The 143,088-nt window shown below is 35.5% G+C and overlaps 3 protein-coding genes and 11 pseudogenes across 4 annotated transcripts; 1 reads left to right on the forward strand and 13 right to left on the reverse strand.

Moving 5' to 3' along the window:
* Window positions 1-8,984: 8,984 nt before the first annotated feature.
* On the reverse strand, window positions 8,985-9,653 carry LOC131659208 (uncharacterized). The gene is made up of 2 exons (XM_058928433.1): window positions 9,299-9,653; window positions 8,985-9,250 (listed from the first exon to the last, which is right to left on the reverse strand). The coding sequence occupies exons 1-2, from the start codon at window positions 9,651-9,653 to the stop codon at window positions 8,985-8,987; spliced, it is 621 nt and encodes a 206-aa protein (XP_058784416.1).
* An 830-nt stretch (window positions 9,654-10,483) lies between these two features.
* LOC131662532 (uncharacterized) lies at window positions 10,484-18,943 on the forward strand. 2 transcript variants are annotated; one of them, XM_058932351.1, is made up of 10 exons: window positions 10,484-10,662; window positions 10,792-10,914; window positions 11,275-11,395; window positions 12,097-12,177; window positions 12,400-12,509; window positions 12,623-12,806; window positions 15,882-16,076; window positions 17,130-17,366; window positions 17,501-17,693; window positions 18,404-18,943. In XM_058932351.1, exons 1-10 carry the CDS (start codon window positions 10,643-10,645, stop codon window positions 18,478-18,480), a joined length of 1,341 nt encoding a protein of 446 aa, XP_058788334.1. In that variant the 5' UTR covers window positions 10,484-10,642; the 3' UTR covers window positions 18,481-18,943. The 2 variants fall into 2 exon arrangements, with proteins under 2 accessions (XP_058788334.1, XP_058788333.1); XM_058932350.1 differs by having other exon boundaries at window positions 10,486-10,662; window positions 12,097-12,222.
* Window positions 18,944-20,958: 2,015 nt separating this feature from the next.
* On the reverse strand, window positions 20,959-36,318 carry LOC131659209 (protein MAIN-LIKE 2-like). The gene is made up of 7 exons (XM_058928434.1): window positions 36,294-36,318; window positions 36,131-36,193; window positions 35,840-35,931; window positions 21,901-22,264; window positions 21,602-21,831; window positions 21,394-21,524; window positions 20,959-21,301 (listed from the first exon to the last, which is right to left on the reverse strand). Exons 1-7 carry the CDS (start codon window positions 36,316-36,318, stop codon window positions 20,959-20,961), a joined length of 1,248 nt encoding a protein of 415 aa, XP_058784417.1.
* A 20,580-nt stretch (window positions 36,319-56,898) lies between these two features.
* On the reverse strand, window positions 56,899-58,789 carry LOC131659210 (probable pectinesterase 53; annotated as a pseudogene).
* Window positions 58,790-59,483: 694 nt separating this feature from the next.
* LOC131659211 (pectinesterase QRT1-like) lies at window positions 59,484-61,444 on the reverse strand (annotated as a pseudogene).
* A 349-nt stretch (window positions 61,445-61,793) lies between these two features.
* Window positions 61,794-63,409, reverse strand: LOC131659212 (pectinesterase QRT1-like; annotated as a pseudogene).
* Window positions 63,410-64,100: 691 nt separating this feature from the next.
* LOC131659214 (pectinesterase QRT1-like) lies at window positions 64,101-65,716 on the reverse strand (annotated as a pseudogene).
* Window positions 65,717-66,410: 694 nt separating this feature from the next.
* Window positions 66,411-68,026, reverse strand: LOC131659215 (pectinesterase QRT1-like; annotated as a pseudogene).
* Window positions 68,027-68,720: 694 nt separating this feature from the next.
* LOC131659216 (probable pectinesterase/pectinesterase inhibitor 60) lies at window positions 68,721-87,897 on the reverse strand (annotated as a pseudogene).
* Window positions 87,898-130,803: 42,906 nt separating this feature from the next.
* On the reverse strand, window positions 130,804-132,420 carry LOC131659217 (pectinesterase QRT1-like; annotated as a pseudogene).
* Window positions 132,421-133,114: 694 nt separating this feature from the next.
* Window positions 133,115-134,730, reverse strand: LOC131659218 (pectinesterase QRT1-like; annotated as a pseudogene).
* Window positions 134,731-135,422: 692 nt separating this feature from the next.
* On the reverse strand, window positions 135,423-137,039 carry LOC131659219 (pectinesterase QRT1-like; annotated as a pseudogene).
* A 692-nt stretch (window positions 137,040-137,731) lies between these two features.
* Window positions 137,732-139,347, reverse strand: LOC131659220 (pectinesterase QRT1-like; annotated as a pseudogene).
* A 693-nt stretch (window positions 139,348-140,040) lies between these two features.
* Window positions 140,041-143,088, reverse strand: part of LOC131659221 (pectinesterase QRT1-like) — a 3,688-nt pseudogene continuing 640 nt past the window's right edge.

The following is a 143,088-nucleotide window of genomic DNA, read 5'->3' on the forward strand; positions in this document are numbered from 1 at the left end:
TATATTAGAGAATAATAATTTTGTGTGTTGATTCTGAAATAAGAAGCATGTATTTATAGGCCATGCAAGTGTTTGTTTCATAAGTTGCAACTCTTCATGAAACAACACCATTTAAATGTAAATTTGCAATGGTTTATAAAATACAATGCACCACTTCATGAAGTGTTATGTATTTTGAATTCAAATTCAAAATTCAAACTTTAAGTGCTCAAGTGCCGTCAACAAGCCGCACTAGCGCCTCTACGCCCACGCCCTCGGACCCGGTCCCGGAGCCGGTGTCGCTGGTGGCGACACCGGCGAGGGTGTTTTTGGTAGAGACAAGTGGCATAAGGCTTGGGACCACCACATATGTCTATGTGGAACTTATCCTCTTTGGCTCCTTTGGAAAGTACATTGATCCAAGGACTTTATAAATGCTTTTAAAGTTTACTCCACTTTCTATATGGGACTATTTATGAAGCATTTATTTCCAATTAACTCTATTCCACATTTGTCATTTTGGAACACAACTATATGAAATTAAACTCATAATTTCCAACAATCCCCCACTTGTTCTAATAATGACAAAGTTAATAATTCCAGAAATTAGATATAAAAAGTGTTAATACAGTTAGGTATCTTTCGATTTAAAACTTAACCTTAGTGAGGACAACACAAAGTTTAATCGGAATATTAGGTAGCAATGCTTTTAAACCATGAATCCATATGATTAGACCGGTGTTGCCTTACACACACTCTTTAAAGGTTCTTCCTCTGCATAACTCGCTTAACACTTATTTATGGCCATGTGCTATCCTGTTTCATGAATTTTTCATGAGAGAAATTCCAACTCTCACTTTGAGACGACACCATCTCGGAATTCACATAGGTGAAGTTCATATTGTGTCCTTTTCCACAAGACACGTACCCTTGGTATTGAACTTCATTAAGAGTTTTTTAGAGTAAAACTCAACCCTCGTTTTAAGGTCAACATTATCACGAAATGTTCGATAATTATCCAAATCAACGACTTGTTGTTACCCATTAAAAATCTTGAAGTTAATGTTCTGTTAACGTAAGATTGGGTTGCCGCCGCTGTCGGAACTCTTACTCAAGGAGTTTCAACCCCATGCCTCTCGAGGTTGTTTTTACTAAGTCTTTGGCCAGTGGCTTAGTAAACGGATCAACCAAATTATAGCTTGTTCGTATATACGTGAGTGACATGATTCCATCTTTAATCAATTTTCTCACGAACGAATGTCTAAGTCCTATATGCCTAGTGTAACACCCGAGGCCGAAGAAGGCGAGGGGTGGTTGCACCGCATGGAACACCTGAGGCCAATGGGGGCTAGGGTGGTCGCCACATCGGAATGAGAGGGATCCTGATGCTGTGCAGGGAAGAGACTGCATGGTTGAAGGAAAGCTTATAAGGATTGATAGGTACTACCTATACCAACAAGATGCATCTTCTTTTCGGTAGCTCATTCCATAAGAACTCCACAGTTAAGCGTGCTTGACTTGGAGTAGTATTGGGATGGGTGACCTTCTGGGAAGTTTCCTGGAAAGCGTGCGAGTGAGGTCAAAGCATGCTGAAAAGACATGTGTTGGTTTGTGGGGTCAGTCGATCATCTCGAAAGCAGTCTGGGGCGTTACAAATGGTATCAGAGCCAGACCTCTCCCAGTATGATGTGGTTCGAGGACGAACCATGCGGAAGCTGGTGGGCATGTAACACCCGAGGCCGAAGAAGGCGAGGGGTGGTTGCACCGCATGGAACACCTGAGGCCAATGGGGGCTAGGGTGGTCGCCACATCGGAATGAGAGGGATCCTGATGCTGTGCAGGGAAGAGACTGCATGGTTGAAGGAAAGCTTATAAGGATTGATAGGTACTACCTATACCAACAAGATGCATCTTCTTTTCGGTAGCTCATTCCATAAGAACTCCACAGTTAAGCGTGCTTGACTTGGAGTAGTATTGGGATGGGTGACCTTCTGGGAAGTTTCCTGGAAAGCGTGCGAGTGAGGTCAAAGCATGCTGAAAAGACATGTGTTGGTTTGTGGGGTCAGTCGATCATCTCGAAAGCAGTCTGGGGCGTTACACCTAGACTTTCCATTATACACTTCGCTGAATGCTCTTGCTATAGTGGCCTGGCTATCGCAGTGTATCATAATCTTTGAAACATTATCCTTAGCCAGTGGAACTTCCAAAAGGAGATCCCTCAACCATTCTGCTTCTTGACCAGCGGAAGCGAGAGCCATAAACTCTAATTCCATGGTCGAAAGAGTAATGCATGTTTGTTTCTTGCTCCTCCAAGAAATTGCTCCTCCAGCTAGTGTAAATATCCAACCAGTTGTAGATTTATGATCTCCAAAATTTGATATCCAACTCGCATCAGTATATCCTTCTAATATGGCAGGAAACCTACCATAATGAAGGCCAAGATCTTTGGTTTTCAGTAAATAGCCAAAAATCCCCGTGATTGCCTTCCAATGTTCATTACTCGGGTTGCTAGTAAATCTACTCATTTTACTGACTGCAAATGATATGTCAGGTCTGGTACATTGCATTAAGTACATAAGACATTCGATTGCACTTGCATATTCTAGTTGAGCCACTGCTCTTCCATCATTCTTTTCAAGTTTGACTACATGATCAAATGGAGTAGTCACTTCCTTGAATTTTAGGTGTTTAAACTTATCAAGCATTTTCTCAATATAATGTGTTTGATTAAGTTCATAACCCCCACTATTTCGCTTGACTTTTATTCCTAAAATTGTGTCAACAAGTCCAAGATCTTTCATCTTGAAAGTGGAAGTTAGAAATTTCTTTGTTTCTAAAATTCCATTCATTTTGTTGCTAATTATTAGCATGTCATCAACACAGAGACACGAGAATATTATAGTGTTGTTGTGCACTTTTGTATATAAGCACTTGTCACAAGAATTAGGAATAAATCCATTTGACAATATTGTAGAATCAAATTTTTGATGCCATTGTTTTGGTGCTTGTTTTAAGCCACATAAAGATTTGACAAGTTTGCACACTTTTAGTTGATTTCCAGGAAGCACGTAGCCTTCTGGTTGTTCCATATAGATTTCCTCATCAAGATCTCCGTTTAGGAACCATGTTTTAACATCCATTTGATGAACTATAAGATCATTCAAAGAGGCTAAAGCAAACAACAACCAAATTGTGGTTGTCCTTGCTACTGGTGCATAAGTGTCAAAATAATCTATACCTTCCTTTTGTCTGAATCCCTTTGCCACTAATCTTGCTTTATAAGTGTTTAAGGTACCATCACTATGATATTTCCTTTTAAACATCCACTTGCATCCAATGGGCCTTATCCCTTTGGTAAGTCGACAAGTTCCCAAGTGTGGTTAGACATAATTGAATCCATTTCATCTTTGATAGCGTCCTTCCAAAAAGAGGAGTCCCTAGAAGTTATTGCTTCCTTATTAGTTTTAGGATCATCCCCTACTTGAAGAATGACCAAAATACTTTGAACGAATTTCGTACTATTTCCTTCGACCAGATAAAATGAAATGGATTGAGAATCAATTTCGTCTGGTCCTAGATTCTTTGTTTTCCAGACTCTTTTGCTCATCCTAGGTTCGGGTTGTGATTCAATGATTCGAGAAGTGCCTTCAGGTTGTATTTCTACAATCCGAGAAGAATCTTCTTCACAAGATTCTTTATTTGTGGCCGACTCTGATTCTTTATCCTTAGTGATAAGATTTTCAAAGATTTCTACATCCCGGGATTCAACAATGACATTAGACTCTAAATTTAAGAGTCTATATGCTTTACTATTTTGTGCATATCCAACAAAAGCACATCTTATCCCTCGAGGACCCAACTTGGTTCTCTTAGGATCCATATTTTTGTAGTAATCCACACACCCCCACACTTTGAAATAACCGATATTTGGTGCCATGCTTTTCCATACCTCATATGGAGAAATACCAGTTTTCTTTAAAGGAATTCTATTAATTATGTGACAAGCGGATAGTAAAGCTTCACCCCACAAATTGAAAGGTAATTCTGAGTGCATTAACATGGCATTCATCATCTCTTGATATGTTCGATGCTTTCTTTCGGCTATGCCATTTTGTTGTGGTGTTCTAGGCGCCGAACATTCATGTATTATGCCATGTTCTTCACAAAATGCATCAAATTCAGTAGAAAAGTATTCACCGCCCCTGTCACTCCTAAGGACTTTTATACTTTTACTTAATTGGTTTTCTACTTCTGCTTTATAAATCTTAAAGGCATTAAAAGCTTCATCTTTATGCTTTAAGAGATATACATATGTGTATCTAGAATCATCATTAATGAATATGATGAAATATCTATTGCCCCCACGGGTCAACATGTCATTAAATTCGCACAAATCTGAATGTATAAGATCAAGTAGATTTGTCTTTCTTTCAACACTTTTGAAAGGTTTTTTTAATCATCTTTGATTTAACGCATAATTCACATTTGTTGAAATCATTAATGTTACATGATATCATTCCAGATTTAATTAGTCTCTTCATTGAACTAATACCAGTATGTGCTAATCTATTTTGCCATAAAGACACGGAATCAAGCATGTAAGCAAAATTAGAAATTTTATTAATCATATTGTCGGTAATACATAGTTTGATCATTCCCTTAGCGGAATATCCTTTTCCAACAAATACACCATTACGGGTCAATATAAGTTTGCCCGACTCATAAACAGATTTAATACCAGGTTTTCCCAATAAATCCCCACTAACAAGATTCCTATTCATGTCGGGGACATGAAGCACATTGACAAGAGTAATTTTCTTTCCGGAAGTAAAGTTGAGTTCGACCGATCTAGTTCCAACAACTTTAGATCGTACTTCATTTCCCATTTGTACTTCTTGTCCATCATTTGTCTCAGAATAGGTTTTGAATGCAGCCCTGTCATAGGAGACATGAACCGTGGCATATGTATCATACCACCAACCTTGTACCTTGCCCTTGATTGCCATAATTTCGCTCACAGTAGCAATTATGTCATCATTTGCATGAACAACATTGATCTCATTTTTTGATTTGTTGTGCCTGCAATCTCGAGCATAGTGTCCAGGTTTTCCACAAACAAAGTGTCATACCCCAAAATTTGCCCATCTCATTTCTCCTATTCAAGCTCATACCAAAGTTCAAGGCTCAAAGATACATCCTCCTAAACAATGGCTCAATGAACTAGGGTTTTGACTTCTCTGAAGAAGATCAATGAATCGAAGACTCCAATGGATTTCATATGGCCTATGATGCTTCAAACTATCTCTATGGCAAAGTACAAGCTTCAATTCCAAGGATTGCCCTGTCAATTGCTCAGAAAGTCAACCGTCGACTAGTTTGACCTAAAAGTCAACTGTGGTCAAAGTGCAGTCAAAATTCCTGATTTTTGGTCAAAATCCTTATTTTGAAGTATCATTCATCATTTGATCAAGGATTGACCATGATTCATCAAGAAAAGTTCAGAAATCAACAAAATTCAAAGTTTCTAAATTAGGTTTTTTTGACTAAAAGTCAACTGAACTTTGACCAGCCATAACTTTCACATGGAACATCAGAAATTTTCCATCCAAAGCTCATTTTGAAGGAAATTGAATTCTCTACAAATTTGTCTCTCTCAAGCCAAGTCCAAGAATTCTTCATTTGAGAGATATGGATCAAAAGGTTATAGGTTCTTTTTGGAAATCAATCAAAAGCAGTTTTTTGTCAAAGCCCGTATCATCAAGATAAAATCCTCAAATGGAAAAAAGATTCCAAAGTTTCTTGTAGAGGACATCTTAAGGTTTCCAAAAAGTCCTAGAACTCTTCCATATCTTAAAAATTAAGGGAGATATGCCTTGTCAAAGTTGGACAATTTTGAGAAGAAAAATGTGAAATAAAAGGCTCCAAAATGAATCTTTTTGCAAAGGGACCCAATATTTCTTGGCCCAATCTTCACTCTCAAGTTATCCAAGGCCTCAAAATTCAATTGTCACGAAATTGTTTGATTTATTTGATTTATTATGAATTTTTATTCATTAAAAATGATTAAAATTAAGTAAATCAATAGAAAAGCAAAGATATGGTTTAAGGGATCAATTTGAATCAAATCCAATCATCATTTACCCGCATATTCCATATAATTTCGTGGTCCCCAAGATTGATTGAAAAATATTGGAATTTGGCAAATTTAGAAAGATTGAAAATCATATTTTCAATCAAATTTTTCAAATTGGCAATCAGGGATTCAAGAAGATTTTATCAAAATTTGTTAACCTAATTCATTCTATGATAAATAGGGAGCAATTGCAGACCCCTAGAGGGATTTTTTTGGCAGCATTGGCAACCTTACCCGAGCTCTCAAAAGATCCAAAAATCTCAAAGTCATTTTGGAATTTGAGGTCTATTCAAAGCATTGTGAGTGTTCCGAACGATTCACAAGAGATCATTGAACCTGTACCGATCATCACAAGCCCCTGAAACCTCAAGAACACGAGCCAATACCTTACGGTTTGTTTATTTTTAATTTGAGTCGAATTGCATTATTCATGCATCATTGGTGTTATTTGATTGCATATTATTGTTCATAACAATGTATTGATGGTTTCTGGAAGTTTAATTGGATTTTTGTACGTGTTTACTACCAATTGCCGTTTTAGGGTTCATACCTTAAATTTAGGAATTCTCGATTTAGAAGGAATTAGACTTTGATATTAACGCATGTGTGTTCGTGTGAATGAGGTGATCATGAATATGGTGTTAGATTTTATTTTCTGTGCTTGTATGCAATTTTGGCTAGTCGCAGGTTTTGTAGTGACGGTTCAAAACCGTAGCTAAAGGTTCCAGGTGCTAAAACGACGGACCGAGGTTGAAGATGACCTCGTGTCGTCCTGTGATTGGCCTGTTTCAAAGAAAAAGTGCGCGCCTTTCTTTTTGGACCCAGGTGGATCTGGTGCACTCTCGCTCACGTGCATAGAATACGCTCCCCTCATATCAGCCCTCAGATCTGCACCCTGTCCCATCCAATGCCTCTGAAGACGCAGCTCCACCATGGTCTTTCACCAGCGCGTCACACCCAATCGCAACTAAGATTTTCTAATTTTTTTTTATTTTTAATTACATAGTCTTGCATTTATTTATTTATTTATTTTCTTTTGTTTTGTTTATTAGATATTTATTATTTTTTTAAAAAAACCTTTTATTTATTTACCAAAATTCATATTTTTATATATTGTTTATTTTATTTATTTCTTTTTATCGAAAGTTCGATTTCTTACAATTCTATCAATAATTGTTTTTTTATTTTCAATTCCTTTTTTACAAATACTCTTAATCAATTAAATAATTAGGATTTAATCCGATAATTATTTAATTGATACATATTAAATCGAACTCTCGACTTTCCGTTAACCTTTAATGATTATTAAGAATATTAAAATCATTTTGTTTTTACAATTAGGGTTTGTATTTTTGTCAACTAGGGCTTGTGGAACTATAATGCACTAAAATTTCTCTTCTTCATGCCTAATTTTCAAGGTTAACCAAGATCCTTCAGCCACGCGCCACACCAGATCAAAAAGCCAAGTTTCTAATTTTTTGTTCATACGTTTAATTAATTAAAATATCAGGTTTAACCCTATAATTATTAGATTTTTGTTTTGGTTTATCTATTTAATCGAACTTTCGATTTCATTAACCTTTTAGGGTTTGTCTAACATCATTTTATTTTTATTTGCCCTTTGGGTTAGAATAGGGTTTGTATCAATAGTCAATGAATCTGTAATACACTAACATTTCTCTTCTTTGTGCCTAATTTTCAGGATTAACCGAGATCGATGAAAGCTCAAACCTTGTGGTAACCCTAAACTCATCATCTATTTAATTATTTCTTTTCTTGTGGTTTGCCCACAAACTGTTTTTGCCTTATTATGTAACTGCTCCGAGGTTGTAATAGTAATTAGGATTTAATTTTGCTGCTTTATTTTCTAATTAACTGTGTGGTTAGTAATTTAGGGCGTGAAAACCTCGAATTGAATTTAGAATAATTAATTACAAGATAATATATCTGAATCAACCACGTGATTGTGCACCCACACATCTTTAAAGGTAACCCCTCTTGTTGCCTGTTGCCTTGTTATTTGGTGCCTTATTGCCTTGTTTATTACAGAATAGTCAAGTCCCTCGGATACGAGGATGCCTCAGCAAATGTTGCCCTCAATTCATTCTCATCACTAAAGATCATAAGTCCCTTCGATGTTGCCTTCGGTTACATGATCTCGTCCCTCGAGGTTGCCTACGATATGATGATGATAGTCCCTTTCGATTGCTGAGGTGTCCTCATTGGTTGCCTAATATGAATATTTTATCCTTCCCTTAGACTACCTGCCCTCTTTATGGCAGGGACAGTTTTATGGCGAACGATAACTTCGACGACCCTTCAACCTCCAATAAAAGGACTTCCTACCCCCTTATGGTATGGATAGCCCTGAAAGGCTAAAAGATCCTTTTAATATTTTAAGGGTAATTACCTCCTAATTGCTTGCTCTGGTTTAAATTCAAGTTTTACCCTTTTTCAAAAACCTTCAAAAAGGCTACGCTTATTTACAAGCTAAAGTCCTTATTCAAATCTTTTTCTTTATTCACTGCAAACATTTTCAAACATTTCAAAGTGAGCTAAGCAATTAAGAGCCCATGGAAAACCATGGATACAAAGGGTGCTTTAAACCTTCCCTTTGTATAAATTACCCCCAAACTCAAAATCTTTTTAAAAGGTCTTTTTCTGTTCATTTAGCCTTTCTATTAAATTGGATAAAATAAAAGTCGGTGGCGACTCTTGCTTACCGCGACATTTCTTTAAAGTCGGTTCACCGTATTACACAAAGCATTCGTTCTTTGGACCCTTTTGACCCCAGGATTCTTGAACTTGTTGTGTTCCTTTTTTGGTCCTAGATGACGTTTGTTGCCATCATGCTTCTTTCTTTCCTTGTTGGTCACATCATTGGCTTTGGAAAGACCCGCAAATTCTGATTTTCCCTTGCCTTCGATTCCTCCTCGATTCGAAGATATTTCTGGATTTTCTCCAAGGAAAAGTCCTCAGAACTGTGCAACAATTTCTTTCTATAGCCTTTCCACGAAAGTGGCAACTTTGCAATGTTTGCACCAACTTGAAAAGTATCAGCGATGTCTATTTTCACCGCTTTGATTTTGTTTACCAGGACTTGCAATTCGTGCACTTGGGGAAGAATGGGTTTGGCGTCTATAAATTTAAAATCAAAGTATTTAGAAATTAAAAACTTTTTCGTACCTTCTTCTTCGGCCTTGAACTTAAACTCGAGGGCTTTCCATATCTCAACTGCGGAGGAATTATCCGTATAGAGGTCGTAGAGACGATCAGATAATGTATTTAGGATATGTCCACGACACAACAGTTCGTCCTCCATACGTTTCTTGCGTTCCTTCTTGACTTCGTCAGAATCATCATCTGTTGGTTCTGGAATTGGCGTTAAGTCAGGATCTAAGACATAGTGAACCTTCAGGGCAGTCGGAAGGAATGTCATTTTGTCTTGCCATCTGGTGTAGTTAGTTCCATCAAAACGATCCAATTTGACAGGATCCTGGTTCATAACTTTGGTGCTTGAAACTGCAGCGTCGGAAGCCATTGACGAATAAATACTTTTAAGATTGTTAGAAATATCGGAAAGATCGAATGGATCTAGGCTGAATCGCGAACGGAATGACTTTCCTTAAAAGTATTTCAAGCACACTCTCAATTGTCTTAGAGTTGGAACGACCTGAATACCCAGGATAATTCAGCCTTACTCGAGTCTGCACAAGACCGGTGAAGAAACTCGAATGCAAGGAAGAGGATAATAATTTTGTGTGTTGATTCCGAAATAAGAAGCATGTATTTATAGGCCATGCAAGTGTTTGTTCCATAAGTTGCAACTCTTCATGAAACAACACCATTTAAATGTAAATTTGCAATGGTTTATAAAATACAATGCACCACTTCATGAAGTGTTATGTATTTCGAATTCAAATTCAAAATTCAAACTTTAAGTGCTCAAGTGCCGTCTACAAGCCGCCTCTACGCCCACGTCCACGCCCTCGGACCCGGTCCCGGAGTCGCCGGTGGCGACACCGGCGAGGGTGTTTTTGGTAGAGACAAGTGTCATAAGGCTTGGGACCACCACATATGTCTATGTGGCACTTATCCTCTTTGGCTCCTTTGGAAAGTACATTGATCCAAGGACTTTATAAATGCTTTTAAAGTTTACTCTACTTTTTATGTGGGACTATTTATGAAGCATTTATTGCTAATTAACTCTATTCCACATTTGTCATTATTTCCAACAACTATATATTTCCAACAACTATATATTTCCAACAGAGGGTGCCAGGTATGATTATGGGGTGTGACATGTTAATTTCTCCGAATTGAATAAAGCCAAGCCCATAGTTTCAATTACCATCAATAAAACGTACCGGTCTTCCCTAATTTACTCTTTTCTTTATTTTCTTCTTCTTCTTCTTGGTTCTTGCTCTCTCCTTTCCGATTCATCGAGCAACGAACATCATCAATCTCAACGGCACATTGTTGTAGAAGAACACAAAAGACTGTTCTTAAACCCCACACCAGATCGTTTCAATGATTGAACCCTACAACAAGTACAAATTTCTCTTTCTAGTTCATGTGCATCAAATTTGCGTTTGATCCCAAAAACTCGTGCATAAGAAGAAAAATAACAAAATGCGTTTGTGAATTTTGTTTTAAATTTACTGAATGAATGTTCACAGGCTTGTTAAACTAGCTGCAAGAGCTTTCTATGACGATCTTACGAACAAAGGAGATAATCAACCCAAAGCGGGAAGGAGTGATAACAGAGGAATTGCCGTTGTTGTTCTTGATGCACTCACGAGGTTCAGCCTTTCTTCCTGTTTATCAGTTATTCATGTTTAACTATGATGCACAATTTCAATTAATGTTCTTATTCCTGACCTATGAAGTACTTACACCCCGAATACAACACCGGCACAGACACTGCGACATTGCCCAAATACAATACCGGCATGAACACTGCGACATTGATAGTAATTTGAAAAAAATAATCAATTAACATAATCACAAGTGTCGGATTAGGTGTCCGATAGTGACACGGACACATTTTTTCTCATAGGTGTCGGTGCTACATAGTTCCTGACTGGTTATTTAAAAATAGCAAGTTTATTTATTTAGTTTAGATTATGATTGTATTGGTCTGCTGTTAATTTCTATTCTAGACGACAATGGGTTAGAGAAGAAGACTTGGCGAAGGACCTTAAATTGCACGCAAAGCAACTTCGTCGAACTCTGAGGTTTTTTGAAGAAGAAAAGATTATCACTCGAGATCATAGGAAAGAGGTAACTATCCATTCATTATGTGGCCTACAAGCATTAGCCAATCCAATCAAATCATTATGTTTTATTGTATGATCCCTAACTTGATTGTGACTTGTGAGCATACACACACTCGTCTTAGCAGTGATCTTTTGAATGGGTTTAAGAAGTTAACATTGTCAGGCAAACAGTTTTAGTTGACTCACGTTAATTCATTCCTCCACTTAGGCATGTATAGTAGTCCGTATAATGCTTATTATTGATTGTTGTTAGTCATTTCTGTCGTGCTTTTTTTTGCCGCCTTGTGCCTAGACGCTTTGAAATCAAGGACTTAAACTCTCTGGTCTCAGTGGTCTGATATACACACTTCTTTCGTATAAATATTTTTGGTTTGGCACATGATTTGTTTTTTCTTTTACCATGATAGTTGTTGTGGCTCTACAAAATGTTAATAGTATGTAAGCTCTTCTAGATTTATTTTAGAAGATTGCCTCTCTTGTGTAATGTGAAATTCACTTTTTAAAAGTAAATTAAATGCTATATTTAATAGATATTTAATGGTTATAATTTACACTTTCCATCTGTTGATGTGTGTAGTTTTTTGTTTAATTATTTTGATATTTATCAGTATTAGATTTGCATTTGTGAGAGTTGTGGGTGAATATATTTAGTCGTGTGTGTGTATATATTTTATCCTTATGTTTTCTATTTTATAATTTCAACAGACAGCAAAAGGTGCAAAAATATATAGCGCTGCTGTAGCTGCTACAGCTGATGCCGCAACTGGAAAAGAGGGAGAAGAAAAGGTCAAGCTCCAGACACACTCTTACTGTTGTCTAGATTATGCACAGGTCAATCTCCACTAATTATATTCTTCACCTGTAGCTTTACCAATGATATTTAGCTGTTTTGTTGCAGAGAGAAGGGAAAATCAATGTTATTTTTTCTTGCTTTTCAGATGATTCGTTTGAACCGGTACATCGAAATTAGGCTCTTTCATATATAAGAAACTTATGGTTTTGTTGCAGATATATGATGTGGTTAGATACAGACTGCACCGCATGAAGCATAAGCTGAAAGATGAATTGGAGAACAAAAACACTGTTCAGGAATATATATGCACAAACTGTGGAAAAAGGTTTCACTAATTAAATGTGGAAAAAGGATAGAATGTGTTATTCTATCTATTTTGTTCAACAGCATGTCATAGTTATTTTATTTGCATTGATGTATGGATCTTAATTGTTTTAGATACAATGCTTTGGATGCACTGCGGTTAATATCTTTTGAAGATGAGGACTTTCATTGTGAACGTTGTAATGGAAAACTAGAGGTTGAAAGTGATAAATTAGCTGCTCAAGAAGGGGGAGATGGAGATGAAAATGCAAGAAGACGACGGCGTGAAAAGTTAAAGGACATGCTTCAAAAGATGGAGGTTCTTACATGATTTATTGCACCATTTGTTTCTATTTGCGGCTTCTTATGTTGGATTATTTTATTTTTATTTGTTACTGTCAATGATCATTATCATAGTTGTTTGCTGGAGCAGAGAAAATTTCTAATCAAAGAAGGTTTTAGCATTTAATGTTTGTTATTATATTTTTATGGTTAGGCCTTGTATTTATAGGATTTTTAGAAATGATAAAAGCAATGCTGAACTGCATTCTAGACTAATTTTGAAATTCTGGTTTGATTGGTTGTAACAGAATTTGATACAAGGGTTTAACCTACACACACCAAGAGTTAACATGCACCCTTAGTAACTAACTTCTAGAGAAATGAAACAGCCGTGCCTGCTGGCACAGCTCTTGAAGACAGAAACATTAGTTCATTTTTACATTTAACTCTTGCAAGGATAAACACATTATGCGGGACTTTGTAGAAACCTTGTGAGTTTATCATACATATAAAGGTGCCCAAGTGTCAGCTCAATATTCTAAAAACATCAAGGGGTAATTTTTACTCTCATGAAGTTTAAGCTAAAAGAGTTCAAAGTAAAGAAGCCCCGTAAACAGTATTTCATGTTGTAAGAGCAAAATTAGGAGCCTAAAACTTTTTTTATAAGCCAAAAGTTTAATTAGAAAAATCTAATAATTAGGACTAGTGGTGCCAAATATTAGACCAAGAAATACAAGTGAGGCAATGGAGAAATCAACCCTCCACCACCAAAAGAAATCAGAAATCTCCTACCCTCCCACCCACAACATGGCCAAAATGGGAAAAACACCTAGACCCACAATGGAATAAAATACTTGATAGAATAACACATTCTATCTAGACCCGCCCAGATATGAAATTGAAACTACCAGGTTCATTCTGTCGACGTCTAGTGAACCAAAACATGGCAATCTTGCTCTCAACCAGCTCCAGGATTTCAACTTCACCAACTCCAGAATATTATCCACTTCCACTTGTGGCAACAAAACACTTCTTATTTTGGGACAGCCAGATTTCCCAGACAACCACAACAAATAAAGTAGATAGCCAAGCATCACCATCACGATAATTATTATTGTAACCTAACAAGCCGTGAAATTGAAGGTGACTTCTACAATCATTATGCAAAACTGAAAATACCCATTCATCGGAGACATATCCTCCAAATCTTAGCATAAAAGGGACATTAAAAAAACAAATGATTGGAAGACACTACAGTTTCCCAACACCATAACCCCTCCAATATGATAATGAAACACACTTTGGTCCACAAAATCTGCTTTAATAGGCACTCTATTCAATGCTAATCTCCACGCAAAACATACCGCCTAAAAAAACCAATTTATTCCAAATCTTAAACCGGAAGTAATGGAACTAACAGACAATCAAAGAAAATATAGTAATGGATAGAAAGTTTCTTCAATTGTATAGAATTGATGGACAACTACAGAAGAAAGGAAAAAGTAATAAAATCTTTAAGTGAAATGCTATGAGCTCAAAGCCACCCTACCCCCCTCACCAAAAAGATTCTTCTGGTGAAATCACTCTCTTTCTATAACAGAGAATCCTTAGCTACCTCACTCCTTTCCCACTATATAGCTAACTAGCCCACCTCTTGTGCCAGGTCAGTCCCTATTATTCCTTTGCCATGTTTCGTAGTGTAAACTCTCCAAACCTTAGGCATATTCACTTCTGAGCTCAATTCTTTTTCCATATTCCTATCAGGAAGAGATATGGAGTCCGATTCCCTTCTTTTAGAAATACCTTGTAAGCTGATCTCACCATGTATTCTCCTCCTTTACCATGAAGCCATTTCCAGCCATCATACCCTCCTTCTTGCAGCAAAGCATCAAATAAAGCAGTGTGAAGATTATTTAACACCTCAACTTCCCATTGAAATAATTCCCTCCGCCACAACCAATTCCACAATCAAGCAGGGAGTCCAAATCTTATAAATGCTTCAAAACAAAATTCTGAAACTCATTGTATTGGCTAAAGTTGGCCACTTGAAATGCTGTTTTCCCCCTTCCACCATTGTTCATCCATTGAGAGTAAGGTTTTCTAAAATATTATTTCATGGCATAGGAAATATCTTCACACTACTAGAATTAGTAAATCACTCAATCATAATAATACAGTTTTAAATTAGAAATCACAATAATTCAGGTTGAAATTAGCTAGAAGCCTACATGCGGATAAATGAAAGACTCCTTGGCATAAATGCTTTAAGGTTTCATGCTTCATTGTATCTTTAGATATGTGATTGCTAAATGATAATCACCGCCTAAATTACCACTTACTACTTTTTTGTGCTGTTGTCTATGTAGTTGGTAGTCCAGCCCTATTTGGTAGAGGATCATAGGTATGAAATTGGTTTCATTTCAAAATTGAACTCACCATTTTTTGTACCCAAATTGTAGTCGACTGCTTGGTTTTGTTAAACCAGTCAGATCCTTGACCCACTTTTGTAAAGTCTCGAGACAGCTAGGTAACTAGATAAATCTATGACATGCCTGTGAGATAAAGGGAAACGATTAGAAGGGAGAGAGAGCATAACAAAAAAGGGACGTGTGCCATTTGATGAGTGGAGAGAAAGAAGTATAAAATAATTTCTAAATATTGGAAAGGTGAATTGTAGAGTTAGGCAAGAATTGAGTAGTGGTGGATTGGTGGCAGCGCTTTGTCCTTTGTAACACCAATTTCTTCATAGGAAGAATAGTCTGGGTATTTTTTCCCCTTTTACAGTGATTCAGTTTTCTATTACCAGTTTTCTAATACACCCAGCAAACTTGCTGGAGGTCAGCAATATTATGAGTTTTGACCACGTGTTAATGCAAGTATATATAATAATTTTTTTAATAAAAAAATATATGTAATGGTATTGGATTTTGTTGGGGCACGTACTTAGTAGAACTGTAAATTTTGGGCTGGTTTACAAGTCTACCGATTCTACTCACAATTTTAAGTGTAGGTATCATTGATCTCATCTTAATTTCATGATTTACTTTTTGTAGTTTCTGGACCACGATTTACTTTGCATGTCATGACTGTTGTACTTCTTGTGCCAGTGCAGGTACAACTGAAGCCTTTAATAGACCAACTCAGTCGGGTAAAAGACTTGCCTGTTCCAGAATTTGGCAGTCTTCAAGCATGGGAAGCTCGAGCTAGTGCAGCTGGGCGTGCAGCTAATGGAGAAAATGGTGGTGATTCTAAAATGTCTCATCTGGGATATAATGGAGCACCATTGCCATACAGTGGAGATACCAAGGTAACATTATGTTGTTTTAAGGGAGTTATGTTTCTAGCTTGCAAAGTATTAGGAATTGAAAATTGGAGAGAGAAAATTAAAAATAATAGAAAGAAAATAAAATACAGGGGGGAGTGACAGAATTGTACTTAAAATATTTTGCCACTGAAATGCTGCACCAAACCTTTGAAGATTCAGGTACATATAGTTACTAGCTGAGCTAACTTTAACTTTTAACACACTATGCCAACTTGCTGCTGGTTAACTGAGTTACAAAACCCAAGTAGTGTACCTGTAAGACAAAGAGACTGATCAACCATTATGTTCTTTTTCTCATCAACTTTCTTGGATCCAGTTTTGGATGATATAATAATCCTCTTAGTTGTACATTCCTTCTTTTGTCTTTGTAAATTTTCTTTTTCTATAAAACTGAAAAACTTTCAATTTTTGTTTTAGTTTGAGCAAATATAAGTTTCCTTTAGATTCACTGATGAATGCAGATTTTTCTACTTCTTGAAGTTAGCACTGAAAGGTAAAATGCTAATTTTCCTTCACAAGGTTGTCATGCAAAAAATTTCTGTCCCTCTAATAGCAGACATTGATTAGAAAGGTCTATCGAAATTTCTCAATAGCTATGAAAGAAGAGGTAGACACAAAGTTTTGTCATGATGTTGCCTGCCTTGTGAAAATTTAACACGAGAGAACCCAGTCTGATAGGCTCGTGGGATAGATGGAAACCATTATAAGGGAGAGGGGCTTAGCAAAATGGGACAGGCGGCATTTGATGAGTTTACAGTGAGATAGGGAATCATTTCTATATATTGGAGAGGTGAGAGGTCGATGGGAGTTAGGCCTTTGATGGACTGATGTCTTCTTAGCAATAATAGTTTTCTATAAGGAGTCTACTGCTCTTTCGTTTTCGCCATTAATATCATCTGGAAATGAAATTACTCACAGTTCTGTTTAAGCTTCATTTCTGGCTTAATGTATTCCTTCATAGATTTTAATTTTAGCATTCAGCGTATCTTCCTTAAATATTTAAATATCGAGTAATCTATCATTGAATATGGACAGGTTATAGTTGACTTCAATGGTACTGAAGTCAAAGGAGAGGGTGTTAAATCTGAAACCGACAGTACATCTTTAAAGGTTTTGCCTCCATGGATGATTACATCAGGTATGAATCTTACGAAGGAACAACGTGGAGAAGTGAAGCAGGAAGCAAAAGTGGATACGACTTCAGCTTCCACAGCAGCACAATATACAGATGAGAAAAAGTCAACAGTAGTGCATGATGATAAAAATATACAGGCTCGTAAAATAAGATGAACTGTTATTTTCTTTATGGTTTGATTCTTTTAATTCAAGTTCCTTGTCCCTACCCCCCTAAGGCACGAGAAAGTTTTTTATCACTGAGATTTCTGTTACCTTTTATATTTTTATAGGATGAGTATATTAAGGCTTATTACGCTGCTTTACTTGAGAAGCAACACGAATTGGAAGAAGCTGCCAAAAATCCCCAAGATGGGAACACCACAGATGATCCTTCTAGCAGTACTTCCAATCGCCAAGTTGGCATGAAATCAAAACACGAGGAAGATGATGATGGTACCGAATGGGAAGAAGCTCCTGTTAGAGGTACATTTTCCAATCTGATTACAGAGAAATTTGAATCGTTAAGGTATAAGTCTAGTATACCTATATATATGACTGCTAATTGTTGCATACATGTTTAATGTTCCTTCTTGCCTCCCATCTAAAAAATGACAAGACATAATACTCTGTGACTACTTATGATTATATTATTGCTCAGTTTCTTTGTCTCCTTTAATTGAAATTACATTATTAATTTGCATGATCATCACTCTAGATCCATTTTGAAGCTCTATTGTTATAACATATGTAATTTTAAAACTGCCACAGAAGCAACAATGACTAGGAATGAGTGATACGAATACTCAACTCAACGTCTTAAAGGTAGAAAGTGTTATGAAATAGGAAGACCAATCTCTAATTTCTTAAAAAGAGAAATCATATTCAGAGGTTCAATTGAGGTTAAACATAGTAATGCTTGGATTATAAATAAAAGAGTTTTTTTAATCAAATTCGTTAAGATATTGTCACTCTTCGAATGATATTTAGTATAAACTATAAAGGCCGGTTCCCTTAACTAGTGTTTTAAAACATACCGAAGATGCTCTAGCTGACAATTAGTTTTGCTTAGGGAATGTTACCGTGAATGCTAAATTTTGGGCTAAATTGTTAATACTCATTTATTTATTCTGTACCCTTTGGTTGATAATGTTATTCGTGTCCCCTCATTTCTGATTTGGGTGTAAATTTGAAAGGAGATGGAGGTTACAAGGTGGATTTGAATGTTGAAGCAGAAGAAGACGAGGATGATGTCGACTGGGAGGAAGGTTGATGAAAAAAAATCATAAAGGTCATTATTGTATTGTCTATGCATAGTGTTTTGAATTATGAATTGTGGGCATCCCAACGTTTTACCATGGTGTTGCTCAAACCAATGAAGAAATTGGTGAGTTCAGAATGATTTCATGCTGTATCTCTAGGGAAATTGTCAACATAGAAAGATAAGATGGAAATATTTCATTCTTCATCTCCTAATAAATAATTTTGATTGATATATATCTTGTTTTATTCATGACTGGATTTATTAAAGGCTAATACTCACCCTGTGTATTTTCTTGTGCTTATTCGCCAAATTGTCCATATAAAAAGAAAAAATGAAATAAATTCTAAATCTAATAAATAAGTTTTAGTTGGTATATCTTGTTTTGTTAGTACTCATTGTAAATTTTTATGAATGATAAGGTTGAAAGTAGCCATCTTAAAATAAAGTTAGTTAGAGATTTGAAGTTGTCAAATTGTTTTGAATGTATTTTGATAATGTTATTTAATGTAAAGATGATATATACTTGATTGTTACTGCTACAGTTCATTACTATCAAACTGTAAAATTAGTAGATTTTATGTTACCATCACTTGTTATGCAACAGTGGGGTTTATTTCATGCAATAACTGATGTATAGACACTTAATAAAAGCAATTTTAATGCAATATTGCTATTTATTTTCCATGAGTATCTATACTGCTCAATTGTAACTACTACTTATATAATGAATAAATGAAGATTTCGTATGTAATAGTAATTTGAAAACTTAGTGTAGTGATCGTATAATTGCTGTTATTGACTGTTTTGTGCAGTGATATGCTTGCTGCAGCAGATAATTAATGAATTATGTTATAATTTATAACTGAATGTACTTAAGCTTGTTGTAAACTTGATTTACATAACAAACATTGGATAGTGTGATCAAAGTTGAATGATTCTAAAAGTTTATGCTAGGTTTTGTTTTAGAGTTTGAAGTAGAAGGGAGGAGAGAGTTTTGAAAAAAAGGAAAATTAAATTGGAAAAAATTGAGAGATTTGAGACATAAGAGCTTAGTTTTCTTTATAATACAAATTCTCTTAATATTTTTTTTGGTAAAAATCGGATATGTGTAAATCCTGAGACTAATCTTTGGAACGGAGAGGACCGTAACGGGCAGTAAAACTCCCAATCAAGTCAAGAGGGTTCAACAGTACTAAACAGTAAACACTGTGTTTAGGACTGAGTTTGAATTCAAAAAATTCCTAATTTAAGGGAACTAAAATGTGTTTAGGACTGAGTTCGAATTCAAAAAATCTACTAATTTAAGGGAACTAAAAAATTGTATTGTAGACGTTTTTTTAGTGGGGTGGGAGATTAAGAAGGCTTATACAAACTCTTCAAATCCAATTTATTTTGATCTGGGCCCATTCAACATCATAATACCCAAGTATGAGAGGAATCTACATGCCACCACTATTTTTATACATGGCATCCCCCCTTTTCTTTTATTCCAATTTTATCCTTGGTGAGATACAAGTAATTTTTGGACAAAATTTTCGGTAAAGCCTACAAAATTTTTGGTACAAGATACCGGATTTTTCAGTTATACTGAATTTTTCGGTGAAACATATCGGAAATTTCAGTTATAATGAAATTTCCGATATACCGAATATTTCAAATTTCCGGTATGTTTCAATATTAGGTTTTTTCAACAGTTGAGATTTTGCCGACACTTTTGGAGGGTCCTGGTTGCACCGACACATGTGTGGTCTAGAATGCATCACCATTTGTATATATAGGGGTCTTAGGGTTATTGGATAACACATCTCAATAAAATGCCTCTTCCTCAGTATTTGATTAAAGTATCTATGTATTTCAATGACCTCAACCATGCTGTTCACACCAATATTCCAGATGACGCCGAATTCTTTGCCACATTGAAAGAAAAGTTGAATAATCTGCTTCCTGATTCCGATAACAGAAGGGTGACAAAGATCAATTTTCGGGAGGACTGGATAGATACAAATGGAAGGGTGAAATAAAACTTAATCGAGTTGAAGAATGATGACGATGTGAATGCCATGTGGAAATCATTTTGCCGTAGGATAACTAACGGTCCGATCGAATTGGATGCGCAAATCCAAAGATCCGTGGACGACATAATGAAGTGTCTAAAATGTCCAGAGTCATCCGTTAGTGACTAGGTTTTTTCATGTTTCGGAGTACTGTTTATGTTTGTTGTTTTTCATCTAAAGTTTGTTAACTATGCTTGTTTGTTATTGATGTTATTTTTTATCTACTCGAAACATGTACCAGCAAAAAAGATTATGCAATAAAAAATATGTCCGTACAAAATATACAAATAATACAATCATAAACTTTTTTTTACATAGGCCCTCCACGGGCAACATCGGCCAACCTAGCTAAAATACTATAAACCTCACCATCAGGGTTCACCAAACCCATGAGACTATCTAAGTGAACGCTGATGAACTGTAGGCGGCTGTCCTAGTCACCCGCGGGAGGTGAAGGTGGTGGTGGTGGATCAGAAGAAGCCATGATACCTGAAGGCTCTGGAACATCAGATGTTGCTCCAGGTGGTATGACCCTAGGGTGTGACACACTGTGGAACCACTCTAGGTATCCATCCTGGCACTGCCTAGGCTGCTGAACCTCAATGGCTGTATCTGTGATCTCACGGGGGGAGCTGATGATGTGACTCTGAAACCATCGATGAATGCCACCTGCTGGAGCCTCTAGGACCGTACGTTGGATCCCCTGTATATAACCATACTGACGTAGACACCTCTCAGGCAAGTGTCTAGCCACATGGCTCTCCATCTGACATACCCTGAATATAAGGAAGATACATCAAAAGGACGATGAGAGGGGTGACCTGTATACGGTGTCTAGATGACATCATCCACCGTCAGAGCATCCAACCTCTGTCTGTACACAATCAACCCTTCTGGAATGGCCTGTTTGGCCTTCCACCTCTTTGCACAAGGGTCAACAGCCATAACACGCTGGATCTTCCGCTCACATATGTGAGGGAAGTGCTCGTATATCCAACACTGCATAAATAAAAATCATCAAGCTCAGATAAATTATAATAAAACACAAAAAACCATGTAAAAAAATTATAATATACCTGTAACAAGCTCAGGTAACCAACAATCTGTCTGGTGTCAGGACAAGATACAACATCAAGCGCCATGTACAACATCTTCAAAGCCGCCACTCTCCAAGCCCAACACAGTGTGTCAAGGGCGCTGAATAGAGAAAGATAGTGGACATCTATATAAACTCCAGACTTGTCCGCAAAGAGAGTACAAGCCACTAGATGTAGCATGTACATCCTAGCGGCAACCTGGTACCTCCCTGCATCCACAAACTCCTGATAAATCCTCCTCAACTAAGACATCCTAAGGTGAAAGCCCCGAATCTCACCAAACTCCGTCAGCACCTCTGCCTCATCAACCTCCAACGCATCCACAACCGTCCGCATCACCGTCGCATGGTCCCTATGAACTGGTGTGAAAAACATACCAGCAATCGGAAGGTGAAATAGGGAATCCACATTATCCAGAGTCACCGTCATCTCCCCAAATGGAAGATGGAAGGATGATGTCTCCAGGTGCCACCTCTCAACAAAAGCTGATAACAACGAGGCGTCCAACATCGTCAGGGAGCATCCAGCAAAGTCCATCATATGGAAGTCCTCAATTTTCCTCCTCACCTGCTCAGGCATCGGTCTCTCGGGGAAATTCTTCAACTTCGACCCGTGAGAAGCGACCTTCAACACTGGTCGCTCCTAACAAAATATTACAATTTAAACAAATTATTAAAAGTCAAATCAGCAGCTCTAGCAAGAGCGCCGGCTCAACTTGTGGCCCGTCTCGCAATAGAACCATCCCTACCTCTGGTCCTCACTGCGAAATTTTAAAACATCAAGAAATTAGCAATTTTAAAAAAAATAGAAATACCGGAAATTTCCAGTATGCTTATGTTACCCGAAAATTTTAAAAATCCGGTATGAATATTAGTAAATGAATATACCGGAAATTTAAAAATTTCCAGTATATTCTACCGGAAAATTTGAAATTTAGGGTAGAATATACCGGAAATTTAACAAAATATACCGTAAAACTTACTTGATTTCGCAAAATTTCCGATATGCAAACGGAATTTCCGGTATGCTCTGAAAATTTGAAAAATCTGATTGACTACGTGAATTTGCAAAAATGTGGTAATGATATTTGGTTGATTATTTTGATCTTTTCATAGGTTTGGGGAGGTGCCATGTTTAATTTGGGGAGTGACATGTAGATTTCTCCAGGTATAAGGACTTGAAGCATCTCGCTATCCGCACCTATGCTTATGACTGTATGATCATGACAACTATACATATATAATGATTTAGAACCTTGGAATCATAAGGTGGTCGCCTCCTAGTATCTTATCAAATTAATATCTTCCACATGAGGCTTACGATCCCAAAGAAGGTTTTAAGGCCTCTGAACCATGATATGGTCATGCCATAACAACCCGAATAACCCTCATAGTCCATAAAATAGAAAATAACAAGATCTACTAACATTGGCCATCGAAGATAGTTGTACTTAAAAGAAGATTTTAGAACCGCTAAACCTTATAATTCTATAATAAAGTGAAGAGAACGAATTATACTCAAGTATATATTGAAGGATAGAAAAACACTTAGAAAGGGGGGGTTTGAATAAGTGTAGCTTTAAAAACTTGTAAGATAAAAACAATTTGCACAATGATTTTTATCCTGGTTCGTTGTTAACTAAACTACTCCAGTCCACCCCCTTGGAGTGATTTACCTCACCTGAGGATTTAATCCACTAATCACACAAGATTACAATGGTTTTCCACTTAGACAACTTCTAAGTCTTCTAGAGTATACTGATCACAACCTGATCACTCTAGGAACAAACTGTTTAGATACCCTCTAAGACTTTCTAAAGTATACTGATCAACAACCAGATCACTCTACTTCTTACAACTTAATGTAGACAAATTCGTTTAAGAGTTACAATGCTTCTTATAAAGCTATTATCACAACTGTGATTTTCTCTTAAGTTTAAGCTTAATCTCACTAATATATTACAACAGCAATGTAGTGAGGTTGATGAAGTTTGAGAGTTTTTGATTTGAACAGCGTTTCAGCGTTTTTGCATAAAGTCTTGTATTCAGAATTCGTAATTTAGCTTCTCATCAGAACTTCATATTTATAGGCGTTTGAGAAGATGACCGTTGGGAGCATTTAATGCTTTGCGTATTCTGTACAGCATTGCATTTAATGTTTCACTCTTTTGTCAACTACCTCGAGCCTTGCTTTCGCTGTGTCTACTGACGTTGCCTTTAATAGCTTTCAACGTTCCTTTTGTCAGTCAGCGTAGCCTGCCAGCTAGTACTTGCTTCTGATATGATGTTTGTGTAAACAACGTTTGAATATCATCAGAGTCAAACAGCTTGGTGCAGAGCATCTTCTTGTCTTCTGACCTTGAAGTGCTTCTGAGCGTGATACCATGAGAACTTCAGTGCTTCTGCTTTTGATCTCAAGTCCTTCTGATGCTTCCATAGACCATGTTCTGATTCTGCTTTACCATCTTCTGATGTCTTGCCAGACCATGCTCTGATGTTGCATGCTGAACCTTCTGAGTCAGTGCTTCTTGCGCTGATTTTGTGCATACTCTTTATATAATTCCTGAAATGGAAATTGCATAGTATTAGAGTACCACATTATCTCATACAAAATTCATATACATTGTTATCATCAAAACTAAGAATATTGATCAGAACAAATCTTGTTCTAACAATCTCCCCCTTTTTGATGATGACAAAAACATATATAAATGATATGAATTTGCAATCAGAATATCAGACGGCTAAAGACAATTACACAGCTATAGCATAAGCATATAAACATAGTGTGTGAATATGTCTCCCCCTGAGATTAACAATCTCCCCCTGAGATAAATAATCTCCCCCTGAAATAAATACTGGAAGAAATTTATAAATAAAGGACTTCCCTGAGTATTTTCCATTTCAGTTGAGACGATCACATATGCTTAGATCTTCATAACATTCATAGCTTCTGATTCTTGCTTCCATAGGACAGCTTCAGAGCTTGAATTTCTTCTTGAATCATTGCATGCTAGATTGTATCAGAACATTGTTGAATGTACCAGAGCAACATCAGAGCATCTCTACATCCTGAAATGTTACAGAACAAACTAAACGACAAAAGTCAGAGCATGAATGAATCAGAACATAAAATATGTATCAGAACATATAATATGTATCAGAGCAAAAACAATAATGTTTCAGAGCATATTTAGAACTAAAACATGCATCAGAACATATAAGGAATAAGAATGAGTTAGAGCATATTCTATCATCAGAATATCATAACATTCTTCCTTCTTGCTTCTGATCTTGAAGCTTCATAGCACTCAACTTGCTTCAGATTTCCATGAGCTTGATTCCATACAGAATTGCTTTTCCCCATGTCTTTGCTTCTCATGTTGAGCTTTTAAGAATATCTTCACTTCCTGCAAAACACTCAAAGACATAGAACTTGCACATTCTGTTAGAAATGTGGAGACTTTCTCCCAGCAACTGATAATATAAATCAGATCATTTATCACATTTTCTCCCCCTTTTTGTCATAACATCAAAAACACAAAAGATTCAGATGAAAAACAAAACAGTATGAGAGAAAAGAAGATAACTTTCATTGATAGCAAAAGAAGAATAGTCAGAAAGTACAAGGAAAATGCATAGAAGACAGATGAAAGAAACAAAGAGAAACTACTAAGACACAAAAGGACTAAGACGACCCTAGCTTAGACATAATCTTGGCCAGCATGTCATGAATCCCAGCATTGCTCTCAGTCTGCCTCTCCATGAAAGAGCGGAACTCAACATTGGTGTCCTCTTGCTTGTCCATACGAGAAGCTAGCTCAGCTTGGTTCTTCTGAATAACCTCTAGAGTCTTCACCAGAAGAGAGGGTTCATTAGAAGAAGCTTCACAACTTCTGTTCATAGGGACATCATTCTGAACTGCAGCTTCCATTGTTAGATCATCACCTTGATTTTCCTCAACAGGAATAGTCCCAGCAGGATGATCTTCAGCATCAGCTTCTTCCATAGAAGCATCTCCTTCATATTCTGCAGCAGGAAGATCAGAATCTCCATTCTCAAGAGCTTGAAGAATGGCAGCAAGATTCCTTGGAGCAGAAGGACCTTCAACTTCTGGTGGGTCAACAACTTCTGGAATGACCAAATTGGGGTCTTCCTCAGAAGGATTTTCCCTCAGAAAGTCAAACAAGGACTTGAAGTCTCCAGTCAGAACTGGATACTTAGGTCTCCAGACCACAATATCCCTGCAAGGATTGGCTTCCATTTCCGCAGAAATTCGCGCTTCTGCAAGTTCATCAATGAATTCCTTCTCTTCAAAAGTATATCTCCCTCCAAGACGATTGAACCAAAAGTCTTCATAGGGCCTCAGAATTCCACAAGGTCGTGGAGCAAGTTCTACACAAATTTCCTGAAGTTCTTCAAAATAAGCGTCTGCTTTTCTTCGGAAGATTCTCTAGAATTTTCGCATAGCAACATCATTTAATCCAGCATGTTCAACTATTCTGAGAGTATCAAAGACTCTTCTGATATTCCTCTTTACCATTTCATAGATTACACCAATAGGGTATGCTCGGCGGGATTTTATTTTGGTTATGGGAGAATCTGGGTTTGGGACAGAATAGGGTTGAGGCTCTCTATCCAAACGGAAGGATGATTCTGCTTCATTCTCAGAATCTAACACTACCAGCTCAGCTTCAGGACGAGTCTTGGGTGTGTAATTGCAGTCACGGAGCAATTGCTCATGTGATGCAGAATCTGGAATATCTGATACAAAAGGATTATTTTGAGAGGTGGAAGGAATGGGTTCATAGTTTGCATGAGGTGGGGGTTGAGAAACGGATATATTTGTGTGAGGTGGAAAGAGAGTTTGAAGGGGTGGTATATCAAGGACAGGGTTTTCAAGGGCCTGGTCAGAAGCAAGGTTGTTGTGGGTGGAGATGAAGGAATGGGAACATTTGTGATGGGTGAGTGAGGAGGAGTAAGAGTATTGGTTACAGGAGAAGAAGGAGGTGTGAAAACATGGATATTTATGGGTGATTCTGATAGGGCTTTTTCTGGTTGATTTACTGGTTCAGGGGTTTGAGCAACATTTATTGGTGCAACTTCTGAACGTAAAGCAGGAACAGAATCAGGTTCAGAGAGATGTATACCTTTGGACACCTTCTGAATAGCTGTTGAATGCAGTATAGGGCAAGCAACAAAAGAAAGATTTGGAAATATTGATCCGGGAATTATCGTCCTCAGAGATGGAGAGATGCCATTCAATAGTTTCTACGGTTTCGAACTTTGAATTGAATGAGAAAAAAGTAAACAAAGATATAGACAGGAAAAGAATAAACATATTCTTAGAAGAGAAATAACTTATCAGGAATGTAAATATATTCACTCTTCACAAACATACACTTACCAACCCGTTATACTCAACCTACGATACTCATCTATGTTATCACGTATCTCTCACATAAGCGTCCATCTCTGGAGCACAAACGAGATCATCTCACAACTAAGGTTATCTCTAACGCAAAGTCACGAGAACATCCGTATTCTCGCGTCGGCGATCTCTCGCGCGCCGCTCAAACACGAAAGCATTAAAAACAGATACAAACAGTGAATGCTAGCTCTAAATCTATCTCTAGAGTTCAGAACCAACAGATTATCATCCTAGATAAGGATTCAAGAAGTTTATCTCTAAAACACCCCAAATCCCCAGCATAGAGCAAAAATCCAGGATAACATCAACACAGATTCGTAAAGCAAGTTAAATATAACATTATAATCGGTAAATATACATAAGATTCAAGTAAATATACAAACAAAACCCAACCAAAGAGAAATACACAAAGAAGAAGAGAAATGAACCGAAGATCTCCCGGTTTGTCAGCTCCGTTCGACGCTCAATCCATCCCCGATCATCCTTATGCAACCTCCGAAGTTGTTTTCTAAGCTAATTTTGATCTAAGAATGAAGTTGATGGTGTTGGGACTCAAAAATACCCAACCCATAACCTAAAAATGTGATTTTTGCCCCTTTTAACGAGCTGCTGTCATAGTAGGTCCGCTTAGCGGACCCCCTCCGCTCAGCGGACTCAAAATTGCATCCAGACGCTGATTTCCTCCGCTGGAGCTCCGCTCAGCGGACCCCCCTCCGCTTAGCGGAGTCTGCTAAAAATCAGATTTTGTTTTCGCCGTAACTCGAGAACCGTAACTCCGAATTGCGCCCGGTTCGAAGCGTTGGAAAGCTTATTCAATGCTCTATCCAATAATGAATGAATGGAACCCAAAATGATGATTTTGGTCATCCTTATTTTGAGTCTTTGGAAGTCCGCTTGATGGTGGCTAAGCGGGCTTTCACCAAAATTGCGAAATCGAAGCCGTGCCTTTGACACTTTATTCCTCAAGGCTCCAATAAGCATGAATACCTATAAAAACAAAGGAAAAACTATCAAATGGTATAAAAGTATATGAAAATACAACTATTCACAAAGTATACATATTTATACACAAAACGGGGAATTATTCAAACGGTATTAACAAAAGTATCGATAAGTGCCACTATTTACATACTCAAAACATCGACATTTTGGCACTTATCAATAGCTTCAAACAAACCTCCAGTTTCCTCTGCTTCTTACTCTTCTGCTCTTCCACGATCTTTGCCTTCTCATTATCAACAACCTTCTGACCTTCAACTACTTGAGTTGTTGGTCCTTGAATAATTCTTTCTGGCTGATTCACAGCTTCTGCTTCCTGATTCACAGCTTCTTGAGCTTCTTCTTCTTCATCCGAATCATTAATGATTAATTTTCTTTTTCTTGTCTCCTTCTTTTCAACAGCCTTTTCACTTTCCACATTCTTATTTTTCATTTTTCTCTTCTTCTTCTTCTTCTTCTTCTCAGCAGTCTCTTTTTCTCTATCTTTATTTTCAACTACAACTTCCTGCACTTCTTCAGCAACAACTTCTTCTTGAGCAGCTTCAACAACATCAGTAGCAGCAGCTACACTGTGGACTACCTTTTCCTGGTTAACAGAAGGATGATCAAATTTTCGCTTTGTCCTTCTTTCCTTCTTGACAACAGCATCAGGTGCTGCTTCTGAAACATCTTCTGAAACAGCAGGCCTAGAAGTGGAAACTTTCTTGCGACCACCTTTAGCAGGAGCAACTTTGCCTTCTTCTTCTTCCTTGAGTGAGTTCAGATATATAGTTCTGACTTCTGGCAGCTCACTTCTGAAGAAGGACTCAAAGTCAGCAAGAACAGGATCTCTTCTGCTTCTTGCTCCAGGAAGAGGTTGAGGAGTTTGTACGATAACATCAATAATACTCATCTTTCTCAAAGTGAGAGCATTCAAGCAACTTCCAGTATCAACAACAAGATCTTTGATAGTCCCTTGAGCTTCCAGGTCCTCAACAATCTTGGAATGAACTAGAAGATTTGTAATAATTCTTCCAAAAGGAATAATAGTACACTTCTTCTTTTTGAAAGCATTTCTGGAATCCCTCACAGCATTCCACATGTGGTTGAAGATTATGTAGATAACATCAACCTTCTTCTGAGTGGCAATGCAATACAGAATGTATTTCTGCTCATTGTTGACAAAATTTACAGAATGGGTTGCTTTCCTGTGATAGAAACACCCCAGAAGAATCTTGGTCCAGATTTTGTAGAGATCCTTCATGCCCTTGACACGATCAGTTTTCTTCACATCTTTATAGAGAGTAGCCAATACTTCATCCCAATCAGCCCTTAGATCAATTTCATGAGCACCCTCAGGGTTTCTTAGATCAAACATCATTCTCAGGATGTTTTCAGTAAAGACCACAAACTTCCCATGAACAAAGGACAGAATAGATTTAGGAGCTACAACAGCGTGCACCCAAAATTCTTTTACAAGGTCTGGGTAAACCGGTCCACAGAACTCAGCAAATAATGAAGTCCATCCTTGAAATATGATATCTTCTTTAAGATGAAACTCATGTTCTTCAAGACTATCAAAGTCTACCATAAGTTCACAGATAACTTCCAACTCCTTTTTGGGAATAGAGCAGGAGATAACTGGAACAATTTCCTGAACTTCTTCTTGAAGATGGAGAGGAGCAGATGAACCAGCGTTGAGAGATGATGAGGCAGCCATTGAAACAGTACTGAGATTGCAAGAAATATTTCTGGGTTTGCGCTTAGGGTTAGAGAAAAGGGCAAAGCGGTTACAAAAGTGCATGCACAAGGAGAGAGAGAATGGGAGCGAAAAAGATAAACGTTATGATTTGAAATATATTTATAGAGGCGGATTTGAAAAAGAATGCAAAGAAATTATGAGAATGAACAGTTACAGAATCAAATGAAATCAACTGCATTAAATGATGAGTGACGTTAGGTGAGAGAACGTGGTAATTGAAATGATTTACATAGTTACCTAGGGCGGCGTCCCATCAGATTAACTCACGCTTTTACCATCCGTGCAAACACGTGTTCACCATCAGAAACACTTGATGACAGCTGTGTTGCATTGCATTTGCTTCTGATGATGAATAGTGCTTTTCATCTTCTGATTCTGGTCACTGATTCTGACCACCATTCTTTAGAAATGATCTAGTTCTGATAGGACCATCTTTCTTTCCAAGGATCACATCTTCTGAGTGAGCTGAGGTGAGTCTAGAAGATCTTCTGACTGTTGGTTCTTCAGAAATTTTGAGATTCTCTAAAGATGCAGCAACTTGATCTTCTGATTCTTTGCATCTGAGATTTTCAGCTTCTGAAACTTTGCTTCTTGGTTCTACAGCTTCTGATATATTAATATCTATATCTGCAAAATTCTCAAACTGCTTTGCTTTTTAAGACCAAGCTTATCATCAAATCTGATATTGATTGATTCTTCTACAACCAATGTTTCAGTATTGTATACTCTGTAGCCTTTAGAGCGTTCAGAATATCCAAGAAGGAAACATTTTTGTGCCTCAGAATCAAACTTACCAAGATGATCTTTAGTATTCAGAATAAAACAAACACATCCAAAAGGATGAAAATATGAAATGTTGGGCTTTCTATTCTTCCACAATTCATAAGGAGTCTTATTTAGAATAAGTCTTATAGAGATTCTATTCTGAATATAACATGCAGTGTTTATTGCTTCTGCCTAGAAGTGCTTAGCCATATTAGTTTCATTGATCATGGTTCTGGCCATTTCTTGTAGAGTCCTATTCTTTCGCTCTACAACTCCATTTTGCTGTGGAGTTCTAGGGCAAGAGAAATCATGGGCAATACCATTTTCTTTGAAGAACTCCTCAAAGAATTTGTTCTCAAATTCACCACCATGATCACTTCTGACCTTTATGATTTTGCACTCCTTCTCAGATTGAATCTGAGTGCAGAATTCAAAGAACACTGAATGAGACTCATCCTTGTGTTTTAAGAACTTTACCCATGTCCAGCGGCTAAAATCATCTACGATGACTAATCCATATTTCTTCCCTCTGACAGATGCTGTTTTGACTGGTCCAAACAGATCAATGTGCAAAAGTTCTAACGGCCTTTAGGAAGAGACAACATTCTTAGATTTGAATGCAAGTTTGGAGAACTTGCCCTTCTGACATGCTTCACAAAGAGCACCTGATTTGTATTTCTGATTTGGGAGTCCTCTGACCAGATTTAGTTTGTTAATCTGAGAAATCTTTCTCAAACTAGCATGTCCTAATCTTCTGTGCCAGACCCATTTCTCTTCAGAAACAGACATAAGGCAAGTCACCTTCTGCTTCTCAAGATCTGAAAGATCAATCTTATAAATGTTGTTCTTTCTCTTGCCTATAAATAGGATTGAGCCATCCTTCTGACTTACAGCCTTGCAAGACTTTTGATTGAAGATTATGTCATAACCATTGTCACTTAATTGACTTATGGACAATAAGTTATGCGCTAATCCTTCTACAAGAAGTACATTAGTTATGGAAGGAGAGTTACCAATACTTATGGTTCCAGAGCCAATAATCTTGCCCTTCTGATCTCCTCCAAACTTGACTTCTCCACCAGATTTAAGCACCAGGTCTTGGAACATAGACCTTCTTCCCGTCATGTGTTGCGAGCACCCAGAGTCCAGGTACCATGACATTTTGTGCTTTGTCTTCTTTGCTGCTAAGGATATCTGCAACAGAAATTATCTTCTCCTTTGGTACCCACAATTTCTTGGGTCCTTTCTTGTTAGTTTTCCTCAAGTTCTGATTGAACTTGGGTTTAGCATGACAAGTAACAGGAGGAACATCATGATATTCTTTAGGTTTGGCAGCATGATATTTTTTAGGTTGTGTCACATGCTTCTTGGTGTGTGAAGTGTTAAAACTTTTGGCATGTGAAGTGAGCCTAATATCATGTGAGTGGCCATATTTGAACTGATCATACAATGGCTTGTATGTGATTTTCAAATCATCAACAGGTTCAAATTTTTGTGAGGTATCACCCTCATAGCCAACGCCAATCCTTTTGTTTCCAGAGACACCATATATCATAGAAGCAAGATGACTTCTGCCAATACTTCTAGATAGAAACTTCCTAAAGCTCGAGTCATATTCTTTCAGAATATGATTGAGACTAGGAATGGATTTTTCTGATTCAGAAGGAGATCCAATATCTTTGGATAATTTTAAAACTTTTTCCTTCAGTTCAGAATTTTCCACTTCCAGCTTCTTAGTTTCAAATTCAAATAGCTTTTTTAGCTTTTTGTATTTGATACTAAGATGAGCCTTGAGTTCCAGAAGTTCAGTTAAACTGGAAACTAACTCTTCTCTAGAAAGTTCAGAAAATACCTCTTCAGAATCTGATTCTGATGTAGATTCTGATCCGTCATCCACTGTGGCCATCAGTGCTAGGTTTGCCTGCTCACCTTCTGATTCTGATTCTGATTCTGATTCTGATTCTGAATAAGACCTTTCTTCTTATGAAACTTCTTCTTGGGATTCTCCTTCTGAAGTTTTGGACATTCATTCTTGAAGTGTCCAGGCTCATTGCACTCATAGCAGATGACCTTCTTCTTGTCAGATCTTCTGCCTCCAGAAGATTCTCCTATTTCAGGCTTCTTTTAACTTCTGAAGCTCTTGAACTTCTTTTGCTTGCTCTTCCAGAGATGGTTTACCCTTCTGGAGATCATGGACAGTTCATCTTCTTCTTCTGATTCTGATTCTTCAGAATCTACTTCTTCAGCCTGAAAAGTGTTAGTGCATTTTTTATAATTAGATTTTAATGCAATAGACTTACCTTTCTTCTGAGGCTCATTTGCATCCAGCTCAATTTCATGGCTTCTCAAGGCAGTGATTATCTCTTCCAAAGAGACTTCATTCAGATTCTTTGCTATCTTGAATGCAGTCACCATTGGACCCCATCTTCTGGGCAAGCTTCTGATGATCTTCTTTACATGATCAGCCTTGGTGTAGCCTTTGTCCAGAACTCTTAATCCAGCAGTTAGCGTTTGAAATCTTGAAAACATCTTCTCAATATTTTCGTCGTCCTCCATCTTGAAGGCTTCATATTTCTGGATTAGGGCAAGAGCTTTGGTCTCCTTGACTTGAGCATTTCCTTCATGGGTCATTTTCAATGACTCATATATATCATAGGCAGTTTCCCTGTTAGATATCTTCTAGTACTCAGCATGAGAGATAGCATTCAGCAAAACAGTCCTACATTTATGATGATTTTTGAATTGCTTCTTTTGATCATCATTCATTTCTTGTCTTGTAAGCTTTACACCAGTAGCTTTCACTGGATGTTTGTAACCATCCATCAACAGATCCCATAAGTCACCATCTAGACCAAGGAAGTAACTTTCAAGTTTATCTTTCCAGTATTCAAAGTTTTCACCATCAAATACTGGTGGTCTAGTATAACCATTGTTACCAATTCCATTGTATTGCTCAGATGAGCCAGATGTAGATGTATTTGATGGATCTTCACCAGCCATCTTGACTTAAGTGTTTTTCTCTTCCTGAATCTTTTCTAAACACGGTTAAGTGCTTGCACCTTAGAACCGGCGCTCTGATGCCAATTGAAGGATAGAAAAACACTTAGAAAGGGGGGGTTTGAATAAGTGTAGCTTTAAAAACTTGTAAGATAAAAAAAATTTGCACAATGATTTTTATCCTGGTTCGTTGTTAACTAAACTAATCCAGTCCACCCCCTTGGAGTGATTTACCTCACCTGAGGATTTAATCCACTAATCACACGAGATTACAATGGTTTTCCACTTAGACAACTTCTAAGTCTTCTAGAGTATACTGATCACAACCTGATCACTCTAGGAACAATCTGCTTAGATACCCTCTAAGACTTTCTAGAGTATACTGATCAACAACCTGATCACTCTAGTTCTTACAACTTAATATAAACAAATTCTAAGAGTTACAATGCTTCTAATAAAGCTATTATCACAACTATGATTTTCTCTTAAGTTTAAGCTTAATCTCACTAATATATTACAACAGCAATGTAGTGAGGTTGATGAAGTTTGAGAGCTTTTGATTTGAACAGCGTTTCAGCGTTTTTGCATAAAGTCTTGTATTCAGAATTCATAATTTAGCTTCTCATCAGAACTTCATATTTATAGGCGTTTGAGAAGATGACCGTTGGGAGCATTTAATGCTTTGCGTATTCCGTACAACATTGCATTTAATGTTTCACTCTTTTGTCAACTACCTCGAGCCTTGCTTTCGCTGTGTCTACTGACGTTGCCTTTAATAGCTTTCAACATTCCTTTTGTCAGTCAGCGTAGCCTGCCAGCTAGTACTTGCTTCTGATATGATGTTTGTGTAAACAATGTTTGAATATCATCAGAGTCAAACAGCTTGGTGCAGAGCATCTTCTTGTCTTCTGACCTTGAAGTGCTTCTGAGCGTGATACCATGAGAACTTCAGTGCTTCTGCTTTTGATCTCAAGTCCTTCTGATGCTTCCATAGACCATGTTCTGATTCTGCTTGACCATCTTCTGATGTCTTGCCAGACCATGTTCTGATGTTGCATGCTGAACCTTCTGAGTCAGTGCTTCTTGCGCTGATTTTGTGCATACTCTTTATATAATTCCTGAAATGGAAATTGCATAGTATTAGAGTACCACATTATCTCATACAAAATTCATATACATTGTTATCATCAAAACTAAGAATATTGATCAGAACAAATCTTGTTCTAACATATATTATTCTAAAATATTAAATTTCACATTTACGCTCGTCACTAACTTAATCGCCAGAGTGTTTGTAGATACACTCCACCACCATACGCATTACAAGCTCGTCACTAATTTAATCTTCAGAGTGTTTGTAGATACACTCCACCACCATACGCATTACAAGGTTTGCTCTACTAGAGTTTATCATCATTAACACTTGAAGAAAAGATATTATCGAATCATTTGTACATGTCTATGGAAATCGTTCTTCAACATTTCCATATTTCCACTCAACCCAAATTTAATGGTGAATCCCTCTGACCTCAAGACATATTAACTAATTTGTCTTCTTTTCATGGAGCGCTGACCCCGCCTCAACAACTGTGGATTCCTCCTTATAACACATAGTTCCTCAAGACTTCAGTGAAAAACCCAAACACCAACAACTTGCATAGAGGCCTTACTGCCCGCTTAGAGACAATCATAAGTTATCCAACAAAACAAAAATGATTAGGGAATTTTTCATTACACATAGTGATGGTGGAAATCACCCATGAAAATCCCAAAATCTCATTCAGAGATGTTGTCGCACCCCAATTTTTGACCTACAATATTTCATTCATTTTGTCAAATCACATTCATGTTTCATGCCCATTCATCATTCATTCATCGCATCGTTGCATATCGACTTTCATCAAAGTCAACAAAAACAACTTATATTTCACATATTTTTTAGTCAAGTTACTTTGTTATCGAACTTTTTTTTACTTTTTACTTTCCATAGAGTTTAGTTTTTCTTATCATTACCTTTCTTATTAAAAAGTATTAAAAAAAAAATAATTAGTTTTAGAGTTTTAGTTTAAATTTTGATTACTTTTGTTTATTTTGTTTATTTATTACTTTTGATTGTTTATTATTAGTTTAGATAAAAAATAAGAAGGCTTTTTGTTGTTTAGGCCCAAATTGGTTTTATAAAGTCCACTTATCATTTTTTTTTACAGTAAACAAAAACAAACAAAAATGATACAATTTTAACAAAAAAAAAGAGTTTGTCTTCTTCTGCTTGCACCCTATCCCACGCCCTGTTTCTTCTGCCATGCTATATCACTATCCCACCAACTTGCTGCTCCCCATGCCATGCCAAATATTGCATCAAAATGGAACAACAAATCTGCATAAACAAAAGCAAGAAATCAGTTTCCATAAGTGTTCAAATTTCAACAACATTTTCCCCCCAATTGTCACTTTTCTCTACGTTATATATTGGGGATATCAGCCACAAAAAGGGGAGGAAAAAAGGCCACACGAAAATTCCAAAAAAAACTATGCTCAAATAAACCCTTCAACCTGCATTCGGTTCGACCACAAACCTTCACCCCCACACAAAAGCCACAGCAACGGTATAATCCTTGACCCTCTCCTCATACACTCATCTAACCTCAAAGAACACCCAAAAAAAGATTCACTCAAAGCACATCATACTTTCTTCAACAAACTTTCATTGCATACCTTAGAACAACCTTAATCACATACCTGCATCAAACCATTTACTCAACATCCCTCATTAACCTCACCAGAACCGCGACCCTGCGACTCAACTCACACAAACCGACCACACTTGTACACACAGCGAAGACGCAAGCTTTTCAACCTCACCTTCACTCATTCAGCTCAGAACCACACGCACAACACACTCACACTCATGAACCCACAATTCCTTCAACCAACCCTCAAAATCAACTCTGGACCAACGCAACATCGCAACATTTCACAGCAGACAGAAGTAAAATCACAGCGCAGACTCGAATCGAAGAAGAACGATTTACCTGGGAACGTCTTCACCTCCGATAACATTCGGAGTCGGTATTCCTCTTTCGCTCTCATTCGGTGTTATTGTAGAAATCTTTTCCACTTGCAATTTGTTGATGTTGTTAATTGAAACTGAAACTTTATTTGAATGCTTGAATTCTGAACTAGTGAAGATTGTTGTGTTTGAGATTTCGTTTTGATGATGTGTGTGTGAGCTTTCATATTGATTTTCTTGTTAGTGTTCTTTATTGAAAAACACGAGAGAACCGATTGAGAGTTTGAGAGATCTGTTTGTCGAAAATGCAGAACGATTAGAGAAGAAGAAATAGCGAGTGAGGAAGAGAGGTTTGCGAGAGCGTTATACAAAGAGGAATGCGTTTGCGTTGTTGCAGTTGGCCTCATTAGATTTAGGGTTCCCTGAACCCGTTTTGTTTAAAGTAAATGAGATGGGTCATGGGTCGACCCGGGTCCGGCCCCACTAACTTTTTTTATTTCTTGCTGTTAGATTTTTTTATTTTAATTTCTTGGGCCTTAACCCCATTACTATTGCTCCATACCCCCGTTTCATTCTTTTCAAACTCATTTAATTTTGTTTCAATTATTTCCATGTTATATTCATTCTATTAATTATTTTTTCTAGTATATTTAAATAAAGATTTTGATTCAAGTTTAAACCTTATTTTCATATAAAAATCTCAAAAATATTAGATTAATCTCGATTCAAAAATAAATAAACTTTGGTCCAACGCCAAGTCAATACAAAAAATTTCTCGATCCAACGTCGAGTTTCTTCTTTTAAAAACTTTCTTTAAACCATACCGAAAGATCGTGTGACAAGGGGTGTACACCTCTTGAATACCTCGATTCTTTTGGATTAACACTTTTTAACCTTTCATTAATCAAATCAAAGCGATCAAGTGACAAGAAGTGAACACCTCTTGAATACCTTGATCCTTTGAGTCAAAACACCTTAATCAAACCGAAAGATCCTGTGACAAGGGGTGAACACCTCTTGAATACCTTGATCTTTCGAATCTTTTTTAATCAAGTCAAAATGATTAAGTGACAAGGGGTGCACACCTCTTGAATACCTTGATCTTTTGAAACTAAAACACATTAATCAAATCGAAAGATCCTGTGACAAGAAGTGCACACCTCTTGAATACCTTGATCTTTCGAATCTTTTTTAATCAAACCAAAAGATCCTGTGACAAGGGGTGAACACCTCTTGAATACCTTGATCTTTTGAAACTAAAACACATTAATCAAATCGAAAGATCCTGTGACAAGAAGTGCACACCTCTTGAATACCTTGATCTTTCGAATCTTTTTTAATCAAACCGAAAGATCCTGTGACAAGGGGTGCACACCTCTTGAATACCTTGATCTTTTGAAACTAAAACACATTAATCAAATCGAAAGATCCTGTGACAAGAAGTGCACACCTCTTGAATACCTTGATCTTTCGAATCTTTTTTAATCAAACCGAAAGATCCTGTGACAAGGGGTGCACACCTCTTGAACACCTTGATCTTTTGAATTAAAACACTTTAAGCAAACCAAGAGGTTAAGTGATAAAGGGTGCACACCTCTTGAATACCTTGATCTTTTGAATAAATTAATTTGGACAACAAGTGACAATGGGGTTCGCTCCTGTTCAATACCTTGGGTAAAGACGCGCTAGGTGAACACCTATGCTCAATCCTTTGCTAAATGTCCCTTTTAAAAATACAATCTCAATTTCATTCAACCTTTTTTTGCCTTATGGCTTTTAAAACTCTTTTCATAACCGAGACACTTATCCAATTTTCAATACGAACATACTTCCACATGTGAAGATCGAATATCTTCCACTCGAATGCGATGATGGCCAAAATCATGTCTTATCTTGATTTAGTTATCCATTCTTGTAGTGATCTAATATCCATGTGCGTGTAGTATTTCCATTTGAAAGCGATCGAGTACCTCTCGCTAAAATCAACTAACAAACTTTCGTGGTTCTTCGCCCGAACTACGATTGCTCTGACTTTCCCATTGCACTAGGGAATACGTAGGCACAAGATACAAACGTCTTGGCGAGCATAATAATAAAAAATCTTTTCTTTTTTCCTCATAATAATAAAAACCCTCAAAAACATTTCTTTCGTCTTTTCTCGATTAATAAGCTAAAGAACACAAATATTACACTAACACTCAAACACGAAACTAACTAAATGGGTCCCATCGAGTACGATGGAAGTGAGAGGTGCTAATACCTTCCCCTTGCTTAACCGACTCCCGAACCCTAATTTGGTTACGAACGACCATCTTATCCATTTTTCTTTATCTCGTGGGTTTTATCGATATTTTCCCTTTCCTTCTTGGAATAAATAAAGTTCGGTGGCGACTCTGTTGTACTTTGAGCGCGCGATAAACGCTCGAGTCACATTTTCACCGCTACAGAAAGTGGCGACTCTGCTGGGGATATACAATCCTAAGAGGGTCAACCCTAGTTTAGTTTGATTTATGTTTGAGTGTTTTCTTTTGTTTGTTTATTCTTGTGTCTTTTATGCTTATGTTCTTTATATTTATTCTTGTATTATTTATGTTCATTTACTCTTGCTTTATCGCTTTTTATTTATTTCTGTATATACTCATTTGTGGGTATGGGAATGATACTTGAGTGAAGCTCTCAACCCGAGCTTTTGAAAAACAAGAGAAAAACATAAGTTAGGAGGTGGTTGTGTGGTGCTAGTCCCCAAGGTGAACACCTTGAATGGCTAATACGAAAACCCCACTTGGAGGAGACTTAGTCATGAGATTTGTCATAAGATGGTTCACCCATCGCATGACCGAAATCTGATTTCGTCGCTAACTCCAAGGACCTTTAGAACCCGTTCCATCTATGGTGATGTAGGTATCTCTACTATCAAAAACCTTAGAGCTAACCTTGTGAGGGGATTCTTGGGTAAAAGAACATAGAACTGTCTTATTTTAAGGAGCTTTCCTCAGTAAATTCTCTTATCCATTTACATTTATCATTTTAATTTAGTCTATGTATAGCATCGTGTTGCATTCCCTATCATATGACATTGCATCATTCCTGCTTGTAAAAAAAATAATAAATATATAAAAAAAAATCAAATCATGCATCTGCATTCATGCATTCAAGCTGTCAACAAAAGACTCATTTCGTCTGTCTTCATCCTCAAGTGGTCTACCGTCAAGTTGAATCCTCAACACATTGAACTAGAGGCATGAATCTGAAGACTGTGAAAGAACTTCAACGAGGCCAAGATTTGTTAAGGATACAAGTTATCCAATTGAAGAGCCCATATATAAGATAGGATTGTTCATCCTCGTCTCTGATTATGTCACTAGGCCTTGTTTCCTTCTGTTTGCAAATTCTTTGTGTTGTATTGTGTACTGCATTGAATGTTGTTTTGTTTCAAAATGTTAATTTTAATGAAATGAGCATTACATATTTGAATCAATCCATTTACATCCATTGTGTGTTTCTTTATGCTTTATCTTTCAAAAAAAAACAAAAATATATCTCTTGTTCTTTTTCTTTATGCAAAGATTGGAGGGAGGATGATGAGAATAAAATACCCAAGTTGTTGAATTGTATGCTTTTGGATAAACTTTGTTGATGATGTACAGGCATTGTTTCAATCCCCAAACACTGGAGAAATAAGGAAGTTAATCCCTAGTCAACCCCTTTGAGCCTTCGAAGTTGGAGTTTCTTTTTTTTAAAACGAAAAAACCGCAATTTTAACCTGGGGCAGGGTAGGTCTCAGTTAATTTACCTGTGCATTCAAATTCAATAAAATCATTAAGTACACCTTTCAATAAGGGTTTCAATCAAAATTGACCGAGATGGTTATCATTAATCATTATCAAGGCAGTCACTATCTTTCCAATATCAAAAAATATTCAAAGAAAAAGCCCGCTAAGTCAAAACCTATGAAGGAGACTTAGGCAAAATTGGGGCATCCCGCTGACTGTAATCCTCAAAAAGAAACAGTTCAGGCAAAAGTTAGGGACATAAAGCAAAAAAGAGAAGTCAATAAATTCCTTGAACGACCACAAAATGTTGTGACTATCAAAAGGAAGAAGTGATTGCCATCTCAAGGTTTCCCTTGGCCTTTAAACTGTCATCATGAATAGGTGCAATTCCAAAAACCTCTTGGAGCCTGAATGCATAATTTGAGTTAACTGAGCGTAGGATTGGAGATTATCACGAAGAATGGGTGGGTACAAATATACTTTGAGCCTATATCCTTTGTTTCATAAACTGTGAACCAAGTCACGTTACAACCTTCAAAAGACCTAATTGAAGCAAGGTTTATTTTGAAAGCATATTACAACAAGGTTGCGTTAACCTGACTCCTAAAGATCTTTGCAAATCGTTTGTTTTACCATACCTTTTGCTTTATCCATCAATTTGAATGTCTAGACAACTGTGTTTGGACCTCTGATTCATTTTTCTCTACATCAATAACATTTCCTACAATGACTTTGATTTCAAAATATGCTTTGAGCATTGCATTAAATTTACCATTTCGAATAAACATTTTATTTGCAAGTACTCATCTTTCAAGGAAGTTTCAAATTCAAGAGACTTGATCAGTGATCCTATCAGGGGCAAGTTACTTCAAGATCTTGTTATTCAAAAGTTATACTAGGGGCAAGAATTACCAACATTCATTTCAAGAAACTGAAGCCAGGATCAGTTAACAAGCAGTCAATCAGGGGCAGTTTTCTTCAGCGATCCCCGAGCAGTTTATCAGTCTTTCCCAAAAGGGATCATCAGTGTGACAAAACCAACTTGGCAATGTTCTTGTGTTGAGGAATCAAAGTTCCAATCTTCCCTCACAAAAGAGTCTATCTCAGTTGTCATAATCAATTGCATTACATTCATCATTCACATATCATGCATAGAAAATTCAAAAAAATCATGCATCTAAACAAAATTCATACTCATTTACATCTTTACCTTGAGATCAAAACCCAACTTACTTGGCATCTACCAAAACATTGTTTGTCCTTTCACCCAAAGCTAGTCATTGGATTTATAATCTTTCGTTGTCGCCCAAAGCCTGTTATTGGATGTCATTTCCATCTGAAGCCTGTTATCAGATGTCATAATCTTTCTTTCATCCAAAGCCTGTTATTGGATGTCATAATCTTATTGCCATCTGAGGCCTGTTATCAGATGTCATAATCTTTCATTGTCATTCGAAGCCTGTTATCGGATGTCATAATCTTTCATTGCCATCTGAGGCCTGTTATCAGATGTCATAAATATCCTTTGTCATCCAAAGCCTGTTATCGGATGTCATTGCCATCTGAAGCCTGTTATCAGATGTCCTAACCTTTCATTGTCGTCCAAAGCCTGTTATTGGATATCATAATCTTTCATTGCCATCCAAAGCCTGTTATCGGATGTCGTAGTCTTTCATTACCATCTGAAGCCTGTTATCGGATGTCATAACCTTTCACCGCCATTCAAAGCCAGTCATCTAATGCCACCCTTAGACATTCCTACTATTTTCCTACCCGGAGTTTTATCCATCTTTTCCGAGTTTCTCCATCAATAGTTTGTCTCTTGTGGCACTATATTCCCCACAAAGTTCAACATATGTCTCATATCATATTGCATTCAAATAACAAAAAGGTCCATGCACTGCATTTCATTTGCATATGAAGGACAAAAATTGTGTACTTTGTATTTAAGTCTCTTCATATCTTCGATAGAAGAAAATTAAATAGGGGCATCTGTCGCACCCCAATTTTTGACCTACAATATTTCATTCATTTTGTCAAATCACATTCATGTTTCATGCGCATTCATCATTCATTCATCGCATCGTTGCATATCGACTTTCATCAAAGTCAACAAAAACAACTTATATTTCACATATTTTTTAGTCAAGTTACTTTGTTATCGAACTTTTTTTTACTTTTTACTTTCCATAGAGTTTAGTTTTTCTTATCATTACCTTTCTTATTAAAAAGTATTAAAAAAAAAAAAAATTAGTTTTAGAGTTTTAGTTTAAATTTTGATTACTTTTGTTTATTTTGTTTATTTATTACTTTTGATTGTTTATTATTAGTTTAGATAAAAAATAAGAAGGCTTTTTGTTGTTTAGGCCCAAATTGGTTTTATAAAGTCCACTTATCATTTTTTTTTACAGTAAACAAAAACAAACAAAAATGATACAATTTTAACAAAAAAAAAGAGTTTGTCTTCTTCTGCTTGCACCCTATCCCACGCCCTGTTTCTTCTGCCATGCTATATCACTATCCCACCAACTTGCTGCTCCCCATGCCATGCCAAATATTGCATCAAAATGGAACAACAAATCTGCATAAACAAAAGCAAGAAATCAGTTTCCATAAGTGTTCAAATTTCAACAACATTTTCCCCCCAATTGTCACTTTTCTCTACGTTATATATTGGGGATATCAGCCACAAAAAGGGGAGGAAAAAAGGCCACACGAAAATTCCAAAAAAAACTATGCTCAAATAAACCCTTCAACCTGCATTCGGTTCGACCACAAACCTTCACCCCCACACAAAAGCCACAGCAACGGTATAATCCTTGACCCTCTCCTCATACACTCATCTAACCTCAAAGAACACCCAAAAAAAGATTCACTCAAAGCACATCATACTTTCTTCAACAAACTTTCATTGCATACCTTAGAACAACCTTAATCACATACCTGCATCAAACCATTTACTCAACATCCCTCATTAACCTCACCAGAACCGCGACCCTGCGACTCAACTCACACAAACCGACCACACTTGTACACACAGCGAAGACGCAAGCTTTTCAACCTCACCTTCACTCATTCAGCTCAGAACCACACGCACAACACACTCACACTCATGAACCCACAATTCCTTCAACCAACCCTCAAAATCAACTCTGGACCAACGCAACATCGCAACATTTCACAGCAGACAGAAGTAAAATCACAGCGCAGACTCGAATCGAAGAAGAACGATTTACCTGGGAACGTCTTCACCTCCGATAACATTCGGAGTCGGTATTCCTCTTTCGCTCTCATTCGGTGTTATTGTAGAAATCTTTTCCACTTGCAATTTGTTGATGTTGTTAATTGAAACTGAAACTTTATTTGAATGCTTGAATTCTGAACTAGTGAAGATTGTTGTGTTTGAGATTTCGTTTTGATGATGTGTGTGTGAGCTTTCATATTGATTTTCTTGTTAGTGTTCTTTATTGAAAAACACGAGAGAACCGATTGAGAGTTTGAGAGATCTGTTTGTCGAAAATGCAGAACGATTAGAGAAGAAGAAATAGCGAGTGAGGAAGAGAGGTTTGTGAGAGCGTTATACAAAGAGGAATGCGTTTGCGTTGTTGCAGTTGGCCTCATTAGATTTAGGGTTCCCTGAACCCGTTTTGTTTAAAGTAAATGAGATGGGTCATGGGTCGACCCGGGTCCGGCCCCACTAACTTTTTTTATTTCTTGCTGTTAGATTTTTTTATTTTAATTTCTTGGGCCTTAACCCCATTACTATTGCTCCATACCCCCGTTTCATTCTTTTCAAACTCATTTAATTTTGTTTCAATTATTTCCATGTTATATTCATTCTATTAATTATTTTTTCTAGTATATTTAAATAAAGATTTTGATTCAAGTTTAAACCTTATTTTCATATAAAAATCTCAAAAATATTAGATTAATCTCGATTCAAAAATAAATAAACTTTGGTCCAACGCCAAGTCAATACAAAAAATTTCTCGATCCAACGTCGAGTTTCTTCTTTTAAAAACTTTCTTTAAACCATACCGAAAGATCGTGTGACAAGGGGTGTACACCTCTTGAATACCTCGATTCTTTTGGATTAACACTTTTTAACCTTTCATTAATCAAATCAAAGCGATCAAGTGACAAGAAGTGAACACCTCTTGAATACCTTGATCCTTTGAGTCAAAACACCTTAATCAAACCGAAAGATCCTGTGACAAGGGGTGAACACCTCTTGAATACCTTGATCTTTCGAATCTTTTTTAATCAAGTCAAAATGATTAAGTGACAAGGGGTGCACACCTCTTGAATACCTTGATCTTTTGAAACTAAAACACATTAATCAAATCGAAAGATCCTGTGACAAGAAGTGCACACCTCTTGAATACCTTGATCTTTCGAATCTTTTTTAATCAAACCAAAAGATCCTGTGACAAGGGGTGAACACCTCTTGAATACCTTGATCTTTTGAAACTAAAACACATTAATCAAATCGAAAGATCCTGTGACAAGAAGTGCACACCTCTTGAATACCTTGATCTTTCGAATCTTTTTTAATCAAACCGAAAGATCCTGTGACAAGGGGTGCACACCTCTTGAATACCTTGATCTTTTGAAACTAAAACACATTAATCAAATCGAAAGATCCTGTGACAAGAAGTGCACACCTCTTGAATACCTTGATCTTTCGAATCTTTTTTAATCAAACCGAAAGATCCTGTGACAAGGGGTGCACACCTCTTGAACACCTTGATCTTTTGAATTAAAACACTTTAAGCAAACCAAGAGGTTAAGTGATAAGGGGTGCACACCTCATGAATACCTTGATCTTTTGAATAAATTAATTTGGACAACAAGTGACAATGGGGTTCGCTCCTGTTCAATACCTTGGGTAAAGACGCGCTAGGTGAACACCTATGCTCAATCCTTTGCTAAATGTCCCTTTTAAAAATACAATCTCAATTTCATTCAACCTTTTTTTGCCTTATGGCTTTTAAAACTCTTTTCATAACCGAGACACTTATCCAATTTTCAATACGAACATACTTCCACATGTGAAGATCGAATATCTTCCACTCGAATGCGATGATGGCCAAAATCATGTCTTATCTTGATTTAGTTATCCATTCTTGTAGTGATCTAATATCCATGTGCGTGTAGTATTTCCATTTGAAAGCGATCGAGTACCTCTCGCTAAAATCAACTAACAAACTTTCGTGGTTCTTCGCCCGAACTACGATTGCTCTGACTTTCCCATTGCACTAGGGAATACGTAGGCACAAGATACAAACGTCTTGGCGAGCATAATAATAAAAAATCTTTTCTTTTTTCCTCATAATAATAAAAACCCTCAAAAACATTTCTTTCGTCTTTTTCTCGATTAATAAGCTAAAGAACACAAATATTACACTAACACTCAAACACGAAACTAACTAAATGGGTCCCATCGAGTACGATGGAAGTGAGGGGTGCTAATACCTTCCCCTTGCTTAACCGACTCCCGAACCCTAATTTGGTTACGAACGACCATCTTATCCATTTTTCTTTATCTCGTGGGTTTTATCGATATTTTCCCTTTCCTTCTTGGAATAAATAAAGTTCGGTGGCGACTCTGTTGTACTTTGAGCGCGCGATAAACGCTCGAGTCACATTTTCACCGCTACAGATGCATCTCCGAATGCACCTCATTAAGGTGTTTCCGGAGATGCATTTTTGAGATATTCCAATATTTTGGTCTTGGGATATTTCGCAGATTTAATTCCAAAATAACGTAATATTTATTAAAAAAATTAAAATCAAAGTGTATCAATTGTATTAATTATAATATTAATTATATATATATATATATATATATATATATATATATATATATACACACTTAAAAAAATAAAAAAGTATTTAAATATTTTAATATACTTTTGAAAAACTTTGTTGGTAATTAAAAAAATTCAAAATTTCTAAAAATAATTATTATCAAAGTTAACTTTTGTTATCACCAGCGTACTTTATTATAACATAGTTTGGAAACATAACATTTTGGGAATAATTGTAACAAACATCTCTTAAAACATTACAACATTAAAACATTAAAATTTAGACTCTAGCAGATGATTATGGACGTTCAAGCATCTTCATGACGTCGTAGATATATCTTATGAGGTTCACTTCAAACTCGATTGGCCCCTTAGTTATCTTACAGCGGTATGATTTCCACATGATCTTCATATCGGCATCGCACTTCAAGTCAACAATGTTGTAACTTACCCTTCTATTAACATCCATGCTCCAGTCATCACGGTACAGATCTTACTGATCACTCTATTATTAGTTTCAGACAATTTTTCATTCAACCAGGATGTCAGTGCCTCAAGGTTCCAGCATCCATCCGAAATGAAAAACTTCATAGGATCTTTCTTTCCAGTGAAGTAAACAACTGCATCTACCAAAAAAATTATAAAGGCATTTTGGAAATCTGATGTTTTTCTCAACAACATATGACTCTTATTTATAGTGCTGAGGATTCCGTATGGGCCATATAAATTGTCGGTGCAATCACAGTTATTCAAAACTGTTGGTGCAATCACACCTATTCATATCCAAAATTAAAAAAAAAATTATTTGGAGATGCATATCCGAAACACGCCTGATTTTGAAAAAAAGTGAATACAGAGATGCATCTCTAAAGACACCTCTAAAAAAACAAAACGTGGTGCGTTTAGGAGATGCATGTCCGAATTCTAGTAGTAAAAGAGTAATTAAATCAGAGGTGTCTGAAAAGGTATAGAGGTGTAATGAGAAATTTCTAAATGATTAATATGGGTTGAAGGCCAAGTCGTAACAAATCCCACCGAGGAGAGAAAAAGGCAAGAAAGAAGTCCAATATAAGAAAATGATGGAGGCGCGTAAAGCGATTCATGGTAGCACACATATGATAGACTCTAACAGGCAAAGCGATTCATGATAGCACACATATGATAGGCACTGAGAAGTACGATCCATTAGATATATTAAATGAATTCCTCTGTTGAGCATGAAATACTTTGTAATGTAGTATATAATTTGTGTCGATAAAAATCACAATAGTGAGTAAATTTTGAGAATATCTTATTATATTCCTTGGGATTCTTAGGCATCATGTGTGCTTCCAAAATCTCCCTTATGTTTTCGTAGATGTAGCTTCGGAAGCGCTTTTTTTTAGATTTGTGTGAAAACATTCCGTAGATGCATATATGGAACACTTCCGTATGTATATCTACGAGATAAACTAGATTCAAAAAACCAGAAAATCAACATTACAACGATAAAAACAACATTCATAGATTAATATCGGCATTACATCAACATCGTTAATTTCAACAACAAATATATTACATTTCAATAGTCCAATGGACGCTTGCAAATCTCTAAAATTTGCCCGACCGTTCTTTGCACCATCGCAAGTGCCGACCTTAGGCCCGGGCAAGCAGGTCCACAGCCCAGGGCCTCAATTATATATATATATATATATATATATATATATATATATATATATATATATATATATATATATATATATATATATATATATATATATATATATATATATATATATATATATATATATATATATATATATATATATATATATATATTAGAGAAATTAATAAACAACTGTCGTTTATAGTCCAATGATTAAGACTTTGCCTTGTAAACTTATTGTCACTAGTTCGAATTTCAGCTCCTTACGGTTTTTTTAATTCTTATTTTTTTCATAAAAATTTTAATTATAAAATAATTAAATTTTATTTTCAATATTTATTTATTATAAGCTTTATATTTCTATTTTAATTTATTTTCATTATTTATTTATTATAACTCTTATATTTTGATCTTATCTTCGAAATTCTTTTTCATTTTGGAGGAGAGTAAAAATTCAATTTTTTTATTAAGGATCTTTTTTTTATATGTCCTGGGCCTCTAAAAAGTCGGGACCGGCCTTGACCGTCTCTACGAATTCGAGCAGGATTTTCTCTTCGAAACCATATTACGTTCGCCACATCGCCAAACATCCTCTCGGTTCTTGAGCTCAAAGTTGCTGTAAATGAAGTTCCCTCCGTTGTCAAATGAAGGTGAACGATACTCAAGCTTCACAACCTTTCGTTTGTCACAGTAAGATAGGCGGTAGTGGATTTCGTCAATGATATCGTCAAGCGAGGTGTATTCGTGCAGTTTGAACGTTCGTCCGGGTGTTCCGCCGTTAAAGTAGGAGACACTTGCGACATACCAACAGATGTTGTATTCATATTGAGACATTTTTGTGTTTGTGTGAAATACAACATTAGAAACCCCAAATATATAAAAAGCTTAGGTGAATATGGACCACCCATTTTCTGTCACAGAACGTTCCGTATGTATATCCATAGAAGGAACCTAGATATTTTGTTTTACGTAGGTGTACCTACGGAAAAAACCCACAATTTGTAAATTTTGAACCTTCCGTAGATACACATACATAACTTTCTCTGTTAGTTTATTTAGCAGAACATACTGATAATGCAGTCCAAAATTTAAAAAGACATAAACACATACTAAACCTTCCATTAAATTTTATAATTGACAAAAAATGATTACATTGCAATGTTAAAGAGTGCATATATTACACTTTGAAACTACAAAACACATCAAAAGAACAGTCGTCAGCTAAATCTATTGGTGGCTCTAATTTTGACTTTTTCGTATTCGATTCCTTTTCGTTGTTGTTCAATCTTTTGAATTCGTGCATCCTATCAACAAAAAGATCCGTCCATGTCTCCGCATCTTCGGTATGATGAATCGCCCATTCCTGTGACATATGTGGTATGAGGCATCCCGATTTCAAGTAAACTTACACAAAATGACTCGATTTTGAAAGCCATCCAATACTCATGATGCGATCATTTGGATTTGTAGGTGGTGCGGTGCGGAGGGGGAAAAAGGTTTCAGAAAAACCATAACGCGTCAAGTCAATGCACATCTTATCCTGCGCACATGCAATAAGATGTTCCATTTACGGGAATCTCATCCATTTTGACACTGGTGCATAAGCGCCCATATAAACGTGTGTACGAGTCTTTATGCGTCTTCAACTCTTGGATAAGTTGATGATGGACAAGCATATCACTATCCTCTCCGTTACCAAGCAACGATGAGACGACCCGATAATCGCAATTACTGTCCCCCACAACATTGACGATCCGCTCGATGTATTTGTGCATAAAAACCGGCATCTCTTTGATGAATGGAATTTTTGGTGGAATAGGCATCTCTTCGATGATTGGAATTTTAGGCTGAATAGGTGTCGGAGGCGGTTTGCTTATGCGAGCTCCTTTGTTTGAACTTGTTTGAGATTTTTAAGATTTAAGAGTCGGTGAGTCAGGAAATTTTTTATCGACGTGCTCACAATAAGAAGGAGACCGTTAGTAGAGTTGTCATTTGGTGTAGGCTTCAATTTCTTTGGAGTACCCTTTGTCTTAACCGATTAAGAAGGCAGTTTCATGTCGGCTGTTTGGGATATCCAATCTTCCGCAGTTGTTCTTTGATGTGGAGTTTCATGTTGTCACCGGTCGAACAAGGGAGCTCACAGGGAGAATGGGGCCCGAACCAAGAAAATTTGTAAATGACGTAACTTGAGTTTCTAGACTCCGTTTTGTGTGACGTTCAAAGCATAGATAAGCTTGTAGCGGTGAACTTTGTGAGACTAAAGCCATTGAATTGACTTAGCTCATATATTTTAAATAGAGTCGCCACCACGCTTTAATGTTTCCAAAGGAAATGGGAGAAAGAGCGAATAAAACCCACAAAAGTTTTTAAAATCAAACTAATAAACTTATCAGAGATTTGGGTACGGGGGGTTGGTTATGCAAGGGGAAGGTTTTAAGCACCCCTCACATCTATGGTACTCCATAGGAACCTCTTTGAAAATATAATTATTGTTGGTGTTATAAAATGCCTTTGTGTTTTTTGTTTAAATAGAGTGGGAGGATGGGAAAAGAAAGTTTTAAAAGTGAGCTCGGTAAGACATTGCGTCTCAGGCCTACATACCCCTTAAGTGCAGTAGGGAAGTCAGAGCTTTTGTAGTCCTCTAAAAGGAAAATAAAAGGGTCAAGTGACAAAATATTTTTGGGTGCTGAGCCTTAACAATACTCAACGGGTTTTTAAAATGTTAAGCTTTAACAATACTTAACAAGTTTTAATAAAATGAGCCAAGCTTTAACAATACAAGGCCAGGGTTTAAAAGAAGTTGGTTGGGCTTTGACAATACAAAACCAAGGGTTGATTTTAAAAAGGTTGAGCTTTAACAATACAAAACCATTTTCAAAAACAAGTGGGGTGCAAAAGTTTAACAATACCAAGCACAAAGATAAAAGAGATTGGAAGGGAGATTGAGTACCTTGACAATTTTAGTCAATACCATTTCCATTCCTTTGCATATTTCAACAACAACTTAAGCAATCAATCATGGTTACCTCAAGTGTGTGTGTGTGTGCGCGATAACATGTGTCATAAAAAGTAAGCAAGTGAGTACAACAAAGAAATCGAGAAAATTGACGAAGAAATAAGTGAAGTTTAGTGGAAGAATGACCTTGGTATTTATAGAAAAAAACAAAAACAATGTAGTCGCCACTAGGAGTGGCGACTTGCCCTAAAAACCAATGTAGTTGCCACCTACATTGACGACTTGTCCTAAATATAAGTTATAAGTGTAGTCGCCACTAAGGTGACGACAATGCGTAAAAAGAGTGAAAAATTGGCCACTTGTGTAATTAATTTAAAATTTTGATTATTTGCGTAATTTTTCTGAAAAACTTAATTATTTAAAAAAATATTCTCAAATTAATAACGAAACACTTTTTTGAAATATTCTAAAAAATATAATTTTGGAAAAATTATTTTAGAGAATAATCTTTACATCAGTGAAAGAAGCACATACGCCTTAGGTATGTTTCCATGCCAGTATTTCTTAATAAAAAAATAAAAAAAAAGAATATTAAATAAACTAAATAAATAAAGAAATAATTTAAAAAATAAAAAAGTTTAATGAAAAGAGAAAAAAAACAACGTTACTAGGATTTCATCCGCTTCACTTTCAGAAACAGCTTTATCCTTTTTCTCCACTTTCAGAAACCGAAAACGATAGCAACGACTGATCTTCTCTCTTTTTGCCAAATCAAAACCGAAAACAACAACACTTCTTCAACATAAACAAATTTTCTTTTATCTCCTTTGGTGAAACACGATTCCTCTCCAAAATAGTGACGAAAGTGGAGAATGCGTGGAGTTGAACGGAATGCGTTGCAAGGTGGTAGCCGGTGATGGTGGTCGCGGCTTGGCTGGATCCGGTTGAGTGCGAGGCGAGCGTTCGTCGGTTTCTTTCCCCTTCTCCTCCTCTTCTACTTAGATCGGTTCTTTTTTCTTCCTGTGTTTCGGTTTGTTTGTTTCACTGTGTTATTATGTTGTTGACTTGTTGTTGAAAGTATTGTTGTTGGATTGTTAGGAAGAGAGGAAGATTGATTAAATTTAAGCCACCTATTATGGGGTTTTATATCCTAGCCGTTGAATTGAATTAAAGAAAAACACCAAACCCTCACGCTCTCTTTCGCCGTAGTTGCAAACGCTCGCTCTCATCCTCAAAGTCGTACGTGGAAGAGGTAACGACTTATATATTTGGAAGCATTTTATGCTTGAATCTCGCATTTGCAGGTACTTTCTTTATTTACTTCTCATATTTTCAAGTCATATTTACATGTTTTCTGATTCAATATTTGGAAGCATTTATGATATTATTTCAATTCATTTTAACATTGCATAGAACTTGATTCTTTATTTATTTGATGCTGTGAATGCTTATAATTTGATGATGTTTCTGATTTGATTTTATCTTGTCTGTTTTGACCTGTTCTGATAGGTTAGCTGCCTTAATTATCAGTCATACATATACTGTGTTTGAATTATCATGTCCAAATAATCTCAACGCCGACAATCCGTAAAAAGGTTTTTCTTGATTATTAATAGTGATAACAGTCCTGCATTCAAGGCTTGTGTTTTCTCAAAACTGTCCAATAGAGCTTTTATGTATATTCCTTAAAATAATCTATTTTTATATTTTAAGGCATTATTAAGTTAGTAATTAGCTTGTTCAAATATAATCAGAGGCTGTTGTATCACAACATTTCATGATGAATTTCAATTTTCAATGCTTTAGCCATGGGAAATCTCTGTTGTATTTTCATCCTTGATATGAGCTGGAATGTAAAACTTTCTTTAGGGACAGGGTTGAAGTAGTAGTGTAAAGATAGACTGTTCAAATATTAGTAGTAGTGCATCAACTATATTTAGTTATGTTGAAAAATTTGATTATGATTTTAGATTTGGTTAGGGATTGGATCTCTCTTTCTTCATGTTGTGAATGTTTAAACTATTTATGATTATTATGATGGTGACAATTCAGAAGCATGATCATGTTAAACTTGTGATTCTAGGCTGAAACTCTAGTTTTAATTTTAAAGAACCATCTGCAAGCTCATCAGCTGGACTTTGGACTATCAAACTTTGCAAGAACTTTAACTCAACAGTTTAAGCTTTCAATATAGTGGAATTTTTACAAAATTTTGTTTTATTTGCAATTCTACATATTTAACATGTAACAATGTAAGTAAATATATAACTGTTGCTTGAAACTGGCTCATTATGTGCTTGTGTCATAAATAAACTCAGTTAAGCCTCTACAAATATTTTATAGTTCGAGTTATGTTCTCTTTAATAGATTTTGTATGCGCTGGAAAAAAGCTCTCCTTTCTTACTCTTATAGTATAGGCAACATTTCAAAATCATGTGTCCAAAGGCTGAGAAATATGTTGCCTTAGCATAGAAGACACTTGAAAAAAGATTGTCTATTATTTTATGCAAAGTTCTTCACAGTTCTAAAACATATTATATAATTCGAAAAGCAAATTAGCAAAACAAATTACATAATAACAATTATATTATATCAACTAGTAGGTCACACGGGTCTCGTCGGAATTTCACATTACATGTATTTAATTATGACTTGTAAAGTGCCTTTATTTATATCAAACATATATATTTAACCAAAATGCAATCAAATTTTTGTCTATGTTAATCCCAAAAACATTATAGTTAACAATGAAAGAGCTAATAATACATCTAAATTTTTAACTCTTAAAGTAAAAATAATAAACATATAGATGACACAAATTTCAAATGCTATCTTCTTAAATAATCGGAACCAGTCAATAACATCAATCTGCATCATATACCAGCATTGTGAAATGTATAAAATAAGATATCGATTTTGTAAAACTTTGAAAAAAACAGGAGAAGGAAAAATGGTTAAGGATTTTGTGAAATGCAAATTTAAGACCATTTTTAGTAGTAACTGAAATAGCAATATACAATTGTCCATGACTAAAAACAGGAGAAGGAAAAATGGTTAAGGATGACACCATGTTTTCAGATGGATAATTATAATAACCGTTCAAAAATATTCACGTAGTTTCAATTATATACTAATAACATATATCAACTTTTAAGCATTGATTTATAATAAATCATACAATTATTTTTATAACTTCAATTTTATAAAACAATAACAAAAAAAATAGTTAAAAGATAGACATTAAAATGATCAGTCAATAGCTGATATCTCATAGATACGTTCACATCTACCCGTCGATTCAGATGAGTTAACAAACCCCAATTGAATTCAAATGATTTAATTCTAAAAATTTATTAAACCTATTTGAGATATTAACCCATTTTCCCAAACCTAAAATGTATGACAGCTCCCATCAAATACTTAAAAGTTTCTACGTTTAATGTATATTATTATAATATAAAAAATATAATTTTATAAGTTAAAAAAAATTTAATTAAGAAAACCTATTTTCATATAAATTTAATAAAATTTATTAAACCTATTTGAGATATGATTTCTTTCCATATAAATTTTCATATTAATTATTTTTTTCTTAAAAAGTAATCTTTTATATTTTCTAAGTGGTGTATTAATTGTCTCTTATCCTATGCAATGTTGCATAGGTTAGAAAAACCTTGAGATATTAGCTCATTTTTCAAAACCTAAAATGTATGACAGCTCCCGTCAAATGCTTAAAAGTTTATATATTTAATGTATATTATTATAATAGTTAAAATTATTACAATTAATGTATTCTATTTTTTACGCTTTAATAAAGAGGCAAAACTTACTTTTGATGCGGTGATAAAACTTTATATTATGTGTACTAATTAAATAAAATGATAATATATAATTGTAGAAATGTAAAAAGAATGATAAATTCATATTTTTCATAACAAATTTATGTATGTTTCTATCATAATTTTCTCATGTTCTTTTATCATATACAAACACTTATAACATTTTTTTAGTATAAATGATACAATTTTATCATAAAAAAACACTAACATTTTTTGATCTAATTTAAAAACATATATCAAAATTATATTTATTATACTATTCATTTGTCTCAAAATAAAAGTTATATTACCTAAACTATTATTTAGGTAAACTATATTTGATTCATAAGTTATTTTTAAATTAATAACAATTATAAATATATTTAATATTTTTGATTTTATGTATTTATTACTACCACAATTCATTAATGACTCTTATAATATTTGATGATATGAAATAAAATAAAATAGATTAAATAAATTGATTAATCTTTATTGGCTACACTAAGAGAATAGGAATAGGCAATCGAGAGATGGAAAGCACGTTCATTTCACAACAACACATCATATGTATAGACAGTATAGCGATATACACTAATAAAATAGGAATAGACAACTGGGAGATTGAAAGCACGTTCATCCCACAACACACGATATTATCTACACAGTGAATGCATTTGCAGGATTAATCGGTTCGTATCAAGATCCCATTGACGTAGTGTTTGAAAATGGAATTTCCTTCTAATCAACAACTAAATGCCAAAAAAACAAATCAAAAAATTATAATTTCATAAACCTCAAAATAAACAAATCAAAAAATTATAATTTCATAAACCTCAAAATAAACAAATCAAAAATATTGTAATTTCATAAACCTCAAAATATTCTCAATTTAGTTTTAAGACAATAATCAAAATCAAATATTCCAAAAAAAAACAATCCTAATAGATAGTTGCTACGAAACATAACATTCACACGGACATTTTCACACGAAAGATTAGCAGATTGTGGACAAACCGCAATTTCTGATAATTTTCCTAGGTTTGTCACTTCATCTGAAAATACAACAAATCCAATTAAAATTATAAGATAGAAAATAGAATCCAAAATAAAAACTCGGTTGGTATTCCGGACTACATTTTAGGCTTAGAGATGTACAATTAAAATAATAAGAAATAAAAACAGAAATAAAAAGTTATAATCCAATTATCCAATTCACCCCAATAAATGGAGAAATCACATGGAGAAATCCAGAGGTACCGTGAATCAAATCGCTAACTTTGGAGGTTTCCTATCCTTCACCTTCCTTTCTTAGCCCATTCCTTGCTTAGCTATGGGTTATGGCTTCATAGAGCTTCAAACCCTAAAACGAAATAACAAAGTCGATGGATTTAAAAAGAAAAAAATTGTAAAACTCTTCAAGAACAACAAATAGATTAAAATTGAAAAAAATAAACAAAGGGATTCATCAGTGATGTAGAGTCACGCAAAGAGATGGAATAGGGAACAAATTCGGTCTTGTAAGAGTTTATATTACAAAAAAACTTGCAACAACAAACATATGGAATGACAAAAAAAATAGTACATCTTGAAAAATAGATATGAAGAAGAAGTGATATTGATGCTTAAAAGGCTGCAAGAATAAAACAAAATTCACTTGATTTGGCAAATCAAAATCGAAACTAAAAATCGAAATCAAAATCAAAATACATCTTGTAAAACAAATATGCAGAAAAATTGAGAACCTGAAAAAGATGAAGTGAAGAGTGGAATTTCAGTGATTTAGTATATATATATATATATATATATATATATATATATATATATATATATATATATATATATAAAACCTAAGAAACCGTATAGAAATTTGAAAGGTCAAGAGTTATTGCATTTTTCGGTAGTGGAGGATTTTATGTTTTCAACAAAGAACGTATAACCTATCGATCAAAATCATGGAAAAAATATATGTATTCAAATTAACATTTAATAGCAACATTAACATTTAACATTTAATAGTTATTAGGGTTTTGTAATATATATTTTGGAAAATAAAAATAAATATAAAATACCAATAAAAAATAAGAGGGTGACACATCACCAATAATAAATGTCAAATCAATAACATTGAGTTATTTTGCTAAAAGTCTTTTCTACCCATGGAATAACAAAAGTTTTAATAGTTTTTTCAAAGGTCTTTTAGTATAATTTCCAAGTACTTTTGCTTTTATAAATTAATAATAGATAGATACTTTCATATCTTATGGAACAAGAGTTTGGAATCTAAAAGAAAATTAAAGAGATAAATACATTAAAGTAACGAGAAATAGTGTTAACCAGGACTTATGAGCCAATTCTCTCCTTCAATGAAATGAACTCCATTAAATGGTTGAACCTCTTCATCACTTAATTTCCGTACCCATGGAGCTCTTTCAAGGAAATTTGATCCAGGTCCAGCGCACTCATACTCTCCATAATATACTGTGCTACTGCATTTTTTTATACACAAATACATACAATTATAGTTAGTCCTTAATTGCATGCATAATAATAATTTGTATGAAGGCAGGAAATTGATTAAAGTATATCAATTGTAATACTCACGAGTAGTTTGCTCTGCAATCAATATTCAATAGTATCTTCCCATCCTTTAGGGAGCACAAGATTATCCATGAAGGTATTAGAAAAAATAACCCTCGAGTATTCTCCCCATGGTCTCCCTAGATAAGCTCGGCCACTGCCTTTTACGATGCTATTTTTAAATGAAAATCCTCTATCTAACGACGTAATTGAACGTTTCTGAGCTGTGATTGCGGTCACTTTGTTGGCTATGGAATTTAGAATGCAGCTCTGCATGTCAATTGAATTAAAATCTATCAACCCAAATGAATCGGGTGGGAATTTTTATGTTAATGTTATCTATTATTTTAAGGAACAACTCTTTTCTCTATACATATTTTTCTAAGTGCACTTTCGAAATACACGAGATTTATTCAAAATTTAATAGATAAATGACAAAATTTAAGATTAGTATTTATATCTTCAACAAATTTTTAGAATGTTAAACGTATTCCTTCTTTTAGGCCATCATCATATTTTTGTTTAAGACCATCATCAAATCCATATTTCAATATAATAGTAGTATAATGAACATTTCAATAACACATCAGGAAAAATTAAGCAAGAATAATATGTCGTAGAGAGACCTTCCAGAGCCAAAGATAAAATCAACGGAGCGCTGAATATATAAATTATTGAAGTAGTGGATACCTTTGTGATCATATAGAGTATCTTGAAGTCCACTAAATGTGTAATTGTAAAATGCGGCTTTGTTTCCAGAAATGCGAAGTGCAACTGCCGGTTCTATCTCTGACTTAAAATATGATGCCGTATTCTATTTTGAAAAGCAATTTAATTACATGAGTAACTATTTTTATCATTTTTTATTGAACTTTGAAATTATAATTTTGTTACACCATCTTCTTTTTTTACAAAGTACTCCTTAACAGTAACTAAAACAAATCAACATGAAATATAATAGTATAGTAAATTTAAAAAACTAACATGAAATATGATAGTATAATATAATTTAAAAAACTATATGCATTGTTTGGATTAATGAGTTTAACTTAGTACCTCAAATTTAAGGTTGATGGCTATAAAATAATCCGCACTCACTGCAACAGTTGCACTATTATAAGTTTCCAAACTTTTGTCCATCATTTCCTTTGATACTTGAAGAATCATTCCATATAATTGTTGGAGGAATTATATCTCCTAAAAATGTTATGAAAGGATATGCTTTGGAGATCACAATTTTCTCCTTGAAACATCACAAGTCATATAATTCATGATAGCAATCAAACATCACAATATTTTAAACTATTTAACTAAATACTAAAATATTTAAAAGATAAAATGAAAAAAAAGTAATAAATTGAGTTATAGTGAGATTAGATTACCAATAAACACCGGTTGCAATGGATAAAATAACTCTTCTAGTATTTTGTGGTGGAATGCTATTGAGAGCTTCTGTAATAGTCAATAGTCGTAAAAGCAGCACCACCGTGTAGATCAACTCTTATTCTCATCTTGTTACTCTCAGCTTGTCTGTGTTTTAAATCAATACCTTGTTGATAGGTAGCACTCACATTCATGAAGAAACATATCAATATGCATGTAACTAGAACAAAGAGAGCTTGAAGCTTGGTTTCTGTAACCATGGTGAAAGAAGTTGTTGAAATATGATAAAGAGAGTAATGCTACGTTACATGTTAAATGTTTACCAACATGATTAACTTAAAAGTGGAAACAAAATTTGAAAAAGTCCCTAGTACCTCTCTTTGTTTTGTTTTATAAATTGATTTTCTCTTTTTGTTTAGTTTTCTATTATAACTAACATCTAATATTATATAGAAAGATGCCTATTGCTAATTAAGTTTTCACAATTTCTCCGTTTTTCGGATCAATAACGATAGAAAAAGGTAGTGTATTAAGGCGAAGTTTCAAAATGCATGCACAATTTGAAATTGTGTAATGGAAGGTGTTGTTTACCATGAGACTCCCACATTGATTTGAAGTGTATTTGTTGTAGTGTTTATATACCAATCACACGCTTGGGTTAATTACTTGAAAATAAATTAAATAAAGGAAATTTCTTTATGCACCCATATATGGTGGAAAACACTCCTAATATTCCCAAAACACCATGAACCAGTTTTAGATATGCATATCCGAAATATGCTCTGAGTGATTCATTTTTTTCAAAACAATGATATCATTATTTTAAAACCTCCTATTATTCGACAAAATGTAATGGAAAATAAAAAATACGTAAACTAGAATAAAATACCGATATCGTGATATGGAAATACTTGTTCGGATGAGTGCATAATGTCAAAATATGGAAATCCAATATCACGAGTAGTTTGCTCTGCCATCCATAGTATCTTCCCATCCTTTAGGGAGAACAAGATTATCCATGAAGGTGTTAGAAAAGATAACCCTCGAGTATTCTCCCCATGGTCTCCCTAGATAAGCTTGGCCACTTCCTTTTACGATGCTATTTTTAAATGAAAATCCGCTATCTAACGACGAAATTGAACGTTTCTGAGCTGTGATTGCGGTCACTTTGTTGGCTATGGAATTTAGAATGCAGCTCTGCATGCCAATTGAATTAAAATCTATCAACCCAAATGAATCGGGCGGGAATTTTTATGTTAATGTTATCTATTATTTTAAGGAACAACTCTTTTCTCTATAAATATTTTTCTAAGTGCACTTTCGAAATACACGAGATTTATTCAAAATTTAATAAATAAATGACAAAATTTAAGATTAGTATTTATATCTTAAACAAATTTGTAGAATGTTAAATGTATTCCTTCTTTTAGGCCATCATCATATTTTTGTTTAAGACCATCATCAAATCCATATTTCAATATAATAGTACTATAATGAACATTTCAATAACACTTCAGGAAAAATTAAACAAGAATAATACCTCGTAGAGAGACCTTCCAGAGCCAAAGATAAAATCAACGGAGCCCTGAATATAGCAATTATTGAAGTAGTGGATACCTTTGTGATCATATAGAGTATCTTGAAGTCCACTAAATGTGCAATTGTAAAATGCGGCTTTGTTTCCAGAAATGCGAAGTGCAACTGCCGGTTCTATCTCTGACTTAAAATATGATGCCGTATTCTATTTTGAAAAGCAATTTAATTACATGAGTAACTATTTTTATCATTTTTTATTGAACTTTGAAATTATAATTTTGTTACACCATCTTCTTTTTTTACAAAGTACTCCTTAACAGTAACTAAAACAAATCAACATGAAATATAATAGTATAGTAAATTTAAAAAACTAACATGAAATATGATAGTATAATATAATTTAAAAAACTATATGCATTGTTTGGATTAATGAGTTTAACTTAGTACCTCAAATTTAAGGTTGATGGCTATAAAATAATCCGCACTCACTGCAACAATTGCACTATTATAAGTTTCCAAACTTTTGTCCATCATTTCCTATGGTACTTTTAGAATCATTCCATATAATTGTTGGAGGAATTATATCTCCTAAAAATGTTATGAAAGGATATGCTTTGGAGATCACAATTTTCTCCCTGAAACATCACAAGTCATATAATTCATGATAGCAATCAAACATCACAATATTTTAAACTATTTAACTAAATACTAAAATATTTAAAAGATAAAATGAAAAAAAAGTAATAAATTGAGTTATAGTGAGATTAGATTACCAATAAACACCGGTTGCAATGGATAAAATAACTCTTCTAGTATTTTGTGGTGGAATGCTATTGAGAGCTTCTGTAATAGTCAATAGTCGTAAAAGCAGCACCACCGTGTAGATCAACTCTTATTCTCATCTTGTTACTCTCAGCTTGTCTGTGTTTTAAATCAATACCTTGTTGATAGGTAGCACTCACATTCATGAAGAAACATATCAATATGCATGTAACTAGAACAAAGAGAGCTTGAAGCTTGGTTTCTGTAACCATGGTGAAAGAAGTTGTTGAAATATGATAAAGAGAGTAATGCTACGTTACATGTTAAATGTTTACCAACATGATTAACTTAAAAGTGGAAACAAAATTTGAAAAAGTCCCTAGTACCTCTCTTTGTTTTGTTTTATAAATTGATTTTCTCTTTTTGTTTAGTTTTCTATTATAACTAACATCCAATATTATATAGAAAGATGCCTATTGCTAATTAAGTTTTCACAATTTCTCAGTTTTTCGGATCAATAACAATAGAAAAAGGTAGGGTATTAAGGCGAAGTTTCAAAATGCATGCACAATTTGAAATTGTGTAATGAAAGGTGTTGTTTACCATGAGACTCCCATATTGATTTGAAGTGTATTTGTTGTAGTGTTTATATACCAATCACACGCTTGGGTTAATTACTTGAAAATAAATTAAATAAAGGAAATTTCTTTATGCACCCATATATGGTGGAAAACACTCCTAATATTCCCAAAACACCATGAACCAGTTTTAGATATGCATATCCGAAATATGCTCTGAGTGATTCATTTTTTTCAAAACAATTATATCATTATTTTAAAACCTCCTATTATTCGACAAAATGTAATGGAAAATAAAAAATACGTAAACTAGAATAAAATACCGATATCGTGATATGGAAATACTTGTTCGGATGAGTGCATAATGTCTAAATATGGAAATCCAATATCACGAGTAGTTTGCTCTGCCATCCATAGTATCTTCCCATCCTTTAGGGAGAACAAGATTATCCATGAAGGTGTTAGAAAAGATAAACCTCGAGTATTCTCCCCATGGTCTCCCTAGATAAGCTCGGCCACTGCCTTTTACGATGCTATTTTTAAATGAAAATCCGCTATCTAACGACGAAATTGAACGTTTCTGAGCTGTGATTGCGGTCACTTTGTTGGCTATGGAATTTAGAATGCAGCTCTGCATGCCAATTGAATTAAAATCTATCAACCCAAATGAATCGGGCGGGAATTTTTATGTTAATGTTATCTATTATTTTAAGGAACAACTCTTTTCTCTATAAATATTTTTCTAAGTGCACTTTCGAAATACACGAGATTTATTCAAAATTTAATAAATAAATGACAAAATTAGAGATTAGTATTTATATCTTAAACAAATTTGTAGAATGTTAAATGTATTCCTTCTTTTAGGCCATCATCATATTTTTGTTTAAGACCATCATCAAATCCATATTTCAATATAATAGTACTATAATGAACATTTCAATAACACTTTAGGAAAAATTAAACAAGAATAATACCTCGTAGAGAGACCTTCCAGAGCCAAAGATAAAATCAACGGAGCCCTGAATATAGCAATTATTGAAGTAGTGGATACCTTTGTGATCATATAGAGTATCTTGAAGTCCACTAAATGTGCAATTGTAAAATGCGGCTTTGTTTCTAGAAATGCGAAGTGCAACTGCCGGTTCTATCTCTGACTTAAAATATGATGCCGCATTCTATTTTGAAAAGCAATTTAATTACATGAGTAACTATTTTTATCATTTTTTATTGAACTTTGAAATTATAATTTTGTTACACCATCTTCTTTTTTTACAAAGTACTCCTTAACAGTAACTAAAACAAATCAACATGAAATATAATAGTATAGTAAATTTAAAAAACTAACATGAAATATGATAGTATAATATAATTTAAAAAACTATATGCATTGTTTGGATTAATGAGTTTAACTTAGTACCTCAAATTTAAGGTTGATGGCTATAAAATAATCCGCACTCACTGCAACAGTTGCACTATTATAAGTTTCCAAACTTTTGTCCATCATTTCCTATGGTACTTTTAGAATCATTCCATATAATTGTTGGAGGAATTATATCTCCTAAAAATGTTATGAAAGGATATGCTTTGGAGATCACAATTTTCTCCCTGAAACATCACAAGTCATATAATTCATGATAGCAATCAAACATCACAATATTTTAAACTATTTAACTAAATACTAAAATATTTAAAAGATAAAATGAAAAAAAAGTAATAAATTGAGTTATAGTGAGATTAGATTACCAATAAACACCGGTTGCAATGGATAAAATAACTCTTCTAGTATTTTGTGGTGGAATGCTATTGAGAGCTTCTGTAATAGTCAATAGTCGTAAAAGCAGCACCACCGTGTAGATCAACTCTTATTCTCATCTTGTTACTCTCAGCTTGTCTGTGTTTTAAATCAATACCTTGTTGATAGGTAGCACTCACATTCATGAAGAAACATATCAATATGCATGTAACTAGAACAAAGAGAGCTTGAAGCTTGGTTTCTGTAACCATGGTGAAAGAAGTTGTTGAAATATGATAAAGAGAGTAATGCTACGTTACATGTTAAATGTTTACCAACATGATTAAAAAAGTGGAAACAAAATTTGAAAAAGTCCCTAGTACCTCTCTTTGTTTTGTTTTATAAATTGATTTTCTCTTTTTGTTTAGTTTTCTATTATAACTAACATCCAATATTATATAGAAAGATGCCTATTGCTAATTAAGTTTTCACAATTTCTCAGTTTTTCGGATCAATAACAATAGAAAAAGGTAGGGTATTAAGGCGAAGTTTCAAAATGCATGCACAATTTGAAATTGTGTAATGAAAGGTGTTGTTTACCATGAGACTCCCATATTGATTTGAAGTGTATTTGTTGTAGTGTTTATATACCAATCACACGCTTGGGTTAATTACTTGAAAATAAATTAAATAAAGGAAATTTCTTTATGCACCCATATATGGTGGAAAACACTCCTAATATTCCCAAAACACCATGAACCAGTTTTAGATATGCATATCCGAAATATGCTCTGAGTGATTCATTTTTTTCAAAACAATTATATCATTATTTTAAAACCTCCTATTATTCGACAAAATGTAATGGAAAATAAAAAATACGTAAACTAGAATAAAATACCGATATCGTGATATGGAAATACTTGTTCGGATGAGTGCATAATGTCTAAATATGGAAATCCAATATCACGAGTAGTTTGCTCTGCCATCCATAGTATCTTCCCATCCTTTAGGGAGAACAAGATTATCCATGAAGGTGTTAGAAAAGATAAACCTCGAGTATTCTCCCCATGGTCTCCCTAGATAAGCTCGGCCACTGCCTTTTACGATGCTATTTTTAAATGAAAATCCGCTATCTAACGACGAAATTGAACGTTTCTGAGCTGTGATTGCGGTCACTTTGTTGGCTATGGAATTTAGAATGCAGCTCTGCATGCCAATTGAATTAAAATCTATCAACCCAAATGAATCGGGCGGGAATTTTTATGTTAATGTTATCTATTATTTTAAGGAACAACTCTTTTCTCTATAAATATTTTTCTAAGTGCACTTTCGAAATACACGAGATTTATTCAAAATTTAATAAATAAATGACAAAATTAGAGATTAGTATTTATATCTTAAACAAATTTGTAGAATGTTAAATGTATTCCTTCTTTTAGGCCATCATCATATTTTTGTTTAAGACCATCATCAAATCCATATTTCAATATAATAGTACTATAATGAACATTTCAATAACACTTTAGGAAAAATTAAACAAGAATAATACCTCGTAGAGAGACCTTCCAGAGCCAAAGATAAAATCAACGGAGCCCTGAATATAGCAATTATTGAAGTAGTGGATACCTTTGTGATCATATAGAGTATCTTGAAGTCCACTAAATGTGCAATTGTAAAATGCGGCTTTGTTTCTAGAAATGCGAAGTGCAACTGCCGGTTCTATCTCTGACTTAAAATATGATGCCGCATTCTATTTTGAAAAGCAATTTAATTACATGAGTAACTATTTTTATCATTTTTTATTGAACTTTGAAATTATAATTTTGTTACACCATCTTCTTTTTTTACAAAGTACTCCTTAACAGTAACTAAAACAAATCAACATGAAATATAATAGTATAGTAAATTTAAAAAACTAACATGAAATATGATAGTATAATATAATTTAAAAAACTATATGCATTGTTTGGATTAATGAGTTTAACTTAGTACCTCAAATTTAAGGTTGATGGCTATAAAATAATCCGCACTCACTGCAACAGTTGCACTATTATAAGTTTCCAAACTTTTGTCCATCATTTCCTATGGTACTTGAAGAATCATTCCATATAATTGTTGGAGGAATTATATCTCCTAAAAATGTTATGAAAGGATATGCTTTGGAGATCACAATTTTCTCCCTGAAACATCACAAGTCATATAATTCATGATAGCAATCAAACATCACAATATTTTAAACTATTTAACTAAATACTAAAATATTTAAAAGATAAAATGAAAAAAAAGTAATAAATTGAGTTATAGTGAGATTAGATTACCAATAAACACCGGTTGCAATGGATAAAATAACTCTTCTAGTATTTTGTGGTGGAATGCTATTGAGAGCTTCTGTAATAGTCAATAGTCGTAAAAGCAGCACCACCGTGTAGATCAACTCTTATTCTCATCTTGTTACTCTCAGCTTGTCTGTGTTTTAAATCAATACCTTGTTGATAGGTAGCACTCACATTCATGAAGAAACATATCAATATGCATGTAACTAGAACAAAGAGAGCTTGAAGCTTGGTTTCTGTAACCATGGTGAAAGAAGTTGTTGAAATATGATAAAGAGAGTAATGCTACGTTACATGTTAAATGTTTACCAACATGATTAACTTAAAAGTGGAAACAAAATTTGAAAAAGTCCCTAGTACCTCTCTTTGTTTTGTTTTATAAATTGATTTTCTCTTTTTGTTTAGTTTTCTATTATAACTAACATCCAATATTATATAGAAAGATGCCTATTGCTAATTAAGTTTTCACAATTTCTCCGTTTTTCGGATCAATAACGATAGAAAAAGGTAGTGTATTAAGGCGAAGTTTCAAAATGCATGCACAATTTGAAATTGTGTAATGGAAGGTGTTGTTTACCATGAGACTCCCACATTGATTTGAAGTGTATTTGTTGTAGTGTTTATATACCAATCACACGCTTGGGTTAATTACTTGAAAATAAATTAAATAAAGGAAATTTCTTTATGCACCCATATATGGTGGAAAACACTCCTAATATTCCCAAAACACCATGAACCAGTTTTAGATATGCATATCCGAAATATGCTCTGAGTGATTCATTTTTTTCAAAACAATGATATCATTATTTTAAAACCTCCTATTATTCGACAAAATGTAATGGAAAATAAAAAATACGTAAACTAGAATAAAATACCGATATCGTGATATGGAAATACTTGTTCGGATGAGTGCATAATGTCAAAATATGGAAATCCAATATCACGAGTAGTTTGCTCTGCCATCCATAGTATCTTCCCATCCTTTAGGGAGAACAAGATTATCCATGAAGGTGTTAGAAAAGATAACCCTCGAGTATTCTCCCCATGGTCTCCCTAGATAAGCTTGGACACTTCCTTTTACGATGCTATTTTTAAATGAAAATCCGCTATCTAACGACGAAATTGAACGTTTCTGAGCTGTGATTGCGGTCACTTTGTTGGCTATGGAATTTAGAATGCAGCTCTGCATGCCAATTGAATTAAAATCTATCAACCCAAATGAATCGGGCGGGAATTTTTATGTTAATGTTATCTATTATTTTAAGGAACAACTCTTTTCTCTATAAATATTTTTCTAAGTGCACTTTCGAAATACACGAGATTTATTCAAAATTTAATAAATAAATGACAAAATTTAAGATTAGTATTTATATCTTAAACAAATTTGTAGAATGTTAAATGTATTCCTTCTTTTAGGCCATCATCATATTTTTGTTTAAGACCATCATCAAATCCATATTTCAATATAATAGTACTATAATGAACATTTCAATAACACTTTAGGAAAAATTAAACAAGAATAATACCTCGTAGAGAGACCTTCCAGAGCCAAAGATAAAATCAACGGAGCCCTGAATATAGCAATTATTGAAGTAGTGGATACCTTTGTGATCATATAGAGTATCTTGAAGTCCACTAAATGTGCAATTGTAAAATGCGGCTTTGTTTCCAGAAATGCGAAGTGCAACTGCCGGTTCTATCTCTGACTTAAAATATGATGCCGTATTCTATTTTGAAAAGCAATTTAATTACATGAGTAACTATTTTTATCATTTTTTATTGAACTTTGAAATTATAATTTTGTTACACCATCTTCTTTTTTTACAAAGTACTCCTTAACAGTAACTAAAACAAATCAACATGAAATATAATAGTATAGTAAATTTAAAAAACTAACATGAAATATGATAGTATAATATAATTTAAAAAACTATATGCATTGTTTGGATTAATGAGTTTAACTTAGTACCTCAAATTTAAGGTTGATGGCTATAAAATAATCCGCACTCACTGCAACAGTTGCACTATTATAAGTTTCCAAACTTTTGTCCATCATTTCCTATGGTACTTGAAGAATCATTCCATATAATTGTTGGAGGAATTATATCTCCTAAAAATGTTATGAAAGGATATGCTTTGGAGATCACAATTTTCTCCCTGAAACATCACAAGTCATATAATTCATGATAGCAATCAAACATCACAATATTTTAAACTATTTAACTAAATACTAAAATATTTAAAAGATAAAATGAAAAAAAAGTAATAAATTGAGTTATAGTGAGATTAGATTACAAATAAACACCGGTTGCAATGGATAAAATAACTCTTCTAGTATTTTGTGGTGGAATGCTATTGAGAGCTTCTGTAATAGTCAATAGTCGTAAAAGCAGCACCACCGTGTAGATCAACTCTTATTCTCATCTTGTTACTCTCAGCTTGTCTGTGTTTTAAATCAATACCTTGTTGATAGGTAGCACTCACATTCATGAAGAAACATATCAATATGCATGTAACTAGAACAAAGAGAGCTTGAAGCTTGGTTTCTGTAACCATGGTGAAAGAAGTTGTTGAAATATGATAAAGAGAGTAATGCTACGTTACATGTTAAATGTTTACCAACATGATTAACTTAAAAGTGGAAACAAAATTTGAAAAAGTCCCTAGTACCTCTCTTTGTTTTGTTTTATAAATTGATTTTCTCTTTTTGTTTAGTTTTCTATTATAACTAACATCCAATATTATATAGAAAGATGCCTATTGCTAATTAAGTTTTCACAATTTCTCCGTTTTTCGGATCAATAACGATAGAAAAAGGTAGTGTATTAAGGCGAAGTTTCAAAATGCATGCACAATTTGAAATTGTGTAATGAAAGGTGTTGTTTACCATGAGACTCCCAAATTGATTTGAAGTGTATTTGTTGTAGTGTTTATATACCAATCACACGCTTGGGTTAATTACTTGAAAATAAATTAAATAAAGGAAATTTCTTTATGCACCCATATATGGTGGAAAACACTCCTAATATTCCCAAAACACCATGAACCAGTTTTAGATATGCATATCCGAAATATGCTCTGAGTGATTCATTTTTTTCAAAACAATGATATCATTATTTTAAAACCTCCTATTATTCGACAAAATGTAATGGAAAATAAAAAATACGTAAACTAGAATAAAATACCGATATCGTGATATGGAAATACTTGTTCGGATGAGTGCATAATGTCAAAATATGGAAATCCAATATCACGAGTAGTTTGCTCTGCCATCCATAGTATCTTCCCATCCTTTAGGGAGAACAAGATTATCCATGAAGGTGTTAGAAAAGATAACCCTCGAGTATTCTCCCCATGGTCTCCCTAGATAAGCTTGGACACTTCCTTTTACGATGCTATTTTTAAATGAAAATCCGCTATCTAACGACGAAATTGAACGTTTCTGAGCTGTGATTGCGGTCACTTTGTTGGCTATGGAATTTAGAATGCAGCTCTGCATGCCAATTGAATTAAAATCTATCAACCCAAATGAATCGGGCGGGAATTTTTATGTTAATGTTATCTATTATTTTAAGGAACAACTCTTTTCTCTATAAATATTTTTCTAAGTGCACTTTCGAAATACACGAGATTTATTCAAAATTTAATAAATAAATGACAAAATTTAAGATTAGTATTTATATCTTAAACAAATTTGTAGAATGTTAAATGTATTCCTTCTTTTAGGCCATCATCATATTTTTGTTTAAGACCATCATCAAATCCATATTTCAATATAATAGTACTATAATGAACATTTCAATAACACTTCAGGAAAAATTAAACAAGAATAATACCTCGTAGAGAGACCTTCCAGAGCCAAAGATAAAATCAACGGAGCCCTGAATATAGCAATTATTGAAGTAGTGGATACCTTTGTGATCATATAGAGTATCTTGAAGTCCACTAAATGTGCAATTGTAAAATGCGGCTTTGTTTCCAGAAATGCGAAGTGCAACTGCCGGTTCTATCTCTGACTTAAAATATGATGCCGCATTCTATTTTGAAAAGCAATTTAATTACATGAGTAACTATTTTTATCATTTTTTATTGAACTTTGAAATTATAATTTTGTTACACCATCTTCTTTTTTTACAAAGTACTCCTTAACAGTAACTAAAACAAATTAACATGAAATATAATAGTATAGTAAATTTAAAAAACTAACATGAAATATGATAGTATAATATAATTTAAAAAACTATATGCATTGTTTGGATTAATGAGTTTAACTTAGTACCTCAAATTTAAGGTTGATGGCTATAAAATAATCCGCACTCACTGCAACAGTTGCACTATTAAAAGTTTCCAACTTTTGTCCATCATTTCCTATGGTACTTGAAGAATCATTCCATATAATTGTTGGAGGAATTATATCTCCTAAAAATGTTATGAAAGGATATGCTTTGGAGATCACAATTTTCTCCCTAAAACATCACAAGTCATATAATTCATGATAGCAATCAAACATCACAGTATTTTAAACTATTTAACTAAATTCTAAAATATTTAAAAGATAAAATGAAAAAAAAGTAATAAATTGAGTTATAGTGAGATTAGATTACAAATAAACACCGATTGCAATGGATAAAATAATTCTTACAGTATTTTGTGGTGGAATGCTATTGAGAGCTTCTGTAATAGTCAATAGTCGTAAAAGCAGCACCACCGTGTAGATCAACTCTTATTCTCATATTGTTACTCTCAGCTTGTCTTTGTTTTAAATCAATACCTTGTTGATAGGTAGCACTCACATTCATGAGAAACATATCAATATGCATGTAACTAGCACATAGAGAGCTTGAAGCTTGGTTTCTGTAACCATGGTGAAAGAAGTTGTTGAAATATGATAAAGAGAGTAATGCTACGTTACATGTTAAATGTTTACCAACATGATTAACTTAAAAGTGAAAACAAAATTTGAAAAAGTCCCTAGTACCTCTCTTTGTTTTGTTTTATAAATTGATTTTCTTTTTTTGTTTAGTTTTCTATTATAACTAACATCCAATATTATATAGAAAGATGCCTATTGCTAATTAAGTTTTCACAATTTCTCCGTTTTTCGGATCAATAACGATATAAAAAGGTAGTGTATTAAGGTGAAGTTTCAAAATGCATGCACAATTTGAAATTGTGTAATGGAAGGTGTTGTTTACCTTGAGACTCCCACATTCATTTGAAGTGTATTTGTTATAGTGTTTATATACCAATCACACGCTTGGGTTAATTACTTGGAAATAAATTAAATAAAGGCAGTTTCTTTATGCACCCATATATGGTGGAAAACACTCCTAATATTCCCAAAACACCATGAACCAGTTTTAGATATGCATATCCGAAATATGCTCTGAGTGATTCATTTTTTTCAAAACAATGATATCATTTGTTTAAAACCTCCTATTATTCGACTGTTAGCTGAAGATTTCGTTTGGGAAGAATATCTTTCGAAGTTTGAAATTCGAAGGAAGATGGTTACTGATGACCATCTGTTGGGATCAAAAATGGCTACTGATGGCCATGTTCGAAAGTGATGGTTTAAGTTGAACGGAGATAGATAGCACTGAAGCTAAATTCGAAAGGAATTGTCTTTGGGGACTTAAACGTTTTTTACGAAATATGCATGGTACTGACGCTTAGCATATTTTCGTGGTATTCTTGATTCTGATTACTTTGCCACGCGTCGAAAGAGGATTCAGGCGGGATGATTTGAATTTCGAAGTAATTTATGTAACCGCACGAAGACAGATGGCATCCCTGGATTTTCTGTGGGTAACATGGCATTAGATTAGTGTAGGACCGTTAGGGTCGAAATTAGTATAAATAAGGGTCTTAATGTTAGGATTTCGGGTGTTCATTTTGTACAAATCACTCACATATTGCTCAAGCATCAAGTGTTAAGAGAATGAGTTTCGCTGAGAAATGTACGTATGACACCAACATCATTTTAAATACCTTTGTATCTTTCGTTATTCAAGTATCTTTTGATATTATTGCATTTCGTTTACTTCCTACCATTTACATTCCTGCACTCTTTATTTTTGTTCTATTTAATTTCGAAGCATTTAAGTTTCTGTACTTTAAGATTCTTGCACTTTACAGTTTTGTCTTATATTTTATCTTTATTTCATTTTTCGTTGATGTTGTATTTACGTGTATAACAAAGTGATTGTTAATCTTTATTTCTTTGATTAAGCAGTTCTTATTTCGAGACAAGCCAACCATAGACATGATTCGAACTATCATGAATAACAGCCTTTTTGACTATGTCCTAGGATCAATCTAGTCGATCCTGCGAGTAACCAAATCATATTTATTATAGTTTGGAAGACTAGCGGTTGTTTACCGGAAATCACCGTAAACAAATTGGCACACCTGGTGGGACGGTGTCAAACAGATTTTTATTAATTGATTGCTTTGTTTTGTCTAGAAAATATCAAGACCTTGTATGAACCTTAGGAACGAAAAATTAACCAACAGTGCACAACCGATTCCTAAACGAAGGTACAACAAGAAAATGGTCAATGTGACCAGTGCAGGGGGAGATCAGGATCCCCCACAAGGGTCAGGAACAGTAGCGGCAAGTTCTTCACATGTTTCGACTTCTGCTCCAGAAACCCAGGCTATACCGGTTTCGACGGAATCTGATCCTATAGGTAATTCCCAGGCAATACCTGAAAATACTACAGGGACGACATGAACGCTCCCAGTTTCGAGTTCGAATGCTATCCCTTCATTAACAGGTACAAGCGAGATACCGCATTTCGCAACTAATACCACAAATCAGATGTTCACCCCAAGACCACCACCTGCCTCAGAGATATGGAGATCCCATTTCTAATACGGAATGCCACCTTCATACTTGACAGGATTAGGAGGAGCGGGGCCTACATACACTACAACTAACCCAACAGCGTTTTCGCCTAATGTTGGTTCGATAGGTCGAAGCGGGCAGAATACGGCTTTCTCTGCCCAAGTACCCCCTTTTACCACAAATAGTCAAGCAACATTTCGACAAGAAATGGATGCAAGTAACCATGATATGTTAGTAAATCTTGCTAAAGAATTGGGGTCCATTTTGAATCCTTAGCAACAAACATTGCTAGGACTAACCACGATAATGCGGAAACCTTCCAAAAAATATCATCTCAAATGAATCGAATGGCAGATTTTCTAGGAGTTCCACAAAATAGATGAAGGAACAACCAATCAACTTATCAGGAGGGGCAACCCATTCTAGAACAAGTTAGACCCCCAGTACCGCCACCTAGGCCAACATCAGTCGAACAAAATCGAGTCGAACAAAACCAAGTGATAGACTTAGAAGCTCGAAGTCAAACGACTAACGTTGGCCAACAAGCAGTTACCCAGCCACAACCTAATTTAGTGGTGGTAAGAAGAAACGAACATCCTGATGAAGTGGTGCATAGGGTTAGGAGAGACAATTTGGCAACAGAGAACAACCTCACTGCCATGATAGAAAGAATAATGGCTAACAACGGCCTTAATACTGGGCTTCGACGCCCAAACTATACATCCCCAATAGCAGAATATATTATGCAAACGGATATCTGACGGAAGCAGGGGATCTAGTAGGGAACGAAGACTTAAGGATTAAATACTTCCCTAGTTCGCTAACAAAGAATGCTTTTGTTTGGTTAACTACGTTGCCCCCAAATTCCATAGATGCATGGGCACACTTGGAGAGATTATTCCATGAACAATTCTACATGGGTCAAACCAAGATAAGATTGAAAGAATTGGCTAGCATCAAGAGGAAGTTCACGGAATCTATAGACGATTACTTAAATAGGTTCCGTTTGTTGAAATCAAGATGCTTCACGACTGTCCCAGAACATGAATTAGTTGAAATGGCTGCAGGTGGCCTAGATTATTCAATTCGAAAGAAACTAGATACTCAATATCTGAGAGATATGGCCCAATTGGCAGACGGGGTTCGACAGGTCGAACGGTTAAAAGCAGAAAAGGCCAGAGCAAGTAAGAGTTATAAGAAGGAGAGAGTAGCATACGTCGAAGCAGACGACGGTGATGGCAAACCTTTCGAAGATTCATACGACATGGAAGAGGTCGAAATAGATCTTGCTGAGTTAAAAGAAGCGCCACCTTATTCTTGCAAACTGCTTACCCCTTCTAATGGAAAGAATCCAGTAGAGAATGACAAAAGCGATAGATTTCCTATGAAAACTTATACATTTGATGTCACTAAATGTGACGAAATATTTGATTTATTAGTAAAATATGGCCAGATGATAGTACCTCCCAATTCAAAATTTCCTCCGTTAGAACAACGGAAGAAGCGAGGTTTTTGCAAATATCACGGTTTTTTAGGCCATAAAACTTCACAATGTTTTCTTTTCAGGAATCTAATTCAGAATGCTATCAAGGATGGACGTCTGAAATTCGCTGACAAAGCCAAGAACCTTATGAAGGTTGACGCAGACCCTTTGAATGTGGCTGACACTAACTTGTGTGAACCACTTGACGTCCACATGGTGGAAGTATCTGAAATCGATGTTGCCAAGTCGGAGATAATTTCAAGTGGAAAGCAGGCTACTGAAAGCCTAAATGCCAATTCGATCTTCAATACTGATGTTGAAGGATCCTTTGATGCTGAAATGACTGAAGATCTGAAAGGAAAAACAAGTGAGGCCACTGAAGACCTCACAGTAAAGCTTCAGCAGATACGAATTTCTGAGGTTCCTCCGGCAGGTGTTAACATGGTCAATGTTAGACGCTCTTTATCTGAAATAGAAGAACTAGAAAAATGGCTGATAAGGGAGAAATGAAACATTGAAATCCCGCCAAGGGGAAACAGTCTGAAGGATTATCTCTGGGATTGCCATGTGAAAAATGGTGGAAAAAGGCTGATGTGCCCAAGATGTTTAGTTATGACAAATTGAAGGGTTCAAGCAAATTTCGAGAGGGTCCTGCGAGAAAGAATGGAGCAACCTTGGAGAGGAGGAAACTTGCTGCTGAAAGTATACCCAAGGTCTGAAGAAAGCTTGGTTGGTTTCTTGGTCAGGTGTCACAACGACAACTCTGAAGTTGCACTGTGACCTAGATGTGGTGCAGTCTATGACGAACTGCTAGCAGGATCATTCGAAAGGGTGTATCTTTATATGGGTCGGGAGACTCAAGGACTTCATCCTAACTTGTATGGGTTCGACAACCGGACCCCATCAAGGAGGCCTGACAGCCCACACCCTAGAGCTCGAAGGGTCACATTCAAAGTTCCTGCAGACATACCCAGGGATAGATGGATGCAAGCTGGTACCAGAACCAACAAATGGCGAAGTTGGGACCAAGGAGGAAGAACTGCAATGGCATATAGGAAGCAATTCCAGACTTTCAATCAAGAGATGTACAGGTTGGAAAACTAAAAAGGCAAAAATCCTATGTCCAGATCCCAATGGAGAAGGCACCAGAGGATGAAGAAAGCCCAAAGGGAATACAAACCAAGGGATACTAGAGAATCAAGTAGCAATCAGATCCCAATGCAGGGGGCAAGGACAAGTAAACCTCTAGTGGAACGTAAGATGTTCGATTCTGAAAATGAGAAAGAAGAAGAAAAGATGCATTCCAGCCCTTGGAAGGAAGACGATAGGCTGACGAATGACTTCGACTCAGACGGAGTATCGTCTATAAATCTCAATTGCAATGTTGTGTCAGTACTCCCTCATGAGTATAACCAAGAAACACAAGTCGAAGATTGTGAGGAAGCTGATGAGGAAGAGATGGCAAGACACAGACCTGTGTGTTACTATGTGCTGAACAATGGGGCAGTCGAAGAGCAGAACGCTTTCTACGAAAGGCCTGATGAAGGTATGAGGAATCATTTGAAACCAATCTACATAAGAGCCAAGATTGAGAATGTTGGCATTAACAAAGTCTTAGTGGATGGGGGAGCAGCAGTGAACCTAATGCCCCAGTATATGCTGAAGAGAATTGGTATGTTCGATACTGATATAAGACCACATAATATTGTTCTGTCCAACTATGAAGGCAAGATAGGGCAAACTTTAGGAGTAATTCAAGTGAATTTAACTGTGGGTTCCGTCACCAGGCCAACGATGTTCATGGTGATACCAGCAAAAGCTAATTACAATCTTTTGCTTGGAAGAGAGTGGATCCATGGAGTGGCGGCTGTGCCTTCGACGATGCATCAAAGACTAACCATTTGGAGAGAGGATGGCATAGTAGAGAACATCGAAGGATATCAAAGTTACTACATGGCTAAAGTCAATCAGGTCAATAAAACTAGTTTCGACAGGAATCTGGCGAACATAGGACCTTGTCATGCTGCTGAAGACATATACACTCCAAACAGAAATGCTTTGTACTATTTGTCTTTACATCCTAATGGATTCCAATGGAATAGAGAGATAATGGATGGTCCAGAAGATATCCCACCAACGGAGCATTCACCAACAATACGGCCAACAGGCTGGGACGATGACGTTGATCATGTCTGAAGCATCCTTTTTCGAAAAGATTTCGGCTTATATAGCCGAGAATAAAAGAAACACAGCTCTCGAAGCCGAGTTATCACACATGACAATAAGTACGGTTCAAAGAGAAGCAGAAACGAGGGATTCTGGAAGACATCCTACCCCCCAATCCCTCGAAGATCCAGTTCAAGCCAAAGAGATCTCAGGGGAAGAGATAAGTTAAAGACTGGATGCAATCTACGACGAAGAGCCTTTGGGATTCGAGAAAGACCCAATGGGGGCAAATATCAAAATGTTAGCCCAAGATCCACTCGAAGAAGTAAATCTCGGAGATGGAGATCAGAAGAGGGTAACATACATCAGTGCAAAACTGGCGCCAACGCTGAAAGCAAAAGTCATTGCATTGTTGAAGGAGAACAAAGATTGCTTTGCATGGGACTACGACGAGATGCCTGGTTTGGGGCGAGATTTGGTCGAATTAAAGCTGCCCATAAAGGAAGGAAAAAAGCCCATCAAGCAAACTCCTAGGAGGTTCGCACCAGAAATTCATTCGAAGATTAAAGCAGAGGTCGAAAGACTTCTAAGATGCAAGTTCATCAGAACCACGAGGTATGTTGAATGGATTGCTAATATTGTATCGGTTATTAAAAAGAACGGTTCATTAAGAGTATGTATAGATTTTCGTGATCTTAATGCAGCAACGCCTAAAGATGAATATCCCATGCCTGTGGCAGAAATGTTAGTGGATTCAGCCGCAGGCTTCGAGTATCTAAGCATGTTGGATGGATATTCTGGGTATAACCAAATCTTCATTGCAGAAGAAGATGTGTCTAAAACAGCTTTTCGCTTCCCAGGGGCCATAGGCACCTATGAATGGGTTGTAATGCCTTTTGGTCTAAAAAATGCTGGGGCAACTTATCAAAGAGCAATGAATTCTATATTCCACGATTTTATAGAAACTTTCATGCAAGTATACATAGATGACATTGTGGTGAAATCTGTTTCGGATAACAGTCATCTTGACCATCTGAGCCAATCGTTCGAAAGAATGAGAAAACATGGCTTGAAGATGAACCCCCTTAAATGTGCTTTCTTTGTGCAGGCTGGAGATTTCTTGGGTTTCGTGGTCCACAAAAAGGGAATAGAAATTGATCAAAATAAAACAAAGGCTATTATGGAAACGAAGCCTCCATCCACGAAGAAAAAATTACAGTCTTTACTGGGGAAGATAAAATTCTTGAGAAGATTCATTTCCAACTTCAGTGGACGCACACAAGCATTCTCTCCCCTACTTCGAATGAAGCAAGGAAAGTTCGAATGGAGTGCTGAACATCAAGAAGCTTTCGAGAAGATAAAGCAATACTTGATGCATCCACCAATCTTATCTCCCCCAAATGGGAAGAAACACATGCGCCTGTATATTTCAGCGTCAGATAATACAATAGGTAGCATGTTAGCTCAAGAAGATGATATTGGCATCGAAAGAGCCATTTATTACTTAAGTAGAGTACTCAATGATGCAGAGACTAGGTATAGTGCAATAGAAAAACTCTGACTTTGTCTATATTTCTCTTGTATCAAACTAAAATATTATATAAAGCCAGTTGATGTTTATGTTTCGTCTCATTGTGATGTGATTAAACACATGCTATCAAAGCCTATATTGCATAGTCGAATTGGCAAATAGGCATTGGCCCTTACTGAGTACTCTTTGATATTTCAACCCCTTAAAGCAATGAAAGGTCAAATCGTGTCAGATTTCATTGTTGACCATGCAGTGGTTGAAAGCCCTCAACAATACGTAGAATTGAAGCCTTGGAAGCTGTACTTCGATGGTTCAAACCATAAAGAAGGAACTGGCGTTGGAATACTAATAATTTCTCCTGATGGAATTCCATCAAAGCTCAAGTATAAGATCGAAGGTCCCTTATGCTCCAACAACGAAGCTGAATACGAAGCACTGATTGCTGGACTTGAGGCTTTGTTAGAATTGGGGGCAACCATAGTCGAAATTAAAGGAGACTCTGAACTAGTGATTAAGCAGTTGAAGAAAGAATACAAGCGTATCAAAGAAAATTTGATCATGTATTTTGTCATAGCAAATAGGCTGCTCAAAAAATTCGAGTACGTGGATCTAAACCACGTTTCCAGGTTGAAAAATCAAGAAGCGAATGATTTGGCATAGTTAGCTTCAGGGTACAGGGTGTCAAAAGAGAAACTAGAAGAACTGATCGAAGTAAGAGGCAAGGCGATGGCTACCAGGCTCTCCCCAAGTGACTTGGAGAACTCACAATTAGGTTTTGCCAACAAACAAGAGTTTGAAGTTTTGAATGTAGACTCCTTGGCAGACACAGACTGGAGAAGTCCAATTGTGAATTATTTGAAAGATCCTTCGACAGACACGGATAGAAAGGTAAAATATCGAGCCTTGTCATACTTCTTAATGGGAAATGAATTGTTTAAGAAAAACCCCGGAAGGAGTTTTATTAAAGTGTCTGGGCGAAGCAGAAGCGTATTTGGCTCTTTCAAATGTGCATAGCGGTGCATGTGGTGCACACCAGGCAGGGCACAAAATGAAATGGCTTTTATTTCGTTATGGAATGTATTGGCCCTCTATGTTGAAAGATTGCATAGAGTTTTCAAAAGGTTGTCAAGAATGTCAAGAGCATGCAGGTATTCAACATGCCCCTGCAAATGAGTTAAGTTCAATAATAAAACTATGGCCTTTCAGGGGTTGGGCATTAGACTTAATTGGAGAAATTCACCCCAAGTCTTCTAGAGGTCAAAGGTACATTTTGGTAGGAATAGACTACTTCACAAAATGGGTCGAAGCGATACCACTTGCGAATGTGGATCAGGAGGCTGTGATTGAGTTTATTCAAAAACACATCATATACAGATTCGGAATCCCAGAAAGTATAACCACAGATCAAGGATCAGTGTTCACTGGGCGAAAGATGCAAGACTTCGCCAAAGAAATGGGGTTCAAATTATTTACCTCTACACCTTACTATGCTCAGGCAAATGGACAAGTCGAAGCAGCAAATAAAATAATAATTGGTCTCATAAAGAAACATGTAGGGAGAAGGCCCAAGAACTGGCATAAGACTTTGGACCAAGCACTTTGGGCTTGTCGAACATCTCCAAAAGAAGCTACAAACACAACGCCTTTCCAACTGACGTTTGGACATGATGCAGTACTCCCAGTCGAAATATACTTGCAATCAGTCAGAATCCAAAGGCAAGCAGAAATTCCTCCAAACACTTACTGGGAATTGATGATGAATGAATTAGTAGATTTGGACGAAGACAGACTTCGAGCATTGGAGATGATAAAAAGATAAAAAGAAAGAGTGTCCAGGGCATACAATAAAAAGGTGAAAGGTAAAACGTTTATTAGTAATGACTTAGTTTGGAAAGCTATTTTACCTATAGATCGAAAGAATCAAGCGTTAGGTAAATGGTCCCCACATTGGGAAGGCCCTTTTCGAATCTTGAAAGTGTTCTCAAATAACGCTTATGAAATAGAAGAATTGGCAGAAGATCGCAGGATTTTAAGGGTAAATGGGAAGTATCTGAAAAGATACAAACCAAGCATGCATGAAGTAAAGATTCTTGCAAAAACGTAGATATTCGAAGTACGTTGCGTAGGCCAAAATGGTGGAACTAACACCAAAATGGCTGTATGTTCAAACAAACATGCATGGTAAGTACAGTAAGAAGACCAAAGAAACGTCAAAATATTTTTTCATTAATACCAAAGGAGTACATGCGTTACAGAGAAGTTGTTTCCCAAAAAACATTGAAGATTACAAAATGCAAAACATAAAGCCTAAAACAACCCAACTCCTAGTTGATCCTTTGATCTAAACCCTCTAGAGACAGTAGGGGCAAGCTTTCCGCCTCGAACATGTCCAAAGATCCCGATCTGCGCATCCTTCTCACTATCCCTTTTTTAAGGAACATGTAAGATAGGAGTCTTCCATATGGAAGGCATGTTACTACGCCTTGTCGAGCAGCAGCCATGGAAAATGCTTCAACAAGTCCTTTGAAGATCATCAGAGGAAAGTTGATTTTCTTCCCACGGAGGGCACAGAGTATAAACTCTAAATCCTCCACCATGATGCTATTTTGATCATGGTTTCATGGACGAAAGTTGCCCACGAGTAGTTGATGCCAAACCCTGATGACCTTGGCGCTGAAAGGATCATTGTCCATGAGAGTCCTCAACATAAGATGGGTGGTCATGTTGAAGGTATTGTCATCAAAAGTTTCTCCAGAGTTATTGCATCTCAGCAGGTTGGAGATGGTGGAGGGAGTGATAGTGATATGGGCCCTTCGAACCTCAAAAACGATAGTGGTTCTGCCTTCCGGATCTATGCGCAGAGACGCAAACATCCAAAAGTCCGCTAGCGTATTGGGGTAAACAGATCCCTCCAGCATTTCATAGTAAAACTCAAGATCTTGGTTAGCAAAGAGAGCGCTAAGACTTATGAAGTTTTCATCAAGCTCTTCTTCAGAAAGTTTGAATTCTTTCTTGATGCAAGCCCTGATGTTAGCATGAGTTAGGGGTAGTGCCATTTGGAGAAGAAGAGTTGGAAAAGGTTTTGTCTGATTCTGTGTTTGAGAGAATGCAAGGAGGAACGAAGTTTTGGGGCAAAGAGTTTGAAGAAAGTGTGAAGGAAGAAGTGGAATGCCAACCCTTTATATAGAATAAGTTAGCAGTAGAGGAACGGTTTGTTTTAATGATTGATTGGACTGCATTTGGTATTCCAAAGAGAAGTTATGGCTTCCGCCGTTTCCCGCCCTTGGAAGTTGAAATATAATCATGATGAGAACTGATGCACGCACGTCTCAAATATACGTTTTGGAAAAGGTGACGTCAGCTTTCAATGATGGTTACGGCTAAGGGTAGTAGAAACATCAAGTCTAGGCTCAAAGGGCTGCGAAGGATAATCATGTCACGTGGTTACATTTATTAAAATTACTGTGACAGTGGAAAAAGTATATTTTGGCAAGTTTTAGAGAATTGCTAAGATATTATTTATGATAATTGCAAAATAAAATATGTGGGGAGATTGAAAGATAAAGTTGCACATATATATATATATATTCTTGTAGAAATTTGATTACAGAACAAGATAAGTACGCAGCACAAAAAGAGTACAAGGTTCAAAGCAACTAATTAAAATCTTTGGGAAGGTTATCTTTTATCTTCGAGTACTGGATCTCCCATAAGGACATATGACGTTCGATCAATGCCTGTTGTCTTTTCAGTTCTTCGATCTCTGGCACTAGCTGTTGTGCCGTCTCGAAGTGTCGAATCCCTGACTGCGCCACTTCAGTTAATTCATCTTGATTGGTTTTTTGGATTTCTACCTGACGAGACTGGGCACCCTTTATCTTCCCTTTGAGTTGCTCAATTTCTTTCTTCCAGGCTTTGATATTTGTCTCACACTCTTCATATTCCCGTTGGTTCTTCGAACGCTCGAGATTAAGGGTTTCAACATTCTTCGTTGCATCGTTAGCAGCTTCCCATGAAGAACTGTGAGAAGTCATTTTTGCTGTGAGCTGTCCGTCAATATCCCGTTTTCGAAGGAGATTAGATTGGAGTTGCTCAATCAGAGAACTCAATAAGACAATTACTTTTGAGATTTCCACAGGAACAAGAAGTAAATCCACTTTCTTCAGAAGGTTGTTTAGACCATAATATTTGGTGGAATCCTTGCTGAGAGCTTCGACGAGGTTGGTTTCAAAGAACTTCTCTCTTATCTGACGAAGGAGTTTAGGAATATCATCCTTGTCACCAGCACCTGCCAAGATAGTCGAAGAAGTTCCAAGAGACGAAGCGCTATCGATACTCATCATGGTCTTGAGGAAGCTCACAGGATCAGTCTTCTTGAGTTGCTCTAGTTTTGAGGGAGTAGGCACCGTAGGAGCTTGCTTCGAAGTAGTCACAGGACTGACCGTAGTTCCAAGGTTCGAAATTTCATTAGAACCAGGTGTAGCCAGTTTGGAAGTTTCTTCTGCAACATCTTGTTCAGATATAGTGTCTTCGCTGCCAGTTGGTTGTCCAGCTGCGTTACCACTATTCGAACATTGCGGATTTTCCTCCATAGTTTCATCTTGATGAGTGGGTGGAGACTCGTCATTTGAATGGCTTTCTTCAGCAGACGCAGTCGGATTGATGGTTGCAAGAGGTTGATTGTCTTCGAGAACAGGAGAAAGCACATGAGATTCGTGTTGAGAGACACCTGTGATGGGCAGTCAAGATCGATTAAAACGGAAAGGCAGAAAACTCATCATTCATTCGAAAGAGCAGACATTTACCTCGAAGTTTGTCAAGGTCAATGTGTAAACTTGAGGCTTTGAGATCAGAAGTAGCGGTACCAGCATCATCCTACAATTACAAGGTAAAAATGTGAGCTTAATCATTAGAATTAGAATGTAAAGAAATGATTAAAGGATGAAACCCAAAATACCTTGGTCGGAATGTTATCTGGACTGGAGTTATGACTCTCCATAATGGGGATAGTGTTAGCGGCCTTCAAGGGTGAGTCCTCGGAAGACACCTTGTCACTCGAAGAGGTGAGCTTCGAAGTCCCAGATCCCTTTCCTTTGGCTGAAGGGGTAGCATCTTTTTGCTTTTTCTTTATCGTTTGTCTGGTGCGAGGAGGAGATTTATCTTCATCGTCTGAGTCGGCTGTTGGAGGAGTTTTTCGTTTCGAATGCGCAGGAGGCTTCGAACTCTGAAGTGCATATTAAAACCAAGTGAGTGACATTCATTAAATTTTACAGGCTAAAATATAAGGTATCCATGTACCGTAGGTTTTTTGCTAGTGGTGACAGAATCACTCCCACTCGCCTTGGTATTCCTCGAAGCCCCAGAGCCCTTTTGTACAGGGGCCTCCTTGATTTGTCTCTTTCGAGCAACAGCTGCGAACAAAATATCAATCAGTATTTCAATGAAAAAAAGGGGGAATTAGTCGAAGGATTATCTAAACCCCAACCTTCAGGCTTTGGAGTCAAAACGCGAACATGCTCAATATCTATATGAAGATGTCCTTTGAAAGTATCCAAGGTATGCTTAGTCGGGACCACTCGTTCAGCGCATTTTTTAGTTTGTTCTTGAAGAATTTTCATAGGATTTCCACACACAAACAAGTCTGGAAAAGGAGGACTTAAAGCCACACCAAAATCAGCACTTGGCAGTGGAGGAAATTTTGGAGGATTAAGTTTGAAAGCCACTTCATAACGCAGTTCTGGTCGAACAGACGGGGGCAGTTTCAACTTATCCAGTTTAGCAGAAAACTTTTCACGTAAAGTAACCGCAGCCTCGCGAACGGTCCGACTAAGGTCATCAGGCCTATAGATAGTTTCAAAGAACTTTTGAAATGCTTGAATTTCTTTAATATGAGTCGAAGTACCTTTCTGGAAATTCTCCTGCACATCAGCAAAAGCTGCAGTTAGTTCCCGAGTAAGGCTGTCAGCATCAAAGATTTGCGTAGAATAATATTTTGTCCACCATTGATGAAAATCTATAGTGGAATAAAAAGCAGGCTCGAAGGAAATAGGAGACAAAGTGGTGATGCCAACATATCGGGAGATTTTTTATTCATATTTATCTTCTGTTAGATGCGAAGTGTGTAGACACATGTGATTCCTTTTGTCATATAAACACTTCGGTTTGAGTTGAACCAGCCCAAATCATCTTGAAACCAGATTCGGTTGATAGCAGAGGAGACAGAAATGACTTTTTGGAGATCGAAGTCGGTGATATAATAGCTTTGGGGTGAGGAAAGCCTCCCAGATGGTCATAGATTCAGCTTGTTGATCAGGAGAAGTGGCTGGAAATTCTCGAGTAAACCATTCGGGACCCACCTTACGTTGTACGAATGGAGCCATCGAAGGAGTGAATTGATGACGTTCAGCGAACATCATCATGAATGCCAGGAAAGTTTCACAAAGTTTGCCACTTTCTTCCTTTGGAGTTAGGTAAGCCAACCTGGTTCCTTCTACTGTTCGATCCTTTATGGTTTCACTTTCTTCATCAACGACATTTTTATATGAGAGGTGAGCCTCGAAAGTGGCATTAAGCCATAGTTGCAACAGCCAAAAAGGACCAGCGAAAAGAATAGACCCTGTTGTGTAGTTCTTAACAAGGTCCGTTGCCTCACCAAGATTCTCATAAAGAAATCCTAGGATTAACTGGCCTAGGTTTAACTTTATCCCAGCATTTAGCTGGTTAGCCATGCAAAGATATCTTTTTGCTACTTGTATGGACCTAGAGCAAAAGACACACCTCGAGAGCCAAAGTGCTAGAAACGCTATGTGTTCTTCGTCAGAAACGTTTGGGTCCGTTTCATTATGGTATTGTTGAATGAAGGAGTATAGGTGACTGTGGCTTCGTTAAAATTAATGGTGTCAGTATCCATGAAATTAGGGTCGAAGGTTTCCCCAGTTGGTCGAAGCCCTGTAATGGCAGCTACATCGAAGAGGGTGGGGGTAACCATCCCGCATGGAAGGTGAAAAGCATTGTGAGAAGCATCCCAGAAGTAAACTGACGCTACTAACATGGTTTGGTTATATTCTAAACCTGTTTTGGATAATTGGATTAAATCGTAAATCCCTAGTTGTTTCCAGAAAGGCGCTTTTTGCTTTTCTACCTTCGTTAGCCAAGCATAATACAGGTCAGGATCCTTTGCTAACGGGATTGACCTAAAGACTTTCACAAAATTGGTTACATAGTTTAACCTAATCTTTTCTAAGGCCAAAGGAGTTTCAATTGAGGTCTCTGTTAGGTTATCAGGGTTTGCTGAGACTGGGTGGCCTTCATCGTCTATCTTATTCTTACTAACTAAAGGCCTAGTCTTGTAATAAGCAGGAAAGAATTTATTCAAAGCGGAGTTATTTTCTCCTGGTAAAGGACCCATGAAGGCATGAGTTTTTCCAGAAAGTTCAAAGGGAATGATTACTTGAGAAGCATAGATGGCGCGCGCCTCTGCAGTATTTGGATTTGGTATGTGTTCTTGATCCCCTGTCTTCATAGGATTTTGAAGTTTTAGAACAGGTTGAAGAACATTTGAAGAAGACGCCATGGGTAAATTTGATTTGGGAAATAGGTTTGAACGTAACTGAAGATGTTCTTTTCTGTGAAGAGAATGAAGAGATAGAAGTGAAAGTTATATGAAGGTGGAAGTTCAAGTATTTAAAGGTTTAACGGAAACCCTTTCAAATCTTTTGGGTAAAAGCCAAGAGACACACGGAAGGCGTTAATTTAATCCAACGGCGGTCGAATAATTATTAGATTTACTCCTAGTATATAGGAGTAATGATCATGAAGTAAGACCAGAACGTGGGAATGTAAGTTATGAGAAGACATCTTTGAAAATGACAAGACGTTTTGGAAACAGAGTCATAAATGATTATGACGTCAGTCAATAGTCTTGGAACTCTAAAACGAAATCTTATTATAACAAGAAACGCCTATTTCTCTTGTTTTCGAAATAGGCATTTATTGGGGGCAATTTGTTAGCTGGAGATTTCGTTTGGGAAGAATATCTTTCGAAGTTTGAAATTCGAAGGAAGATGGTTATTGATGACCATCTGTTGGGATCAAAAATGGCTACTGATGGCCATGTTCAAAAGTGATGGTTTAAGTTGAACGGAGACAGATAACACTGAAGCTAAATTCGAAAGGAATTATCTTTGGGGACTTAAACGTTTTTTACGAAATATGCATGATACTGACGCTTAGCATATTTTCGTGGTATTCTTGATTCTGATTACTTTGCCACGCGTCGAAAGAGGATTCAGGCGGGATGATTTGAATTTTGAAGTAATTTATGTAACCGCACGAAGACAGATGGCATCCCTGGATTTTCTGTGGGTAACGTGGCATTAGATTAGTGTAGGACCGTTAGGGTCGAAATTAGTATAAATAAGGGTCTTAATGTTAGGATTCCGGGTGTTCATTTTGTACAAATCACTCACATATTGCTCAAGTATCAAGTGTTAAGAGAACGAGTTTCGCTGAGAAATGTACGTATGACACCAACATCATTTTAAATACCTTTGTATCTTTCGTTATTCAAGTATCTTTTGATATTATTGCATTTCGTTTACTTCCTGCCATTTACATTCCTGCACTCTTTATTTTCGTTCTATTTAATTTCGAAGCATTTAAGTTTATGTACTTTAAGATTCTTGCACTTTACAGTTTTGTCTTATATTTTATCTTTATTTCATCTTTCGCTGATGTTGTATTTACGTGTATAACAAAGTGAGTGTTAATCTTTATTTCTTTGATTAAGCATTTCTTATTTCGAGACAAGCCAACCATAGACATGATTTGAACTATCATGAATAACAACCTTTTTGACTATGTCCTAGGATCAATCTAGTCGATCCTGCGAGTAACCAAATCATATTTATTATAGTTTGGAAGACTAGCGGTTGTTTACCGGAAATCACCGTAAACATCGACAAAATGTAATGGAAAATAAAAAATACGTAAACTAGAATAAAATACCGATATCGTAATATGGAAATACTTGTTCGGATGAGTGCATAATGACAAAATATGGAAATCCGGTATCACGAGTAGTTTGCTCTGCCATCCTGTTGGCTGGAGATTTCGATTGAAGAAAGTATTCTTTGAAGAATTAGAGTTCGAAGAAAGATGGCTTCTGATGGCCATTCTTGAGAAATGAATGGCTACTGATGGCCATGTTTGAGGATGTTGTTTAAGTTAAAGTAAAGATAATGGAAATTGGAGTTGGTTCGAAGTAAATTGTCTTTAAGACTTAAGCGTTTTTAGGAAATACGAAGGGTACTGAAGCTTGGCGTGTTTTCGTAGCATTCTCGGTTTTGATCACCTTGCCACGTATCGAAAGAGAATTCAAGCGGGAGGATTTGAATTTCGAAATAGTCTGTGTAACCGAACAAGGACAGATGGCGCCGTATGCATGTGAGCAACGTGGCATTTCGTTAGTGTAGGACCGTTAGGCTCGAAATTAGTATAAATAAGGATCTTAATATCAGGATCCAGTGTGTTCATTTTGTACAAATCACTCACAAATCACTCAAGTACCAAGTGTTAAGAGAACGAGTTCGCTGAGAAATGTAAGTATGACACCACCAATTTAAATACATTTGTATTCATCTTTATGCAAGTATCTTTCCAGTATCTTCTATATTTCTTTACATTTTAGCCATTTACATTCTTGCATTTTTATCTTTTGTTTGTTTACTTCGAAGTATTTACATTCTGCAATTTACATTCCTGTACTTTAAGTTTCTTGCAAGTTTATCTTTGTTTCATCTTTCGCCTAAGTTGTATTTACGTATATAACAAGGCAATTATCAGTCTTTACATTTTGTTTATTTATTTCTTATTTCGAAGCCAAACAACTGACAGAATATGAATCAAATTATCACAAAAGACAAGCTTTTTGACTATGTCCTTGGATCAATCTAGTCGATCCTGCGAGTAACCAGAGTATATTTTTTATAGTTTGGAAGACTAGCGGTTGTTTACCGGAAATCACCGTAAACAAATTGGCACACCTGGTGGGACCGTGTCAAATAGATTGTCATTAATTTGTTGCTTTATTTTGTCTAGAATATATCAAGACCTTGTATGAACCTTAGGAACGGTAAATTAACCAACAGTGCGGCACCGATTCCTAAATGAAGGTACAACAAGAAAATGGTCAATTCGACCAGTGGAAGGGGAGATCAAGATCCCCCACAAGGGTCAGGAACAGTAGCAGCAAATACTACACATGTTTCGACATCTACATCACAAGAACAGGAAATACCCGTTTCGGGAGGATCTGCGGCTGCAGTTAGTTCCCAAGCCATGCCCGAAAACACATCAGGGCCAACAGGAACAATCCCAATTTCCGGTTCGACCACCATGCCTCAGGTAACAGGCACAAACGAGATGCTTCATTTCTCGACAAGTCAAGTACATTCTCCAAGGCCATTCTCATTTGCATTCGATGGGTGGAGGCCCGGAAACCCTTATGGAATGTCGTATTCTTATATGGCAGGACCTACATATAGTGCACCTAATGCCACGACATTTTCGCCTAATACGGGTTCGGTAGGTCGAAGTGCACAAAATGCAGGCACATCGAGCCAGATGCCTCTCTTAACTACCAACAGTCAAGCAGCGTTTAGGCAAGAAATGAACGCAAGTAACCAGGATATGATAGGTGCTCTTGCCAAAGAAATAGGGTCACTCTTTACCCCATTAGTAGCAAACATGACCAGGACTAACCGGGACAATGTAGAAACCTTCCAAAAAATATCATCACAAATAAATCGAATGGCAGATTTTATGGGAGTTCCACAAACTAGGCGAAGAAATAACCAACCCCCTTATCGAGAGGGTGAACCGGTATTGGAGCCTGTTCAAGATACGGTTCCTCCGCCTAGGCCGACACCCAGTGATGCAGTTCCCCCACCTAGACCACCACCAGTTGGAAGAAACCAAGTGATAGATCTGGAGAATCCAAGTCGAAGGACCGACTTTGGTCAACAAGAGACCATCGAAGAATGTCCCAGATTGAGGGTAGTTTGTAGGAACGAACATCCAGATGAAGTAGTCCACAGGGTTAGGAGAGAAAATATGGCAATAGAGAATAATTTAACTGCCATGATAGAGAGAATTATGGCCAATAATGGCCTTAATACTGGACTTCGACGTCCAAACTACACATCCCCTATAGCAGAATATATTTTGCAAACGGAATTACCGAGAGGTACCAAGGTGCCTAAATTCACAAAGTTTTCAGGGGACACTAGTGAATCGACCGTAGAACACATAGCCAGGTATTTGACATAAGCCGGGGATTTAGCTGGCAACGAGGATTTGAGAATTAAATATTTCCCTAGTTCGCTAACAAAAAATGCTTTTACTTGGTTTACTACCTTACCCCCAAATTCCATAGATGCATGGGCACATTTGGAGAGATTGTTCCACGAACAATTCTACATGGGCCAATCCAAGATAAGTCTGAAGGAATTGGCTAGCATCAAGAGGAAGTTCACGGAACCTATAGATGATTATTTAAACAGGTTCCATTTGTTAAAGTCAAGATGCTTCACAGTTATCCCAGAACATGAATTAGTCGAAATGGCTGCAGGCGGTCTAGACTACTCAATCAGAAAGAAACTGGATACCCAATACTTAAGGGATATGGCCCAATTGGCAGACAGGGTTCGACAAGTCGAACGACTAAAAGCAGAAAAGGCCAGAGCAAATAAAAGTTACAAGAAGGAGAGGGTAGCGTATATTGAAGCTGAAGACGCTTAGGGCGAACCCTTCGAAGATTCATACAATATTGAAGAGGTCGAAATAGACCTAGCCGAATTAAAAGAGGCACCACCTTATTCTTACAAACTGCTCACCCTTTCGAATAGAAAAAATCCAGTCGAGAATGATAAAAGTGATAGATTTCCAAAGAAAACTTACACTTTTGACGTCACTAAATGTGACGAAATATTTGATTTGCTAGTAAAAGATGGCCAGATGATAGTGCCTCCTAATTCCAAAGTTCCTCCATTAGAACAACGGAAAAAATGAGGCTTTTGTAAATATCATGGTTTTTTAGGCCATAAAACCTCACAATGCTTTCTTTTCAGGGATCTATTTCATAATGCTATCAAGGATGGACGTTTGAAATTTGATGATAAGACAAAGAATCACATGAAGGTTGGTGCTGACCCCCTGAATGTTGCTGACACTAACTATGTTGAACCACTCGATGTCAACATGGTAGATGTGTCTGAAACTGATATTGCCGAATGGGAGGTGATTTCATCTGGAAAGCAGGCTACTGAGGGCCTAAATGACGATGCAGCCTTCAATACTGATGTTGAAGAATCTGTCGAAACCAAAAGCAATGAGAATTTGAAGGAAAATACTAGCGAGGCCACTGAAGACCTCATGGTTAAACTCCAACAGATAAAGATCTCTGAAACTTCCCCAGCAGGTGTCAACATGGTGAATGTTAGGCAACCTCTATCTGAACTAGAGGAGTTAGAGAAGCGCTTGTTGAGAGAACAAGGAAATGTCAACGTGATAAAGTATCCTCAGAAAGGAGAAAGTTTGAAAGATTATCTTTGGAAGTGTCACGAGAAGAATGCTGGACGGATGATAATGTGTCGAAGGTGTTCGATCATGCTGAATCGAAGGGTCTAAGCTAACTACGAAAGGGCCCAACGAGAAAGGATGGAACAACCCTGGAGAGGAGGAAACCTATTACTTAAGGTTTATCCAAGGCCAGAAGAAAGCTTGGTGGGTTTCCTAGTTAGGTGTCACAAGGAAAGGATAGAGATTGTTATGTGTCCCAGGTGTGGGGCAGTCTATGATAACCTTATGGCGCAATCATTCGAAAGAACGCTATTCACTTCTGGTAGGGAATCTCAAGGACTCCGTCCCAACATGTATGTGTTCGACAATCGAACGCCATCAAAAAGGCCTGATAGTCCTCATCCTAAAGCTCGAAGAGTGACATTCAGACTCCCTGCAGACATACCCATGGATAGATGGACACAAGCAGGTGCAAGAAACAACAAGTGGCGAAGTTGGGACCAAGGGGGAAGAACTGCAATGTCCTATAGAAGGCAATTCCAGACCTCAAATCGACAGATGTACAGGCTGGAGAATTACAAGGGTAAGAATCCTATGTCCAGATCCCAATGGAGAAGACACTAAAGGATGAAGAAGGCCCAGAAGGAATACAAGGCAAAGGAGGTTGGAGAGTCTAGCAGTACCAAAGTCCCAATGCAGGGGGCACGATCAAGCAAACCTCCGGTAGAACGCAAGCTATTCAGTTCTGAAAATGAGAAAGAAGAAGAAAAGATGCACTCCAGTCCTTGGAAAGAGGACGATAGAATGACAAATGATTTCGACTTGTCATACCCCAAATTTGCCCGCCCTATTTCTAACAGTTAAATTATCTTAAACTTTGGGTTTCTTTATACTAACATTTTAACACTAATTAAATGTTTGCTTATTTTTAAAATATACAATAGCTTACCTTAAGTTATTTTGTTAACAAATATTTGTTTGACCTTCATATGCTTTCAAGTGCATTTTTATTTTGAATAAACAATATAGCACGAGTGGCTAAGGAGTGTGTAAAGAAATATAAGTGAAATGTCTTGAGTTCAAATCCCACAATCGTCACTTTTTGCATTTTTATTTTATTTCTAACATTCTTTTTCGTTTTTTTTTTTTGCATTATTTCCATTATTAACTAAAAATTACAAAAAAAAAAAAGATTTTGAATGATTTTATTTCCCTTTTGAATTATTTCATATTTAGGAGAGTAACTTTTATTTTTAGAATGAAATCAATAGAATTTGTTAAATATGACAAGAATCACCATCAAATTACATTTGATTTAAAATTTTAATTAATTCTTGATTTATACTATTTTTACTAACCTAATATTTTAGTATAAATAGGTCTCAATTCTAACCATTTGAACATGAACAATTATCCAGAAAAACCACGACTCCATATACACACACATTTTTTTCAAACACTTATTTTAAACTTCTACGCTTTTCTATCAACAATTTTTATCGGGGCCGATGATTTTCATATGAGTCCCCATCATATTAGTGTTAATTTTATTATTTTCTTAATATTAATTTTAATTTGTTTGTTGTTTTAACTTTTAACCACGTGATGCTTAAAACAGATGGTGTTGTTTTTTTACAAATCCATTAAAATCTAACACTAACAACTATGGCCATCATCAATATTTTTTTTACAATTTGAGAAAAAACCGTAAAAACTATGTCCACCACCTTAACAATAACCTTTTTTATTTTACATAAATTGCGATTCTATTTGGTCGGTATTGTTGTTTTGTTGTTACAGGTTCCTAATCGTTCTGGTTTGATATATTCGGTTTGTATGTTGTTCCGTTCCGTTTGAATCTTGCTGCTACATAAAGTTACGACATCGACGTCAACACCGCAAGGGACATCCCCTTACCGATCCGATCAACCACACCAGCCCCTTCCGATCGGATCTGCTCCGCCGCCGGCTATGGAGGTAATCTTCCTTTCCCGTTTCTTGATTTTGCTTGCCTTGTGTGTATCTTATATTTAGATATTGATTTTGACAAGTTTAGAAAAAGTTCCTCTTTATAATTGTTGTTGCGTTTATTGGAATGATGGGGTTGTTTCGTTTTTGTAAAAAAAGAAAGAGGAAATGTGACGGAGAAGAGAGACACAAATTGTTATTTATCATTTTCATCCTACTATATTAGTAATAGTATACTGTGTATTAGTATACTAGTTATTATTATCATTAAATAAAAATGCCAAAATAACACATATTTATTTTTTCAATTAAAATTATTAAAAGAATTATGATGGTGAGTGCATCACGTATTCGGTGGAGGATGTAAATATTATAACATACATGGTAGTAAGCACTTTTTATATATATTAATCTAACTCAAACTAATGTAAGTTTTGTATCAAACTTTTTGTTATGCAATTTAATTATCTTACCAAAATAAACCTAAGGAAATTATGATGTATGATATTGGTAAATCATTTTCTTTACATTGATAGATTTAATCTTCGTCCTAATTATTAGTTTTATTCAATATTCTCTAAATACATGGTTTTATTTAATAATTTTCTAACCTATAGCAATTAGTTTATATTTAATAATTCATTTTGATAAGCAATAGCCAATGATATAGATGAATGATTTAACAATTAATTCAAAATAAAATTCATTCCAATATCTAAAAAAGGGGTTTCTTTTTATTTAAAACTTGGTAGAATCATATTTTATTATTAATTCTAAATGTTATTACTATCCTTCGTTAGTTTTTTAACTTTATTATATAATTGCAATTGTAAAAAAAGAAAAAAACTAAAAAATTCAAAATATAATTATTCTAATACAATTAAAACTTTATTTAATTATTAAGCACATTACTAATTATTCATTATACAAAAAAATACAAAAAACAAGGGATTGTACACAAAATTTATTTTCACTCATAACTACGAACTACGACAAACTGCGAAACTACGAATCCTTGCTAAAACACAAATCAACATACAAAAATAATGGTGTACAATCCCATAAAAAACACCAACAAACCTACGAACTACGTTGACTCTGATCCTCCATTAAGGAGGTACGTAGGCATTCGGACAACCGAAAAGAGTCCCCTTTTCCTAAAAATTAAGTAGGTTTGAGATTTTATTCTCTACCCTACTGTGCACCTTTAACCACAAATTTTTTATAAATCTTACCGTAATACTCTTACAAACCTTAGAGACATATAGAAAACCTTAAGGAAGGGTTAAGGGTGCCTAACACCTTCCCTCAATCCTAATTTCTCAACTTACCCCAATTTCTCTATAATTAGGTTTTTCTCCCATGTTTACCCTTATCCTTAGGATAAAATAAAACGTAGGTGGCGACTCTGTAATCTAAGTTAAAAACTTAAAGATTTAAAGCCGGTCGTAACAGCTGGCGACTCTGCTGGGGACCCTTAAAGCAGAGAAGCACTTAAGGTTTGGGGCATATCTCTTTGGTTTAGGTTTTGGGTTTATGATTTATATTTATTTGGTAATTTCTTTTTTATATATTATCCTTTACTTTATTTATTTTTTTTAATAATGTCAAATATTATTATTTGAAATATTTGTTTGCCTTATTTTTGCTGGGATATATATATATATATATATATATATATATATATATATATATATATATATATATATATATATATATATATATATATATATATATATATATATATATATATATATATGAGGAGGGATCAAATTACACCAATTAATTACACCAACTATTACACTCATTTACAACCTTTGATTTATTTAAAATCCAATGGCTATTAAAATAACACCTTAATAAAATATTTCCTTTTCTTATAAGACCAATTATTCCATATATATCTCTTCCCAATCAATTCCATATATATTACCAAGATATTATTTTTCTCTCACATCAATAATCCATGTCAAATATATTTACATGTAATGTACATAAGATTCTCATTAAAATTGGATACACTCACACACGTGAGTTTTTTCTTTTAATTTTTTTTTTTAAAATTTTCATTATTTTTAAAAAAGATTTTCATCAAGATATTATTTCTTTTAAATTAAGAGATTCATATATGTATATACATATATATTTATATGTATTGTACAAAATATTTTTTATATATGAAATAAAATATCTAATTAATTATATATATTAACAAAATGTGCTACACACTCACACACGTGAGTTTTCTCTTTTAATTTTTTAAAAAAGATTTTCATTAAGATATTAATTTTTTTTTAAATTAAGAGATTCATATATATACATATATTTTCATTTACATGTATTGTACAAAATATTTTCATCAAGATATTCTTTTAGATTTTTAAAAAATATCTCATTGTTTTTTTCCTTCAATTTTATTTAAATTAAATTACATTCTATTAATTAAAATTAAAGAATAAAATTTACATAAAAATTTAAAATATATATAAATTATAAATACAAAATAATTTAATTGAAAATAAAGTATATATATAAGAAATCATTCTAAAATTTTAAAACAAATAAAATGTCATAGTACTGATGAGATATCATTTTAAAATTCTTTGAAACTAGAAAATAAAACAATGTCTATAATAATAGCTATAAATATCTTCGATCTCCATGTGCTAGCTTCCTTTTCTCCATCTTTCATGATAAGTATACACGAGTTATGTGATTTAGTCCTTGCATGAAGACCTGTAAAATAGTATGAAGCATTATAACTATAATATCATGTTTGTAGTATTATAATTCTATAATATTTTATCAAACAAAATTATATACAAATACTTACAAAATGAACATGTCAAGTTGTTTTATTTTTGCAAGTTGATTGATAGTGACCATATTCTCCACAGTATTTGCATGCTCTTCTTTTAACTAATGTCTTATCCATCGACAATTCTACACCACTTTTATATCTTTCTTGTACACGGGCACTGTCAGAATCTTTTCTCTTTCTACCTTTTGTTTGTGACACATTGGGGTCTTGGATAATAAAATTCGAAACATTATCATGTGTGTCATCTACATCTTGTTGTTGAAAATCTATAGGAGCATCATTTACATTGGAGAATTTTAATCCCATTGTTTCCAAAGTATTACAAATACGCTCAAACTCTACCATAATAAACTCATATGCTTCTTTTGATTGTTTAGAAAAATTTGAAAATTTTCTAAATTGTTGATGCAAGTGTATGCTTCTCAAAGTATCCACCTCATCATTATGAGAATCCATAACACTAACCTCCATGTATCTATTAGCTTCTTTTGTCCAGCGATGCAGTATATATTGACTGGGAATTTGAAGTATATTTTTAGTTTGAAAAATTGTCAAAATGTGTCTGCATAATATTCCCATAAATTCAAAAAGCTGACAAGTACAAGTAGCATCCTTTGAGTCTAAATTTATATCAACGATGAATTTGTCTCGATCTTTAAAACAATTGGATATTTGATACCTATATTGTGAGCCATTTTTCTCAATCTTGTGCTTTGTAAATTGGCTAACAAGTGCAAGCTCATGTTGAAATTTTCCAAACATATTTCTTGTATAAATCGATGCCGCATGCTCCTCTATTTTCGATTTGATAGTCAAAATGCGTGATTTATGTTTAGACTCAAAGTCCTCTCTCTTTTCAGCTTCATAACGATTATTAACTGCCTTTTCAAATTTTACCACAAATTCTTGTAGTGTTGTGGTTGAATTAACAAAAGAGTCAAAAAAAGAATTGATGCTCTCACTTCTTTGTGTAGTATTCATACCGGCAAAAAAAGTTTATTAACTCATAATAAACTCATAATTAACTCATAATAAACTCATAATAAACAAAGTATTATGAGTTTATTATGAGTTAATAAACTTTTTTTGCCGGTATGAATACTACACAAAGAAGTGAGAGCATCAATTCTTTTTTTGACTCTTTTGTTAATTCAACCACAACACTACAAGAATTTGTGGTAAAATTTGAAAAGGCAGTTAATAATCGTTATGAAGCTGAAAAGAGAGAGGACTTTGAGTCTAAACATAAATCACGCATTTTGACTATCAAATCGAAAATAGAGGAGCATGCGGCATCGATTTATACAAGAAATATGTTTGGAAAATTTCAACATGAGCTTGCACTTGTTAGCCAATTTACAAAGCACAAGATTGAGAAAAATGGCTCACAATATAGGTATCAAATATCCAATTGTTTTAAAGATCGAGACAAATTCATCGTTGATATAAATTTAGACTCAAAGGATGCTACTTGTACTTGTCAGCTTTTTGAATTTATGGGAATATTATGCAGACACATTTTGACAATTTTTCAAACTAAAAATATACTTCAAATTCCCAGTCAATATATACTGCATCGCTGGACAAAAGAAGCTAATAGATACATGGAGGTTAGTGTTATGGATTCTCATAATGATGAGGTGGATACTTTGAGAAGCATACACTTGCATCAACAATTTAGAAAATTTTCAAATTTTTCTAAACAATCAAAAGAAGCATATGAGTTTATTATGGTAGAGTTTGAGCGTATTTGTAATACTTTGGAAACAATGGGATTAAAATTCTCCAATGTAAATGATGCTCCTATAGATTTTCAACAACAAGATGTAGATGACACACATGATAATGTTTCGAATTTTATTATCCAAGACCCCAATGTGTCACAAACAAAAGGTAGAAAGAGAAAAGATTCTGACAGTGCCCGTGTACAAGAAAGATATAAAAGTGGTGTAGAATTGTCGATGGATAAGACATTAGTTAAAAGAAGAGCATGCAAATACTGTGGAGAATATGGTCACTATCAATCAACTTGCAAAAATAAAACAACTTGACATGTTCATTTTGTAAGTATTTGTATATAATTTTGTTTGATAAAATATTATAGAATTATAATACTACAAACATGATATTATAGTTATAATGCTTCATACTATTTTACAGGTCTTCATGCAAGGACTAAATCACATAACTCGTGTATACTTATCATGAAAGATGGAGAAAAGGAAGCTAGCACATGGAGATCGAAGATATTTATAGCTATTATTATAGACATTGTTTTATTTTCTAGTTTCAAAGAATTTTAAAATGATATCTCATCAGTACTATGACATTTTATTTGTTTTAAAATTTTAGAATGATTTCTTATATATATACTTTATTTTCAATTAAATTATTTTGTATTTATAATTTATATATATTTTAAATTTTTATGTAAATTTTATTCTTTAATTTTAATTAATAGAATGTAATTTAATTTAAATAAAATTGAAGGAAAAAAACAATGAGATATTTTTTAAAAATCTAAAAGAATATCTTGATGAAAATATTTTGTACAATACATGTAAATGAAAATATATGTATATATATGAATCTCTTAATTTAAAAAAAAATTAATATCTTAATGAAAATCTTTTTTAAAAAATTAAAAGAGAAAACTCACGTGTGTGAGTGTGTAGCACATTTTGTTAATATATATAATTAATTAGATATTTTATTTCATATATAAAAAATATTTTGTACAATACATATAAATATATATGTATATACATATATGAATCTCTTAATTTAAAAGAAATAATATCTTGATGAAAATCTTTTTTAAAAATAATGAAAATTTTAAAAAAAAAAATTAAAAGAAAAAACTCACGTGTGTGAGTGTATCCAATTTTAATGAGAATCTTATGTACATTACATGTAAATATATTTGACATGGATTATTGATGTGAGAGAAAAATAATATCTTGGTAATATATATGGAATTGATTGGGAAGAGATATATATGGAATAATTGGTCTTATAAGAAAAGGAAATATTTTATTAAGGTGTTATTTTAATAGCCATTGGATTTTAAATAAATCAAAGGTTGTAAATGAGTGTAATAGTTGGTGTAATTAATTGGTGTAATTTGATCCCTCCTCTATATATATATATATATATATATATATATATATATATATATATATATATATATATATATATATATATATATATATATATATATATATATATATATATATATATATATATATATATATATATATATATATATATATATATATATATATATATATATATATATATATATTATCCTTTACTTTATTTATTTTTTTTAATAATGTCAAATATTATTATTTGAAATATTTGTTTGCCTTATTTTTGCTGGGATATATATATATATATATATATATATATATATATATATATATATATATATATATATATATAAAAAGTTGTTGTTAAACCTTAAGTGTGGGGATTGTCACTAAGTAAGAGGAAACTTGCATCGCCTATGAGCTTTAGTGACAATTCCACTCAGAGTGGGCTGAATTTCGAGAAATATCTTAGACGAGGCTAGACCTTGTCGAGGGTAGGATGCGGAATTTGGCTGATCTCTCTAGGAACCTACCCCTAAAATTCGAACCTCATGGACAAAAAAGCCCTTTCAAAAAAAATCCGACGAAACAAAAAGTTTCAGAGGGTACGAAAGAGTACCATGAGACCTTTAGAATTAAACCACCTTTGGGAAGGGCAGAAGATACGTTGAACGAACTTATGAACCTACGTACTAAGGTAATTTTATCATCCCACCCTTCACGGGAAGCCATCCCGAGAGGGGCATTACTTGGTAAATTTAAATCTACGTAGGGTTACCTCCTACGAGTATCATCCCATAGACTCATAAGGGTATTATTTCGCTTAACCTGGATCCCTAGCATGTAGGGATTCCCTTTTAATCTGAAATTGTCTATAAGACCTCTCAGATTTTAGTTTAAGTGGACGTCCTTTTGTCCCTGAATGCACAACATGTGGCCTCATGATGGCCACGTGATGAGGAGACTCTTGACGGATCCCCGAGCGCTCGCATACCGCGTATCCTCAATCAATATTCAAACCTAGTCATTCGTTCGTTAGACTTTGAATCCACACCCTCAGATATTTCTTCTGAGGGCCATTAGATTTGAAGCGAGCCATCCATGGGATTTATTGACGCCAATAGGAAATCCAAGCCATCCGTTCATTAGACTTTGAATCTACGCCCTCGGATATCTATTTTGAGGGCCATTATATTTGAAGCGAACGACTGATGAGATCTGGTGACCATCTTGAACGGTCACCATGTGTTCTTTCCCACGCATTCCCTAGCCTGTAGGGATTTTCTTTGTTTATTGCAATCCCTAGCCAGTAGGGATTCCTTTTTGAAGATCTTGTTCTTCCCTCGAAGGACATCTTCGTTAATACACGTCACATCGCCTCTAGATGGCCATGAGATCTGATGACTGTCTTGGACAGTCACCATGTGCTCTCTTCTACGCATTCCCTAGCCTATAGGGATTCCCCTTCGCCCGTCATTGTCCTTAGATAGGTTGTGTTCTTCATATGGAACCTTCACGCGAAGTACATCCTCGCTTATGCACATCGCATGGCCTCCCGACGCCCATGGGATCTGGTGACTGTTGAATGGTCACCATGTGCTCTCTTCTACGCATTCCCTAACCTGTAGGTATTTCCTTCATTGTGTCATAATCCCTAACCTGTAGGGATGTCTTTCCTCGTACCCACGCATTGTCATACATTCATGCATTTGCATTTGCATTTCCACCTTCGACTTTATCCAATCAACAACTACGCTAGCTGATTTCCTGAGACTCACAAAGAGCCCTAAAATGTGGAGAGAGGATAATTAACCATTGAAGAATCAAAGGAGTTTGGTCCTACAAGGAGAAAAGAACACTCTTCACTATACAAGCTACGTACCTATGCCTACGCCTCAAATTCAATTTGGAGATCCCCCTACATCGAGATCAACTGCCTTCTCAACAAAATTGGTATGCCCAAGGAGAGTCAAAAATCACCCTTCACTTCTACAAGTCAAAGAACTAAGAAGTAAAACAAAGTCATTGGATCAACAAAGGAGAATGTCCCTAGGATCAATAAGTTTTATCATTTCAAATTGTAATTCCTATGATCACTAAGTGTTATTTGGTGTAAACGTTGTACCTTTCGATTAATGATTCTAATAAAATAATCATGCATGTTTTGGAAATAATTCATTCGCTTCTTGATTACTACGACTTTCCATTTTCACTCTTCGATTCCATTTCCAACTTTCCATTTTCGATTTTCAATTATTAACAAACTTAAGGGAGAATAACTAACTGAATCTTGCTAAACATATGCTTTCAATGTAAGACCGAGCTGATGATGTAAGGCATTGTTTCAATCCTAAACAGTGGAGAAATAAGGAGATAATCTGTAGTCAACCCCCTCGAGCCAGAAGTTGGAGTTGTTTCTATTTTTCAAAATTAACCTTATTCTTAACCTAGGGCAGGGTAGACTTCAATTAATTCAATGGTGTATTCGATTCTCAAGAGAATCAAGTCAATTTAAGCAAGAGGTTCAAGCACATCATCTTCATCACATTCGTCATTCAAAATGAAGGAAGCAACAAAGGTGAAGTTCACAAATCAAGATCGAACATGGCAGTCACAACGTTCAAAAAGCAAAGTTTTGAAAGAACAATTTTAAGAAAAAGAGGGTCCACTAAGTCAAATGGAAAATTCCATAAAGTAAAATAAATGTGACTTAGGCAAAAGTTAGGGCATCATCCCAATAGACCAGATTCAAAAGAATTGGTCCATGCAAAAAATAAGGGATAAAAAAACAAAAACAAAAGTGGAGGATAATTTTGTGACTGCTGTCGCACGCTCGCGAAAAATGAACAGAGTCGCCACCAATATATTTATCCCATAAGGGAAAGGAATATCAGAAAACCTAACAAAGGAAGGAACAGGGTCTTGCGACCAGAGAATCAAGGTACGGGAGTCGGTTACGCGTGGGGAAGGTATTAGCACCCCTCGCGCCCATCGTACTCGATGGTATCCACCTATGTTTGTTTCTATCTAAAGGGTGTACAACTATGTCTATGTCTAAATGCGAAATGAATGCAAAATGTAGGGAAAATAAAGAATTGTACTCGCACGGGCCCTACCCCGCTGCCTACGTATCCTTTTCAGGAATCAGAGTTACCGTAGCTCGGCTAAAGATTTTCCGTTTGTTTTTGTGTTTTTTAGTTGGGCGGAGTCAACGTTCACGTTCTTGCATAAGGGGACAGACCTACGATGCGTACGAACGGAAATGACATTGCCCTTAGGTGCCAACGAGGCAAAAGAAAAAGAAATGATTGGTTTGTGTCTTTTAGGATAGATGAGTGATGAACAGTTCCCAATACCGGGCCACTCACCACTTTCTCTACTTTGTTTTAGTCTGAACCATTGTTAGGTGTGTTGAAGTGTTTTTGGTTGGTGTTTTTTAGAGGGAATTTACTTCGCGATTCGAATCACATAAAATGTATAATGATCGAGAAGCAGATTAGGGAATGAATCCCACTCACTTCCATCCCATTATGTAATGTTTGAGAAACAGATTAGAGAATGAATCTCACTCATTTCTCTCCCATTAATTAATGTTTGAGAAACAGATTAGGGAATGAATCCCACTCGTTTCTCTCCCATTAAGTAGTGACTGAGAAACAGATTAGGGAATGAATCCCGCTCGTTTCTATGCCACTAAGCGATTGAGAAATAGATTAGGGAATAAATCCCACTCATTTCTCTATCACTTTCTTAATGTGATTCGCATCTTCCTTTTATTGATGTTTTAAAGAGTTGAAAAGAAAAAGAATGCAACGGGGAACTATTTCTAAATTCTAATCTAAGTTGTCTAATCTACTAATGGCCCTAAGGTCAAGGATACCTATCCTATCTCAATTCCTCTTAACAAAGAAGGAAGAGTCTAAGGGAACATGGCAAGCAATAGTAAGGAGTAAGCAACATCAAAGCAAGAAATGAGAGGCTAAGCATGGAAACAAGAGAGGGAAGCCTCAAGTCAGTAGCAAAACAAGGGATTGAGTGTCCCAAATCAAATACAAAAGCATCACGGTATCACACAAAAGTATCCACAAAAAATCGTCAAAGCATCGCATGCATCGTTACTTACCAATTAGCGGGCAAACATCAATTAATCAAAACAAAAGCAAGTGAACACATGGTCTAAGCTTGAAGTCAGTAGCAAACTCATTCATTTAGTTCCAATATCCTATGTTAATCTATATTAGTCAATTAGCATGAAACAACACAAAACTCTAACCAAAACTAGACAACACTAGGTTAATACTAGCTAAACGGTTTCAAATCGTGAATGAAGTTAGAAACATGTAATAAAATGGTGCAAGTCAGTAGCAAATAGCCTCTACTAGATGCCTAAACAACCACAAAATCATGTCGAAGAGTTTCACACAAAATTACGGGTCATTTGTACAAGTTACGATGCAATCGTCAACCAAAAACAAGTTATTTACATGTGATAAAGAAAAATCGAGTAAAATGGGAAAACATGATCTAAAATTTTCAATTCCAGGTCTTAGGACCTCTAAACATCCCTAATTATATGTACAAAAAGGAACCAACATTATTGCATGAATGCATTTCAAATTGAGAGCACAAACGTCACAATTGTCTAATGGAAACGCATGTTAATCGAGTCGAACAACACTAGCCAAATACCAATCAAAACAAAGAATTAGGAATTCATTTTTTATACACATTATCGTGGATTAGCCTACTGAAACTATACAAAAAACGGTGGTTAAATTCTGATCCTAAGGTGTTAAACAAAATTGATTTGCAAAGTCTATCAAAACCAAAAGAAACATGAACATACCAACGTAAATGATTTATTGAAGATGGCAAAACAATTTCTAAAAATATACAAAAAATATCACAATTATGTACACACATAGAAGTATCTAAAACATATTTTTATTTGGTTTTTTATTTCAATTAAAACCGATTTATGGAGCGAAAATTAGAAAGAAAATAAAGTGGAAATAAAAATCTAAGTCTGCCTAACAAGGGGGTGTGTTAGTAAATTCAAAAAGAACTGAAACTTAGTTGATACGCATTTGGGCCCAGATTCAGGGGGTGTGGAGAGTATATCGTGTACAGGCCCTTGGGTTCACATGATCCATCAATTTCTAAGGGTTTTGATTCAATTATATTTTGCACTAATGTTCTGATTAACATCCAATTAAGATTTTATGACCTAATTAACTCACTAATTAATACTAACCTTATGCCAGATTAATGTGTTAATGCAATGCTAATGAAATTAAAATAAAAAAATGGAAAGAGGGATTAGGGTAATTGAATTGTGACCTTTGGGATTCTTCACGAAGAAACTCTTTCCCTCTCTCAGAACGCGGCGGCGAATCTTCCTTCTCCAGCGACGTCTCCGATGAAATCCTCCGGCCACCTCTGTGAACAACGCGACTCAAAACCTCTCCCTCATCTTCTCTACTCTTGCTTCGACCTCAAGCGGCGCCGACACCGTTCTCAACAATCTCCGACGATCAACTCGTCTTCTCCGATCAAATAACGATGCCACCGGAGAACAACGTCTCCCTCAACCTCTTCCCTGCTTCCGATCTCGTCCTCTATTTCTTCTTTTCATTTTCCTTCACGAACTCGTTGTAAGATCGTCGCCGATTGATGCGAGATTGGTGGTTTGATGTTGCACGTGGCGGAGTTCGAAGGTTGTGATGCGGTGGTGATGAATATTGCGGGAAGGTCTGGATGATGATGATGATTGAATCGGTTCCGCACCAAGATCCAAGAATGAAGGTCAGAGTTCGCTACGTGGAGCCTCTTTTGTTGCAGGTTTTTTCCTCTTTTGTTATCGACTCTTCATTTCTGTTCTGAGATTTCTCTGAAGTTTTGTTGTTGCTGCGAGATTGAGCTTAATGATGAAGGCGGTGCGATGAGAGTTGCAGAGGTTCTGAGACGATTAATGGAGGCTACCGAGAATTCGAGGAACTCAGGTAAACATTCGTACTCGTCTTTGGCTTGTGTTCATCCGATCCACCTTTCTCTTTTTTGATTTCTGAACTTGTCGTGATTGTTACGTGATGCAGGATGAAGTAAGAATGGACACAGAGTGAAGATGGTGATGAAGGTTGTCTCAAGGTTGCAGAGAGATTGAGAGTGCAGAGATGAGGATTGAGAAGTAATGGTGAAGATGATGAATGTTCTGAGATGAAGCGTGTGAAGAGTGGTTGAAGATTCTGAATGTGAAGATGGTGATCAATTGGAGAAGAATGAATCGAGAGTGAAGTGATGATGATGAATGAATGAAGGTTGAGATGAAGATGAAAAAAAAAGATTGAAGATTGAGGGAGAGTGAGAGCTATGTAGAGGTTAGTTTCATTCTGTTTCTTTTTCTTTTCTGATAATCCAAGTCCTCTCCTGCTTCTGTTATGAGCTTTTAGAAGTTAGTTAGGGGTGGTTGTGATTCTGTTTTTTGGGAAGTTTCTTTTTGTGACTGAAGGTTAAAAACAGTTAGTTGCAGTTTGTTAGGATGTGAAATTCCGTTTTGGTAAGGTGGTTAGTTATAGGAAGAAGGATAAGAACCATTGGATTTGCTGAGTTAGTTACAAATTAGAGGGTGAGGATCTGTTATTGAATTCTGTTTGGAGAATGTTAGTGAATTTGTAAATGACTTTCTCGATATCTCTTTTCTGCTGCAGGAATGTACTGAAACACGAGGGGCCTTTCTTTGTAGTTTTCTATAATTTTGAATTGGTGTTATGGTGTACAGAACTTTCCCCGCTTTCCCTTTGAATTTCTCACACCTCCTACTTACTTTTTCTTACTTTTATTCATGTCTGCAGTAGCTTAAAGATTGGTAGCAAGCATATGCATTCTTCCTTCAAGTTTGATTATTTTAAAAGGAGACGACAATAAGCTCGGGAAGTTTTACAAAACCAAACTTGCTTGATGCCTTATACTTCTTCACTTGATATCTTGAGTGCAGCTTAGATGATCATGGTTTGCTTTTAAATTCCATTGTTTTGCAATTCTGAAAAGTTTTGAATGAGTGATGTTGGTTTTGCAGGCTGTCTTGAAATTGGAATTTGGAGCTGCTTAGAATGTACTGAACAATTTCTTTCTATTTTTTGATAGTTTCATGAACGAACACCTAGAATTTGCATAGTTAACCACTGCTTGAACCGTGTGCGTGAAAATTTGGTCAATCTTGATGTTTGGAGCTGATATAAACCATGTTTTTTCTTTGGTACAGTACTGTCGGTTCTGAGCTGGTTTCTACGTATTATGCAGGCTCTCAATGGTTGCTGCAGGCTTTCGAATTTATGCAGGGTTCTTTTGTGTTGCAGCTTGATTCGGGTCTGAAAATACTGAGTAGGTTGCTTCGAACTCGAGGTCAAATGGGTGATCCACTGTGGATATTTGTATTGACATGGTTTTGGTCATGGTTCATGGTGCAAAGCATAGGGCATGGAGCTTGAATAAGTTTGGCTTTGGCTTTGGATTAGCTTATGGTTTATTTTTCCGTTGAAATTTTGTAATTTTGTAATGAGATTTTTGGTATTGACTGTTTGTAATGGATTGTAATGAATGTTGGATTTTTTGTAATAATGTGAGGTGTTTTGCCTTTTGAATACAAGAATGCATTTCCTCTTTTTCTTTCTTTTTGTGCAAGGCTTGATTAGATCTTGTAATGACTTTTTCTTGAGTTTCAAGTGGCATCATCCATGTAATTCCACAATTTTATGCCCGAAAAGAACTCCCTCCATTTTTACAAATTGAATTCCAACTCTTCCTTCATTTGAACTTCATGCAAGATTTTGAGTGAATTATGAAATAAGATGAAAACCTGTAAAAGTTTTAATTTGGATTTTGGTCAAAAAGTCAACCGTTCCCAGTTGACTTTGATAGAAATCAACGCTATTATCATCTAGCTTTCGAAGTTGAAATGATCCACCCAAATAACATAGAACTCCAATTCTTGCATATAAACCCAAGTAAGTGACTTGCAACCCAAGTGATAGCCTGATCCACTCATTAATTGATGAACCTAACCCAAATGCTGAGTGAAAATACTTGATGATCTTAAGACCACACCCCTAGATCCATCTGATAATCCCAAACACACGGAGTAGACCTGAAGGACCTCAGTTGGACAAAACTGCATAATGTAGAAACCTCAATCGCTGTGAAACCCTAGATCTTTCCATGACCATTGATCCAATGTTCCAGGTGTCTTATTGATTAGTGATGCATGATGCGTTACATGACCTAATGGGAGGTATGTACATGATATTATGAAATGAGAAGCCTAAGCCAGATGAAAGTAAAAGGGTAGGACAAATTTGGGGTATGACAGCTGCCCCTATTTAATCGTCTTGAACCTGAAGGTGAGATTGGCGCTAGCCTTTCGAACATTCGAGGTAGAAGAAGATTAAATATCAAAGTACCAGAAATTTGTCCTAGAGAGAAGACGGTGTAAGTGTTATCCTTATTTTTGTTTTTGTTTTGATATCTGCTGGGGAAAGAGATTTGTCTTTTTGTTTTTTCTGGTGGAAGAATTTACAGTGGGTAATGGGTTTGAATGGAGATAGTATGTAACGTGGTATTGGTGCCGACACGGGGTTTTCAAAGAGGATGGTTGTATGAAACAATGACCGAAAGGAAAAAGACCTCGTGCGATTTACGACTCAACGTCAGGACTGAAAGGAACAAGATCTCGTGGCGATCTATGACTCAACATCGAAAGAAGATCTCGTGGCGACCAACTCGTCAACAGAAGAAAAGGGAATAAGATCTCGTGGCGATCTTATGACTCAACATCGAAAGAAGATCTCGTGGCGACCAACTCGTCAACAGAAGAAAAGGGAATAAGATCTCGTGGCGATCTTATGACTCAACATCGAAAGAAGATCTCGTGGCGATCAACTCGTCAACAGAAGAAAAGGGAATAAGATCTCGTGGCGATCTTATGACTCAACATCGAAAGAAGATCTCGTGGCGATCAACTCGTCAACAGAAGAAAAGGGAATAAGATCTCGTGGCGATCTTATGACTCAACATCGAAAGAAGATCTCGTGGCGATCAACTCGTCAACAGAAGAAAAGGGAATAAGATCTCGTGGCGATCTTATGACTCAACATCGAAAGAAGATCTCGTGGCGATCAACTCGTCAACAGAAGAAAAGGGAATAAGATCTCGTGGCGATCTTATGACTCAACATCGAAAGAAAATCTCGTGCGATTTTCCACACTTTGGAAAGGAATAAGACCTCGTGGCGATCTTATGACTCAACATCGAAAGAAAATCTCGTGCGATTTTCCACACTTTGGAAAGGAATAAGATCTCGTAGCGATCTTATGACTCAACATCAGGACTGAAGGGAATAAGATCTCGTAGCGATCTTATGACTCAACATCGAAAGAAAATCTCGTGCGATTTTCCACACTTTGGAAAGGAATAAGATCTCGTAGCGATCTTATGACTCAACATCGACTCAACATCGAGGGACGGAAGAAGACATTGTGTCAGACACTCATCAGAGATTGAAGATACCTCGCGTCGGCACCGTGGTTGGAAGAGATTTGAAATGTGGTAGCAGATATCAATCGGAATCTGTAAGGACAACCTTTTGTGTGGGGATGTATTATTGTCTTGGCTGGGCGTGGATTTGTATTATCTGGCTTATGCTTTGTATGCATGTTTGAATTTTTCTGTGGCGTAATGATCCGCTTTGACGGATACGCTATGCTTTTGAGGATGCGATGCTATATGCAGTGAACACTATATGCAGGATGCCAAATAAAGGCATTGATGAGGTGAACACCAGGGAGAATCCCCCTAGCGTTGAGGACCATGTGGAGGTGCTAATAGATATTGGACTTTTGATTTGTAAGATGCACTTTTCCTTGACTTGAAGAATGATTTCTGACTTCTCACCATGTGCCACTGGTTGGAGGATTTTCGGTTTGAGGAGATTCCCTCGATTCACCATGTTGGGGATGAGAAATCCAGATAAGGAGCCTTGATTAGGGAAGTAGGACAACTCCTAGGAGAAATAAACTCCTATACTTGAGAAATGGAACAAACTCTCAGGAGAAATAAACTCCGTGCTTGGGGAGAGACCAAGGTTCCAGGAGAAATAAACTCCTATGATTGGGGAGAGAACAAAATAACCCAAGAGATTGTGCCCCAAGCTCCACGACCCATGAAGGAATTTGCACTATAGAATCCTTGGAGAGATTTGTCGAATCTCGACGTAACTGCCCCAGATTGGTTGAATTTGAGAGAGATTCCTCGACTTAATTGCCCCAGATATGCTGAATTTGAAAGGTCAAACCTCGACTTAATTGCCCCTGATTAGGTACATCTGACTAGGATCCCAAGCTTTCTTTGTTTTGAAGTCAAACAAACATGGAAACAACTTTACCACGCTCAACGGAGTCTTCAAACTCTTCCCCTCAAGGTAATCAGAGAAAGCATTAACTGTGCATGCCCAACGGAGTTTTTAGAGAATCTGCCCCTTGATGGTCAACATTTGAAATGATTAGCCTTCACTCCTCGGAGTTCTCAAGTCTTGTTGCGTTGACATGATCAAGTTACTCACTGATTCTCATCATGGTAACTTCCTTGATGTTAAGCACGTATTTTGTATGCAAAAGAATGTTAATTCTAAGAATGATAATTCTAATGCAAAGCCTATGTTAGTCTTGAAGTTGTAAAAACTTTTTTGTGAAATGAGGTTGCGACCTCTTGTGACCGAATCACTAGTTGACACAACCTCGATTTTTGCATATGGAAGATAAAGTAGGCATACGATACCAGCATGGATATGAGTCTCGCTTCATTGGGAGTCAGTTAAACACTATCCCTTCGGGGTGTGTCTTCGAAACAAACCCTACTTCAATTAGGACTTTTAAGGGTTGTAATTTGGCCGGGTTCACGGTTTTTAGAAAACAAAGGATTTTTAGGCTCGAAATTATTTGTACCCACCCCCTTCGTGATGTTCTCCAGTCCTATGTTCAATTTACCTTGATACGAGTGTTCATCCCTCACAAGGAATTTTGGAATGGTTGAGGAATCAATGAGGTTCTTTGGACATGGCGGTCGCTCACCTTTTATTCTTCTGATTCATGATCACACGACTTTGTTCTTGCTTGGCAATTTTATCGTCTTCTTTTTTTTTGCCATTTTCTTTTCATCTTTTTTTTTTTATTTTCATTATTTTTTCGCCATTTTTTTCTCTTTTTTTTTTTGAACAAGTCGTGTGACCTCGCATTATCTTTGATTCGTTGGAGGTGATTGCGACCGCCTCACTCCTTTGATTTGATGAAGGATTACCATTGTGGCATCGTCATCTCTTGATCTCTTGATGGAATAAGGATAATCATTGCGGTCTTGACATTCCTCAACCTTTTGGAGGATAACCATTGTTGTATCCTTAGATGCATACCCTTTTGGTGAGTTTTGAAAGCTCGATCAAGTTAAATGAACACTACCCGGCCCCAAGGTTAAAATAAGGGTTTTTATGATTAGAAAAGAAACTTCTGCTTCAAGGCTCAAAGGGGTTAACGAGGGTCTATCTCCCTTATATCTCCGGTGTTTGGGGATTTGAAATAATGCCTGTACATCCTCAGTAGGGTTTCATTCAAAAACACACGATTAGAGATTTTGCATTTTTATTTTTCATCATTCTCCCTCAGCTTTTTTGCCTAAGCAAGCGATTAGTAAAGTTGGTATCGTAATGCCAAAATATTATATGAGTGAAAACGAATGGATTTCTTCAAGACAAACATAAACAATGTATTATGATTTTCATTCAGAAATTAACAAGTTTTTACATGCTATTGATACTTAAACAACAAAGGAAAAATTACAATGAGAATGCAGTAAGAAACTAAATGAATGCCATTGTTGAGGAGACTTGACTCCGTCTGGACTTATTGAGCTTGAATACTTTCTGCAGTTCCTTCCAAACACTTCAGATTACTTCAAAAGAGAACTCCAACGAAGTCACCCATGAGTCGTAAACTTTTGCCTTGCTTTAGGGATTCGAGCAATGCGAGTGATGCAATGCTCAAGATAAGAGTACGTCTTGCTTATCCCTCGTGCGGGAGCCCCAAGCATAGATGTTGTAGAAGTATTCATTATCAAAAGTGGAGGAACCTTGCATGGTCATCAAACTGAGAACTTGTGGTGAAGAAGACCTTGAGAATGAGGAGCATTGTGTAGAATACTCTTGATTACCACATGGGAGAAGATTCTGACGAAGTCACCCAAGGATTTGTAATGCTTTAGGGATTCGAGCAATGCGAATAATGCAATGCTCGAGATAAGAGTGCGTCTTGCTTATCCCTCGTGCGGGAGCCCCAAATATATTTATTGAAGAAGTATTTGCCATCAAACATGGAGGAACCTTGCGTGGTCATCAAACTTAGAGATGCTATATGTTGTAAGGAAAGACCAAAACACCAACTGAAACACCAACCTCCACGGATACAACTGAGTACAAGAACCTTGAGAATGAGAGGTTCTTCTACAAAACATTCTTGATTACCCCTTGGAAAGAAGATTCTGACAAAGTTGCTCGAGAATTTGTGGTGCTTTCATTATTATCATACCAACGAGTTCGAACAAGGAAGTAGCCTTCTACAAAACAGGAAATACTTGAAATGAGAATGCAGAAATGAAATGATGATTGCCATAGTTGAGGAGACTTGACTCCTTCTGGGCTTATTGTTTTTTTGGTGATACTTTACGGAATACGGACATTCACTTGTGCATGAACTCTTCGTTTTATGTGCAGATCATTTGGGGTGAATGATATTGCTTTGGAGTCAATGAGATCTTGGACTTTATGTTTCAAAACATTACAATCCTCAGTTGAATGTCCAGATGTCCCAGAATGGTACTCACACTTTGCATTTAAGTCATATCCTTGAGGAATCGGTGTTGGAGGGGGCTTAAACTCTCTTAGTTGGACCAAAGAATCCTTGAGTAAATGAGAAAGCAATTGACTATAGGTCATAGGAATTGGGTCAATTCTTCTTGGTGGTCTCCTTGGCATTTGTGGACCCTGCTGATGGCAATGATTCCAGTACCCATTCTGTTCAGGTGTCTTCCTCTTTTGACCTGGCTGTGAATTAAATGGAGACTGATGAGGTGGGAAACCTGGAACCCAAGATGGTGCATTATGCTTCTGATTTGAAGTAGATCTGACATAGAAGTATGAATCAACCCTTTCTTCTACCGCAGTTGGAACCCCATTTCCTTGAACAAACATACCCTCGGGGGTGAACAAAATCACTTTTGAATCAATGAGATCTTGAATTTGCTGCTTCAGCGCCCTACAATTCTCAATATCATGACCAGGTGCCCCAGAATGGAACTCACATCGAGCATTGGCATCATAGGTGGGGGGAAGCTTTTCAGGCGTAGCCAATTCTCGTAGCTCAACCAACTGAAGCTCCAGCAAACGGGGAAGTAACTGAGCGTAAGGCATCGGGATAGGATTGAGAATTCTCCGAGGTTTCTTAGGCTTTTTCCCACACATTTGGCCCCCTTGAAGAACAGATTGGCATGGAGGTAATGGCACATGGAGTTGAGGAGGAACTTCCTGAGGTATTCCATGAGTGGGAAGGGATCCTACTGAAGAGAAGGGATCAACAACTTCTGTTGCAGCAGTAGGAACAACATCACCTTCCTTCCTTAATACCGTCTTCAGAACTTCCATGACCAAGCTCAACTGAGTCTTCAACTGACTATTCTCTTCTTTTAGTGCATCCTGATTATGGACCAAGTCTTGCATCTCCAACATAAGATGACCCATTTGTTCCCTCATCTCATCCATTTCCTCACGGAGTTGTTCCATATTTGATCTTGGAGTTGTGGCAGTGAGAAGTCAAATCTGTTGTTGATCTTGAAATCTGGATAGAAATGGTCCCATAAGTCTTTGAAAGAACCATGAAATGCATGATAGTATGAATGCATGTTTCATTTATGAGAGATCCTAAAGTCTTTTCTCACACTTTCATCTTTCTTTTTTGGAATCAAAGCTTCTCTTTTGTATAGAATATCTTTTCTTTTCTTTTTCGCTTTTCTATTTCCTTTTTCTTTTTCTCCCTTTTTTTTTTGGAAATAGACTTTAGGATCTTTCATAAATGGAGTGGATACAACAATGATGTTATGCAATGCAAAGGCATGGGATCAAGGTCCATATAATCTTAGTAACCACCATACAAACTTCTGAATAACTGATACAGGTCAAATGTCACAGGATCAAAGGTCCGACGCCTTTTTGGATACCAGGAAAACCAATAGTCACCAACAGAACAGAATAGTCACCAACTGTACCTGTCATGTATATCCCACCCCACTCACAGGTGTAGTCTAGGTCAGGGTAGGTCAATGGCTTCCAGCGTTATCAGTTCTCCTGAAACACCATCATTGTCGCAAATACATGCCAACAACGGTATCTCATTTGAACCTCGACTGGTCGTGGGTCTCATGATCGCAATCAACAGAACCTGACATTCTGTTGGCGTCATGACTATCCACTCTATCCTAGGTATCCTATGTGTCACTCTGGCCTGGGTATTGGGCCTTTTACCTCATAAAACATCCCACCCAACCTGCAAAACAGAACAGAAGACCCCAAGGAACACAGAATATAATCCATATGCATGATGTGCAAACAGAAATAAACATGATATGCAAGCAGAAAAGTAAACATGCAAACATATATACAAGGTATAGACATAAAGACAAATAAACACCCAGTAAATAAACAAACAAACGCAGGCTAGGATCGACTCACTAAGGATGGACCAGCAACAGGTCTAGCAACATCCCCAGCAGAGTCGCCAGCTGTCGCACGCTCGCGAAAAATGAACAGAGTCGCCACCAATATATTTATCCCATAAGGGAAAGGAATATCAGAAAACCTAACAAAGGAAGGAACAGGGTCTTGCGACCAGAGAATCAAGGTACGGGAGTCGGTTACGCGTGGGGAAGGTATTAGCACCCCTCGCGCCCATCGTACTCGATGGTATCCACCTATGTTTGTTTCTATCTAAAGGGTGTACAACTATGTCTATGTCTAAATGCGAAATGAATGCAAAATGTAGGGAAAATAAAGAATTGTACTCGCACGGGCCCTACCCCGCTGCCTACGTATCCTTTTCAGGAATCAGAGTTACCGTAGCTCGGCTAAAGATTTTCCGTTTGTTTTTGTGTTTTTTAGTTGGGCGGAGTCAACGTTCACGTTCTTGCATAAGGGGACAGACCTACGATGCGTACGAACGGAAATGACATTGCCCTTAGGTGCCAACGAGGCAAAAGAAAAAGAAATGATTGGTTTGTGTCTTTTAGGATAGATGAGTGATGAACAGTTCCCAATACCGGGCCACTCACCACTTTCTCTACTTTGTTTTAGTCTGAACCATTGTTAGGTGTGTTGAAGTGTTTTTGGTTGGTGTTTTTTAGAGGGAATTTACTTCGCGATTCGAATCACATAAAATGTATAATGATCGAGAAGCAGATTAGGGAATGAATCCCACTCACTTCCATCCCATTATGTAATGTTTGAGAAACAGATTAGAGAATGAATCTCACTCATTTCTCTCCCATTAATTAATGTTTGAGAAACAGATTAGGGAATGAATCCCACTCGTTTCTCTCCCATTAAGTAGTGACTGAGAAACAGATTAGGGAATGAATCCCGCTCGTTTCTATGCCACTAAGCGATTGAGAAATAGATTAGGGAATAAATCCCACTCATTTCTCTATCACTTTCTTAATGTGATTCGCATCTTCCTTTTATTGATGTTTTAAAGAGTTGAAAAGAAAAAGAATGCAACGGGGAACTATTTCTAAATTCTAATCTAAGTTGTCTAATCTACTAATGGCCCTAAGGTCAAGGATACCTATCCTATCTCAATTCCTCTTAACAAAGAAGGAAGAGTCTAAGGGAACATGGCAAGCAATAGTAAGGAGTAAGCAACATCAAAGCAAGAAATGAGAGGCTAAGCATGGAAACAAGAGAGGGAAGCCTCAAGTCAGTAGCAAAACAAGGGATTGAGTGTCCCAAATCAAATACAAAAGCATCACGGTATCACACAAAAGTATCCACAAAAAATCGTCAAAGCATCGCATGCATCGTTACTTACCAATTAGCGGGCAAACATCAATTAATCAAAACAAAAGCAAGTGAACACATGGTCTAAGCTTGAAGTCAGTAGCAAACTCATTCATTTAGTTCCAATATCCTATGTTAATCTATATTAGTCAATTAGCATGAAACAACACAAAACTCTAACCAAAACTAGACAACACTAGGTTAATACTAGCTAAACGGTTTCAAATCGTGAATGAAGTTAGAAACATGTAATAAAATGGTGCAAGTCAGTAGCAAATAGCCTCTACTAGATGCCTAAACAACCACAAAATCATGTCGAAGAGTTTCACACAAAATTACGGGTCATTTGTACAAGTTACGATGCAATCGTCAACCAAAAACAAGTTATTTACATGTGATAAAGAAAAATCGAGTAAAATGGGAAAACATGATCTAAAATTTTCAATTCCAGGTCTTAGGACCTCTAAACATCCCTAATTATATGTACAAAAAGGAACCAACATTATTGCATGAATGCATTTCAAATTGAGAGCACAAACGTCACAATTGTCTAATGGAAACGCATGTTAATCGAGTCGAACAACACTAGCCAAATACCAATCAAAACAAAGAATTAGGAATTCATTTTTTATACACATTATCGTGGATTAGCCTACTGAAACTATACAAAAAACGGTGGTTAAATTCTGATCCTAAGGTGTTAAACAAAATTGATTTGCAAAGTCTATCAAAACCAAAAGAAACATGAACATACCAACGTAAATGATTTATTGAAGATGGCAAAACAATTTCTAAAAATATACAAAAAATATCACAATTATGTACACACATAGAAGTATCTAAAACATATTTTTATTTGGTTTTTTATTTCAATTAAAACCGATTTATGGAGCGAAAATTAGAAAGAAAATAAAGTGGAAATAAAAATCTAAGTCTGCCTAACAAGGGGGTGTGTTAGTAAATTCAAAAAGAACTGAAACTTAGTTGATACGCATTTGGGCCCAGATTCAGGGGGTGTGGAGAGTATATCGTGTACAGGCCCTTGGGTTCACATGATCCATCAATTTCTAAGGGTTTTGATTCAATTATATTTTGCACTAATGTTCTGATTAACATCCAATTAAGATTTTATGACCTAATTAACTCACTAATTAATACTAACCTTATGCCAGATTAATGTGTTAATGCAATGCTAATGAAATTAAAATAAAAAAATGGAAAGAGGGATTAGGGTAATTGAATTGTGACCTTTGGGATTCTTCACGAAGAAACTCTTTCCCTCTCTCAGAACGCGGCGGCGAATCTTCCTTCTCCAGCGACGTCTCCGATGAAATCCTCCGGCCACCTCTGTGAACAACGCGACTCAAAACCTCTCCCTCATCTTCTCTACTCTTGCTTCGACCTCAAGCGGCGCCGACACCGTTCTCAACAATCTCCGACGATCAACTCGTCTTCTCCGATCAAATAACGATGCCACCGGAGAACAACGTCTCCCTCAACCTCTTCCCTGCTTCCGATCTCGTCCTCTATTTCTTCTTTTCATTTTCCTTCACGAACTCGTTGTAAGATCGTCGCCGATTGATGCGAGATTGGTGGTTTGATGTTGCACGTGGCGGAGTTCGAAGGTTGTGATGCGGTGGTGATGAATATTGCGGGAAGGTCTGGATGATGATGATGATTGAATCGGTTCCGCACCAAGATCCAAGAATGAAGGTCAGAGTTCGCTACGTGGAGCCTCTTTTGTTGCAGGTTTTTTCCTCTTTTGTTATCGACTCTTCATTTCTGTTCTGAGATTTCTCTGAAGTTTTGTTGTTGCTGCGAGATTGAGCTTAATGATGAAGGCGGTGCGATGAGAGTTGCAGAGGTTCTGAGACGATTAATGGAGGCTACCGAGAATTCGAGGAACTCAGGTAAACATTCGTACTCGTCTTTGGCTTGTGTTCATCCGATCCACCTTTCTCTTTTTTGATTTCTGAACTTGTCGTGATTGTTACGTGATGCAGGATGAAGTAAGAATGGACACAGAGTGAAGATGGTGATGAAGGTTGTCTCAAGGTTGCAGAGAGATTGAGAGTGCAGAGATGAGGATTGAGAAGTAATGGTGAAGATGATGAATGTTCTGAGATGAAGCGTGTGAAGAGTGGTTGAAGATTCTGAATGTGAAGATGGTGATCAATTGGAGAAGAATGAATCGAGAGTGAAGTGATGATGATGAATGAATGAAGGTTGAGATGAAGATGAAAAAAAAAGATTGAAGATTGAGGGAGAGTGAGAGCTATGTAGAGGTTAGTTTCATTCTGTTTCTTTTTCTTTTCTGATAATCCAAGTCCTCTCCTGCTTCTGTTATGAGCTTTTAGAAGTTAGTTAGGGGTGGTTGTGATTCTGTTTTTTGGGAAGTTTCTTTTTGTGACTGAAGGTTAAAAACAGTTAGTTGCAGTTTGTTAGGATGTGAAATTCCGTTTTGGTAAGGTGGTTAGTTATAGGAAGAAGGATAAGAACCATTGGATTTGCTGAGTTAGTTACAAATTAGAGGGTGAGGATCTGTTATTGAATTCTGTTTGGAGAATGTTAGTGAATTTGTAAATGACTTTCTCGATATCTCTTTTCTGCTGCAGGAATGTACTGAAACACGAGGGGCCTTTCTTTGTAGTTTTCTATAATTTTGAATTGGTGTTATGGTGTACAGAACTTTCCCCGCTTTCCCTTTGAATTTCTCACACCTCCTACTTACTTTTTCTTACTTTTATTCATGTCTGCAGTAGCTTAAAGATTGGTAGCAAGCATATGCATTCTTCCTTCAAGTTTGATTATTTTAAAAGGAGACGACAATAAGCTCGGGAAGTTTTACAAAACCAAACTTGCTTGATGCCTTATACTTCTTCACTTGATATCTTGAGTGCAGCTTAGATGATCATGGTTTGCTTTTAAATTCCATTGTTTTGCAATTCTGAAAAGTTTTGAATGAGTGATGTTGGTTTTGCAGGCTGTCTTGAAATTGGAATTTGGAGCTGCTTAGAATGTACTGAACAATTTCTTTCTATTTTTTGATAGTTTCATGAACGAACACCTAGAATTTGCATAGTTAACCACTGCTTGAACCGTGTGCGTGAAAATTTGGTCAATCTTGATGTTTGGAGCTGATATAAACCATGTTTTTTCTTTGGTACAGTACTGTCGGTTCTGAGCTGGTTTCTACGTATTATGCAGGCTCTCAATGGTTGCTGCAGGCTTTCGAATTTATGCAGGGTTCTTTTGTGTTGCAGCTTGATTCGGGTCTGAAAATACTGAGTAGGTTGCTTCGAACTCGAGGTCAAATGGGTGATCCACTGTGGATATTTGTATTGACATGGTTTTGGTCATGGTTCATGGTGCAAAGCATAGGGCATGGAGCTTGAATAAGTTTGGCTTTGGCTTTGGATTAGCTTATGGTTTATTTTTCCGTTGAAATTTTGTAATTTTGTAATGAGATTTTTGGTATTGACTGTTTGTAATGGATTGTAATGAATGTTGGATTTTTTGTAATAATGTGAGGTGTTTTGCCTTTTGAATACAAGAATGCATTTCCTCTTTTTCTTTCTTTTTGTGCAAGGCTTGATTAGATCTTGTAATGACTTTTTCTTGAGTTTCAAGTGGCATCATCCATGTAATTCCACAATTTTATGCCCGAAAAGAACTCCCTCCATTTTTACAAATTGAATTCCAACTCTTCCTTCATTTGAACTTCATGCAAGATTTTGAGTGAATTATGAAATAAGATGAAAACCTGTAAAAGTTTTAATTTGGATTTTGGTCAAAAAGTCAACCGTTCCCAGTTGACTTTGATAGAAATCAACGCTATTATCATCTAGCTTTCGAAGTTGAAATGATCCACCCAAATAACATAGAACTCCAATTCTTGCATATAAACCCAAGTAAGTGACTTGCAACCCAAGTGATAGCCTGATCCACTCATTAATTGATGAACCTAACCCAAATGCTGAGTGAAAATACTTGATGATCTTAAGACCACACCCCTAGATCCATCTGATAATCCCAAACACACGGAGTAGACCTGAAGGACCTCAGTTGGACAAAACTGCATAATGTAGAAACCTCAATCGCTGTGAAACCCTAGATCTTTCCATGACCATTGATCCAATGTTCCAGGTGTCTTATTGATTAGTGATGCATGATGCGTTACATGACCTAATGGGAGGTATGTACATGATATTATGAAATGAGAAGCCTAAGCCAGATGAAAGTAAAAGGGTAGGACAAATTTGGGGTATGACAACTGCTAAATCATTAAAGCTTCCCATCAACGCTTGGATCTTAACAACATTCTTCATTGGCGCTTGGATCTTCACTAATGCTTCTGCTCACTATCGGAACAAAAAAAAAACTCTCTTGCAAACTGAATACATTTATTGGATTAATCAGATTTAGGATTGGAGAATATCAAGGAGAATGGGGTGTGTTAAATAAATTTTGAGCCATATATCTTTTGTTTCTTAAACCACGAACCACGGCCACGATATAACATTCAAAAGCCCTAATTGAAGCAAGGTTAACTATGAAAGCATACTTGGCATAAACTTGGTTAAACTAACTCCTATTGTTTGTTAATGACTCTTCGCATCTTCCATCTCTAATCACCCATTTCTATTTCATAACAAACTACAATTTCCAAAATGGCATGTGCATAACTAAGAATTACTTTTCAAAGAGTACAACTTTACTTTCAAACCAATACTTAGTATCAAGGAAATTTTGACATTGGTGAATCATTTCAAGAAGCTTCTAACTAGGGGAAAACATCTAAGAGGTTCTCCTAATCATGGGAAAAATCCCAATGATCATAGGGGCACATAATCAAAAGATCCTATTGACTAGGGGAATTCATTCTAAGAGTCAATCAACTTGGGTCACATCTCGAAGCAATAACAACCAGGGGCATATCCTTCAAAATTAAAATATTGAGGCAGTTCATATCTTAATGTAGGATCCAAGTTTTTTTTCAAAGTGACTTCAAGTACAAAGACTCGAAGACTTGGGGCAATCCATACCGAATTAATATCGCACTATGGTTAGCCCTCCATATCCTGGAGATCGAGGGCAGGCCTTTCAACTATCAAATGTTGGGGCAATCACTACGAGGCTTGGTCAAAAGTAGTTGATTCGAAATAGATCATTAGATTGAAATCATTTTAAGAGTCGTTTAATCAAGGGGAATTAAGCCGTGAATTCAAATTAACGGGGTTAACCATCTCAAATGCATGCTACGATAAAACTATATCCAATCTCATGTCAAGGAAAATCTCTGCGAAGACCCAACAAACTGGGGCAAGACATACCGCGAGGGGGAAAACTATCCTCATATTTTTACAATCCCCCAGTAAATCTCTCTCTTACATCTACGATCTTCGAGTTTAAAACGAGTATCAGGAAATCATGCTAGCATAACACCCTACAATCGTATGACAAACAACCTTGTTACATTAGTAACCTCTCTACGCCTTCGTTATCCACGACCCATCATTGGGGCATCATTCAAACATACTTCAATCATGCATTCATCAAAGCACTTCGCCCTTGCGTCAAGTCATACATATCATTTCATTCATCTGATATAGCATAAACCTAACTTCATAGAGCCCAAATCTTTATCTGCACTTCAATATCCATGCCCAAGTCACGCATTACATACATTGGTTAAAACATTACGTACATCAAAACACAAATACAATTACATACATTGGTTGATACATTACACCACACCTTTTTTAGGTAGTCTTCTTTAAGACAAATCTTACGATCTTTTCTAGGAACCTTTTCAGGTAGTCTTCTTTAAGACGAATTGTCATCCTTTCCAAGAACCTCTTCAGGTAGTCTTCTTTAAAACATTCTTTTTCTAAGAACCTTTCTAGGTAGTTTTTTCTAAGACATTCATCGTCCTTTCCAAGAACCTTTTTAGGTAGTCTTTTTTAAGACATCTTTCAGCCTTTCCAGGTAGTCTTCTTTAAGACAGATTTTATCCTTTCTAAGAACCTTTTCAGGTAGTCTTCTTTAAGACAAATTTTCATATCCATTCCGTAAACCTTTTCAGGTAGTCTTATATAAGACATTATTTCGCTCCACTCGTTACATCAATCAACATATACATAAGCATAAGCATTATCCACATACATAAACATTACCAAGCCGACATAAGCATAGCCGTGGTATATGGGCAAGTCATTACAAATTTCAGTTCTCGTCCTGACAAATCCTTACAAATTCCAGTTCTCGTCCTGGAAAATCCTTACAAAGTCTAGTTCTCGTCCTGGCAAATCATTACAAAGTCCAGTTCTCGTCCTGGCAAATCCTTACAAAACCCAGTTCTCGTCCTGGCAAATCATTACAAAGTCCAGTTCTCGTCCTGGAAAATCCTTACAAAGTCCAGTTCTCGTCCTGGAAAATCCTTACAAAGTCCAGTTCTCGTCCTGGAAAATCCTTACAAAGTCCAGTTCTCGTCCTAGCAAACCATCAAATCCAATACTCGTTTAGTAGTCAGTTCCCGTCTGACTGTTACGTCAAAGTTCGATTCTCGTTCAGTAACAAGTTCTCATATGGTTCAAGCACATATTCACAGGTCAAGAACGCCTATTTACAGGCTAAGCGCCTATCCAAAGGCCAAAGATACCTATCCACAGGTAAAAGCACCTATTCACAGGTCAAGAACGCCTATTCACAGGCTAAGAGCCTATCCACAGGCCAAAAAACACCTATTCACAGGTAAAACGCCTATTCACAGGCTAAGTGCCTACTCACAGGCCAAAAGCACCTATTCACAGGTAAAACGCCTATTAACAGGCTAAGCGCCTATTCACAGGCCAAAAAGCACCTATTCACAGGTAAAACGCCTATTCACAGGCTAAGCGCCTACTCACAGGCCAAAAGCACCTATTCATAGGTAAAACGCCTATTCACAGGCTAAGCGCCTATTCGCAGGCCAAAAGCACCTATTCACAGATAAAACGCCTATTTACAGGCTAAGCGCCTATTCACAGGCCAAAACCATCTATTCACAAGTAAAAACGCCTATTCACATGCCAAAGGCACCTATTCATAGGTAAAAACGCCTATTCACAGGTTAGACCTATTCACAGTTTAAGCAGGTTAAAACAAAACATACACAACATGCAACTAAACACACGCATCATCGAGCACTTGCTATGTCAGTCTCTAGGCTTTAGCACGTTAATTCTTCATGTTTCCCCAACTTTATTGGACGGATCTCAAACAGAGTTCGGAACCGCGTTCCTTGCCCACTAGGTCGCGGTAAGAATGCAGAATCTACGTTAAACATTCTCGACTTTATTGGAAATATATAGTCGACAGTCGTATTCCTTACCAGGAAACGAAATATGTGACAAGTGTATATCGTGGCTATAAGTGTCAATTTTATGGCGAAACGGATATGTCAATTCACGAACCTCAGTATGGATAAGTTAACTGCGTCATCTATGCCTATTTACTGGTCAAATTTTGGGGTCTTCCATTATTTAATCACCCTCCGATTTGAACGTACGAGAACTGCGCATTCTCGCATCCTTCAATCGAAGAGTAATTAAATAGGGGCAGCTGTCATACCCCAAATTTGCCCGCCCTATTTCTAACAGTTAAATTATCTTAAACTTTGGGTTTCTTTATACTAACATTTTAACACTAATTAAATGTTTGCTTATTTTTAAAATATACAATAGCTTACCTTAAGTTATTTTGTTAACAAATATTTGTTTGACCTTCATATGCTTTCAAGTGCATTTTTATTTTGAATAAACAATATAGCACGAGTGGCTAAGGAGTGTGTAAAGAAATATAAGTGAAATGTCTTGAGTTCAAATCCCACAATCGTCACTTTTTGCATTTTTATTTTATAAAAAGGAAATTCTTTAAACTCTGTATTCAAAGAGGTACAAGAAGAAGAGAGAAAACTTTGATAGGAATATGGAAAGATGATGAAGAAATGAGCAGAACACCAAGGATTATATAGAGGACGTTGGCCATAAAAGAGTGATTATTCTTTAAATTCTGATTGGACCGCAAGTGGTTTCCCCCAAGGGAAGATAGGGAGCCCGCCGTTTCTGGCCTTGGAAGTTGGAGTGTAATCATTTTAGAAACTGATACACGCACGTCTTAAGTAGGCGTTTTGGAAAAGTGATGTCATCATTTAATGATGGTTGCGGCTAGTGGAGTAGAAACGTCAAATCTAGGCTTAAGAGGCTGCGAAGAGTAATCATGTCACGTGGATACACTATCGAGGTCATTATGGTAATGGGAAAATAAATTTTGGCAATTTAACAGTTGTTAAAATGTTATTTTTTTTGTGTGACATTTGCAGAATATAGTATATGGATAATTGAAAGGTAAATTGTGCATGCATTCCCTGGCTAGTTTGATTAGAAAAGTAAGACAAAGTACGAAACACAAAAATAGTACAAGGGTTAGAACAATTAATCAAATTCCTTAGGGAGATTATCTTTCATCTTGGAATATTGGGATCCCCATAACGACAGACGGCGTTCAATTAATGCCTGCTGTTTTTTCAGCTCTTCGATCTCTGGCACTAATTTCTGTGCCGTCTCGAGGTGTCGAATCCCTAACTGCGCCACTTTAGTCAATTCTTTCTGCTGGGATTGTTTGATTTCCTCTTGGCGATATTTGGCAGTTTTTATCTTCTCTTCGAGGCGTTTAATCTCTTGTTCCCAGGATTTGATATCCGCTCCACAAGTCTCATATTCCTTTTTGCGTTTCGCACGCTCAAGCTCAAGGGCATCAGCCTTTTTTGTTGCATCACCAGCAGCTTTCCACGAAGAACTGTGAGAAGTTACTTTTGCTTTGAGTTGTTCGTCAACATCTCGCTTCCGAAGAGTATCAGTTTGAAGCTGATCAATCAGAGAACTCAGCGAGACAATCACTTGTGAAACTTCCTCTGAAACCAAGAGTAAATCCACCTTCTTCAAAAGATTGTTCAAACCAAAACAACTGGTGGAATCCTTGCTTAGAACTTCGATGAGGTTGGTTTCAAAATTTTTTCCTTTATTTGACGAAGGAGGTTTGGAATATCACTCTCCTTATCACTTTCCGCCAAGACATTCGAAGAAGGTTCAAGCCTGATAGGCGAAACATTCTCGGCATTCATCATAGCCTTGAGGAAGCTTACAGGATCAGTATTCTTGAGTCGTTCCAGTTCTATAGGAGTGAGCACTGCAGGGGTCTGGTTCGAAGTGGCCACAGGGGTAACTATAGTCTCGAAGGTCGAAGTTTCATTATTACCTGGTGTAGGCAAATTAGAAGCTTCATCCACATCCTCACATTCAGAAATAGTATTTGCTCCCAGTTGGCTGCTCAACTATATTGTCGTTATTCGAATGTTGAGGGTTTTCTTCCATATCTTGGTCTTGATGGGTAATTGGAGAAGCGTCATCCGAATTATTTTCCTCAACACGCACAGGTGAAATGATAGTCGCAATGGGTTGAACGTCTTCGAGAACTGGAGAAAGGACAGGAGATTTACGTCGAGGAATACCTGTACGTGTAATCAACACTTATTAAGACAGAAAAGTTGAAGAAATTGTGTGTCAATTAAAAAGGGCGAATGTATACCATGAAGATTATCCAGATCAATATTGAGATCTGAAGTTTTAAGATCAGAAGTAGTTGTGCCCACGTCATCCTACATTTACAAGGTAAGACGTAAACTTAGCCATTAAAGTTAAATATGAAAAATGGTTATGTTGTAAAATCCAAATACCTTGGTTGGGACATTATCTGGGCTCGAGTTATGGCTTTCCACAACTGGGATAGTACTAGCAACCTTTAAAGGTGATTCATCAGAAGATACTTTATCACTCGATGAAGTAAGCTTCAAAGTCCCAAATCCTTTTTCTTTGGTTAAAGAAATGGTAGTCTTTTGTCTTTTCTTCGCTGCTTGTCTGGTACGAGGGGGAGATTTGTCCTCATAATTTGAAGCATTAGTGTGAGAAATTTTCCGCTTTGAAGGTGTCGGAGGCTTCGAACTCTGAAAATGCACATTAATCAAAGTGAGTAATATTCAGAAAATTGCACAAGTTAGAAAATAAGGTATGTGCGTACCGTGGGTTTCTTGCCAGTAGTGACAGAATCACTCCCACTTGTTTTGGTGCTTTTCAAAGCTCCAGCGCCTTTCTGTGCAGGCGCTTCCTTAATAACTTTCTTTCGACTCACAGCTGCGAACAAGATAGAAGTCAGTATTTAAGTAAGGAAAGAAAGTTAGTCGAAGGATAATCCAAACCCCAACCTTCAGGTATAGGAGTCAAAACACGAACATGCTCAAGACTTAAATGAAGATGTCCATTGAAATTATCCAAGGTGTGCTTAGTCGGAACCACACGTTCAACGCGTTTTTTAGATTGTTCGCAAAGGATTTTGGGGACATTCCCACACACAAACCAGTCTGGAAAAGGAGAACTTAGAGCCACACCAAAATCAACACTAGGTAGTGGAGGGAATTTTGGAGGATTAAGCTTAAAAGCCACTTCATAACGTAGTTCAGGTCGAACATACGTGGGCAATTTTAACTTATCCAGTTTAGCAGAAAAATTTTCACGTAAAGTGACCGCAGCTTCACGAACGGTCCGACTAAGGTCATCAGGCCTATAGATAGTTTCAAAGAATTTTTGAAAGGCTTGGATTTCTTTAATATGAGTCGAAGTACCTTTATGGAAGTTCACCTGCACATCAGCAAAAGCTTCAGTTAGTTCTTGAGTAAGGCTCTCAGCATCGAAGATTTGCGTAGTATAATAATCTGTCCACCATTGATGAAAATCTATGGTAGAGTAGAAGGCAGGCTCGAAGGAGATGGGAGAGAGAGTTGTGATGCCAACATATTTGGAGATTTTGGATTCATATTCATCTTAAGCTAAATGCAGAGTGTGTAGACACATATGATTTCTCTTGTCATACATACATTTTGGTTTAAGCTGAACCAATCCAAATTGTCTCGATACCAGATTTGGTTGGTATCAAAGAAGACAGCACTGGCTCTTGGGGGATCGTAGTCGGTGGTATAACAGTTTATGAGTGAGGAAAGCCTCCCAAATAACCATGGATTCGGCTTGTTGATCTGGAGAAGTTGTTGGAAATTCTCGAGTAAACCACTCAGGACCTACTTTCCTTTTTAAAAATGGAGCCATGGAAGGACTAAACTGATAACGTTTAGCGAACATCATCATGTACGCTAAAAAAGATTCACGAAGCTTTCCTGTTTCTTCTTTTGGAGTCAGGTGAGCCAATCTAGTTCCTTCTACTGTTCGATTTTTAATGGCTGTATCTTCTTCATCCACAATACCTTTATATGGGAGATGAGCCTCGAAAGTAGCATTGAGCCATAGCTGCAACAACCAGAAGGGGCCAGCGAAAAGGAGAGATCCTGTTTTGTAGTTCTTGACGGGATCTGTTACTTCACCAAGATTCTCGTAAAGGAATCCTAGAATTAACTGGCTTAGGTTTAACTTTTTCCTAGCATTTATCTGGTTAGCCATACAAAGATATCTCTTTGCTACTTGGATAGACCTAGAACAAAAAACGCATCTCGAAAGCCAGAGTGCTAGAAATGCAATGTGTTCTTCATCTGTGACTTCTGTAGTCGTTTGGACATGGTATCTTTGGATAAAAGCAGTATAGGTGACTTTTTCTTCGTTGAACTGGATGGAGTCAGTATCCATGAAGTTAGGATCGAAGAGTTCCCCAGTTGGTCGAAGCCCTATGATAGTGGCTACGTCGAAGAGAGTAGGGGTAATCATTCCACAAGGAAGGTGGAAAGTATTGCGAGAAGCATCCCAGAAATGTACTGATGCTACTAACATGGTTTGGTTGTATTCTAAACCTGTTTTGGATAATTGGATTAGGTCATAAATCCCTAGTCCCTTCCAAAATGAAGCCTTTTGTTTTTCTACTTTAGTTAGCCAAGCGTAATACAGGTCAGGATCTCTTGCTAAAGGAATTGATCTAAAGACTTTCACGAAATTGGTTACATAATTCAACCTAATTTTTTCTAAGACTGTAGTAGCTTCAATTGAAGTATCATCTGCATTGACAGGTTCAGCTAAGATTGGGTGGCCATCTTCATCTATTTTGTTCTTACTAACCAAAGGCCTAGTTTTATAATAAGCAGGGAAAAATTTACCCAGAGAAGAGTTATTTCCTCCAGGTAAAGGGCCCATGAAGGCATGAGTTTTTCCAGAAAGTTCAAAAGGAATGATTACCTGAGAAGCGTAGATAGCACGAGTCTCTGCAGCGTTTGGGTCTGGAATGTGTTGTTGATTCCCTATCTGTGTGGGATTTTGAAGTTTTTGAATAGGTTGGAGAGCATTTGAAGAAGACGCCATGGATGAGTTTTGTTTCAAGAATTGGGTTAAAAAACCAAAGAGGATTTCTTTTTCTGTGATGATCGCAGAAGAATGAAAGATGAAGTTGTGTGAAGGCAAAGGGTTAAGTATTTATTGGTTTAGTAGAAAACTTTTCAAATCTCTTGGGTAAAGGTCAAAGGACACGTGGCCAGCGCTGATTTAATCCAACGGCGGTCGAACAGTTGTTAGCCTTACTCCTAGTATATAGGAGCAATGATCACAAGTAATGACAAAACGTGGGAATGCACGTTTTGAAGAGACGTTTTTGAAAATGACAAGACGTTTTGAAAGATGAGTCATAAATAATTATGACATTAGTCAGTTGTCTTGGAACTCTAAAAAAATGAGTAAAACAAAATCTCATCATGACAAGAAACGCCTATTTCTCTTGTTTCTCAAAACAGGCATTTATTGGGGGAAATTTGTTGGCTGGAGATTTCGATTGAAGAAAGTATTCTTTGAAGAATTAGAGTTCGAAGAAAGATGGCTTCTGATGGCCATTCTTGAGAAATGAATGGCTACTGATGGCCATGTTTGAGGATGTTGTTTAAGTTGAAGTAAAGATAATGGAAATTGGAGCTGGTTCGAAGTAAATTGTCTTTAAGACTTAAGCGTTTTTACGAAATATGAAGGGTACTGAAGCTTGGCGTGTTTTCGTAGCATTCTCGGTTTTGATCACAATGCCACGTATCGAAAGAGAATTCAGGCGGGAGGATTTGAATTTCTAAATAGTCTGTGTAACCGAACAAGGACAGATGGCGCCCCAGGGATTCGAAGCGTATGCAAGTGAGCAACGTGGCATTTCGTTAGTGTAGGACCGTTAGGGTCGAAATTAGTGGTTGTTTACCGGAAATCACAGTAAACACATCCATAGTATCTTCCCATCCTTTAGGGAGAACAAGATTATCCATGAAGGTGTTAGAAAAAATAACCCTCGAGTATTCTCCCCATGGTCTCCCTAGATAAGCTCGGCCACTGCCTTTTACGATGCTATTTTTAAATGAAAATCCGCTATCTAACGACGAAATTGAACGTTTCTGAGTTGTGATTGCGGTCACTTTGTTGGCTATGGAATTTAGAATGCATCTCTGCATGTCAATTGATTTAAAATCTATCAACCCAAATGAATCGGGCGGGAATTTTTATGTTAATGTTATCTATTACTTTAAGGAACAACTCTTTTCTCTATACATATTTTTCTAAGTGCACTTTCGAAATACACGAGATTTATTCAAAATTTAATAAATAAATGAAAAAATTTAAGATTAGTATTTATATCTTGAACAAATTTGTAGAATGTTAAATGTATTCCTTCTTTTAGGCCATTATCATATTTTTGTTTAAGACCATCATCAAATCCGTATTTCAATATAATAGTAGTATAATGAACATTTCAATAACACTTCAGGAAAAATTAAGCAAGAATAATACCTCGTAGAGAGACCTTCCAGAGCCAAAGATAAAATCAACTGAGCCCTGAATATAGAAATTATTGAAGTAGTGGATACCTTTGTGATCATATAGAGTATCTTGAAGTCCACTAAATGTGCAATTGTAAAATGCGGTTTTGTTTCCAGAAATGCGAAGTGCAACTGCCGGTTCTATCTCTGACTTAAAATATGATGTCGTATTCTATTTTGAAAAGCAATTTAATTACATGAGTAACTAATTTTATTATTTTTTATTGAACTTTTAAATTATAATTTTGTTACACCATCTTCTTTTTTTACAAAGTACTCCTTAACAGTAACTAAAACAAATCAACATGAAATATAATAGTATAGTAAATTTAAAAAACTAACATGAAATATGATAGTATAATATAATTTAAAAAACTATATGCATTGTTTGGATTAATGAGTTTAACTTAGTACCTCAAATTTAAGGTTGATGGCTATGAAATAATCCACACTCACTGCAACAGTTGCACTATTAAAAGTTTCCAACTTTTGTCCATCATTTCCTATGGTACTTGAAGAATCATTCCATATAATTGTTGGAGGAATTAAATCTCCTAAAAACGTTATGAAAGGATATGCTTTGGAGATCACAATTTTCTCCCTGAAACATCACAAGTCATATAATTCATGATAGCAATCAAACATCACAATATTTTAAACTACTTAACTAAATACTAAAATATTTAAAAGATAAAGTGTAAAAAAAGTAATAAAATGAGTTATAGTGAGATTAGATTACCAATAATTACCGGTTGTAGTGGATAAAATAACTCTTCTAGTATTTTGTGGTGGAATGCTATTTAGAGCTTCTGTAATAGTCAATAGTCGTAAAAGCAGCACCACCGTGTAGATCAACTCTTATTCTCATCTTGTTACTCTCAGCTTGTCTGTGTTTTAAATCAATACCTTGTTGATAGGTAGCACTCACATTCATGAAGAAACATATCAATATGCATGTAACTAGAACAAAGAGAGCTTGAAGCTTGGTTTCTGTAACCATGATGAAAGAAGTTGTTGAAATATGATAAAGAGAGTAATGCTACGTTACATGTTAAATGTTTACCAACATGATTAACTTAAAAGTGGAAACAAAATTTGAAAAAGTCCCTAGTACCTCTCTTTGTTTTGTTTTATAAATTGATTTTCTCTTTTTGTTTAGTTTTCTATTATAACTAACATCCAATATTATATAAAAAGATGCCTATTGCTAATTAAGTTTTCACAATTTCTCCGTTTTTTGGATCAATAACGATAGAAAAAGGTAGTGAATTAAGGCGAAGTTTCAAAATGCATGCACAATTTGAAATTGTGTAATGGGAGGTGTTGTTTACCATGAGACTCCCACATTGATTTGAAGTGTATTTGTTGTAGTGTTTATATACCAATCACACGCTTGGGTTAATTACTTGAAAATAAATTAAATAAAGTCAATTTCGTTATGCACCCATATATGGTGGAAAACACTCCTAATATTCCCAAAACACCATGAACCAGTTTTAGATATGCATATCTGAAATATGCTCTGAGTGATTCATTTTTTTCAAAACAATGATATCTGTTAGAACAAGATTTGTTCTGATCAATATTCTTAGTTTTGATGATAACAATGTATATGAATTTTGTTTGAGACAATGTGGTACTCTAATCCTATGCAATTTCCAATTCAGGAAATATATTAAGAGTATGCACAATATCAGCGCAAGAAGCCTTGACTCAGAAGGTTCAAGTATGCAACATCAGAACATGCTCTCGCAAGACATCAGAAGATGGTCAAGCAGAATCAGAACATGGTCTATTGAAGCATCAGAAGAACTTGAGATCAGAAGCAGAAGCACTGAAGTTCTCATGGTATCACGCTAGAAGCACTTCAAGGTCAGAAGACAAGAAGATGCTCTGCACCAAGCTGCTATGACTCTGATATATTCAAATGTTGTATCTACAAAGATCAGATCAGAAGCAAGTACAAGATGGCAGGCTCCGCTGACTGACAAAAGGAACGTTAGAAGCTATTAAAGGCAAAGTCAGTTAAAGCAGGAAAAGCAAGGCTCAAGGTAGTTGACAAAAGAGTGAAACATTAAATGCAATGTGTACGGATCACGCAACGCATTAAATGCTCCCAACGGTCATCTTCTCAAACGCCTATAAATAGAAGTTCTGATGAGAAGCTGAATACAACACTTTGCGCAAACATACAGAAACGTTGTCAAATTCAGAAGCTCTCAAACTTCATCTTCAACCTTTCTTCATTACTGTTGTAATATCTTACTGAGATTAAGCTTAAACTTTAAGAGAAATATCACAGTTGTGATTATAGCTTTTTAAGAAGCATTGTATAACTCTTGTAAGAATTTGTTTACATTCATTTGTAAAGAACTAGAGGAGATCAAGTTGTGATCGGATTCTCTAGAAAGTCTTAGAGGGTATCTAAGCATTGTGTTCCTAGAGTGATCAGGTTGTGATCATAATACTCTAAAAGACTTAGAGGGTATCTAAGTGGAAAACCATTGTAATCAAGATTGATTAGTGCATTAAATCCTCAGGTGAGGTAAATCACTCTAAGGGGGTGGACTGGAGTAGTTTCGTTAACAACGAACTAGGATAAAAATATTGTGTTCATTGTTTTTATCTTAAGAGTTTTTAAAGTCACACTTATTCAAACCCCCCTTTCTAAGTGTTTTTATATCCTTCAATATCATTATTTTAAAACCTCCTATTATTCTACAAAATGTAATGGAAAATAAAAAATACGTAAACTAGAATAAAATACCAATATCGTGATATGGAAATACTTGTTGGGATGAGTGCATAATGTCAAAATATGGAAGTCCGATATCACGAGTAGTTTGCCCTGCCATCCATAGTATTTTCCCATCCTTTAGGGAGAACAAGATTATCCATGAAGGTGTTAGAAAAGATAACCCTCGATTATTCTCCCCATGGTCTCCCTAGATAAGCTTGGCCACTTCCTTTTACGATGCTATTTTTAAATGAAAATCCGCTATCTAACGACGAAATTGAACGTTTCTGAGCTGTGATTCCGGTCACTTTGTTCGCTATGGAATTTAGAATGCAGCTCTGCACGCCAATTGAATTAAAATCTATCAACCCAAATGAATCGAGCGAGAATTTTTATGTTAATGTTATCTATTATTTTAAGGATCAACTCTTTTCTCTATACATATTTTTCTAAGTGCACTTTCGAAATACACGAGATTTATTCAAAATTTAATAAATAAATGACAAAATTTAAGATTAGTATTTATATCTTAAACAAATTTGTAGAATGTTAAATGTATTCCTTCTTTTAGGCCATCATAATATTTTTGTTTAAGACCATCATCAAATCCATATTTCAATATAATAGTAATTTAATGAACATTTCAATAACACTTCAGGAAAAATTAAACAAGAATAATACCTCATAGAGAGACCTTCCAGAGCCAAAGATAAAATCAATGGAGCCCTGAATATAGCAATTATTGGAGTAGTGGATACCTTTGTGATCATATAGAGTATCTTGAATTCCACTAAATGTGCAATTGTAAAATGCGACTTTGTTTCCAGAAATGCGAAGTGCAACTGCCGGTTCTATCTCTGACTTAAAATATGATGCCATATTCTATTTTGAAAAGCGATTTAATTACATGAGTAACTATTTTTATCATTTTTTATTGAACTTTGAAATTATAATTTTGTTACACCATCTTCTTTTTTTTACAAAGTACTCCTTAACAGTAACTAAAACAAATCAACATGAAATATAATAGTATAGTAAATTTAAAAAACTAACATGAAATTTGATAGTATAATATAATTTAAAAAACTATATGCATTGTTTGGATTAATGAGTTTAACTTAGTACCTCAAATTTAAGGTTGATGGCTATAAAATAATCCGCACTCACTGCAACAGTTGCACAATTAAAAGTTTCCAACTTTTGTCCATTATTTCCTATGGTACTTGAAGAATCACTCCATATAATTGTTGGAGGAATTATATCTCCTAAAAATGTTATGAAAGGATATGCTTTGGAGATCACAATTTTCTCCCTGAAACATCACAAGTCATATAATTCATGATAGCAATCAAACATCACAATATTTTAAACTATTTAACTAAATACTAAAATAATTAAAAGATAAAATGAAAAAAAAAGTAATAAATTGAGTTATAGTGAGATTATATTACCAATAAACACCGGTTGCAATGGATAAAATAACTCTTCTAGTATTTTGTGGTGGAATGCTATTGAGAGCTTCTGTAATAGTCAATAGTCGTAAAATCAGCACCACTGTGTAGATCAACTCTTATTCTCTTCTTGTTACTCTCAGCTTGTCTGTGTTTTGAATCATTACCTTGTTGATAGGTAGCACTCACGTTCATGAAGAAACATATCAATATGCATGTAACTAGAAAAAAAAGAGCTTGAAGCTTGGTTTCTGTAACCATGGTGAAAGAAGTTGTTGAAATATGATAAAGAGTGTAACGCTACGTTACATGTTAAATGTTTACCAACATGATTAACTTAAAAGTGGAAACAAAATTTGAAAAAGTCCTTAGTACCTCTTATTGTTTTGTTTTATAAATTGATTTTCTCTTTTTGTTTAGTTTTCTATTATAACTAACATCCAATATTATATAGAAAGATGCCTATTGCTAATTAAGTTTTCACAATTTCTCCATTTTTTGGATCAATAACGATAGAAAAAGGTAGTGTATTAAGGTGAAGTTTCAAAATGCATGCACAATTTGAAATTGTGTAATGGAAGGTGTTGTTTACCATGAGACTCCCACATTGATTTGAAGTGTATTTGTTGTAGTGTTTATATACCAATCACACGCTTGGGTTAATTACTTGAAAATAAATTAAATAAAGGCAATTTCTTTATGCACCCATATATGGTGGAAAACACTCCTAATATTCCCAAAACACCATGAACCAGTTTTAGATATGCATATCCGAAATATGCTCTGAGTGATTCATTTTTTTCAAAACAATGATATCATTATTTTAAAACCTCCTATTATTCGACAAAATGTAATGGAAAATAAAAAATACGTAAACTAGAATAAAATACCGATATCGTGATATGGAAATACTTGTTCGGATGAGTGCATAATGTCAAAATATGGAAATCCAATATCACGAGTAGTTTGCTCTGCCATCCATAGTATCTTCCCATCCTTTAGGGAGAACAAGATTATCCATGAAGGTGTTAGAAAAGATAACCCTCGAGTATTCTCCCCATGGTCTCCCTAGATAAGCTTGGACACTTCCTTTTACGATGCTATTTTTAAATGAAAATCCGCTATCTAACGACGAAATTGAACGTTTCTGAGCTGTGATTGCGGTCACTTTGTTGGCTATGGAATTTAGAATGCAGCTCTGCATGCCAATTGAATTAAAATCTATCAACCCAAATGAATCGGGCGGGAATTTTTATGTTAATGTTATCTATTATTTTAAGGAACAACTCTTTTCTCTATAAATATTTTTCTAAGTGCACTTTCGAAATACACGAGATTTATTCAAAATTTAATAAATAAATGACAAAATTTAAGATTAGTATTTATATCTTAAACAAATTTGTAGAATGTTAAATGTATTCCTTCTTTTAGGCCATCATCATATTTTTGTTTAAGACCATCATCAACTCCATATTTCAATATAATAGTACTATAATGAACATTTCAATAACACTTCAGGAAAAATTAAACAAGAATAATACCTCGTAGAGAGACCTTCCAGAGCCAAAGATAAAATCAACGGAGCCCTGAATATAGCAATTATTGAAGTAGTGGATACCTTTGTGATCATATAGAGTATCTTGAAGTCCACTAAATGTGCAATTGTAAAATGCGGCTTTGTTTCCAGAAATGCGAAGTGCAACTGCCGGTTCTATCTCTGACTTAAAATATGATGCCGTATTCTATTTTGAAAAGCAATTTAATTACATGAGTAACTATTTTTATCATTTTTTATTGAACTTTGAAATTATAATTTTGTTACACCATCTTCTTTTTTTACAAAGTACTCCTTAACAGTAACTAAAACAAATCAACATGAAATATAATAGTATAGTAAATTTAAAAAACTAACATGAAATATGATAGTATAATATAATTTAAAAAACTATATGCATTGTTTGGATTAATGAGTTTAACTTAGAACCTCAAATTTAAGGTTGATGGCTATAAAATAATCCGCACTCACTGCAACAGTTGCACTATTATAAGTTTCCAACTTTTGTCCATCATTTCCTATGGTACTTGAAGAATCATTCCATATAATTGTTGGAGGAATTATATCTCCTAAAAATGTTATGAAAGGATATGCTTTGGAGATCACAATTTTCTCCCTGAAACATCACAAGTCATATAATTCATGATAGCAATCAAACATCACAATATTTTAAACTATTTAACTAAATACTAAAATATTTAAAAGATAAAATGAAAAAAAAAGTAATAAATTGAGTTATAGTGAGATTAGATTACCAATAAACACCGGTTGCAATGGATAAAATAACTCTTCTAGTATTTTGTGGTGGAATGCTATTGAGAGCTTCTGTAATAGTCAATAGTCGTAAAAGCAGCACCACCGTGTAGATCAACTCTTATTCTCATCTTGTTACTCTCAGCTTGTCTGTGTTTTAAATCAATACCTTGTTGATAGGTAGCACTCACATTCATGAAGAAACATATCAATATGCATGTAACTAGAAAAAAGAGAGCTTGAAGCTTGGTTTCTGTAACCATGGTGAAAAAGTTGTTGAAATATGATAAAGAGAGTAATGCTACGTTACATGTTAAATGTTTACCAACATGATTAACTTAAAAGTGGAAACAAAATTTGAAAAAGTCCTAGTACCTCTCTTTGTTTTGTTTTATAAATTGATTTTCTCTTTTTGTTTAGTTTTCTATTATAACTAACATCCAATATTATATAGAAAGATGCCTATTGCTAATTAAGTTTTCACAATTTCTCCGTTTTTGGGATCAATAACGATAGAAAAAGGTAGTGTATTAAGGCGAAGTTTCAAAATGCATGCACAATTTGAAATTGTGTAATGGAAGGTGTTGTTTACCATGAGACTCCCACATTGATTTGAAGTGTATTTGTTGTAGTGTTTATATACCAATCACACGCTTGGGTTAATTACTTGAAAATAAATTAAATAAAGGAAATTTCTTTATGCACCCATATATGGTGGAAAACACTCCTAATATTCCCAAAACACCATGAACCAGTTTTAGATATGCATATCCGAAATATGCTCTGAGTGATTCATTTTTTTCAAAACAATGATATCATTATTTTAAAACCTCCTATTATTCGACAAAATGTAATGGAAAATAAAAAATACGTAAACTAGAATAAAATACCGATATCGTGATATGGAAATACTTGTTCGGATGAGTGCATAATGTCAAAATATGGAAGTCCAATATCACGAGTAGTTTGCTCTGCCATCCATAGTATCTTCCCATCCTTTAGGGAGAACAAGATTATCCATGAAGGTGTTAGAAAAGATAACCCTCGAGTATTCTCCCCATGGTCTCCCTAGATAAGCTTGGACACTTCCTTTTACGATGCTATTTTTAAATGAAAATCCGCTATCTAACGACGAAATTGAACGTTTCTGAGCTGTGATTGCGGTCACTTTGTTGGCTATGGAATTTAGAATGCAGCTCTGCATGCCAATTGAATTAAAATCTATCAACCCAAATGAATCGGGCGGGAATTTTTATGTTAATGTTATCTATTATTTTAAGGAACAACTCTTTTCTCTATAAATATTTTTCTAAGTGCACTTTCGAAATACACGAGATTTATTCAAAATTTAATAAATAAATGACAAAATTTAAGATTAGTATTTATATCTTAAACAAATTTGTAGAATGTTAAATGTATTCCTTCTTTTAGGCCATCATCATATTTTTGTTTAAGACCATCATCAAATCCATATTTCAATATAATAGTACTATAATGAACATTTCAATAACACTTCAGGAAAAATTAAACAAGAATAATACCTCGTAGAGAGACCTTCCAGAGCCAAAGATAAAATCAACGGAGCCCTGAATATAGCAATTATTGAAGTAGTGGATACCTTTGTGATCATATAGAGTATCTTGAAGTCCACTAAATGTGCAATTGTAAAATGCGGCTTTGTTTCCAGAAATGCGAAGTGCAACTGCCGGTTCTATCTCTGACTTAAAATATGATGCCGTATTCTATTTTGAAAAGCAATTTAATTACATGAGTAACTATTTTTATCATTTTTTATTGAACTTTGAAATTTTAATTTTGTTACACCATCTTCTTTTTTTACAAAGTACTCCTTAACAGTAACTAAAACAAATCAACATGAAATATAATAGTATAGTAAATTTAAAAAACTAACATGAAATATGATAGTATAATATAATTTAAAAAACTATATGCATTGTTTGGATTAATGAGTTTAACTTAGAACCTCAAATTTAAGGTTGATGGCTATAAAATAATCCGCACTCACTGCAACAGTTGCACTATTATAAGTTTCCAAACTTTTGTCCATCATTTCCTATGGTACTTGAAGAATCATTCCATATAATTGTTGGAGGAATTATATCTCCTAAAAATGTTATGAAAGGATATGCTTTGGAGATCACAATTTTCTCCCTGAAACATCACAAGTCATATAATTCATGATAGCAATCAAACATCACAATATTTTAAACTATTTAACTAAATACTAAAATATTTAAAAGATAAAATGAAAAAAAAAGTAATAAATTGAGTTATAGTGAGATTAGATTACCAATAAACACCGGTTGCAATGGATAAAATAACTCTTCTAGTATTTTGTGGTGGAATGCTATTGAGAGCTTCTGTAATAGTCAATAGTCGTAAAAGCAGCACCACCGTGTAGATCAACTCTTATTCTCATCTTGTTACTCTCAGCTTGTCTGTGTTTTAAATCAATACCTTGTTGATAGGTAGCACTCACATTCATGAAGAAACATATCAATATGCATGTAACTAGAACAAAGAGAGCTTGAAGCTTGGTTTCTGTAACCATGGTGAAAAAGTTGTTGAAATATGATAAAGAGAGTAATGCTACGTTACATGTTAAATGTTTACCAACATGATTAACTTAAAAGTGGAAACAAAATTTGAAAAAGTCCTAGTACCTCTCTTTGTTTTGTTTTATAAATTGATTTTCTCTTTTTGTTTAGTTTTCTATTATAACTAACATCCAATATTATATAGAAAGATGCCTATTGCTAATTAAGTTTTCACAATTTCTCCGTTTTTGGGATCAATAACGATAGAAAAAGGTAGTGTATTAAGGCGAAGTTTCAAAATGCATGCACAATTTGAAATTGTGTAATGGAAGGTGTTGTTTACCATGAGACTCCCACATTGATTTGAAGTGTATTTGTTGTAGTGTTTATATACCAATCACACGCTTGGGTTAATTACTTGAAAATAAATTAAATAAAGGAAATTTCTTTATGCACCCATATATGGTGGAAAACACTCCTAATATTCCCAAAACACCATGAACCAGTTTTAGATATGCATATCCGAAATATGCTCTGAGTGATTCATTTTTTTCAAAACAATGATATCATTATTTTAAAACCTCCTATTATTCGACAAAATGTAATGGAAAATAAAAAATACGTAAACTAGAATAAAATACCGATATCGTGATATGGAAATACTTGTTCGGATGAGTGCATAATGTCAAAATATGGAAATCCAATATCACGAGTAGTTTGCTCTGCCATCCATAGTATCTTCCCATCCTTTAGGGAGAACAAGATTATCCATGAAGGTGTTAGAAAAGATAACCCTCGAGTATTCTCCCCATGGTCTCCCTAGATAAGCTTGGACACTTCCTTTTACGATGCTATTTTTAAATGAAAATCCGCTATCTAACGACGAAATTGAACGTTTCTGAGCTGTGATTGCGGTCACTTTGTTGGCTATGGAATTTAGAATGCAGCTCTGCATGCCAATTGAATTAAAATCTATCAACCCAAATGAATCGGGCGGGAATTTTTATGTTAATGTTATCTATTATTTTAAGGAACAACTCTTTTCTCTATAAATATTTTTCTAAGTGCACTTTCGAAATACACGAGATTTATTCAAAATTTAATAAATAAATGACAAAATTTAAGATTAGTATTTATATCTTAAACAAATTTGTAGAATGTTAAATGTATTCCTTCTTTTAGGCCATCATCATATTTTTGTTTAAGACCATCATCAAATCCATATTTCAATATAATAGTACTATAATGAACATTTCAATAACACTTCAGGAAAAATTAAACAAGAATAATACCTCGTAGAGAGACCTTCCAGAGCCAAAGATAAAATCAACGGAGCCCTGAATATAGCAATTATTGAAGTAGTGGATACCTTTGTGATCATATAGAGTATCTTGAAGTCCACTAAATGTGCAATTGTAAAATGCGGCTTTGTTTCCAGAAATGCGAAGTGCAACTGCCGGTTCTATCTCTGACTTAAAATATGATGCCGTATTCTATTTTGAAAAGCAATTTAATTACATGAGTAACTATTTTTATCATTTTTTATTGAACTTTGAAATTTTAATTTTGTTACACCATCTTCTTTTTTTACAAAGTACTCCTTAACAGTAACTAAAACAAATCAACATGAAATATAATAGTATAGTAAATTTAAAAAACTAACATGAAATATGATAGTATAATATAATTTAAAAAACTATATGCATTGTTTGGATTAATGAGTTTAACTTAGAACCTCAAATTTAAGGTTGATGGCTATAAAATAATCCGCACTCACTGCAACAGTTGCACTATTATAAGTTTCCAAACTTTTGTCCATCATTTCCTATGGTACTTGAAGAATCATTCCATATAATTGTTGGAGGAATTATATCTCCTAAAAATGTTATGAAAGGATATGCTTTGGAGATCACAATTTTCTCCCTGAAACATCACAAGTCATATAATTCATGATAGCAATCAAACATCACAATATTTTAAACTATTTAACTAAATACTAAAATATTTAAAAGATAAAATGAAAAAAAAGTAATAAATTGAGTTATAGTGAGATTAGATTACCAATAAACACCGGTTGCAATGGATAAAATAACTCTTCTAGTATTTTGTGGTGGAATGCTATTGAGAGCTTCTGTAATAGTCAATAGTCGTAAAAGCAGCACCACCGTGTAGATCAACTCTTATTCTCATCTTGTTACTCTCAGCTTGTCTGTGTTTTAAATCAATACCTTGTTGATAGGTAGCACTCACATTCATGAAGAAACATATCAATATGCATGTAACTAGAACAAAGAGAGCTTGAAGCTTGGTTTCTGTAACCATGGTGAAAAAGTTGTTGAAATATGATAAAGAGAGTAATGCTACGTTACATGTTAAATGTTTACCAACATGATTAACTTAAAAGTGGAAACAAAATTTGAAAAAGTCCCTAGTACCTCTCTTTGTTTTGTTTTATAAATTGATTTTCTCTTTTTGTTTAGTTTTCTATTATAACTAACATCCAATATTATATAGAAAGATGCCTATTGCTAATTAAGTTTTCACAATTTCTCCGTTTTTGGGATCAATAACGATAGAAAAAGGTAGTGTATTAAGGCGAAGTTTCAAAATGCATGCACAATTTGAAATTGTGTAATGGAAGGTGTTGTTTACCATGAGACTCCCACATTGATTTGAAGTGTATTTGTTGTAGTGTTTATATACCAATCACACGCTTGGGTTAATTACTTGAAAATAAATTAAATAAAGGAAATTTCTTTATGCACCCATATATGGTGGAAAACACTCCTAATATTCCCAAAACACCATGAACCAGTTTTAGATATGCATATCCGAAATATGCTCTGAGTGATTCATTTTTTTCAAAACAATGATATCATTATTTTAAAACCTCCTATTATTCGACAAAATGTAATGGAAAATAAAAAATACGTAAACTAGAATAAAATACCGATATCGTGATATGGAAATACTTGTTCGGATGAGTGCATAATGTCAAAATATGGAAGTCCAATATCACGAGTAGTTTGCTCTGCCATCCATAGTATCTTCCCATCCTTTAGGGAGAACAAGATTATCCATGAAGGTGTTAGAAAAGATAACCCTCGAGTATTCTCCCCATGGTCTCCCTAGATAAGCTTGGACACTTCCTTTTACGATGCTATTTTTAAATGAAAATCCGCTATCTAACGACGAAATTGAACGTTTCTGAGCTGTGATTGCGGTCACTTTGTTGGCTATGGAATTTAGAATGCAGCTCTGCATGCCAATTGAATTAAAATCTATCAACCCAAATGAATCGGGCGGGAATTTTTATGTTAATGTTATCTATTATTTTAAGGAACAACTCTTTTCTCTATAAATATTTTTCTAAGTGCACTTTCGAAATACACGAGATTTATTCAAAATTTAATAAATAAATGACAAAATTTAAGATTAGTATTTATATCTTAAACAAATTTGTAGAATGTTAAATGTATTCCTTCTTTTAGGCCATCATCATATTTTTGTTTAAGACCATCATCAAATCCATATTTCAATATAATAGTACTATAATGAACATTTCAATAACACTTCAGGAAAAATTAAACAAGAATAATACCTCGTAGAGAGACCTTCCAGAGCCAAAGATAAAATCAACGGAGCCCTGAATATAGCAATTATTGAAGTAGTGGATACCTTTGTGATCATATAGAGTATCTTGAAGTCCACTAAATGTGCAATTGTAAAATGCGGCTTTGTTTCCAGAAATGCGAAGTGCAACTGCCGGTTCTATCTCTGACTTAAAATATGATGCCGTATTCTATTTTGAAAAGCAATTTAATTACATGAGTAACTATTTTTATCATTTTTTATTGAACTTTGAAATTTTAATTTTGTTACACCATCTTCTTTTTTTACAAAGTACTCCTTAACAGTAACTAAAACAAATCAACATGAAATATAATAGTATAGTAAATTTAAAAAACTAACATGAAATATGATAGTATAATATAATTTAAAAAACTATATGCATTGTTTGGATTAATGAGTTTAACTTAGAACCTCAAATTTAAGGTTGATGGCTATAAAATAATCCGCACTCACTGCAACAGTTGCACTATTATAAGTTTCCAAACTTTTGTCCATCATTTCCTATGGTACTTGAAGAATCATTCCATATAATTGTTGGAGGAATTATATCTCCTAAAAATGTTATGAAAGGATATGCTTTGGAGATCACAATTTTCTCCCTGAAACATCACAAGTCATATAATTCATGATAGCAATCAAACATCACAATATTTTAAACTATTTAACTAAATACTAAAATATTTAAAAGATAAAATGAAAAAAAAGTAATAAATTGAGTTATAGTGAGATTAGATTACCAATAAACACCGGTTGCAATGGATAAAATAACTCTTCTAGTATTTTGTGGTGGAATGCTATTGAGAGCTTCTGTAATAGTCAATAGTCGTAAAAGCAGCACCACCGTGTAGATCAACTCTTATTCTCATCTTGTTACTCTCAGCTTGTCTGTGTTTTAAATCAATACCTTGTTGATAGGTAGCACTCACATTCATGAAGAAACATATCAATATGCATGTAACTAGAACAAAGAGAGCTTGAAGCTTGGTTTCTGTAACCATGGTGAAAGAAGTTGTTGAAATATGATAAAGAGAGTAATGCTACGTTACATGTTAAATGTTTACCAACATGATTAACTTAAAAGTGGAAACAAAATTTGAAAAAGTCCCTAGTACCTCTCTTTGTTTTGTTTTATAAATTGATTTTCTCTTTTTGTTTAGTTTTCTATTATAACTAACATCCAATATTATATAGAAAGATGCCTATTGCTAATTAAGTTTTCACAATTTCTCCGTTTTTGGGATCAATAACGATAGAAAAAGGTAGTGTATTAAGGCGAAGTTTCAAAATGCATGCACAATTTGAAATTGTGTAATGGAAGGTGTTGTTTACCATGAGACTCCCACATTGATTTGAAGTGTATTTGTTGTAGTGTTTATATACCAATCACACGCTTGGGTTAATTACTTGAAAATAAATTAAATAAAGGAAATTTCTTTATGCACCCATATATGGTGGAAAACACTCCTAATATTCCCAAAACACCATGAACCAGTTTTAGATATGCATATCCGAAATATGCTCTGAGTGATTCATTTTTTTCAAAACAATGATATCATTATTTTAAAACCTCCTATTATTCGACAAAATGTAATGGAAAATAAAAAATACGTAAACTAGAATAAAATACCGATATCGTGATATGGAAATACTTGTTCGGATGAGTGCATAATGTCAAAATATGGAAGTCCAATATCACGAGTAGTTTGCTCTGCCATCCATAGTATCTTCCCATCCTTTAGGGAGAACAAGATTATCCATGAAGGTGTTAGAAAAGATAACCCTCGAGTATTCTCCCCATGGTCTCCCTAGATAAGCTTGGACACTTCCTTTTACGATGCTATTTTTAAATGAAAATCCGCTATCTAACGACGAAATTGAACGTTTCTGAGCTGTGATTGCGGTCACTTTGTTGGCTATGGAATTTAGAATGCAGCTCTGCATGCCAATTGAATTAAAATCTATCAACCCAAATGAATCGGGCGGGAATTTTTATGTTAATGTTATCTATTATTTTAAGGAACAACTCTTTTCTCTATAAATATTTTTCTAAGTGCACTTTCGAAATACACGAGATTTATTCAAAATTTAATAAATAAATGACAAAATTTAAGATTAGTATTTATATCTTAAACAAATTTGTAGAATGTTAAATGTATTCCTTCTTTTAGGCCATCATCATATTTTTGTTTAAGACCATCATCAAATCCATATTTCAATATAATAGTACTATAATGAACATTTCAATAACACTTCAGGAAAAATTAAACAAGAATAATACCTCGTAGAGAGACCTTCCAGAGCCAAAGATAAAATCAACGGAGCCCTGAATATAGCAATTATTGAAGTAGTGGATACCTTTGTGATCATATAGAGTATCTTGAAGTCCACAAAATGTGCAATTGTAAAATGCGGCTTTGTTTCCAGAAATGC

This window comes from Vicia villosa, linkage group LG3 (assembly GCF_029867415.1).
Source record: "Vicia villosa cultivar HV-30 ecotype Madison, WI linkage group LG3, Vvil1.0, whole genome shotgun sequence".
Lineage (NCBI taxonomy): Eukaryota > Viridiplantae > Streptophyta > Magnoliopsida > Fabales > Fabaceae > Vicia > Vicia villosa.

What these genes read in the sequence shown, in the direction of transcription:
- LOC131662532 (XM_058932350.1), top strand. Translation starts at nt 10,643, where the DNA reads ATGATTGAACCCTACAACAA. An exon ending in CTCGAGATCATAGGAAAGAG is followed by an intron (nt 11,396 to 12,096) that starts GTAACTATCCAT and finishes TAATTTCAACAG; the next exon opens with ACAGCAAAAGGTGCAAAAAT. An exon ending in ACATGCTTCAAAAGATGGAG is followed by an intron (nt 12,807 to 15,881) that starts GTTCTTACATGA and finishes GTGCCAGTGCAG; the next exon opens with GTACAACTGAAGCCTTTAAT.
- LOC131659208 (XM_058928433.1), bottom strand. Translation starts at nt 9,653, where the DNA reads ATGGCTTCCGACGCTGCAGTTTCAAGCACCAAAGTTATGAACCAGGAT. An exon ending in GTTCAAGGCCGAAGAAGAAG is followed by an intron (nt 9,251 to 9,298) that starts GTACGAAAAAGT and finishes TTAAATTTATAG; the next exon opens with ACGCCAAACCCATTCTTCCC.
- LOC131659209 (XM_058928434.1), bottom strand. Translation starts at nt 36,318, where the DNA reads ATGTTGAGTAAATGGTTTGATGCAG. An exon ending in GCTTTTGTGTGGGGGTGAAG is followed by an intron (nt 35,932 to 36,130) that starts GTTTGTGGTCGA and finishes TTGTTTATGCAG; the next exon opens with ATTTGTTGTTCCATTTTGAT. An exon ending in CATGGCAGAAGAAACAGGGC is followed by an intron (nt 22,265 to 35,839) that starts GTGGGATAGGGT and finishes ATATTTTGTTAG; the next exon opens with GAGCGACCAGTGTTGAAGGT.